Source organism: Emydura macquarii, unplaced genomic scaffold (assembly GCF_026122565.2).
Source record: "Emydura macquarii macquarii isolate MOO-44397 ecotype Brisbane River unplaced genomic scaffold, CSIRO-AGI_Emac_v2 contig_2473, whole genome shotgun sequence".
NCBI classification, from domain to species: Eukaryota; Metazoa; Chordata; order Testudines; family Chelidae; genus Emydura; species Emydura macquarii.
Window position 1 is genome coordinate 41,849,363 of NW_027132610.1, and position 144,179 is coordinate 41,993,541.

Genomic DNA, 144,179 nt, shown 5'->3' on the forward strand with positions numbered 1-144,179 from the left:
TCTGAAGAAGAGCTCTGTGTAAGCTCAAAAGCTTGTCTCTCTCACCAACAGAAGTTGGTCCAATGTAAGATATTACTTCATCTACTTTGTTTCTTTAATATTCTGGGACCAACATGGCTACAAGAAAACTGCACACAAACACTGACAGATCTCACTTCTATGCTGGGATGTGACTTTTAGATCTGCACTCACTGAATATGTACCTATTCCAGGGCTGGCTTCATTAGATGAAATAACTAGTTTATATAACGCCTTCACAAACAGGAGGCAATTGACTAACCTATTATCTTGCTGCAGTTTACATCATGGTCTCTTAAGAAAAATAAAATAAAATCATTTCTAGAAAGGAAAGTGAGTAGGGGGGTAGGCATCCTGTAAGATGGGAATACTCCTCAGTCTTATCCAGATTTAAAGCACATTTTATTATTGGTGTTTAAATACAAGCAGGTGTAACTAGTGCCCATTCACAAAAATTGAATTTCTGTTGCTCTGGTAGTGATATACATAATCTTCTGCAAGAAATACAAATAATATTATGAGCAGGAAAGGATTGAAATGACAGGAAATTACTTCCAATTTTTGGCAGTTTCACTTGTGTACCCATAGTGCCCTCTAGCATTCAAAGGAAAAAATGCTGTACCTCATCTGAACCTTAAAATAAAGTTTCACATCCTCAGATGAAAAAGACTTGAAAATGTTAGGAAAGGACATTTTTCCCATATTTAAAACAGGATGCTGTAATGTAAATGATACTTTCTCAGATTTTATACAGCATTTTCCTGCAGAGCTCCTAAGCTCTGCAAGATGAATTCTTGTGCCCTTAAAACATTTCTGTACTTCTCTAGACCCCACCCATAGCAAATGTGAATTAACAAGATGCATTCTCTTGGCATGAGAATATGGAATTTTACATGCAATCCAAATGGGCTGCATATCATGATACATATTTGTCAAATGTCTTCTATTTCTACATACAGAAAACAGAATTTGGCTCAAGCATTTTTATTAAATAAAATTCTGTATTTACTAAATAATTTGCAGTCTTTACAATCTATGAAATTTGTTTTATCTCACTAGAGAGCAAATTACCATATAGAAGAGAAAGCTTATTTTGCCTCATAGAGAAGAGACCTTCCATCTAGCTGAGTATTACTAGGAAAACATTTTGGAGAAATCTGACCGTACTTCCTTCTTTCTTTACAGTTAGAAGGGCACTATGGAAGTTCATGAAAAGCATAAGTCACCATTTACTGATAAAACAGAGAAACTACTTTGATGCCAAGAAGTTCACTCCATGTTCACTCCAAGAAGTGAAAAGAACTAGCTTCCAAATGACTGAATATCAGATGTGAAATCCATTTCAAAGTGGGCTGTTAAAGATAGCCTCTCTTGATAAGCAATGGTAGGACTATACCTCTAGTTTAATGTCCTCTCTCTTTTTCATAATAGATTTGGTGATAAACAGATCTGCTTTTTGTATGAAAATTACTGTTTCCAACAAAAATTCACATGTAAGTCAGCAACCTACCACAGATGGGTGTTGTGAGGATTAGTCTTTGTAAAATGTTTTGAATAAATGAAGTATTACTAGTGACTTCACAAGAAACATTTTTCCAATCTATGTCCCAAAAGGGCAGAAGAAGAAAAACTGCTGCAATAAACATTTTCTTCTTTAAAGAGAAATCATATTTGAAGAATTACTTCCTCAACTTTGTGTCTCCGTCTGCTGATAGGAAAGGGTATACAGGAATATACTGTTCATACAGTTAACATTACAGAATGTAATTTCGCACGACCTTAGACAGAGAAATGCAAAAAGATAAATTGCTCTATTGGAGTATGGTGGAAGCCAGGAACATATGACCATGTCAGTAACACAAACTACTACAGGATCAGGTTATGTGCAGTTTAAAAGACATCAATAGGCTCCCAGTATTACAAGCCTACTGGAAAAATGAAATCCTCACTCACCTGCACAAAAAAAAAAAAAAAAAAAAAGGCAATATTAACAGTCAAATAACTTCTGGTTATATAACAATGCTAAGAGCTAGCACAGCATGAATTTCAAAGCAATTATATATTGGGGAAAATATACAAAGATAAATGACTTGCAAACTGTTTGCCTGACAATTCATTCAATGATCCAATTAGGTCTAAAATGGTTAAAGCAAAGAAGTGCAACCTAGAAATGCAAAATCCATGATTTTTGATGGATAGATTCAAAATATGGTTAAGAATAAAATGAAAGATGCAGGAAAAGGCATTAAGGAAAAAGCTGAAAATGATCTATAATATATATACAGCACCAATAAACAGTCTCCAGGCAGCAATCCTGCTGAGCATATTAAAACTCCTATGAAGATACATGCATAAGCCCTACCAGGGGTTCACAGTGCTTAAAGAGCTAATTTCCATAAAGAATCAGATAATCAGTATGACTGTTCAAAGAAAAACTAGTTAACTATATTCATCTTGAAATTTCTTCTGAAAAATTTCTAAAAGAAATCTTCTTCCTTTATCTTAATAAAATAACTGCAAGTGAAGGTGGTAATTGGGATGCTACTGCAGCAGCACATTTGCTGTAAAAATCAATACCATTCCAACTTGAGAAACAGAAGGATAAATAGCAACCAAAATTAGGGTAATGATCTCATCTCAAAATTAACTGCAGTATTTGCTGAAGAAACTTCAAATTCCTGTGTTATTTATTCCATTTATTCTAACCATAGTAATTTAACTGGTTAACAAGAATAACAGAGGATCTGCTGTACTGGATTAAATCTAACATGCTACCTTCTACAGTGGCCAGTATCTGATGGTGGAAAGTGAAAAAAAATCAATGCACCTGGACAAATCCTGTAATACAACAAATGAGGTGTACTGATGGAAACTTATGCCAGTTCCTGTGATTACTTTGTGGCCAAAGCAGGAGAAAATCCCAGCCAAAGATATCAAATGAGCTAATTATAAAGTAAACAAAAGCAAATTAACAACAGGTTTTGGAATAATTTTTATTAGCTCCTTAGTGGGATTAGAAGGCTCAAAGAACTGGTAATAAAAATTGTGACATTTCACTTCCAGGTTACAGATTCACTTCAGGGCTGTATCAGTGGAGGATGAAAATTCTTCACACATCTGACGGCTTTTTGATGTGCTATACCTAGTGGACAAAAAGCCACATTACAAAACCACCGCCACAACTGATTAGAGGAGCATTATTGTTTGTGAGCAGAGCAAAGATTGAAAGGCTAAGCTATGAAGACTAAGGTGTCACTTCATTTCAAGGAATGATCCTTCACAAGTGTTAAGATATAACGGCAGATCTGTGCTATGATGCTTCCTTTGCTGTTGCTCATGCTGTACATACAGGATCTTACATGAAAAATATGTTCATTGAATTTTAAAATGTTCAAATACTGACAGGATTTCAAGATGTCATTCTTCAACATAAGCTGTATTTTCTTCATTTATTTAAACCAGGTTTCTGCTCGTTTATTTTACTTCCTCCTCCTTCTCCACTGTGACTCAATGTCTATAACTCTGGTTTTAAGAGTTATTTAAAAGAAAAATTTTCACTGGAGGTCTTTTGTACACAGATTGTGAGACAAAGAAAAGTTTCAGTTTCTTTGACTTTCACTCTCCATTATCCCACAACTCCTCCTTGGTAATTTCCCACCATTTTATTTCTTTTAACTCAACATTTTCAACAACCTAAATCTTTGTATTTTTCTGGCTTACATCCTTCGTCATCTAACAAAACATCATCTTAAATAAAAAAATTTACCTTTTTCCTTAGAAGTTAGGAAAAGTTTTCTGAAAAAAACAAGGCACCCATTCTTGGTGTTTCAGATTAGCAAAATTCCATTTGCAGACTGTTGGAAACAAAATAAAGCAATTTAACTATGCACACATGCATACATGAGTAGAATCACATTCAAGAGAACCAACTCAGCAGCAGAATTAAAGTCATGGATGTATGGGTTGTTGGTTAAAAAACAAAGGCTGCTCCAGAAGAGACAGTGGCCAGACTGTGTGAAGGACAAAGAGGAGTCTGGTGTTAGGCAATAGAAAGAAGCCAGGAAGATGGCAGACATACATAGTATGTAGAGTAGGTTAGAGGAAAGCATGAGGTTTCTAAAAACCAAGGGCTGCTAGAAAAGGATTCAGAAATAAACGGGAAACCATATTAGATTGTGGAAAGGTCTATCTTTTTTTATGCTGAACAGAACCCAATTGTGACTACTATAATGGGGGTTTTTGGGCACTGAACACAAACAGTAGCACTCTCCAGTCGGGAGGATGAAATGGCTATGCTTGCTTCCTTGATGTGTGACAAAGGGAGCTGAAGCATTGTGACCCCAGTGTGCTTCAGTAATTGCAAGGGATATGGCAAGAAAAGCGAAGTACAAAATATACTACAGCAACAGTTTTTCCATTTTCTCGCTAACTTTGGAGGCACATAATTTTAAGTTTTTCATAGGAAGACCACATGGCTAAAGAGATTAATAGGAAATGGAGTCTCAAAGAGTGATGTCACTATTTTGAAACCAGTCCAACTGTTATGACCATCTGATAGGTGGGTGAAATGACTTACAGTAGTTTCGGCTTCTTTGCATGTGCATCCATATAAAAAAGCCACACTGTAGCAATGGTCATTAACTTGCACTTTGGCTGGAAGTCAATAAGGAGGAAGATTACACCATCATATAACAGGCTACTCAATCCAGGGAGCATGCACTATCCTTGTCTGCAGTACCTGGTATGTGGAAACAAAACTTCAGTCTCCAACGTTTCAGTCTGGCACCCATCAGAAATACTGAATGATTAAAAAATAAAAAGTTGAAAAGCTTGTATTTACTCAATGAACCAGAATAGCTCATTCAAAGCACTGGATAAATAGGATCTGAAATTATTTTAGTTTGCCTGAAATTCATTGTAAAAAAAGCCATAATTTTTCAAAAAAAACCAGTTCAAGTACTTATGGCAAATATTGGAAGTTTCTGTACAATCACGGTAGACAATTATGAAATTTCAATATTTCTATACAAAATGATAGAGCACATTTTTGAAATCAGGTGTGCATAGAGACAGAGCGCGCATACTATGAAAAAGAACTGGGAATCAGGCCTACAGAACTACACCAAACAATTCTCCAAACACAGAACTAGAAAGCTACTCTAAGGGACCCTCTTACCTCAGGGATTATAGTACTTCGACGCTTATCTTGTGAATTAAAAAAACCTCCCAGCAAAATAATGATGTTCCAAGGAAAGACATATAGGATGATAATTTGCTCCCAATTAAATGAATAGTGAAAAATATTATGAGATCTAACTACCACCTCTGTACCTGTCTCATAAGAGGTGTATTGGATTTATATTACACTCATTTGTGGGCTGATGGAAGCACAAGGACTCCCATAGCTGACAAGCATTCAAAAGACCTGAGGAAGGGATAGAATGCCACTACGAGGGATATGAAACACTTTCTTTTGGGTGTTAAGAGTTTCCATATTTCTACAGGGCTGTCTTAAGGTTTTTTCCCTTCTAAGAAGGGAAGAAATGCAAACGTATGAAACAAACTGCAGAACATTGTTACCTGTGAAAAAAGTGCATATTTACTATTTCTGCAAGCTCAGTTGTATTAGCATTTCCCAAATTTACACATTTTAAAAAGTAACTAAATGAACAGACCATAGTATGGACTGATCATTTTGCCAAATGTAGTTTTAAAATGGAAAACAATATTTCAAGAATGAAGGAGATACATTAATGTATAGGCTCAAAATTCTTAAGACTATAATACCTACCATTTTTTCATTTTTCTTAACATATTGTTCTATGTTACATTGCTTTAGTGCAGATATCATCTTTATGGGATCAAGTTTTCTTCTATAGGTCCACAGTATTAGCATACAAATGCTCTTCTTTTTCATGAAATGCTATTCTATTTGAAGCAGTTTGATTTAAATTACGTTATCAGTTTTAAAATTTAAAACACGTTTCCAATGCTTTACGCAGTAAAACCATATACTAAAATGTAACTGTATATACCTAAATGTGAGACTTCACATTTCAAGTTATCAGTTTTTTAAATATTCAGTATGATGTTGATATAAAAAAAAATAAAAAAAGACAGTGATTACAGCTCCTTTTGTGAGTATGGGGGTGGGGGTTCACCATTTGGAATGGTCTTTCTTCTTTCTTTTTTTTATTTTTTTTTTCCCATTATCAAGGACCATTGTCTGAGCTTTTTTGGTTATTGCTTTCTTCTTTTTTTTTTTTTTCTTTCTTTTTTTTTTTTTTTTTGAAGACCATTCCATTTCTTTATTTTTTGAACATCTTAAAGTCATAAGGACTTATATGCAAAGCAGTCATACACTGTATCATTAAAACCCATACGTAAAATACGTACACAAATCCAACAAAAGGCTAGTACATAGTAAAGCCTAAGCATACTACTATGCAATATTATGAATACATAACTTTAGAGACTTCAGTTTAGTACTGTTATCTATTCACTTCTGAAAACATTCACAAAGATTTTAAATGTAAATTTTCATTCTATATCTGGAATAGAACAAAAATTATCTATGTTATAACAATTCTTGGTCTTTTTTTTTTTTTTTTTTTTTTTTGACCAATTCATTAAATTACAAAGAATCCAAAGAATTCTCTAATTTTCAGTAGAAGTATGTAATAAAAACATTGCATATGTTCCTAATAAGATGTCTTTAGCAATCATTTACTGAAACATAACTCAAACATGAATCTTGCAAAATACAGGATTGATCAGCTGCTTTTTAGTCTGTTTCTGAAATCCAACTTCATCACATTTACCAAAAAACCTTTTAGTACAAACAACCAAAAGTACATTAGGTAATACTAATGCAATGCAGGTACAGTTCCAGCAGTTTCACTGATCAGTTGAATCATCTTCTCCATGAACGAGATTCATTATCCTCTTCCTCTTCATCATCATCTTGAAGCAATGAGTCATCCACCAAGGATTCTTCCTGAAACTTTAAAAGAAAAAATTGTTCGGCTCCATTTCAGGAAAGTCAGAGAATGTAAAAGTTCAAAACAAAAAGCAGACTTCTGCTACACAGACTTTAATGAGGACAAAGATTATATAAGGGCGTTCCCTTTTTAACCTGAAACAGAGAAAATGAAGGTTACGTCTAACCAGAGTTCTTCAATGTAACTGCATATTCACATTTCCATTAGGCGTCACCAGATGGTGCAGTACTACTGGAACCTTCTCCAAGCAGTGCCTGCTGAGGCACACGTGTGTCCCCTTCTATTCTTCCCCCTTGGTATCTCTCATCATTCAGAGGGCGAGGCTATACAAGGTGCACTGAACCCTTTACTGCCTCAGTTCCTTCCACCACCAATCCAGAAGACCATAACAGGACTCTGAGGATATGTCAACACTGCAGTGTAAGCTCAGGGTTCAAACTCAGGTTCAAACCTAATTCCCCTTCCATCTACATACAAATGGCACTAATCCAGGGCTTGGAGCCAGGGTCTCAGGACCTCATGGGGGTAGAGGGGTCGAGGCTGAGTTAAGCCGGGTCCCACGGTTCAAGTCCTACTGCTCTGCAGTGTAGACACAGCCCACCTGGACTCACATCATCCCACAATCCCATGGGCCAACTTTCTTTGTCCTCTGGACAGTCAAGTTTGGCAGACAGTCAAGTTTTCCTACATTAAACCACGAATAAAGGGATAAAGCAGACACATTTTGGGAGGGTACTCGGAAGCCAAGGATATGGGTGGTTGACCTTGGGCCCACATAATGCAGTGCAGAAGCAGGAGCCCCAGGTTGGAACCCAGGGTTCAACATTCTCTAACTTGGGGTTACCAATGAATGTAGACACTCAAGACTTGGTTAACAAATTCAGGGTCTGCGAACGCAAATTCTACTAACCCTGGGTTTACACTGCAGACATGCCCTGAGAAAGAGGAAAGTGGGAAGGAAGTGTGAGTGTGCAGTCTTATTTTGTAGAAGTTGGGAGCAAGTAAGTAATCATTTCTTCTTTGAATAGCTCTGAACATTCCTCTTTAGTGATAGTTTGACAAGCAGTGCTGAAAAACCCTAGACATAGGAATGGAGTCCTAATCAAATAATGATTGCCACACTGCTCTGCAAAATTTGGCATCTACTCCAGAAGAAAGATCCAGAACAGGTTTAGTGAAAGGTCATTCTCCCGTTGACCTAGCTACCACCTCTCAGGAAGGTAGATTACCTGTGCCACTGCAGCATTTTAAGTGTAGATGAGCCCAATGTCCAGTATGCAACCTATAAAGGGAATTCTCTGAATTGGTCAGAGATTTCACTTCTTGACACTGATAACAGGTCCACATTAGAAGTGCTACATTGGGACCGATGCAGCTGCATCACTGTAGCGCATCTGATGAAGACAGAAGGACTGTATGCCAACAGGAGAGAGCTATCTCCATGAATAGGAGATCGCTTTTGTATTTTGGATGTCTGTCAGTAGCCTGCTAGGGACATCTGATCAACTCCTGCTTCCTGCCAACTTGTATCTAAGAAAGCAGACAAACTTTATCAGGTGCCATACATCCATCCAAATTCACAGGTGACAGCTGCTAGTAAAAGCTTTAGGTCTTGGCAAGGTCATTCTACCCTAGCAGACAGAAAAGGAAGGAAGATTCATGCATTTGGGAGAAAGGTGTTCCATTCTCTTCCTCTTCTCTGGGAATTAGCGTGGCTAATTACCAGGCAATGATGGCCTGGTACCACTTCCACCTGTTGTGGGTGGGGAACAGACTGTTTGTGCAAGAGCTGCCAAAGTCAAATGGAGACTGACTAAAGTTCTTCTCACAGAAGGACAGAATGTGGCAGAGCATGCCCTTAGGGGATCATTCTATGCTTCAGACTCTTCAGCCAGAGCATGAGTACACCACATGGAGAGCCAAAGAGTTTACATTTCAAAGGACTTAGGGGGAGAAAGTTATTTTTATATGCTTAATATTCCTTATAGCTTATTTGGATATTAAGCACATTCTAAAATTGCTAGGTTTTAAAAAGTGATTTGCAAGTCACCTTTAATACTTCATTTTCCTGATTACAGATTGTTTCTCATGATTCTCAATTCTCATAACATGAACAAATGTGTCTTGTTACTCTTGACCAATGAATGCAATAATTTGGAATACTTCCACTTGTTCAACATCTTCAGCATCCTAAGTATTTTACCCTTGAAACCTCAATTGTTCTATATTGCCCACTCTGTAACTCAAACCTACCAAAAGTAGCCAGAACTAATGCAGTATTAAGACAATAACATCAAATTTTACATTATAAATCCAAGATTGTGGTGATAAAGAGTAGATTTAACACACCATGAAGAAAGACTTTACAAAAAATAGGCAAAAAAAGCAAACACATATTTTAACATTTTTCCGCAAGGGATCTCAAAGCACTTTACAAACATTAATTCTCTCAATTCTCTCAAGAGTACTGTAGGGTAAAAGATACATAAGAGCTCACTTCACTGTACCTTTCTCCCTAAAATACAGCTAAATTGGGGTGAAATGTGCCAATTTAATAGCACCCAGTTACACTTTACATCAGTTTAGAAAAGGAAGCAATGACTGAATACCAAAATCAAGTTGAAACCACAAGAAGAATTTTAAGCAGAGAGAATATAATGATTCAAGTGGGGAGTTTGACTAGGAAATGAGTGTTGTCATACCTACTCCTAAAAATAAGTGTCATGAGATTAATAATGTCCACAAGTGGGCATGATCTGTATTTAAATCCCATCCAACAGACTAGGATTATTGGAAGCACAGTGCCAACGCTATTCTGGGATGTTGGTTCAGTACAGTCTCAGAGGAAAGAGTGCCATCTACTGAATTATTTACTCACCTTCTTTGTCTCATAGGGTATTACTTGTGCCCATCCAAATACAGAACCTGCCTGGCCCTGTTTAGCCTTGCCTGACCCTGTTTAGCCTAGCCTTCCTTAAATGAGCTGAAGTCTGTTATCAGGCAAAGAGGGAGGTTCTCCATATCTGCTATGGATAATGGAGCTTGTAAATAAACAGTCAAATAATTTGGTGAATTGATTGTTTATAGACACTACTTAGGCAGTCAAGTATTTTCAGTTTATAAGAGATGTGTGCATGGAAGTCAGAACCATTTATTACAGAAACAACGCAAATTTTCTGATATAAGATGGGATAATACCAAAATTGAAAAGGAAGAAGCAGTGTAGAATTTCTCTTTCATGCAATTTGATGACAACTGCATTTTCTGAAATGTTATTCTAGACCTTGTCTATCTAGGATCTGGTGATCATATTATTATATTTCAAATATTCACAAGTGCATGGACTAGAAGTAATACAGAAGTTGTCTCAAAGGAAAAGCTGACATTTAAGGAACGCAAAATGCTCTAAGGAACTTAATTGGAAATCCATTATGTATGGGAATTTATTGAAGAAAAGAGGGGACTAGTTCAGTAATCACTGGAGAGAATGTAAATTAATGCAACCTGGTTAAGTAAACAAGATAAAAGAGCAAGATAAGCCTGTATTGTTAAGAATGGACAGGGAAAATGGCATAAGAAGAAGTCAGATTGCTTAAACATACCTATACCAAAATCATCCTGGTAAGGTGATAATTGGGAAATCTATAAAAGACCCAGCCAGTTGAAAAGATAATCATGAACAACAAAAGACACTGAATAAAATTTCAGGGAATATTTCAGCAATAGATAGCATAAAGATTTTATCAAGCATACAAAAGCAATGAAACACTAGAGCTTACAAAAGAAGAGAGATGATCCAAGACCTGCCTCTACCCTTCCTCCCACAGGGTTCACATTGGATTGATGGGCACAACGAGACTCAGAATCTGAAGGGGCTATTAGGAAAAAAACACTAATCAAAACAATAATGCAAAAGATCAACAAAAAGTTAACTCCCATGGTATGGATTCAGTTCCAAAGAAACAAACATCCTGCATCACTCCCTCTCCACTTTTAACTATGAGAAGCCTGGTGACACTCACTCATTCACCAGATTTTTAAATAGTTTGTGAACTACATTCACAGGGAAAACACCAATATGTAGCTAGCTAGTCCCTAAACTTTTCCCCCCTTACATTAGGGAAACTTGACCAGTATTCCCATTCATTAAGTGGATAAAAATCTGGAGACTGAGCTTCTCTTCCTCTCAAGGAAGCCCCATCAGATGTCCCTTTCCAGGCAGGCGGGCAGTAATTCTTTGGTCTCTGGGACCCAGCTCTTTCCAGGACTATGAGAAGTTTCCCCCTCTACCAAGGCAGTCACCAGATCCAAAAATATGCTTCTTTGCTCCCACCTTATGTTCTCCCCCAAGCCCACATTAATCCCTAGAGCTGAAGGCCCCAATTTTCAGGCTTGATGTTTTTGGCAGGAGTTGTGGAATGCAACTGACTGCAGCCCATCTACAGGCCAGATAATTACAGTAGAACCTCAAAGATACGAACACCTTGGGAATGGAGGTTGCTCGTAACTCTGAACAAAACATTATGGTACAGTAACCTGCAGTCAGTGTCTTCCAGCTGAGACCTGGGAAAGATCTCTGCAAAGGTGGCACCTGGCAGCACTGCCTGGTTTGCAAGCAGCTCTCTGCCCTATTCCGGTTTCTTGCCTTTGGGCTGAACTGGGGGGGGAGGGGGTGTCTGCCCCGCACCCTTGGTACTACAAGCCCCAGCCCTCAGCTGCCTCTCCCCAGGGTTTGCTCTGCTCTAGGCACTGCTTGCCGGTTGCTGCGCTCCAGAGGCAGCACGTTGCAAGGGGGGTTGGTGCCAGCCCGCTGACAAGTCCCCTTTCCCACCTGCACTCCCAGAGGAGCGTAGCCACAGGCAAAATTTGGGTCGCATTGGTGCACAGGCTGTGGCCCTTTAAAACTCTTCCAGAGCATAGAGTGCAGGCAGCAGCTCGGACTCTGGCTCCCACTCCAGCTCCAGGCCAGGATTTGGCTGCAACAGCAGCTCCCATCCTAGTCAGTAGCTCCCTGCAGCAGTTTCTTTCCGGGGCTGGGACTGAACTTGCACTCTTGCCCCCCCCGCGGGGGGTGGGGGGAATGATGAAAACAGCTTCCCCCTCCCAGTGGGGGCTGGGTTGAGAGGGGGTGAAACAGCGCCCTTGGCTTATAGGAAACAGTGCAGACCCCGAGCTGTTTCAGCTCTGCATGCCGACCTTTAAGATGCAATACAGGCACAGTATAGTATTTGCTTTCTTCTTTTTTTACCCCCTCCACTGCTGCCTGATCGCTTATTTCCGGTTCCACGTGATGTTTCGTTGACTGGTCGGTTCATACAAACATCAGAGTTACTTTTGAGGTTCTATTGTAATCCATTTTCTGCCTTTGTTCCAGTGTTTGTAAACCCTGTTACACCCCCTCACTATGTAAATTGTAAATTACTTAACTTGCCTTTACTCTTTTTCTCAGAAGTCACTAAAAATCACTATTGATCTACAGAGGCAATATATCCAAACTCCAGATTTCACTTTTTCTTCTTCAAGAAGTTTCCTCAGCATATCTCCATTAAGAACGTAGCAGTGATAATTTCAGAAGACAGAGAACCAAGATGGAAACACTACTTTCCCTATTCAAGCATCTGATCTGGCTTTAAGAACCAAGAGAACAATACTTCATTAAAATATAAATTGAAATCTAAGTGGCAACTTGCAAATTTCAATTTTGGAAGCACAAAGAAGGCACACACTATAAGATGTGGTTTCTCTACAATAGAAGGGCCCCAAGACCCTTCAGGTACTGAAACTTCAGCTAAGACAACAGTTCTGTATACACAATTTATACCAGTTACACCATCTGAACTAAAGTGGCCTGGCCGATCCCTTTTTTAAATCTTAGAAGGTTTCAACTGTTTAAAAGTAATGAGTACAGCAATCAGATATGGAAATCTGACTTCTCTTGGAAAAGGAGATAGAAATTAATTAGTATCAGATAAAAACAACAGAACTGTTGGATACAGCCATAACTGTGAAACAGTTTAGAAGAAGGTCTAGCCATGAGAGTTTGGATCTCTTAGACTGTCCTAGTTTAAGTTCAATTTACTTGCTAAGCAGTAAAAAATAGGCCTTGGAGAATCTTTTAGAGGTATTTCTTATTAAGGTCTCAGGCCTATGAAAAAAGAACCTAATCCTAGAAAATGACCATGAGCTGATTCTGTGATTCTACTGGTTGATGGGAAAAGTAACCACCTGATATTAGGAAACTAGATCTTTCTTTTATCCTCTAGGTTCCAAAAGCAACGTACATTTGTGCATACTACTGCCCAACAAGTTTATTGCTATCAATGACTCTGTGGCCCATGAAACAGAACACATGACTCAAGAAGGTGTTTTTTATCCTTTAGATTAGTTGGATTAAGTTTAAAACTGGACAACGAGGAAATTAAGTGGAATTAAGAAGGAAACAGAATCTTTACAACTACCACGAAAATTGCTAAACAGCAACTATGTAGAGCTGGAAAGACATAATGCAGAAGGAAGGGTCACCAAGTATGGATAACTGTCATTTGAACTGAAGAAAGGAGATCAGGAAATAGTTTACTGACAGTTACAAGTCCTTTATGATTAGAGCATGGAGGGCTGGAGAAAGATCATATTAATGTTAAGGAAGGAGTTAGATACAGTCACTATGTAGGTAAAAACACTTAAGGAAAAAACCGTACATTTTTACAATAGGTAAAATCCTAGTTCTGCACAATAAAAGAGTTCAATAGGAAAGAAATTTGTTAAGTTTCAAATAGTAATTTTTAGTTATGATATATCAGAATACTAAAGAACATAAATGAGAAATATCCAAGCCAAAAATAACTGGGTTGGTGGAAATGTTGAGACTGACTCAATTTGAAGGAAAAAAATTAATGTTGCAGCTAAAAAAAAAAAATCAAAACATTGGAAAGCCAACAAATTTACAAGAGATTATTTATTTCATAATTCAATGGATTTACAATTATCAACATTAATTATCCTGGGCATGACCCTGGGGGGTGTTTTTTCCCCACATTTGTATGAGTAAGTCCAGTTTTGGTAAATTCCTAAATGGACCCTCAAAATTTTGTTCTTTGCTGTGAAAGAGATATAATGCTCCTGATACAATAGGATTCGACCAGCAATAGGTTGGCAATGGCAAAATGGAGAAGGCAAGCTTAGTATTAATATAGGCAAGAAAATATGCATTATCTAATCAAACTACAAATTCATTTCCCAATGTCAAGTGACAGAAACTGTTACAGAAACAGAGTAGAAATCAACAGAGGTTACCTATTTTTAGAAAAAATCTGTATTCTTTCATCTTGCTAGAAAATCAAAAGAAAAAGCAAACTTACTTCCTCTTCATCTGGTTCAACTTCTTCTGTTTCAACAGCAGACATATTAGTAAGTGGCTTATTCCATGCCAACTTCAAATCCTGTCCTTTGAAATGAGATCCATGAATAGCAGCCTAAAACAAGTTAAAAATTTCTTAGTTTCACATTTTTTGTGAAAGGGAAATAAAACGATTAACATTTACATAACAGACCAAAAGTAAACAGTAGCTTTTACTGAAAAAAAAAAGTGATTTTTATGCATTTGTAAAACTGATTTATGAGCTATTACGGGTGTCTTAAAATTAAATAGATTTACTAAACACACAGATTTACTAAATACATTACAATGTATAGTTCAGGACTTGATAATCAAATGCATTTACATATCTGTTCAGGTAAGAGTTTACAAAAAGTAATAGATATAGTACTAATAAAAATGCAAGTAAAGAAAATAAACTTAGCAAGATGATGCGGATAACACTGTCATGAACACCTGACTGCATTTTGATCAGTGTTTCACACCCTTGAAAGACTGACACAAACTGAAAAAAACACTTAATACATTTTACAATACAAGAACTCCAGCATCCTACAAATACAAATGATTCAATGTAACAAAAATTAAACTTTGAGATTCTAACTTATTCTATGGAAAATGTTCCACTTCCTGCAAACCCTTTGTAATTGAAATGTAAAAATTTTAGCTTATGGGATATTCATGCCTTTCTAAGTACCAGATGCATTAAGTGGCTGCTTTGGAAATAGTATGTTCAAATTAAAGTAACATGAACTAGCATAAATCAGCGTTAGCAACATTCCAAAATAACTGTCACAGTCACAAAAGATTTATAGTACAATCTGAAAGTACAGCATAATGTGAAATGTAGAAACAATTACATGTTCAATGACATCTGAACATGAATTGTGTGATATTAAAGTCCCCAGGTATAAATTTTAAATCTGTACATATAAATTTATGATAAATTTAAAAGATTTCATGCCTATTAAAATGCAGCTCAGGAGTTTTTTGTTCATGGTCTCATCACAATGTCACAAACCAGAATTTTTAAAAGTACTTATATGTGACATTTAGGTTCAGAAACAACTTGTAATCTTTTGAAGAAATTACTACTACATAAAAATGCAACATTTTATAGCTAGGGAATCCTCCTCCCCCTTGCAGACTAAAATGTCCACCACCATAAAACTTAAGCTTTTTTCAGTCAAAAGATAAAATATTAGTTACATTTTCTTCTGAATAAGCCTTAAAGAAAGCTTTTATGATTCAACTAGTTCTACAACTAATCTTCATTACTAATTACTACACCTAAAACCTGATTTACTAGCAAGCACCAAACAATTTCTAATCCAACATATTTTGAATTAGAAGATGAATTTGATTTCTTTGAAAGTTCTACATTTAGGTTTACAAGTCATACTAGAATGTGGGATGGAAACTATATCAATAATAGCAAATTCCTATTCATAATAAGTTCAAATGTCTTCTCTCCATCATTATGGAAAAATGTTGCCATATGAGCTTGCAGTGAGAAAAAGGCTCTCTCATGCCGTTTACCATATAGGTGAATTTCTCTTCAGTTAACGTTATACACAGTTCTATTGCTTACATATAAAAACTGTGTTAAAAGAACATTAATACTGAGAAGCCAAGTACTCAAAAGTAATGACATGCCAGAAACAATTTGGCTCCCTTGTGAGTATGCATTATGATACAGTCTTTAGTTGCATGATGATATACTTTTTTCCCACTGGACACCTGCCTTGTTCAGCGGACAGCTTGGATGGCACTTAATAAATGGATAGCTATTCAATATTTACTTTTACCCTCATTGTTCACTGTGACCCAATGCCTTATTTATTGCACACTACTGAAACTCTGCACTTATTACAGAATTATTAATTTTCTAATGGTCTTTTTAATGGTGCTCATCACTACACCATCTGAGTGCATCACAAACAATAAATATCTATTGATGGGGAAACTAAGGCACAGAGCTTTAATGTAAAATTACCAAAAATATATACTAATTTTGGGTGCTCCACTAGAAACATTTGTGGCATGGCAGTGTTACAGCACTTAATATGTTAAAGCACAGCTCCCATTAACTTCATTTATCATTGTGAGTGCTCAATACTTATGTAAGTCAAGCACCACATTCTCAAAAATGAGAACACAGTGGCCAACTGTGAAAATTTTGATTTAAAGAACTCATCCAGCATCATGCAAACTCTGTGGCAAATGCAGGGATAGGATCCAATTATCCAACGGAGCATTCAGTTGCCCTAACCATGGGGATCACCCTTTTTTTCCTGCAATCCTCTGGCTCATTCAATACATGCCTTCCAACTTTTACAGCAAACGAGGCAGGGGTCTTAAATGTAGTCTCATTCACTACACAATCTTGATTCTTTTTAAGCAGTATATCCTGTACACTGAATGATGCAAGGGGCCTGTGGGAAAACTAGTATGTGATCATGTAATCAAAGATTATCAATGTTGTGACAATCAGGGTCCAAACATCTCAAGGGGGGAAGGAGTCTGAACCCCAAAGAATAAGCAATTGAATTAAGTGGTTGAACACACTGTTATAGTGTATAAAAATATACTAAGCTTTATGAAAGTTTGTAATGTTCTGAACCAGATGGTCATTATGAGATATATATGCAGACTGTGATTATGAATTTACATAATTGTGTAGATAGAAAGCTGTGCTCAATCTGTGCTGAAACATTCAGCTCCACTTCACAAGAGAATGGTGGTCAGCCAGAGAGGGAGGGGCTGTCTCCCCAACCAGACAAGGCTAGCTCCAAGTACCTAGCACTTTTGCAACCTAGCAGAAGACAAGTGATGGGCAATTAAAATAATGGGAAAACATTGAAACTGAAAAGAAAACCGCAGTCTTGAAACCTAAGAAAGGAAGGAATGTCTCCCACTATGAATCACCATAGTCTGAGAAATTTAAAACCCGCCCGAAAACATTGTTAAAAGGAAAGGGATTGGAAATGAAAGGAATCCAGAAGAGAGGGATAGTCTCAATGGTGGGGGACTGTCTATAAATCCTGGATCCCTCCTCAGGACTACGGAGTAAACTGGGAACATGAGAAAAATGCAATAGGTAACTTGTATTTGATAGGGATTTTGATCTAATGCATAAGTGTAAAACCTGAGATTGCATTTTTTTTGTTTATTTTCTCCATAGTTTGTGTTTTTGCTTTCCTTATTACTTCATATTCGAATCTGATTTTTCCATTAAACAAATTTTTTATTTTTACCCAGAAAAGGTCTCTGTGCAAATGGTGTGTAGTGTGTCGCCCAAAGTGAAGTAATAACTTGGGTGCAAGTTTTATTTCTTTGTGGGTGACAAACTAGACAGGAAAAAGTCAGAGTGTCTGGTAATTAAGAGCTTGGGGATGGATTTGGGGAGACTCAGGACTGGAAGGGCTGTTGAAGTCACCCTGCAAGGAGTATCTATGCTGGTGGAAGCCAGGATGAGACCTTTACATTTGTAGGCTGGGTACTGGTGTCAAGGTTCTGAGCCATGGCAGCATAACATTAAGGCACACAAAGTTAGACCGCAGGTGGTGAGAGAGCGCCTTACTGGTCTGAGTCATCAACGTCACAGACATATATACCAAATTGGCCAAATCCAGAGGCAATCTTCATGCTGGCATTTTCTAATTTTTGAGTGTTTGACTTTGCCACTTTAAAGTTATTTTGTGGTCATTTCCTAAAATTCTCAAAAAAACAAGTTAAATCCCACCACATGGAATCATATTGACACTACATGGGTCATCACCCTAAAGGAGGCCTGGACTACACTACAGAGTTTTGTCAACAAAAGTCAGCTTTGGGTGACAAAACAATGGAGGTGTACACACTACAATCCTCCTCCCGCCAACAAAACTCTCCTGCTCTGCCGACAAGAGGCGTAGAGTTTTTTGAGGCAAAGTTAGAGCAACAAAGCGTCAGCGTAGACGTTGTGTACCATAACTGGCCTCCAGGAGGTATCTGACAACGCCCTCTGTGACTGATCTGCTCAGCATTTTGAACTCCACTGCCCTATATCCAGCTACACAGGCATGCCCCCCTCCGCTTTCAAAGCCCCAGGAAATTTTGAAATTGCTCAGCGTGGAGAGCTCACATAGCTACTGGCCAGCTGAGCATGCCGGTTTCCAGCAGGAAACGCACTCCTGTCTGGACTACAGGGGAGAGGGTGGATCTCCTTGGTTTGTCAGGAGAGGAAGCTGTGGGAGAACTTGGAGGGAATCTCAGAATCAAAACATTAACATGGAATCCTATTCTCCCCTGGAACTAGACCGCAGCAGCAGGCAGGTAGGGCAGGTTGCGGCTGAGGGGCAGGGAGAGACAGACTCCCAATATACTGTGCAGAGCTGGGGAGGGAGGCAGAGGCTGATGTCAGGGTGTCCCGCTCCCCCTGCTGGTGTACCAGTTTCCACTGAGCTGGTGTCTGTGCACCAGCTTCTGTTTCTCAATTGGTTGCTTCCAGCTGCTGTCTGAACTTACAAGAGATAGGATGATGATACACTCTCTCTCCCCCAGTACACACTGTCTCTGACTCTCACACACACACACTCTCACAGTCACCCTCCCCTCCCACTGATACACTTCTGTGTGTTTCTTGTGTTAGCGCTCAGCAACATCAGTTTGGCTGACAGGGTACTTGGAAAGCAGCTGTCCATCTAGTAGAATGCCCAGGGAACAATGAGATTCAGAAACAATCATGTGATGCTGTGCTGCCCCATGAGGCATTGCAAACACTTCCCAAGGCACCCTGCGTGCAGCTGCACAGTGGGATAGCTACCCACACTGCACTGCTCTCTGTGTCAATGCAAGAGATGCTACAGTGGATGCATTCCACTGACACAAGAAGCATACTGAGGACATGCAAAAGCAGTTTAATTTCAGCGGTGGCTGTATGTCAGTGTAACTTGCGTTGACAAAACTCTACAGTGAAGACACGGCCTAAGTGTGGGTACCCTATGCATTCTAACATATTTATCTGTCCCCATTATAGTATATGAATTCCTCACAATCTTTAATGTATTTATCCTCACAACAGCTATTAGGTAAGGAAGTACCATCGTTCTCATTTTAGAGTTGGAGAACTGAGGCACAGACAGAACTTGTCCAAGGCAAACAGGAAGTTTGTGGCAAAGCAGAGAATTGAATCCAAGTTTCCTGAGTCTCACTGATTAAAGCACTACCCTGGCATGCACCCTCCTATTTAATTAACAAATTAACATTTAATTTCACTAAATGTTTAGAAATATTTAGGGAGAAGTTTCATATTGATATGTCATACGATAAGCAAGCACTCTAATTTCATTTCAAAGTGAACTTGATGTTCTGAATGTATTAAATGTAACTGCATGGAAACACAAAGAATAATAAATAGTTCCCACATTAAATGTCAGTGATTATAACCCGCATAATCTTTTAGAAATGTTGGTGAAATGAGAATTAAAGACATATAGGCAAAACAAATGTCTAGGACAGAAATACCCTACAAATTCCAAGAAGTCCAATTTCTATAAAAATAAGGGACATGGAAGAAGTACATAAAGAAAACCCTTCCAATAACTTGTTTCATGATTCTGCATTTCTGATGTAAACTTCAAGGAAAGTGAAAACAGTAAGGCTGTGGAAACTGAGGTAACTCTTATGGGCAAAAATAAGGAACAGTGAACAGATAGGTTCCTGCCAAATCAAGATGTCCACTCATGAATTACTTCTGAGGGGGATGTTTTGTTTTGACTCATGCAATCTATACTTTATACTTTTAACTAACTCAGATTTTCCTCCCTCTTAAGGATTTCAGCTAATATGCTGGTTTGAAAGATTTTTTTTAAAAGATGCTATTTAGTAATTTAATCTAAAATCAAACCTGTGTGTTTATCTGATGCCTCTTTGATAATCAATTTAAGAGGATTCAGCATGAGATTCAACTGTTCTGAAATATATTTAATTCAGCTTAAGAATTCAGTATAAAGTATGGCTACTATGAAATATCTTTTTTAAAGTATTTTTAATATGAAGAATATACTTACAGCTTCAGCTTCTGCTCTTGTCTTAAAAGTAATCACTGCATGAAGAGAAGAGTCATCTATCTGGCAATCTTCAATTTCACCATATTGCTTTCAATGAGAGAAAAAAGTAAATTAATTGAAAGATTCCTTTTTCTATGCAAATAGTGTACAAAACAATCACATGTACTTGAAAACTATATAGAACTGGAAATGATGCACACGGAAGAGACCTTAATGATTAACTTGCTTTGTGAGGAATATTATGTAATGTTTATATGCAATTCTAAAACATTGAGCACCGTAGCATTTGGACTCCCTTTACATAAATGTAATAGTGCATAGTAAAAGCATGAAGGAGGCATGGCTCTCCTTTTCTTCTTCTTCTTCAGAGCCAATGACTTTAAGGGTCAAGCACCAAGTATATATAACTCCATCAATCTGTTAGGAAAATGTCTGCACAAAGATTAATCTTGCAATGTGCCCAGAAGGTAACAAGAATCAAATTCAGTCCTATCTCCAGTGACAGAAAGTTCCAACGCTGAAGGTCCTCTACCAAGAATGTTCTGCCCTGCTCCCTATGGACTGTACCTTGGACTCCATCAACTGAAGCATTCCTGATGATCACATCTGCGTAGCTGGAGTGCAGACAGATTGTCTCAGATAACTGAGCTCCAGCCCATTCAGAGTTTTACAGAAGAGGACCATAAAATATTTTAAATTGTAGCAGATAATATGCATATGAACACAGACTGCAAGACAAGCTTTTTTTAAAATTGCTGTGCATGAGAAATATGATCTCCTCATATTTTCCCTCAATTGGAAGCATTTTGATATGAAATAAAGTTGCAAACACAGTAGGTGTAAAGCTACCAAAAATATGAACACTGATGTAGAACTCCATAGACTACATGGCTACATGACAAAGTGCCAGAGGACTCGGCACCACTTTTTTGAAAAGCAAAGTGTCATAAATATTAATGTTTATGTTTCAGAATTTTTTTTGAATTTTTATCCATTTAAATATTCAGTTGCTGGATTTTAAGCTTTTTTCCTCAATTTTTCTCAATATAAATTATCACAGTTGTAGGAAACTAATGGGAGGGGGAGAGTCAGACAATTATTTAATGACAGTGGATGTTGAGGTTCAAAAAATAAAAACATTATAACTCTTAAAACACAAACTGTCAACATCACTTTTCAAAATATACAAAGTAAATATCTTAAAATCAAACAAATTCTCAAGCAGAATTTTTCTTACTTTGCCTATCTGTAAATTTTTATAACTATCAAGGGAAGTTTTCCTTTTTTTGGTTTGTGCATATATGGTGAAATCAATGTTTACCAATATTTACGGATAAAAAATGTATCCTTCCAGTCATCGTTATCACGGGCCAACACCACCACCCAGCACCTGCACATTAAACTCAACCAAAAAACTATTGTGCGTGACAGGCAGAAAATAGTAGGGACCAAGGTGCACCAATGCCCGAGGCCTCTGCAAAGGCAGGAAACTGATTAAGTGAGATATATCAAGAGGATCTTGGCAAGTGACTCTCACACCACACTGCAGAAGGAGCAAAAAACCCAAAATCACTGCCTATCTAATGTGGGAAGAAATTCCTTCCCAACCCTGCATAGTCACAAACACTTTTATTAAGAGAAGTTAGTTAAATTTAACACTATCCACAATTAAATCCTTTAAAATAAGGAAAAGCCACATTATGGAAGATGTCCAGCATGTTTCCACTGACAAGATACAGACTCCACCTCTTCACAAGGAGCTTCGTTCTGTCTCCAGATAAGGATACACTAAACATAGTACATTAATCCCCCCTCTTGGTAGAATGAAAAATCTTAAAGGTGACCTTGTAAAGTCTCTTGGATTTTTTTTTAATAGCATTAGTGTCAGCTTATGTTTTTAAATCCTAATAGAGTTTTAGAAAAAAAATCTTTTTTCCATCTCTTATTCTGCCTTGAAGTTGGTGTTTTTGAACACCTTTGGTTCAGCAGTTTGTGTAACTATTTTCTGTGGAACAGTGACATGACAAACCCATGTTTAAAGGCATGTTAATTATTGTCTGCAGTCTGAGTTCTTCCCCCCCTTAGTCTCTGTACAAAAAGGCAGCAATTTAGCAGTGTTAACAATACAATCTAGCAGCATGTAAGTAAAGTGAGATTATTATTTGCATCCGCCTGCCATGCAAATAACCGAGATCAGAGGGGCTCTTTTCACTCTGGTTTCTTTGGAGGAAAGAGGCACAGACATGCTGTAGTTTTTTAAAAATCTGATGAAAACAGAGATTGCCAAAAGCAAAGGCAAAAGTGGCTCTTCATGGATCATATATTAGTTGAAAAAGTGAACTCTAAAAAGCTTTAGAGGTCAACTCTAATTACAACTTCAGTAATATCAACAAATATTCGGCCTTTACATATGTGCACAGGTTAAGCATGAACTCTAACCTTCCAGAAAATTAACTCTTTACGTTACAAGTTGTAAAATTATAACGAATTCTGTTTTACATTTGTTTTAATGCCTAGTAAAGGGGTTTAAAACATTGTTTTAACTGAAAATCTATATTAATGTTGGCTGAAGAGTCTTACCAACATCCCTATAGTAACTAGCTAGTTTCTCAATAACAGTAAAAAGTCATTTCAATACCACTGGTTGTATAGCCATATTCTGCTGCCAGAAATTTGACTGCTTTAGAAGAATAAAAATGGAGATAGGAGAATATGTCTTATCCTCTAAGTCAACCACATCTTTGAGGATTGCTGGGTCACAGTTGGTTCCTGTTCTACAACTACTACTAATAGGGCTGCTAGAAGTACTCCCTGCCTTACTGGTACACAGGCTGTTCCTGAAGTGGTCAATGTTCAAAGGCAAACAGAAGGCAGACCTGACTGACTGCTCCACAATCTCAGTGCAGGATGCTCTCCGCCACCAGTAAGGACCACAGGGCTAAATCTCAAGAGAACTGATTGTGACACAGCCTGAACTTATCTTTGAGAGTTCCGTAACATCCTCAGCATCCACTCTACAAAATGAATAGGTTTCTCCTTCATTGCAGGCTTGAAGAAAAGAGACATACATCAGGCCCTTTTTGCCTCATTTTATTTTCAGTCCAACTAAATTATATGATGATATAATGGACTATTGACATATATAAACCCAGTATCAAATTTTGAACTGCAGCCCTAAGATTAAGAAAAAGCTCTGTTTAAAGGGAATTCCAGCTCTGCCTGTGTGCCATTTTGTGGACACACAGACTTCTGGGAGTGGTACTAAGATCCTGCAGTTGTTATACAATACTGGTCTATACTCTCAAACTCAAAAAAGTGGGTAGAACACAGAGACAGGACAGTCAGGCATAAATAAAGTTGAAGCAAGTGTATCTACAAAACGGCAGTTTGTTCATCCATTACTCATTTTGTTACAAAACAAATGTCTGTTAAAATCCCTTGTGAATATGGTATTCTGTGGTTTAGATTAACTCAAGGACTGGTTCAAAATTTCTTTTCTTTCTTATGCTCCTCCAGTTCTTGCAAAAGCCCATTACCAGTTGTTGTTCTGCATGCTTTTTACTCAAGGACTTACTACTACCACCACTCCAACAGTAGCTTGCTAGCATACTGAATAATTGACAAGTTAATATTTTACCTCCAGATTCTCTTCCTGGGGTACACAGCATCCATGTAAACAACAGGAAACAATTGGCATCACTTCCTTTCTCTACCTTGTATGAAGTCCTTCCAGAGTTTAGAAACAGGAAGCTCTTTTTAAAAGTAGAGAACCTACTTTAGGACTCCTTGGTTAATTAAATATTAGTTGATTAGAATAACTCCTTGGAAGTTTTCCCCTGCACTATCACAAAACTTATTCATCCAAAGAGAAAAAATATTGAAGTTACTACATACCGCAAAATGAGGAAGAAGATCTTCTCTATCACTTTCTGTGAATGCAGAGATCTCCAGTGCCCTAGGACGATGATCCACTACTGCATGAACGGGAACACCTCTTCCGCGACCCCGGCCTCGTGTTCCTCTGCCTCTGCTACGTGATGCACCCCGACCTCTTGCATTAATTCCTCTACCACGACCTGAAGAAAGAATCCCTCGTTTGGCAGCCTAAAAAGTTTAAACATAACTTCAGTCCTGTAACACATATGATCTAAGCATTATTAAAACCAGAATTAAAATAAAATCATATTCCAATCATGATCTTTGTTTAATGACAATTTTGAGACTTATTCTTAGCAAGAGGAATTGACACAGGTTTTGTTTCAAATAAAATTAAGCAATTTAAGATGATCCTCTTCAAAATTAAAGTAAACTAATTTTCTTGAATGTAACACACTCAGGCTTATCTTCAGGAAGTATTGTGAATGTCTTTTATGATTTTGAAAAAAAGTTACCTGTATTGTAACTGTTATGTGAGATGTGTTACAAATGTCTATTTCACTTAAGTGTGTGCATGCACTCAGTGCACTTGAGGCAGAGTGTTCTATGTAGTAGTACCTGTCAAGACAGAACATGTACCCTGCATCGCTTCATGCCGAGGGTATAAAGGGTGGAGGCGCCCTGACAAACTTTCAGTTCTTTCACATTGGCATTGTAATGGATACATTCTGAAGCAGAGATGAAGGAGGGGGCTGATGAAATAGACATGTGCAACATCTTGAAGAACAAAACTTACAATACAGACAATACAAGTAAGTAACCATTTTTTCTTCAAGTGCTTCCACATGTCCATTCCACTTAGGTGAAACCAAAATGATACACTGTGATGGTGGGACAAGAAATCTGGAAAAACAGTCCTGCTGTCTCTCTTCAAACAAAGTTCGAGTCATCTCTGCAGGTAGCAATAATTGCATAATACTTGGCAAAAGTAAAGATATCTTCTATAGGCACATCTCTCAAGAGGCAAAGAAAGTTGCTTGAGCTGTGGTGGAATGAGCTGACACCTTTGAAGGAGCTAAAGGGTTTGTTATCTCATAATTTCTTGTTATATAGTTATCCAGTAACAAAGTCTTTGAGCTGTCATCTGCCCTTTCATTCCATCTGCAGAGAACACAAAAAGATGTGGAGATTGTCTAAATGATTTAATCCTGTCTATACAAAAGGACAGGGCACATTAGATGTCTAACATATGGAACCTTTCCTCATCCTTGTATGTATGAGGCTTAGGGGGAAAAAAAGGTAGGCAAATGGATAGCCTGGTTAAGATGGAAGTTGAACACCACCTTCGGAATAAATTTTGGATATGCTTGTGGAGATTTTAAAGAAAATGATGTACTGAGGTCCCATCATTAAAGCCTGCAGGCTCAGTCTTCTGGCAGGCATAATAACTACTGAGAAAGAATCAGCTACTGGCTGATAGGGAGGCTAAGAGGCAGGTTGTTAAAGCTCAAACACAGATCCCATTAAAAGCTGACAATACAAGGTTCAAGTATCAAGGAAGAACCAGCTGCTTAACCAGGACATAGGGGGTGTAAATTCTGTTTACCCCTTTAGAAAATCTAATCACCATAGAATACCAAAAACTTTTGTACAGGAGGATGGATAGCGAAGACAGCAGCTAAATGTACTCTTAATGAACTAAAGGCCACATTCTTTAAAATGAAGCAGGTAATCCAAAATTTCCTGTATCCGTTTCTGACCAAAGACAGTTATGAGCCTCTGCTCAACATGAGAAAACTCAATTTATAGAAGTACGCTGCCCTAGTAGACAGTTCTCTGGTGTTCTAAAGAATATTTTGGACTGCTAAACAACAACTCTTTTCCCTACTGTCTAGACACTCCACAGCCAATGCTGTCAGGTGAACTCTGTTGAGATTTGGGTGAAATACTTCGCCATAAGGAAGACAGAATATTCCCGTCCCCATCCCTGTCTGGACGACATGTTAATCGTGGTTGAAATGAGAATCTGTATAGGTCTGAGTATGAGTGGTACTGAAGGAAACTCAGAGTTGGACACCAGGAAAGGAGGAAAGCATCTGAAAGAGAGCCTGAGCTCAGACTTCTCTGGAAAAGAGCTGTTATTTTCTGTTCTGTCTTGTTGCGAACTGATGCATATTGATAATCCCCCACTTGCAAAAAATAAATCTGAGTACGCTGGCCTTCAATGGTCAGTTGTGATCCTCCCAAAAAGTCTTGCTGAGGTGGTCTGCTAGGACATTCGGAGCTTCCAGGTGAGAAACTGACAGTGATTTTATTCTGGATGCAAAAGTTACATTGATGGTTGGCTTAGTGACACAACAATGTAGATATGGCACTTCCTTGCCTGTTCACATAAAACATCGGTGTCACGTTGTCCTTGAGAACTTGCACAGTTTGGCCTTTGATTCAAGGCAAAAAGTCTTGACAGGCTTTGTGTGTAGCTCATAGCTCCAACATACTGATGTGGAGTGATGGTTCTTCCTTTGACATACAGTTTGTGTTTGAGGCTTCTCTAAATGAGCCTCCTACCTTAGGAAGGAAGCATCAGTGGCCAAAGTCATGGATGGAAGAGGAGTTGAGTAGGGCAGCACTGGTCTACAATCACTGGTGAGATCCTTCCACCTGTTCAGTGAGACAAGCACCCTGGCAATTATGTCAATTCTCATATCTAGCAGATGTTTGTTTGGGGGGAGTAAACAGGCTTTAGCCATTCCTGTAAACATCTGAGGCAACATCTGGAATGCCAACTCAGGTAAGTGCAGGATGTCATGTCCCCAAACAGTCTCAAACAAGATCTCACTGATGTATAGGGGTAAGATTATAGACCGTTGCACAGGCCCAGGATGACTTGAAATCTGTTTTGAGGAAGATATGAATTGCTGTTATAGAATTTGTATCGCCTCCCTCCAACAATGAACTAGATTCATTGAATGGAAGTGAAAGTTGACTTGTCTTTGCTCATTAACAGGCCCAGCTGAGCAAATAAGGATGCTGATCTCAGTCTGACGCCTAGAACTGCTTCAGAGCAACCAATTGTCCAAATAGGTGAATACCTGGATGTCCAACCTCTGCCATTTATTTGGTGAACACCCATGGGGCAGATGGCAGTCCAAAAGGAAGGACAGTGTATGGGGAACGTTGGTCTGCAACCAAAGGTCTCAGATACTTTCCATGGCTTGGGTAGTTTGCCACAAAAAGTAAACACCTTGGAGATCAGAAGCAGCATTTTAGTCACTGGGATCTAGAGATAGAATAATCACGGCTAGGGAGACCATGTGGAACCTGATCTTTCTGACGAATATGTTTAGCTTTCACAAAACTAGGAGAGATCTCAGCCCCCTTTGTCTTCTTTTGGCAATGAGACCGTAGTGCAAATTAAAGCCCTTTCCCCACACGAACTTCCTCAGCGGCACCCAAATGAAAAGTTTGTGCTTCTTGTAAAAGTACAAGCTTGTGGGAAGGATCCCTGAAGAGGGAAGGTAAGAGGGTGGGAATAGGCTTGAACTGGATTGTGTAACTGGGGCTTGTCTATATACACTGGTATTCGTAAGTCTAAAAGTCATCTGGTGCTGGTGACAAGGACTCTGCAAGAAGGGCCTCATCAAGAGAAAATGAAGTATTAAGAGAGGGCAACCTTTCTTCTTGATGGGATGGATACCCAGGTGGACTTTGGTCTGCAGATTGGACCCGGTCAAGCTCAGGAAGGCCACTGTGAGTATGGCATAGGTGGCCAGAAAGATGAATCCCAAGGACAACTCTTGCAGTGAACACAGATATAACCCCATCTCATATGTGATCACAACCATCTAGCCAAAGATTAAGGAAAATAAGATTTTCTGGATCTGGTAAGGGAGGGATCCCCCCCAGCTATATTCAGAGTCAGAGGATGACGCATAAGAAGCAGATGACATTGGATGGGCTGTGTCATGAGGTGCAGAAAGCCTGCCATGATGATCTGAGTGAAGCTTGTATATAGGCTTAGTAGTTGAAATAATAAATAGTTGAGACTGGTACTGAGTTCAGTACCAAGGTTGAAATCAACACCATGGTGGTACATACCTAAGATTATTCTAAAGTGTACTGCTGGTGCCTTCAAAGGGGTCAACAGCAAAGCAGACACAATCATCAGTGCCTATCGAATATGAGAGGCAGTTGGTACCAAGGCCAATGGTTGCTCTAATTGCTGGTGCCACAGAATGAAAAAGGATTGCTGCTGAACTTGTGAGCTGGTGCTGAAGTCAACATTGGTGCAATCAAAGAAGTTGGTACCAAAGAAACTAGAATTCTCCCACTGAATCAGGAGACGAAGGTAGAGAGATAGAGAGAGAGAAGGTCTCTTGCTGCAATGTAGGTTTTGGGAGTAGCAGGGCCAACAACCTAGGTGATACAGAGACTGTCTCTGGCAGTTCAAATGGTGAGGGACTCAAGAGAGGCATGGTGGCCTGTTCCGGAGTCAATAATATAGAGAACTGAGCCAGAACTGGGGAGCATCAAGCCAAAGCAGCTGCTTCATCTTTGGTACCAGGCAAATCCTGTGTTAAGTTCTGAGAGACCTGCTGGTGCCCAGAGTCTTGTTTAAAACCCCAAAAGCTCTATTTAAGTTTATGAGCTGATTCAGGTCTCAGTTCTCTGAGTTCCCCCAGAGAAAGGGAACGCCTTCTTATCTCAGAAAGGGAGGGCCCCACTTATTAAAGTTGCTGAGAGCTCAATCGTAAGGGGGTGCAGGAGTCACCTTTGTAAGGTCCTCTACCACTCCTGCTTGTCTCATACAGCTCCAGGTCTGACACCAGTTACATAACCCTACTCTATCATGTGCTTTCTCAAAGCGCTCTCAATTTCTGAGTCCTCTTTTTAAAGGAATGACAAATGTCACACCTTTCCCTAATGTGACTTTCACCCAAACACAATGAATAGCAGTGTTAGGGATAGAAAAGAGGGCAGTGTTTAAACCTCAGGGAATCAGACAAAGCTAGTGTCTCACTTCTCAGCCTGAAAGGCAGAATTATTTTTGTGGAGTGAAGAAAATAGAAAAGCAACATCTTTGAAAAGGTCATAAAAAGTAGAAAGGATACTACTACCTAACTAGCTACAATATTTAACTATTTACAAGAAACTGAATGCTTCTAAAGTAGAAAAGAAAAGCATGACAGAGCATGGGAAGTCCTACTTATAGCCAAGAATAGTGAGAAGAAAATTAAGCGGGGTTGGGGTGGCTCCATCCTTTATACCCTTGCCTGAAGGAACAAGGAGATAATGGGCCACATGCTCTGCCTTGACGGGTACTGCTACACCAAACTCACCAGCTCGAGTGCGCTAGGCGCACACACACACCCCTAAGCAGAGCAGACGTGCAAACAATAGTTCACAAACAGGCTAGGGGGACTGCCTTTCATGGAAGGGTATAGCAGTAAAGCTTGATGTCACAGCAGAAAGAGCTCTTACTGCGAACACATATTTACCGATATGGGACCTAGCCTGTAAATTTAAGGAGTCTAATATTCATAACTTCATTAGTGGATTTTGAAACATAAGAGGAAGTGAATAGCTACTGAATTCATGTCAGGACACTGGCATTATCACTCCTAACATTACAGGAATAAGTGATCAGTGCCTCTTGTCAAATCTCATACATAAACAGCACCTCCAACAGAATAATGCTCTCTAAAATTTTGCTGCAGTACTGAATCGGTGCTCATTCAGAAGAGCGTGACAATGACTAACATTGTTTCCTGAAGTATTTGGATTTTCTTCGGAGATCTCTCCCCCATGTTTAGATCAGGCATGACCTCACTTGAGTGCAAACAAGTTAACAGCCTAAGGTGGTATGTCTGGAGGCCATATACTTTCCTATTTGTATTTGGGAGTTATTTTAATTTTTTTTTAAATGACTAATGCTGCAACTGGCAGCTTTGAAAGCCTCCACAAGGAAGATGTTACATGAACATACCATGGAAGCTGCCTTCAACCTAACAGAATGTGCCATTACATTCTTTACATCCTCAGATACAGGGACATTAGAGAACAGCAAATCTGAATATTCAGACTAATCTATTTTGAAAGGCATAGAAATGACCTGCTCTTTCAACAAACTATCCCCACATAATGCCTAGGTAATTTTCTAAAAGATTTTGTCATGCCCCAAGTAACTTAATAACCAATTGACAGAGAAGAAAACCTTCCAGAGCCTCAAGTAATAATGTCTGCTCCAGAAAGAAACCTCGCTAGGTTATGGAAGGTCCAATTCTAACGTAATTGTACAACCACTTGTCTAAAGCTGAATTTCATTTCTACCCCCAAGGGTTTGTGGAGGAGTATATTCCCCATTCCTAATTAAGTATGAAAAGATGGGTGGTAAAGAGTAATCTTTCTGGGATTTAGAAATTGACCTTTGCTGTCTGGGTTTTATCATAACTGCATCAAAAGCAGATGCCACTGATTTTTTTTTTTTTTTTTGGGGGGGGGGGGGGGCAGGGAGAGGAGTGCGGACATGGTCAGTCCCTATAACAGGATCTCCCAGTGCAGGGACAACAGGAGGCTTTCCTTCTTCCTTTTCTAAGAGGCTAAATCTGCCCAGGCAGGAAAGGGTTTTAATTTGTTATATTCATAGTGACAACAGGAACGAACTACTCTGTATATATGAATGAATATCCTTCTGTTGACTGGCCAGTTTATGAGATCCCTGATGCAAGCAGAAGGCCTTCTGTCTCTAAATATATCAGTGGTGTATAAACTGATGAATAGGGCAGAATACTAAATGTTCTAATTATTCCATGAACCTAGAGACAAGTCGTTAGCAGCCCTTTGAATCCAGTTTCCTATAGAAGCTGAGTCTTTCTATCATTGTGACAAAGTTTCCAAGACTTATTCCCCTAGGAGACCTCAGACACTATTGTGACATCTTTAATATAATGGCCTTTAACCATGGCTTCACACTTCACACTCTTTGGCTATGTCTACACTACAGATCTTACAGTGGCACAGCTATACCATTGCAGCTGTGCCGCTGTAAGGTCTCCCGTGTAGCTGCTCTATGCTGAAGGGAGAGAGCTCTTCTGCCAGCATAATTACGCCACCCCCAAGGAGCAGCAGTAGCAATGTTGGCGGGAAAAGCATCTCCTGCCAACATAGTGCTGTCCACACGGGTGCTTTTTTCGGTGAAATTTATGTTGGCTTTTTCATACCCACGATGGACAAAAAGTTTTACTGACAAAACTGCTAGTGTAAACAAAGCCTTGGTTGCTCAAACTCAGGAACTACACACACATCACTGATCACACATTGAAAATGGAAACATGAAACATTCCCTCATCTTGGACTTTCTACTATCATATCAAAATTGAGATCAGAACCCACTCTGACTCAACAAGAAGCATCAACCACAATGATCTATTTCAGTATCCAGTAAACTCCAGTGGATTCTTATAGATTAATCCTCCCCAATAAGAGATGATGGCAAGTCAATCTAGTGAGTTATTATGACCAATCAAGGAAAGCTATTGAGATTCTGGGCCTGAAACATCTACTGCTTCTTTACTAACACCACAGATCCCCATAATTCTCTGATAATCAGCAAGAAAGAAGGGAACTTCAGAGTCAGTGTGGGAAAAAACAAGCAGATGCAGACAGGCTCCAACACAAAAAATTCTTGCAAGCCTGTGTTCTCATCATGGGGGGAAAAAACAAAGTAATAGACACCATAAAAGATGCTAAAAAAGTAATCCTCTGTCAATGAACTAAAACAGGTTGTGAACCACCTTAGTTAACTCAAAATGCCTCCGCTCAACCTCCAAACCTCATGGTACAAAGAGCTATCAGTTTACTTCTCAGAGAAAATCATCTGCATTCATGAGAGCCTCAGGATACCAGATATTATACATAAGACAGGTCCAATACATTGATTTCTTCCCTCTGTAAATGCAGCCCATCTACACAACAGACAGCTAGAAACACCACAGGAAAACCAAGTCATCATTTGTGACTGATCCCTGTTAATTTTAACTAAAGAAAAGGTGGAGAACTCTAAGGTGTCTTCCCCTTTGAAGTGGGAAATTACAATTTTCTCCCATCACAAAACAACACAATCTGGCAAGTTCATCTAGGACTGGAGTCCTGCTGTGTCCCTTAACTCTCCAGCCTGGGCTGCTCCCACCATGCTTTGCTAGTGACAAGCAGCAAACCCCTCATGGTGTTATCACTCAGCCCAACAGCCTGTGAAGCCCCACACCCAGCTAGATTGCATGAATGGTCCCATAGCCACTCACAAATCTCACAGAGAAAGACACCTGCCAGTTCACCCCAGCTCTCTGCCCTGCACCCTGAAGTTGCACCATCCTGCCCTGGTCAGAAGCCTGACCAGTATAAATTTTACCTAACCTGCCCCTCCCTCAATGTGGAGAGGATATATATCAGCTTTTGTTAAGTGAGCTGAGATTTTCCAAAAACTTCAGCTGAAACATAGTTTTAGCTAAAATATGAAACCGATTTATTAACTACAGAAAGATGGATTTTAAGTGACTATAATGGGTAGGCATAAGAGATCAGAGATGGGTATGAAAGATAAACGCACAACCTAAACCTTATAACACTAGGCAGTCTCTAGATTAAACAGTTTTTCTCAGCCCACTGAATGTTACAGCTCTTTCATACACAAGCTCCTTCCTGAAGCCTGGGGACCAGTCTCCTGTCAAAGTCTTTGTTGCTCAGTGCTCTTGTTGCTTCCAGTATAGGTGGGAGAGGAGAAAAAGGAGAGGGGCTGTGTGCCTTGACCTATTTTATATCTTTTGACCATGTGTCTAACAGACATTAGTCCAGGCTTGTCCAGGCAGGCTCTGCTGAGTCAAGGTTGTTCAATCCTTTCCTCTCCCCTGCTGGTGTCACATTGTGCGACTGAGTCATAGAATTGAGCAATCTCCATTGCATAGTCTTGTGCAACTGTAATTGTATTGCAAATCCTTTGTTTACAACTCCTTTGCTGGGTGATGGTTGCTGAGCCCCTCTTGGGCATGGATGCCTCCTCTGTTACTAGTAAGTTTATAACGTATTTCAATACCACCAAAATCTCATAACTTGATACACACTAATGATGCACATATTTTGACAGTACAATGGATTTTAGCAGATTATGATCTTTCATTAGATATCTTATATGGCATGTTTAGTATGAACTATTACAACCATCTAGGAATGACGAATACGGGGCTTACAGGGGGCTGCTTCAGGGTACAGTATGTCACAGCAAGTACTTAAGAAACCATCACTTTATGTGACTCCTAACCTCCCATTCCTAAGCGAGCTAATTAAGAAGCTTGTCAGGGGTCACCCCCTAGCTTCACTAAGGCCTGGTCTACACTACAAAGATAGGTTGATCTTAAGTCCCCATCTACTGACCCATTTATTCATGTGTCTACACTCAAATTTGTCTCTGGCTGACATAAGTGGCCTGTTATGGTGATGCAGTAAAACCACCTCCCTGAATAATGCTGAGCTATGATCAATCTACCGATATCAGTGCAGTATGGGCATATACGCCATGTGATCTGTGTCGACCCTACCAGTCCCCCAGCAGCTGTCACATGAAGCCCAAAGTCCTGAAACAGTCACCAATCTGGTTACAACTGTCAACTCCACTGCCTAGGTGTCATTGAGACCAGAATCCTTTAAAACCTCCCATGTATTTCTGAAATAAATACAACCTGGGGTTGAGCCACAGACTTGCCACATTTACAAATCGCATGCCATATTTGGTGGAGACCCCACTGGCATCCCACAAATAACCGTGGATACCTTGGAGGAGCCAGTGACCAAGAAGCCTGCTGTGAACAGTGAAGGATCGGGGGGGGAGAGGAGGAGGAGATACAACAGGGGGTCCAACCATGCCATGTTTGAGACTCCACTACAGTCTAGCTAGTCTCATCAGTTGAGCAAAATGCAGTGGAAGGAACCTCAGGTAAGTGTGTATGTGCATTTCACCCTGTTTAAATGTGAAGATGCATCCTGCCCATCCCCAAGTCAACTATGACAGGTATAGACTTTTGATTGTTTTAGTGTACAAGACAAAGAAGCAGTATAACAGACAGAGGAAGAGCTGGTATCTGCTTTCATTGGCCTGTAGGATTAAGTGGAGGAGCCATGTGGAGCAGTTTGCTTATGCACATAGCAATGTCTCCTTGATAAAACTTTCATGGAGATACTCTGCAATCCTCTCCCGAAAGTTTCTAGGGATGACTGCCTTATTTCTTCCTCTGTGGTAGAAAACTTTCCCAGACCACAATGAGTTTGGTTGGCACCATTGCCGTGAACAGGCTAGCAATATATGGGCTCAGGTGGCTTCCGGATGAAAACAATAACTGAGCTCTCTCCTCTGTTGCACTCAAGAGTGAGATGTCAGCTAAAATCACCACTGGCTGTGGAAAATCATGCCAATATTCAGTGCCATTGTCCTATACTTGTATCAATGGAATAGATACAGAAATGTTATTGTTTCATACAACCAAAATTCCTTCCCCACCACTCAGCCCTAACAGGCCATAGTCACCATAGCTGGGAGTGAAGAGTGGTGCTGTGCAGAGGTGCTCCAAAGCTGAAGCTTTAGTAAGCATGTCTTATTAAAAGTTTTCATAGGAATTAAGGGAGAGTTTTGAAGTTTGTCTTTCCCCTTCCATTCTGGCAGTAAATCCAGTGATACATCTGTCTGTTTTTATTAGCAGCTGCTGCCATTGCGACCTTGGGATGCCCCCTCCACACCCATCGAACACCTGATCCTCATGAGGAGAGGACATATTCAGCGAGATCCTGCAAACCAGTGCTGCACAGGACTGCAAACATGGCAGATGGAAAGGAGAAGGAAAAAGCAGACAAAGTCCCAGGAGTCCCAGCAGGAAAAGAAGAGAAAGATACACCAGGATATAATTGGTCTTCTCCGGCAGCAAACTCCAATGTTGCAGACACTGGTTGACCTACTGGTGCAAAAAATCTCAGACCTCTCCCCCCACCCTCCTTTGCAGTCCTTTGAGAATTCCATGGTGGTATCTCCCTACGCTCCCCAACAAACCACACGGTATTATGGGCCCTTCCCTCTACCATTTCATGTCAGGGGACAGTACAAAAAACCAGAGCTTTATATACATCATCTGTGGTTCTCACAGGTCAGTATATGTATAGCCACAACAGACTGCACTGCACTGAAATAGGCATAAATGTTCGTTGCTTTTTCCATTTTAAAGTTCTGTTCCGTTAATTTATGTTAAAAGTTTTTTTGCACTGCTTATATTTTTGCATATTGTTTTTCTGCACTTTTTGCCTCAATACATTTCTATTTTTTGAAATTATATTTATTAGTTCACAACACATATTGCAGAACGCATAGCAGTACTCAAAGCACTCAGTACTTGCAAATGTAGAGCACTCCTGGGTTCAAGAAAACAGCCTGTCAGTTACAAATGTACAACCATCACATAATTCATAGCTTCATTAAAACTATTTATAAACGTACAGCAAGCACCACAAAATCAATAGCTTTTTAGTAAAAAAGACAGTCCTAGTTATAAATGCACAGACAGTTCTACACAATTCCTAACAGCAACACCTGAAGCTTCAGGACCTGACAAGAGACCAGCACAGAACACTACTGTGGCTGAGGGTTAAGTGCTCTTTCAAAAACCTCGTTCAACTACAGAGCTCCTCAATCTCTTGTACTGGCCCTTGTATCTGGCTGTTCAAATTCAGGACAGTTGCTCTGCCTCTGCCCTCCACGCTGGCAGCTGCTTTTCCCGTCTTTGCCTCACAGATATTATGCAGGACACAATAGACAGCTAAAACCACTGGGATGTTTTTCTCACTGAGATACAATCTAGTGAGTAAACACTGCCAGCATCGCTTCAATCTACCAAAAACATTTAAGAGTCATTCTGTACCTGCTGAGCCAGTAGCTAAATCTTTCTTTTTTGCGGGGCAGTATATATCATATTACACACACACACACACACACACACACACCTTAGTATGCACTAAGCACAAACAGAATCAAGCACAAATATTATAGAAGATATATAGCCTATATTTCCTTATACCTTTACTACAATCCTGTTCTCTTGTGCTAAATATCCTATAACACCTTGAATTTGCAGAAGTAATCTTTGATTTATGTAGTTATGGAAATGGTAGAAATCAGGACATATGAATGTTTTACCAGAGCAACAGGTAGACAGTTACTCTCACAGGTCAGTACTGGAATGTCCAAAGGAAAAAGACAAGATATATGATTGTTCTATCTGGATATAAACATAGGAGGTGCCTGTACACCCCCTGGTACCTGGAATGCATGTGTTCATAACTAAGAGTTAAGAGGTACACCATGGTACAAGAAAAACAAGGTAGAAAGCTGACTCATTAAATCTTGTTTCAGATGATGTACACAGTAATTTTTATTTGTAAACAGGTGGGGTATAAAAAGATGGTTTTAGAAGTGCAATTTCAGGGGTGCACATTCTGTGTAAAGTGAATGTAACAATGCTTCACGAGATGGCTTCCTGGAGACTGGTATCACATAGAACCTTTTTCCTGTACTATATTATTGGCTGATAGCAATAAACTTCATATTGGTTATTTGGTCTCTTGAATATATTTAACAAAAAACAGAAGCGAGCTAGAGCAATCAACTATACAATTTATTAACACCAGTGTACAGCTTCATAAGCAAAAGAAGCAAGGGGTAGGCTGGATCCCTTAGAATCACTACCAGCATTTTAATATTGCCAATGGTAATCCGCCACTTCAGAACAATGTCCCTGCACGCAGTTTTCTGAACGGTTCTGTGTTCTTAAAGATGTGTTATGCACAATGCCTGACCAGCCTATATTGATACTGGTGACATCATTCCTAGTGATCCACCAACACTTGAACAGCCACAGAAAAGTAGCCCTTTCTCTGTTGTTGTACTCTGTGGCAAGGTGGCCTGGTGCCAAAGTAGGAACGTGCATGCCATCTATCGCCCTAGCATTTTTTTTTTTTTTTTTTTTTAGCATTTTTGAGCAACTTCCTCTTCTGGTTTAGGAACAATTTGCTCCTTCTCAGTGAGGATCATCTCAATATGACAGGGGGAGCTCATGAACGGGTTGATACTCTGTAGCTCTGTAGGTACATATTGAAATGATCCTCACTGAGAAGGAGCAAATTGTTTTTAAACCAGAAGAGGAAGTTGCTCAAAAATGCTGCCGCCAGAGGGTACAACGCTGCAAGATGTCACGACATCGTGCGCTGCCACGAGATCTGTGTACTCTGGCAGCAGCGCATGGAGCGTTGTGTGCACGAGACACAGCGCTCCAAAAGTGCCTAGTATTTCGATTTATGGTATGTATGGCCCACTTGAAGTACATTTAATTCAAATCTGGCCTGCCATAGCAAATAAGTTTGACACCTCTGCCCTACACACTTACATGACAATGGCCACCACTGTAGATTTTCCAACTCCAAAATGATTTCCCACTGATTGGTAGCAATGCAACGTTGTATGCTTTCAGAGTGTGATGGCCACTCCCACACAGTAAATGAATCTCTCATTCTGGTGTCCCAGCACTGGACGACTTGGATGAGCTCGGCACACTGATCCAGGAATTGGGCCTTTCGCATCCCAAAGTTCTGCAGCCACCACTCATCGTCACAAACTTGCATTACAGTGAGATGCCAACAGTCAATGCTCATTTTTCGAGGCCAGAAATAACATACCATCACCTACAACTGCTCCGTAAACATCACAACAACCTTGAATTGATTTTTATTGTCATGTCCCCCTATTGTTGCAGCACTTTCTGAAGGTCTGAATGTGTCCTGTATTTGCAACGTTCATGAGAATAGTACAGACCTCTGCAGGCTCCATGCTTCTTGTCAAAGATGTTGAACACTGAGATGTGCCATCCAGGTTTGTAGAATTTTAAAAATATAAAATAAAATAAAGCACAAAAATTATGGTATATGGATGATATTACGGGATAGAAAAAGTTGCATGCTGGGAACTTGACCACTAGCTCCCAGAGATCACTGCATGACTCATTTCTACCCAAAACACATTGTGAAAATTTCCCAAAATGCACTGCGCCAGACAGCAGCACGTAGCATACGGGGTTACCTACCCATGGTGCATCACACTTTGCATCGACACAAGCACTCGTGGTTTGTATGCTAAGCACTGATGCAAGCAGCCAAGTATGCACGCACACACAAGCGATATTCTAACTTTGGTAGCTATATATGCTGATGAAACTTGTGTCAACCACAGTTTGTAATGTAGACGTGGGTCTTAGATACTGCCAATATACTAGAGCCCTGTTAATCTGGAGTCAGGCCAAGCCATGGAACAGAGCACACTGGTGACTCTACAGAATGATCTCCTGGTCACGGTCATAGGTCAGACAACTACACTTCAGTGGATACCTACAGTATTTGATACAGCTGACTCTGCAAATGTGCTCCTCTTACACCACACACCCAGAGAGTAAGGAGGGGAATCTGATCCACAGCCTACAGAGCCCTCACCTGTGGGTCCCCACAGGGATCCAACATCTACTCCCATCCTGTTCAATATTATAAAGTCACTAAGAGAGATCATGAAATAGCGGGGACTAAAATGTGAACAATATGCAGAAGACATCCAGTTCTACCCCACATATACATCAGAAGTAAGCAACACCCCTCCACACAAGTTTTCTAAGGAAATGGCCTGTCTGAGATCAGCAACTGGCTTAACAACTGCCTAGGAGAGCTTAAGGTGATGATGATTGGATGAATGAAGCACTCCAAAGAACTTGCCACCACTCTAACATCATATTCCATCCTATTCTTCTGCTTTGGTGTTCACCTCAATTCCTCATTTCAATACACCCAAACGGCCACAGCCATACAAAATCCCCATGTCTATTAATAGCTATCAAGACAAATGCCAACTGCAGTCACTTTTATTTAGCCCCAATGACTCTTTCATCCATGGTCTCTAGGCATGACTATTGTAACTCACTGTACCTAAGAATGAAACCTTGGACCTAAAAACCTACAGATAAACACAGGACATTAGAAAAGGTCCTCCACTCTCTGTAGTGGCTTCCCTGTAACAGGGTCCAATTCAAAGTTCCAGTCCCTATCTCCATGGTCTGACCTTTCATGATCATGTTCCCAAAACAGCTGTGTTCCATTGAGACAACAGAACTATCAATGTCAAGGGTGAAACTCATGTCCACTGAAAACTACAAATGGGAAGTACAAATCTATGAGCCAGAAGTCATGACCATATGAACACCAATGTCTTTAGACTAGGATGCAACACACAACTCTTTGGTTTAGCCTTCCTGTACTAAACACTAATCTCTTCTCTTGAGCCCTCAAAACTGAGTCCAATTTCTGGAGACAGGAAGGAACAGATTGACAGATGTAACAATACACTTGTGTGTAATTTATAATTTTGTGAAGTACTCACAGCACAGTGATGGGTGCCAGAGTAAGAATCTACACAGATCAATCTTGTAAGTACCAGACTGAAGTCCCAAGATGGAGTAGATTCTGGAGCTGGTGTATACACATCAGTGCTTTCAAATATCTTGTAATTCTACAAAGAGTGAAAGCTGAAAAGCCTTGTACTAATAGATGGCAAGCAGGAATGGCTGCCAAGTGCACTTAGCAATAGCAAGACTACCGTGGCTGCTTCCTTTTTTTTTTTTTTTTTTTTTTTAAGTCCAAAAACGTAGGAATTGATGCTGATGAAAGGTGACAATTTGCCAGCAAAGATCCACAGTGAAAATCTCATCCAGTTTAGAACACTACATTTTCTTGTAGATAGATGCCTTTTGAGAGTGGTAAAAATATGTTGTACACTTCATCAGAAAACATTAATTTCTAACAAGATACCGTGATGCAAGCAGCCTGATGATCATAGAAAATTTGATCTTACTCTTACAGAGAAGATGCAGAAGTACAGGCAGAATTAGAGACTGATGACAGGCCCAGAAGATCTGAATATCAGAACTGATACATCCAGGGAATCCAGTAAAGTATGAGCTCTCTCTCATTCTTAATATTTGTATTTCAGTAGAGCCCAGAGGAATCTGATCAGGAATGGAGCCCCATTTTATTAGGTACTATACAAATGCAGAAGTAGACACAGGCATTGCTTCAAGCAACGTGAAGAAAGAGGGATAATGGAAGATAAGCTTTACAGGAAGTCTTGACTGCAATCAAACATGAAGATATCCTTCAGTAAATCTGGATCCCTCTTCACTTAAGCCAGGAACAGGATATATGTTGACTGATCTTTAAAAACACCAGTTTATTTAACAATCACTCCACTTTCTGAATAGGGACTATACTATGAAATCTTTTAGGGACTACACCGCCACTTGTAACAGTCTATAAGAATGCAGTTCCCTGACAACTTAATGGCTACAGTATTAGATAACTTAAACTCTAATTCACCAATACTAAAGTATCATTGCTGAGCAAGAGAAACAATGTGATTCCCCTTTTGTTTCCTCATAAATATGGTCACAGTATTGTTAGCAACTTTACCACACACATCCACTTTTTGCCTGAGGAAGGAAAGACTTCAGAACCACTCATACTGATTGACACACCAAAACATATAGTTTGCATTACCAGAAATTCCAATCATTATGCTTGTGAACCCAAACATTTGGAGTAGATCAACAGTTAAGTGGCAATCTAATTAAGCATATATGCACATATTTGACATAATGTGTATCTTACTGGTCTCCGCAATTCAGCAGCATATTATAGGTGCAGCTGATAGCACCACATATAGTTAAGGTGGCTTGACACTTCCTATTATGAAAATCTGTTTTCAGTAGCTTATAACTTTGCCAATCTTTAACTGTTCAAGATGATATTTTCCATTCCAGGTATCTGCCCTCAAGCTAAATTATTTGAGAAAGGTTGTGGGGTTTTTTTTTTCAGATTACAAATACTACAATTTATTTTGTTCCTGAAGACTACCTCCCAGTTGAAATTCATATGAAAAGGCTTTCAAAAGCTTGCAGTGTAAGATCCACACACATCCCTCAGAAGAAATATCAATAAAAGTGACTATTTTTACCACAGCAAGTATTTCAGAAGTATAAGTTTCACTAACTATCAGTGAGGCGTTTCAAGGCCATTTGGAAAAGAAAAATGCTGTAGGGAATTAATAGTATTTTCTCAGTATTAGTTAAAAAGAGGCCTACAAATACTAGTTTTCTTTTTTGGTTATATTATTTTAACAAAAGGGAATTGACAAATAGTTTACACAGCACAAATGAGAGCACAAACAGGAAAGCATAAGTTCGTCAGTAAGGGAGTAATGATCAAGATGCAAGTAAAGTTTCAGTTTCCTGAAAATCTAATATTTCACATGTTGGTAAGCAATTGAGTTATGTGAAGTTTCTTGCACAGTTTCAATACCCCCTAGTACATTTATGGAAGTATATCTATTTTCCTTAACACTTAAAAATACATTGTTTGAAAATATGTCATTTCCATGTGGTCTGCTCAATTTAACTACAGAAAGACATTTTATCAACTGTCAGCAATGCACAGCAACTATAGTTAAAGAGCAAGCTATATTCTATCTCAATACACACACTATAAGCAAAACTTCCAGTTAATTTTTAATTGTAGACAATTAGGTCCCAAAAACTTATGGTAAAGAAATGGTTACAGTATCTTATAAATATATTCAATATATAGATATTACACATTCCAGAGCATTTTAATACTTATGAATTAGTAATCCTGAATGGCACACAAAATTACTTATAAGTGATATGAAAATCAAAGCTATACTATAAGAACTTTTTAAAAAACCTGGTATGACTATTTTTTCAAACAAATATTTCTAAAAGAAATTCGCATATATTTTTGTACATGAAACATTTCTTGAACCAATTCTATTTACAAAAAGTTTTTGTAACAGAATTTTAATCTTAGCACAGGAGTTAGTCTACAACTTCTTAAAACAACTATTAGAGAAGGACACTATCTTTAGTACTTTTAACACTTTTGTTAATATTAGATTATTTTTAACATGCTGACATTCCTTTAAAGGTGGTGTTCTTTAAGAAAAAGAATCAAAGACATACAGTTTTAGCTTTTCTTTATAAATATCCACAGCACCACCTACAGACAAAATTTAAAAATGCATGCAAACAAAAATTAACCACCGCAAATCTTTAAAATATAAGGTGACTATCCTTTAAAAATATTTACAGTGCATCAGCAGCTGAGTGATCAAAACTTAAGACAGCCAGAATGGTATACCTCTAAGAAGAGTCCAGAAACTGAAGATGTGAAGTATCCCTGCTAAAAGCCCTAAGAGGAAACGTTTGCAATGTTGTTGTAGCTGTGTTGGTCCCAAGATATGAGAGACAAGCTTGGTGAGGCAGTATCTTTTATTGTTGGACCAACTGTTGGCGGAAAAGATAAGCTTTCAAGAGACAAAGAGCTTGTCTTCAGGGCTAGAAAAACTAATCAAAGTATCACAGACATATGTAGGGTGGGATAGATTGTTAAACATAAGGGTTAATGCATGTTGCAAGTGACCAGTTAAAATGAAATGGGCAATTAACAATTGTTTGATGATACCTCATCTGGGTTCCACTGTGGGATGGTAAGTCACAACTAGGTGTGTGTGGTTGGTGGGTTGCATTTTTTCCATATTGAAGCAGGCTCTGTCAGAGCATTTGGATGACCTGTTCCATGATGCAATCTATTTCTCTGGTGGAGTATCCTTATTTGGTGAACACAGTTTTAAGTGTGCTAAGATGTGTATCCTGGACTTTCTCCTCAGAGCATATGTTGTGGAACTGAGTCACCTGGCTGTAGATTACAGATTTCTTGGTGTATCTGCAGTGGTTCCTGTATCCAGGGAAGTAAGTGTAGTGATCCTTGTATATAGCTGTCTATAGATGAACTCACAGAAAAATGATAAGACAAAAACACCCTATCACAAAGCGATCACCTCCACATTGGATCTCTCTGTCCTCATCCTCAAACGAAACCTGCACAACACCATCAAAAGATGAGCTTGGGAACTTAAATTCATAACTTTGCTAGATACCGAAATTCAGGGGCTCAGAGACACTGGTTTTATGGCTCATTACAACCACGTGTAACCCACTAATCCTCCTTTGCACCATGACGGCACAGGTATTAATTGCCCACTTTCCTTTAATTTGTCATCTGCAACATGTGTTAACCTTTTATGCTTAACAATGTGTCCTACCTTAGATTTACCTGTGACACTGATTATTTTTTCCAGATTTGAATAAGAGCCCTGTGTAGTTCGAAAGCTTGTCTCTTCCACCAACATGAGCTGGTCCAATGAAAGATACTACCTCATCCACCTGGACTCTAAGAAGAATGGTTGTTTACTACTTACCAAAGTAAGATTTTTCTTGAAACTATTTTAATTGCATAACAGATTACATTGTAAAGTATGATGTAAGTTAAGCCAAATATTATAAAAGCTTTCATTTAGTATACGCAATTAACTGTAGAAATAAAGAAAAACATACTTCAAGCTGCAGTTCTGTGTACTTTCTTCTTAGTTCAGCCACTTCTTCCCCAGCCTGCATCTTCTTGTACAAATCAAGCTCAGTATCCAGTAATTCTTTCTGCATCTGAGAAATTGTCAAAGTGAAGTTATTAGTTTATATATTCGTTACTCCCCGATGGGGAAAATACTCCACTGATAATGACCAAGGTTCTGGTGGCCCAGCACAACACTGCTATTAGTGGGCAGTCATGACTGGCTATTTTAAAAATATGCAGGTCCTCCAAGTGAGTTAGATGACTGAAGGCAACAGAAAGGTTCACTCTCTCTCTTTGTACCTGTAGTTGAAAAACAGAAACTCAAACCTGAGCCAAGCATAAAAGAAAAGAATTGGGAAACTAGATGATGGGCTTTTTGTGGTTTATTAAATTATACTATTCTTGTAATTTAACAAGAGTTCTTGCTATTATATTGGGTATTGTGAGCAGCCTCCAAATAACAATGCATGAGGTTAGGAGGATAAGAAGAGTAGGTCATGACTGCAAGGTGAAACTCAGTGTTTAACAACGGGAAGTCTCCAAAAACTTGATGTCATCATTGCCTCGAGTAATGATTTGACAGACAATCATGAAAATGGAATTTGGTGTTTCTTCTTTTAAAGCAGGAGTTACCCAGCAGTGGATTGAAACTTGTGTGGTGGTGGTGGTGGTGGGAAGATCCCCCAAAAATCTAAAAAGTTCTGCAAAAGATAATACAGTACATTTTAAATGATAAATGAATACACAACACACACTCTAATGGCATGTTCCTTTAACACCACAATACTTTTGTAATGCGAGAACCCCAACCGGTAGTTCACTACAGAGTAAGGCAGGACACAAGCGAGCACTAGACTACTAGTCCCTCTGTTAATAAAACAGTCAGCCTCTTTGGGTATGCACCAATAAAAATGTTATATACAACACCAACTGCAAGTACCTATGCACACAAATGACAACAAAATGTGTCACTGAATTGAAATCCAGACGTGTTCACAACTGAGCTTCATTTGACCAAGTAGTATATGTCAGTCTTTGTTCGAGTTTGGTTTTGATTAAGGGGTGATTTTGAAACATGGATTGGTTTTCCTTCATTCCTCAAGGAAAAAATAAAATGCACAAATGATGAAAATAGTTTCCAAAGTTACGGATCTTGAGTTGATTACCAAACTGAAAAACAGTGTTTTTGTTCAATATTGTTTTGCAGGTGTATCAGTGACATGGCTCTGAATGTCTGAAAACAACTGCTTTCAAAACTCACAAAAAGTGATTATTCAGCAATTCAAACTTCTTAATCAGAGACTCTGGTGCTTCAGAACTTCTGGCATTTCTTAGGTGTATTTTTGATGCTTCTACAGAAGACTCTTTTCTAAAGCTGTGCCAGGTCCCTCTAGAAGAAAATGATTACTCAAGACATATCAGGAGATAGTCAAAGATTTCCATGTTCAGTGGGAGCAGTGTATTGCAATCGGCATAGATTGCACCAAGGCAAAAACAATAAAAAGTAATGACCTGGACACAAAAATCCAACACATTGAATCCTATGCCTTATGTTTTCAGGATTTCATACATTACCAAGTTTTAACTGCTAAGAAAATGCCTGAAAACCCAGGGCCATGAACTTCATGAAGTTGTCAAACTAGTGAACTTCACCTAAGGTTTCACAATAAATGCTGGCTCTCCCCCTTACCCCCGCAATCGCTCGGATGATATAGGTCTCTTTCACCACCTCATTCAGACTCCAGCTCTCTCACAAGGCAGGCAGCTAACTTTTCTCTTTTGAGTTAAGAATGAAAGTGCATGTTTTCCTTCAAGATGCACTGTCTCTCCTTGCTGATGTCTTCAATAATTCACTGTGAGACAAATCTTAACCTACCTTGCAGACATCTTTGGGCACCTAACAAATTGAACTACTCTCTTCAGGAGTAGAATACGAATGTTCTGTCCGTGCAAAACAGAGTAAAAACATTCAGCAAAAAACTTGGAAATAAGTCTTCATGAGTTGCTTCTTGGTTCAGCCTTCAAGGAAAATGAGAAGCCAGTCAAAGACCATCAGAAACTGATAATTCAGTGTCCAGTCTTATTCCAGACCTACTTGAAGAAATATCTTCTTAAGTACTTGTAGAACTCACTGAATCAGTGCAAGACAAACTGATAGTTCTCCTGTAATAGGACATGCATTTGACATTTTCTATCCAGGAATCAGCAGATTTTGGCAGTTTTCTGAAGCTTTAGTCAGGTTGCTTTTTAGCTGTGGTGACAAAAAAATCCCCAAAACCCTACTCTTTCTGCAATTCAACTTCATGGAACATCTTTCATCAGTAATACAATTCAATCTGACAAATATTCTTGTAAGTATTTATCTCCTTTATAATTGAGATCACTTTTCAAAACCTCAGTTATTTCTGGTATAGTGACAGTTAAGAAGTTCACCCTATGGTTGGGGTAGGAGGTCTTGGAAGAGGGAGATCATAAAACATTTTTTAATCTGAAAGGGGTCATCAGCTCCAAAAAGATTAGGAAAACCCTGTTTTACAATTTCTAACCAAGAGCTAGTACCACCAAATTAATCCTTTACCTAATATAGAAGTCTCAGGGTGATAACTAAGACGTGTTTCAGGAATAATCACACTGAAGCGTAAACCCAACTGCCAGTCCAAATTATTTTTTTCAGAGATTAAAATCTGTATCCATCCCTAAAGTAAAAAAAAAATACGATATGCTAGTAAAATTTTATGCCACAGCACAAGAAAGGGATCAAGTGATGAGTGAAATATGTAGGCCAACTCAACACATACCAAGAAGTTTGCATATGATCATCATTTATTTTATAATTACCATTTTTCATGATCATCTGCCTATTCAGTGAGATTGCCTTGTATTTTCTCATAAATATGATTGCAAATTTAAAGCTGATGATCCTTAAGAGACTTCACCTCAGACTGGATCCTAGGACAATCAGGAAGTCTTTGGAGTAGCATCCCAAAACTAAAAAACTTGAGAAGGGAGAAAAACATTCTAAGGGACTAGAGCTCTGAACATAAACTGGAGGAGATAAAGATTGGGTGTGGTCTTCCAGAGAAGTATCTGGTACAAAACTAAGCGCTACCAATGTTATTTTTGTGTGTGTTATTTTTAAAACCTTCCCTGTATGTCTCCATGTCTGATAGTAGAGTACAACAGAAAATGCGTGATTTATTTGTTTAGAATGACTTGTTTAGAAGATCACTGTTTTAATTCCTTTACTGTTCCAGGGTTTCTAAAATTGCTCATTCACTTTAATCTTTGGGGGCTGAAGATGGTCCTAGAGATAACAAAATGTCATAAAAAGGTCATGTAATTGGGTCAGAAAGCAAAGGTTCACAGGTTGAGTCTAACTCTGGGAAGAACCAAAGTGAATAATTAGCCTTCTGTAGCAGCCAAAAGAGAAACCACTGAAGAGAAACCTCTCTCTCAGCTAAAACCTCATTATGATTAGTGAATACAATAAATACACTGACACAGTCTTCAACCTAAAAAGTATAGTAAATGGGAGAAGTTCACAGTGAGAGATCTGTAAAATATCTATGCAGTACCACACTGCCACCTTCCCCCCCCCCCCCCCCCCCCAAATTACAATTTAGTTGATAGCGATGTATAACACAATCAAAACATGAAGGGACACCAACTTAAGTCTAGTCAATTTCACAAAGTAGTTATCCTTTGTTTCTTGTTCTAAATCCCATCTTTACAGTGAGTTTCCTTTTATTTAAAAAAATATTCATCTCCCCGGTAGCTGTTTGAAAGACCCACAACAAAAAGGAGAACATGACTGACTATTCAAGGGAAGCAGTCAAACTGACTAACAAAGTGTTGTCAAAGGTAAGAGTAAAGAAAAGAAGTGAAAAATATTTTTCTTCTGATATATTTCAGATGAATTTAGGTATTACAAGTAACAATACTAGGTAAAAACCAGACAGCTACCTGGATTTTAAATTGACAGCATCCCTTTAAAGTGAGGGGAACAAATAGAATAATCTTACTTAATGGTAGACTCAACAGAAACTAAGAGCATAAACCTAGAGAGGCTTGTTTTTTTCAAAGAGGTGAGATTTTTTTTAGCTGACTGGCATCACCCCATGATGCAATTATATAACCTATAAAACCAAAAATTGAGTACCTGAACCTTAGTTTTCATGCTTTTCAGAGGAGCAGGTCCAGATGAGACTCCTTTTAATTCATCCTTTAACTTGGTAATGCTATTTGTCAAAGTCTCCAGTGTTTTCATTATTTCTGCTTTGTCTTCTGACTTCATGGCTTTATTCTTCTCCAACTTTGAAATCAGCATCTGTCCAATTTTAAACAGTTTTATTATAGTTGGGAGGGTCAATATATCTAGTATTCTAGATGTAATTGTGTGTTTTTCATGCTGATCAAAATGATATAAGAGAAAACAGACATGGCTTTCAAGATTAACATGGTTTATATAGTTTACGTTCAAATAAATGGGTATTTTTTTAATTTTTGTAGTGATTAATGAGGATTTTATTGAGAGAATTCAAATTCTGCAAAAAAGAGTTGAACATTCCAGAAAGTTTTTCAGAAGTTCTATCCTACATAAATTATGACTTTGCCTTTCACCCTCCACCCCTGATTGTTCTATGTATCTTTTTTTGTGCTCATAATTGCTCTGAAGGGCAGGAACTCTGTCTTCGGCCATGCCATGAGTACAAAAAAAAAAAAAAAATAGGCTGTGTTCTTAACTTGAGTTCGCTAATTGAAGTCAAAATCCTAGTGAAGACAAGACAGTTTGTAGTTTTTACATGAGTTAGCAGGTCGAGTTAAACTAGTCTTCCCCATAGTCTTTAACTTGATGTAATATCTCATTTGAAAATTACAAAACTGCTTCAGTTTTTCCTAGGATTTTAACTTCAGCTAGGAAGAACACACTGTCAGCTAGTTCAGCTAGCTGTCAGCTAGTTCAGGTAGGAAGAACACACAGTTAAGAACACACCTTTTTTTTTTCATAGTGAAGACAAGACTTAAGTCTATTTCTATGTAGTGATTGTCTGGTTTAGATTTTATTTAATATTTCCTATTACCTCAGTTTTCTAAATCAATGTTCTAGCTATAATCAACATTCTATCATCTCCAATTTTAACCTCAAGATCTCATGTTTGTATTTACTGATTCTGAGAGTTTGAAAACAACCATTTTAGATTAAACCAAGTTTAATTCTCATCACGTGTCTGGTTTGCAGTAAATATAGCTCACACATTAAAAAAAATGTAGGTATATCCTCCTTTTTTACAAATAGATTCCCTTTCAGCCTTCCCAACAACAATGGAAAATGATCACATGGGGAAGTGTTATGATGCAAAAGGTGCCAACACCAAGTTGCATGGCTCCACAAAAGTGGCTAGACTCAGGCTTTCATTTTAAAGTATTCCAAGCCAGCTGCTGGCTGAATTTGTTTCCTGCGAGTCCCTCTAGGATGGGGAATTTGATGAGTCTCGCACAAAAGTTGGCTGCTCTGGATGAAGTTTCCAGGCATACTTGACATCCTTGCACATCAATCAACTGTGAAATAAAGGAGGCAGCAATCAGGTTAATCTGTATTTGAATTTTTTGCCCCAAACACATATCTTGGAGCCACTGTCCTAAAATTTCCAAAGATGAAGGAAGAAAGCAAAGGAGTCTATCTTCCTGAACAAAGAATACATAGAAAACAATACATAGAAACAATAGAAAAATGTGCCAAAGTGCTGAGGAGCAGTGCCAGAGTACCAACAAAAATGTGCCAAGGCACTAAGAGACACGAAAGTGCCAACAGGAAAAACCTGGCATGCAGGAATCCAAGATACTGAGCAACTAGAACAAAATGCCAAACAATTCTGAAGATAAAAAACAAAGCTGACAGACTTGACACTTCAAGAACAAGTAAATCAAAGTATCAATAAAAGCACTACAGCATTTCTTCCTCTCTCTTTACACAGCTGACTGCAAGGAAGGACACCAGGGAAAAAAGACACATAGAGAACAACGCTGACAAGATGGTCAGAAGCGGCAACAGTTGGAAGTCCACATGTGGCTCCCTTTGCTGATCACAATCAAGGAGGAACTGGTTGGAAGGTTCTAGGGATTGAGGGATCAGCAGTGCATGACAGGAAAAACAGGGGAAGCTCAGACATTGGTCCCGACTGCCACTGAGAGGAACAAAAATCTTGGAGATAAAGAATCCCACACTGTCTAATGATGGAAGCATGAGAACTAGCAGTCAGATTACTGTGTGACACCGACCTCCTTTGTATTGAGGTTTATGGATGAAAAGCACTATGTAAGAGCTAGATATTATTATAATTTTTACATATGAATAATTGCAATTCATGGATATGACAAACAAACTATTCTAATTATATGAACTCCTGAGATTTTACAACTCATACCATCAACTGTTATTTTTATTATTTCTGCAGAAAGCTCCAATCAGGGAGCATTTAAACACTTTACCTTTTGTGTTTCAATGTGCTTTTCTAAGATCTCCTGTTTCTTCTTTCTCACGTCTTGTTGAAGTCTTAGTGCTTCCTATGAGCATAAAATAAAATTACAGAAAGTTTCTAAGATTTTGGAATAAAGAATTCTTCAAAGGAATATTCTGTCACTGAATAAACTAGAATAATCAGTTTGTCTACTGTAGTAATTTATTATAAAAGAAAATTCTGTCAAAAATAAATTCTAATAATAGAGATAAGCTCACATGATGTACTAAGAGAGGGATATCAAAGCTATCCTTAGGATGCAGCATATCAGACATCAGGGTTAATGACAGATCTGATAACCAAACTTAGTTAAATAGATTCAAGGAAAGCGTCAAACGTTATCACTTACCTAAAACCAAGGTAACCATTTTACAGATCACTACCCCAGTGTGAAAAGCAGAATATTGTATTACCACATTACCAGAGGAATTTTGGTATTCTTTATAACGGAAACATGATTCTATTGTAAGAGTTCAGACATGTAAGGGAAGTATCCTAGAGGCAACCATTTGTTGAGTTCTACAATAAATTAGACAGATTTCATCATACAGTGCCAGGCCAGAAAACTCAAAAGTTCATAGGAAGTTTTTATAAAACTTTTGATAACATCACCAAAAGCTTGCTACCTGGAAAGTAACTTATTGTGATTGGCTAGTATAATTTATAAGGAATGTAACTCAAAGTTTTAAAAATGGAATCTTGCCACATATTTATGAGTAGACAAATCTGAAGCATAAATTTGTCCATTGCAGAGTTGTAATATTGTATTTCTAAAATACTGCACTTGGAGGAGGCAGCAAAGGAGATGCCACCATTTGAAAGAAAGCAATCATTTCCTGCTCTCGGACACAGAATGGGAGCAGAAGCTCATGATTCAGCACATTTTCAAGAGCAGCTAAGGAATTTTATAAGAACATATTTGATGAAGGAGAAGAACATAAAAATCTACCTGCATTTCTGAGTCAGCATCTCTGAGTGAGCAGACAGCTAGTCTCAGACTGCAAGGTGAATTACCTTATACAGAATGTAAAAGCGTTGACAGCTACAAAATACTAATATTCATGCTAAACTACATTTGTGCATCTCTCCCCCCAAACAACACTCTAACTTCTGCCTGCTTGGAATATCGGATTTGCTACACTGTGTGTGATCATGTTCTCTAGTGTCTGTAGTCTATAGAGTATAAATTAGTATAAACCCAGAGGAGTAAGGAGAGGGAAAGGGAAGATAAATAAGGGAAAGGGAGATGGAGAAAATGAAAAGGGAGACAGGAAGAGGAAAGGGGAGCTACATCTGATATCAGTCCCAATGACCCATGAATTTCTCACAGGTATTGAATTATTATAAATAGACATCTCTTCAGACAGCAAACAGCAGAAAAAAGTGAATCAGTAACAGAACAAAAATTCTGTTGTTTCCCTTTATCTTTAAGACTTATTCAATAAGTCTGAAGTCAGTGAGAGCTATAGGTGCTCAGGCTTTCTAAAAAGTCAAGTGATAACTATGGCTCTGTCTACACTGCAGCACTAATTCGAATTAGCTTAATTCGAATTACAGAAAGCGATTTATAGAAAGCGCTGCAGACTGTCCACACTACACTGTTTGTGCTGGTTTCTTGAGTCCACACCGGCCAGCCTTAATTCGAATTAGAAAGCAGTGGCAATGTAGGAAGCTATCCCACAGTGCAACTAACTATGTTGTCATCATCCCAGGATGCAGCGCTGCTTCCCCCACCCTCTTCCCCCACCCCCAAACAAACAGGAAAAGGATTTTCATGCTTTTTTTACTCCCCCCGATCACCATTGCTGCAGGCACATGGAGCTAGCTGAACTACGCTCTCATTTTGACCGTGACAAACACATCGCAGCTTATCCTGGATTACTTTAGAACTGTATGCTGTTTGCCTTTTATGCTCTCCCCATCACCCTCTGTATATTGCTTGCCTTTGATTTTGATTCTACAGGTGTCTGTAGAATGTAAGATAAACAACAATGGAGTCAGTGAGTATATTAATACAGTGATACAAATGTTTCCATTTCACGGATGGAAAGCATAATATAATGTAGCCACATGTAGCACTGTGAATAAACTCTTAAGAAAGTATCAATTTCCATGATTGGCCACTGAAACAATGTAGCAAAGAATTTTCTTCACTGCAGGCATTTAAAAGGCACTCACCATGCAGGGAGGAGGGTGGATGGTGAAATCTTTCAAAGGGACAAACTTTAAAGGGCTAAACTTTCAAAGGGACACATCTTAAAGGGACAAACTGCAAAGGGCTTGCTTGGCAGTTAAAATGCATTCACCACGTGGGAAGGGGGGTGGGTGGTGAAATCTTTCAAACCTTTTAAGAGACAAACTGCAAAGGGCTTGTTGTGTGTGTGTGGGGGGAGGGGGTGTGATCGCAGCATGGATTTAAAACCCATTCACCGCAGGAAATGAAGATTCAAATCTTCCCAGGGCTGCTTCGGGGGAGGGTACTGAAATGGGGCATCATGGGATACAGTCTGGAGGTCAATTAATTCGAATTAAGTCCCATTGTGTCCACACTCACACTAATGCAAATTAACTGATGCGCTTCAGGCGCTAATCCACTTGCAGAGGTGGTTTTATTAATTCGATTTTAAAGGCTCCTTAATTTGAATTAACAATGCACAAGTGTAGACGCGGGAGTAATTAATTCAAATTAAGGGACTTTAATTCCAATTAAGCCACCAGTGTCAACTAGGCCTAAATAATGTTGGACTCCAAAATCAGAGGCAACTTGAAAATCTGACCCCACATTACAGGTGAGCCCACTTGCAGTTACAAAGATGTATTTAAAATTAAATTTGAAGAGCTCTATAGTTAGTGTCTATTAGTATCTATACAGCAGTTAGGTCATCCTCAATGCTTTTTTTATGAAGCAAAGTTGGATGGATTCAACTTATTTGTTATGAATGGGAAACATTTATTGTATATTTAGTTCACAAAAATTAAAAAAGTTAACTACAGGAGCACAAAGTATTTTTAAAACCTAATTTTAGCTGAGCTGGTCTGACCCATTCATGTAAGCTTTTTTGCTATATTTTCCCTAATCTCAAAGTAAAATTATGAGGACTTCAAAATTCAGTCTGACATAGAAATAAAAAGGTTTTGGAAGGATGAATTGCAGTTAAGAAACTGTAGGATGAACAGCAGGACAGCTTTCAGTTGAGAAGAATATATTTGGTCACTAAGGATCCAGAATGTAGCAAAAACACAGGTCAGTTTCTAAAAGGTTTGGAAGATAAAGTTAGGGTTGTGCTGAACTCCCTTGTCAGAGCTACCCAAGAGACAATTTATGTCTCAATCTGGAGATTCTATTTCGACGAATGATGCTTCAGAATTTGAGCTCTTATAGGATCTTTAATTTACCATATACTTATATTCATAGAAAATACACTGAAAAAAGTAAACAGTGGGAACAAATGCTGAAAGTTTTTTCTTGTCCTTTCAACATCAGCTACATTGTTATTAGTGAAGGTAATTTGATTAACCTGTTCCATCTATGCTGTTATGAGTAAATATACAGACAATATCTCTACCAATTACAAAATTTCTAAATATAGTGTTCCCATTTGATAAAGAAGCATATTTTCCTTACCTGTTTTTTCTTCTGTGCTTCATTAGAATCTAGCATGGAAGTGGAAACAACAGGCAAAGATTTCTGTGCTGCCTTCAAAGCAGCAGGGTTGTACACAGTTTTTGTCAAACCAGTAGAAGTGGATAACACCTATAGGAGAAAATCATTTTATTTTGCCTGTCAGATTTTTTTTTTTTTTTAAACCAAGAGTGCTTCAAAACGTATTGGCTTTTCCACAATTTAGATACCTTTTGCTTCGTTTGATTATAATTCATTACCATATCAAAATCTGAAGTAACAAACATGTTTGGAGTAGCTTAAATGATTAACAAAAATGCAGCATTACATCAACTATTGCTTTTGCCAGTTAGGTTACTTTAGTATTGTCACACCCCAGTTTAAATAAATGCCACAAAAATGAAGATATGACCTTACTTGCCTCATTAGCAGGCCATTGCATTTATATAATGGGCATTTAAAATAGCTTCAATATAACTTAGGTGAAAGTTAAAATTAAAAGCTGCATGCAGATTGCTGGTGAGTCCACTAATCAGCTATGTACTCCATTAAAAAAAAAATGACATCCCTCACTTTTAGGGTATGTCCACACAATAGGTAAACTTATAGCCACCGCATGTCCACGCTGCTCTTCTTGGGTTAGTGGTGCACATCCTCACAGGAGTGCTTCCACCAATGTAAGTGGGGCAATATGGAAAGCTGAGAGCTTGCTGCCAGAAGTGGGGGAAGCTGCCTGGAGCTTCTTGCCCCCAGAGCGCAGGATCCAGCTGCCCTGGCTTCTTGCTCCCTCCCTGTGCTCCCCACTTGGAAGTCTTGTCAATTTCACAGCAGGGAGGGGGCCACCTGGGCTTCTTGCCCCAGCTCCCAACTAGGAGCAGATTCCTGCCAACCAGCTCTCCAGATGAGCAAGGGACAGCTGGGCTCTAGCTGCCCCACTTTCTTGTCAATTTCACAGCTCCTGCTGACAAGAAACTGACAAGACAGCCAACAGCCCATGTAATGGAGGAAGTGTCTACACAAACTGCAATAGCTGATATAATCTAGAACAGAAAAGGTGTGCAGAGTTTTCCTATCAATCTAAGAGCTCAGAACACCAGTGGTTGCACCACTCAGATTGGTTTACACTTCCTTCACATCTTGCATAGAACTTACTCCCTTGGTTCACTTTCATCTGACTTCCACCAGATAAACCATGCACTTTATCTGGACAGGATGATTCTGATCACAAATGAAGGGATTAAACGTTTATGGCATCAACCCCTGTTGGATACATAGGACACTAAACATTTGGGGGGAGGGGTGGAGTTTACTTAAAAATGTATTTGCAATTTAAATTCAACCAAGTAATATGCTAACAATTTAGGGTCTAGAATAGATATTCTAAAAGCATTTCAGTTCACACAATTGTTTGTGGTAGGAAGCATACAACCCAACATCTCAAATTCAAAATGTGAAATAGTAGTACATGCTCCACTGCGTTTTATTCCTATTGTAATTTAACCATTCATTAAGCAAAGTGTACTCACTGTATACTTTCTATGAGACTACTTTTGGCAGTTAATTGTGCTTCAGTTATGATAAGTGCAAAGGTCAAACAAAATTAAGTTTGTATCCAGGATACAGCTGATACACAAATGTGAACAGAGGGAATAATGAGACATGCTTTTTTTTTTTACCTTCTCAGTTGCTGGAGTAGGTGGTTTTGACACAAAACCCAATCTATCCTTCACAGATAATTTAGTCACATTCTAACAACAAAAAGAAAAAATGAGTTCTTTCCTAAACCTCTGTAATTGTAAAAGATTATAACTAGGTACTAAAAGTTTTGCTAAATGCAGATTATAACAAATGGTTCAGCAAAGTCAGGAAGTTTTTTTTTTAAGATCTAAAAATTATTAGATTTTAAGGGTGAAAATCCAGGTAAAATGATATTAGAGGCTTGAACATAATAACTATCTGGTAAAATAACTTCTGCACGGATTCCAAAATTGGATTGACATGACACAAGGATCTGCCCAAACGCATTCAATTGCAGCATCAGGGGCCTTATTTTGGAAAAAGTATGTTTCACACTAGCAGACCAAGGAGCATCTCTCTAAGTGCTTACAAGTACCACAATTTAAAAGGAAACCATGATGAAATTAGAACATTATAAGGTACAGTTTCCAGACATCAATTTCAAAGAGTCACTTTCAGGACTTACATATTCTGTGTATTCTAAACTAAACTAAGGTTTCTTCCTCTTCTGGAGTACCAAAGGAATAAAGTACTCTTCAGTAATTGTCTGATGCTGACAATGTCTACTTAAAGACTTGAAGAATATTTCAAGATAGAGATTCATCTTGAAATCTCTCAGGATTCATATTGTGTATTATGGTGTTTTCTCTCCTTGTATTAAAGAGTTATGTAAAATTCTTGGAAACATTTCCAAACCACCAGCTGACCATATGCTTGTAATGCTGCTGGTGGGCTGGCAGAAATATTGACTGCCAAAACTAAAAATCTATTAGATCTATTGATTTTTGGCATGTGAAGATTCCAACTGCTCCTGCAGACAAGATAAGCACCATATGAACTAGGATCTGAGCTATCACTGGCACCTGTGAATGACTGGTCCCCTGAAACAATGCTCCAAACAGTCTAACTGCTAAGATAGACAGGACAAAACACATCACAGGATAGCACCTCAGACCATTTTCAATGTAGGTTCGACAGGAGCAATTACTGACAACCATTATTATCATCAAAAATCTAAGTATGACACTTCAGAATGAGGAGACAGTTAAAATCAAAGATAACACTTACTGAAGAAACTTGGCAACACACTGAACCCCATCTTCATTAGGAAGCCCTATCTCCACTAGGAGACAAAGAGCTTACATTAAAATGCCCCTTACTTTTCCACATCACAGGTATGAGTTCTCCCATTTGCGGTACAAAATGCAAATATGCACTATAGACTGTGTTCTCTTATTTAATGAGAAAGTAGATGCCCTATCTGGTCTACATGTAAAAATTAGGTCAGGCTAGCTATGTCACTGAGGGCTGTGAAAAATTCCACATCCTATGCAACATAGTTAGGTTGACCTAACCCCCACTGTAGACGAAGATAGGTCGACTCAAGAATTCCTCTGTTGATCTATCTACTCCATCTCGGAGAGATGGATTAACTACTTTAATGGAAAAACTCCTTCCATCGATGCATGAAGTATCTACACTATAGCTGTAGCACTTGTAGAGTGTAGACATAGCCTTACTAATGTGTTTTAAATGTTGATCATGCAGACAGTTTGGTTCCAACCCAGCAAGTCAACAGGGCTCTATCAAAGCATGATGAATTGCAAAAAATGGAATTTCAATAGTCTCTACAGCTGTTACTGCTGTGGACTGATATTTAGGAGATGGGCTGGACAAGTAAATTTGGCTTTCTATTTATCTTGATTTTTAATACATTTTGCCACCTAAAATAAATGAGTGAATATTGAAACAAGAGCGTTTAAAGTGACAATTACTAGCAAACATTACACTGTGCAAGCATTAAGTGTTTCACAATTTAATGCAAATATTAAGAAAATATTTGTACAATCAGAACAGATTATATGCAACAAAAAAACCCGTTACTAACCTTCTGTAACTGTTGTTCTTCGAGATGTGGTGATCATGCCCATTGTAAGCAGGTGTGTGCACTCTGCGTGCACAGTTCACCAGAAGGTTTTTCCTCTAGTAGTACCTGTAGGGTCAACTTTGGTGCCACCTGTCGCACTTCCACGGCACTTTACATAGGGCCCTGCTGACCTCTACCCTTCAGTTCCATCTTGCCAGCAGGTTCTAACAAAGGGGTACGCAGGTGGGTCCTGGAATGAACATGAGCAACACATCTCGAAGAACAAGTTACAGAAGGTCAGTAACCATTTTTTCTTCTTCATGTGCTTGCTCATGTTGATTTCAAGTAGGCAATTCCTAAGCTAGATCGTAAGAGGTGGGGTCAGAAGATTGAAGCACTGCTCTGTCAAAAGCAGCATCATCTCTGGCTTGCTGGGTAATAGAATAGTGTGTAGTGAAGGTGTGTATACTTGACCATGTCGCCATCCTATAGATATCCTGAACTGGTATCTGGGCAAGGAAAGCTGCGGAAGACGTTTGCGCTCTAGTGGAATGGGCCATTAACTTGGGGGGAAAGCACATTCACCATGTCATAATACGTTTTGATACACGAGGGGATCCACAAAGATATCCTTTGAGATAAAACTGAAAGCACCTTCATCCTATCTGCAACTGCTACGAAGAGATGCGTTGTTTTCCTGAACGGTGTAGTTCTTTCAATATAGAATGGCAAGGCATATCTGACGTCCAGAGAATGCAGCCTATGCTCCCGACTATTAGCATGCAGCTTCGGGTAAAAACAGGAAGGAAGATATCCTGGCTCGCATGGAACTGTGAAATCACCTTCGGGAGGAAGGCTGGGTGGGGACAAAGCTGTATCTTGCCCTTAAAAAAAATAGTATATGGAGGCTCAGATGTGAGCATCCTGAGTTTGGAAACCCTTCTGGATGAAGTTATGGCCACCAGGAAGGCCACCTTCCAGGACAGGTAAAGGAGTGGGCATATCATCAGAGACTCAAATGGTGGCTCTGTCAGTCTTGACAGGATGAGGTTGAGATCCCATTGTGGAACTGGCTGGTTTGTAGGGGGATACAATCTGCCTAGACCCTTCAGAAAACACTCCACCATAGGATTAGCGAAGACGGAGCGGCCTGTTTCCCCTGGGTGGAACATGGAAATGGCTGTCGGGTGGACCCTTGTGGCTTGAGGTGTAACAGATAGTCCAGAATTGTAGGGATTGAGGCCGGTGTGGGCTGGATGTCCTTCTGAGCAGCCCAGATCAAGAATCTCTTCCACTTGGCAAGGTAAATGGCCTTAGTTGAGGGTTTCCTACTACCGAGGAGGACTTCCCTACCCAGCTCCGAGCATGCTAGCTCCAGAGGGTTCAACCATGGAGTTTCCATGCCATGAGATGTAGAGACTAAAGACTGGGCTGCTGAAGATTGCTGTGCTGCTGAATGATCAGGTCTGGAAGCAGAGGAAGGGATATTGGACTGTGCACCAAGAGATCAAGGAGCACCAATGTTGGCAAGGCCAAGCGGGAGCTATCAGAATCACAGCAGACTTGTCCAGCCTGATTTTCAACAGGACCCTGTGGACGAGCAGGATAGGCAGGAAGGGGTAGAACAGCTGGCCTGTCCACGGGATGAGAATGGACCTTGGGCTGTTCTGGAAAGAACAGAACTGGAGGCACTTCTTGTTGAGTCTCATGGTGAATAAGTCCATGCAGGGAACACCCCACTGATGGAAAACACTGCTCAACACATCCAGACGGATTGACCATGCGTGACTGAGGGAAGAACTGCTGAGGCTGTCAGCCAACACATTCTGATCTCCGAGCAGGAAGTATGCTCCAGGAATATTGATTGAGTGATGCAGAAGTCCTATAATCTGAGGGTTTTCTGATACAGGGGAGAGGAGCGGGCTCCAGCCTGTCTGTTTATATAAAACATCACTGTTGTATTGTCTGTTATGACCAACACTAACTTGCCTTCTAGATGACCTTTGAAAGCCTAGCAAGTCAGGCGCACTGCCCTCAGCTCCGACATGTTGATGTAGAGGGAGAGAGCTGCACAAGACCAAAGTCCCTGGGTCTTGAGCTCCCCTAGATGAGTTATCCAAACCATCGCCGAAGTGTCTGTCACCAAGCACAGAGATTGGCAGGGTGCCAAGAAGGGGACCCCTGCGCATATGGTGGTCCAATCCCCAAGTCAATCTAGGGTCTCTAACAGTGCAGCTGGAAGAGAAGCCACCTCGTCTATATCGTCCTGGGTTGGGCAGTAATCCGAAGCCAGCCACACTTGCAGGGGCTGGAGACGCAGTCTCACATGCTGAAAGACTCACGCTGCCATGTGTCCTAGCAACTTCAGGCAATTTCATGCCATGGTCTGGGGATAGCGCTTTAGGTCCATTACAATGTCCCGAAGAGCGATAAAACAGGCCTCTGGGCGGGATGCTCTGGCCTGACCCAAATCCAGCACTGCCCCGATGAATTCTATCCTCTGCCGTGAGTGTCTATTGATGGATCATAAGGCCCAACCTGTCGAAGGCAGACCTTATCAGTCTCATGTACATTCTCACCTGCTCTCTGGTGGGCCCCTTGACTAACCAGTCGTCGAGGAAGAGGTACACCTGTACTCTCCTCCACAGGAATGCAGCGACTACCGCCATTCTTTTGGCCAACACCCGAGGGGCTACAGACAGGTGGAAGGGCAGGACCTTGAACTGATAATGGGTCTGATGGACTGCAAACCAGAGAAACCTCCTGTGGTCCGGGAAGACTGCTAAATGAAAGTATGCATCTGTCAAATCATGGGCGGCATATCAATCGCCCAGATCCAGAAAAGGAATGATAGTGGCCAAGGAGACCATATGGAATCTCAGCTTCTTCATGAATCTGTTGAGGTTTCACAGGTCAAGAATAGGACGAAGCCCGCCCTTGGCTTTCGGGATTAGGAAATAATGAGAGTAGAATCCCTTTCCCCTTAGATCCCAAGGTACCTTTTCCACTGTTCCTACACTTAGGAGCACCTGCACCTCCTGTTGAAGAAGTTGCTCATAAGAGGGGTCCCCGAAGAGGGACAGGAAGGAGGAGAAGGGCGGGGGAGATGAAAATTGGAGCAAGTATCTCAGTCTTACCATGCACAGAACCCATTGGTCTGATGTGATCTGGGACCACGCACAGTAGAAGTGGCATAGGCAGTCCAAAAATAAAAGGGGGTGGGGGGACGTGGATCTGAGATACTGATAGAAGTGGTGTCCTGGGGGGCACCCTCAAAGGTTTTGTTTGGACCCTGAAGACTGCCTCGTTTGCCTAGAGTCCTGGTTAGAGGCTTGTCCGCGCCTATTGCTTCTGCCCCCTTCTGTGGTTGGGGTCCTATCTTGGTTGGTTTTCATAGAAATACTGCATAGGTTGTGGTTTAGAATGTTTTCTTTGGGGTACCAGTGTGTGTAAATCCAGAGTCTTCAGTGTGGCCCATGAGTCCTTCAAGCTATAAAGCTTGGAGCCTGCTTCAGAGAAGAACAAGGCAGGGCCCTCAAATGGTAACTCCTGGATCGTTAACTTGACCTCATGCGGAAGCCCAAAGGCTTGGAGCCAGGAACTCCTTCTCACTGCCACCCGTGAGGCCATCGTCTGAGCCACCATGTCTGCTTCATCTAAGGCTGCTTGGAGCAGTGTCTTTACCACAGCCTTATCCTCCTTTACCATGGCAGCAAATTCAGCTCTAGAGTCTGGTGGGACTGACTCCCTGAATTTCTCCATGGATTGCCAGGAATTGAAGACATACCGACTGAGGAAGGCCTGTTGGTTTGCAATCCAAAGTTGGAGCCCCCGGTGGAGTATACCTTCCTCCCAAAAGCCTCCAATTACTTGACATCCTTAGCTTTCGGCATGAGGCCCTGATGACCTTGCCTCTCATGCTTGTTCTCAGCCACTACCGTGAGGGAACCTCAAAGAGGGTGGGTGTAGAAATGCTCAGGGTCCTTCGAGGGCACCAAGTACTTCTCCTCTACCTTCTTCACAGTAGCAGGTATAGAGTCAGGTGTTTGCCACAGAAACTTTGTGGTCTCTCTAATTTTAATTAGTAGCAGAGCCATCCTGGAAGGGCCCTCCAGGACAAAGATGTCCACCATCAGATCTGCTCCCTCCACAACTTCCTCCCTTGTAGGCCCATATTTGGGGCCACTCTATAGTATCTGCGCGGGGACTGCTCCTGTCACAGCCTCATCAGGAGATGAGGAGATGGATGCTTTGAACGGAGCTGTGGATGTCTCCTGACCCTCAGCACTGGAAGGATTCACATGTTTCAGGCGAGGGTAGCTGAAACTCCTCCTCTTCTCTCTGCGAGGAATCCGTGGGGCCCGGACTTGATGAATCCCCTCCGTGGGGCCGTAGTTGACAGCGCTGCCACTGTGGGTGCAGAGCTTAGGTGGCCCAACGTGGGTTGCACCTTGCTCAAGCCCTTGTGCGCCGATGTACTTGGCACTGGCGAGCAGCTCCTGCCCATCTTTTTCTGTTTCTTGTGGGGCACCAGAGAGTAGGAACAGGGCCGCACCTCTTCGCATGTTGAATCCTTTGGTGCCGAGGAGGTATGCCGGTGCCGGGCATCCCTTGGCACGGGGTCTTGCCTCAGCGCTGCTTCCCTCACCGATGCCAATGCACTCTACACTGAGGCCGAGGTGGAAAGCATCTGATCCGCCAGGCTCTGCTCCATGGGGCAGAGGGCTAACTCCATTAAAAGGAACTTAAGTCTCTGGCTCCTTTCTTTTTGAGTCCTTGGTCAGACGCTCCTCCAAATCTTGCAACAATCCTGTTGATGAGACTCCCTTAAACACTTCAAACAGGATGAGTGAGGGTCATCCATAGGCATAGGCTTCCTACAGGACTCGCAGGACTCAAAGCCAGGCATGCTCCGTCCACAGCAGAGAAGAGAAAGATTTAAACCAATAAGCGGTAACTATCCTAAGACTATACTAACTATTCTAACTAATTAATAACTATATACAACTATTTTACAGCTACTCCCAGGAGAACAATGGCTACACTTGTAAAGCAAGAGCAAAGTTCCAGCATCCGTCAAGGGTGGTAAGAAGGAACTGAAGAGGTAGAGGTTCAGCAGCGCCCTGAATAGAACGCCGTGGAGGCGCAACTCCAGGAGGCACCAGAGCCGACCCTATGGGTACTACTAGGTGAAAAGTCTTTTGGTGAACTGTGCACGCAGCGCACACACACCTACTTGGAATCGACATGAGCAAGCACACGAAGAAGAATAAAAGGATATCAATCATATGATGTATATTTGCTCCAAAACACTAGAAATGTAAAGGTGAAAATGTTATATGGTCAAGCTTTTGGTTAACCTATTTTAATAGAGAATTTTTTATTCTGATAATACACAAATTGTTGTATTATGAAATCTTTACATTGTTGTTTTGTTATTCTGTGAAAGATTGTTTTTGGTGATTTGCCTGGGTACTTTAGCAACAGGAATGTAGAAATAGTTCAATAAATGTAATCCATGTCCCAGAACTGTGACAATATTTACTCTGTCCAACATAGAAACATAACAAAAATTAGGTAATTCAGTACCTAAAAATTGGCCTTCAAACTGAGTTCAGAGGCACCTCCTTACCAACCACGGTATGGCAACTCAGTTTAGTGATGCAAAAGAGATAGCTTTATTTTTATGATTAAAAAACCTAGCTAATTTCAAAATGCTGAAAAAACACTGTAGTTTCTTTATTAAAGATTTATCGACAAAGAAACGTTTTCAGATTTTTCAAAAATTTCACTGAAAAGCTAGGATACTAGGACTTAAATATTCCTCTGAACTGTTGGAAACCCAAAAAACAGAATTAGTCAAATATAATCAGATTTAGAAAGACGCTTCAGAAATGTTACTCATACAAAATTATCTATACATTCATGTGATAAATGCACGTTATTGTATGGCATCCTCTACGACTACAATAACATTTATCTTTGTGCATACATTTTTGAGCTATGAAAACATTACAAATATATCATGAGGAAAGATTTTTTTTTTTTAATTACTTATCTCAATTTCTGTAGGCAGGTTATACATACCTGAGCAACTTCTGTACTGGCACTCTGAGCCTCTGCAGGCTCAATATTACTTGCAGGTACAGGTCCTAATCGCTCTTTGACTGACTGCTTCACTGTTGGTAAACTGGGTTGCTGAACTAAAGGCTGTATTACCTTAAAAAGAGGAAAAAATCTTAAATCAAAGCACATTAACATTTTAGTGCTAACAACAGGGATTGCTTCTTATGTAAATCAATAAAGATACAATGAAGCTATTACTGTCTCCTTTTAAATTTATAGTATTTCCTTTCTACCATTATAAAGTTTTATCTTTGCTACCAAAAGAAGCACCTTCATTAACTAACCGCATAGTATATACAGTAATCGGACTTTTCACTTGTGGGATTTCTGTGCAAAAATACATATTCTCACATATATGCATGACCAAACCTGTGCTTAAATAGATACCCATACACCTCCTAGACTTTAAGGCCCATCCTAATCATCGAGTCTAACCTGAGCACCGTAGGCCACAGAACCTCACCCAGCCTCTCCTGTTATAGATCCGTAACCTCTGGCTGAGTAACTAAATTCCTCAAATCATGGTTTAAAGACTTCAAGTTACAAAGAATCTACCATTTACTTTAGTTTAAACTAACAAGTGACCATGCCTCATGCTGCAAAGGAAGGTGAAAACCCCCAGGATCTCTGCCAATCTGACCCAGGGGAAAATTCCTTCCCGATTCCAAATGTGGTAATCAATTAGACCCTTAGCATATGGGCAAGATCCATCAGACAGATACCTGGAAGAGAATTCACTGTAGTAACTCAGAGCCCTCCCCATCTAGTTCCTCATCCCCAGCTGTTTGGGATATTTGCTACTAGCAGTCACTGGGGCTGGGAGTGGGAGGCGGTGTCTCCTCCAAGAAGTTCCTGTTCACTTTTTGCAAACTGTTCTCCTTGAAGTGCAGCAAGACAAGCTGGTCTTTGAAACATTTGATGATCATATCCTGACTGACAACTAGTATTTCTGCATTGTTTGGCAAAAAAAATTAAAATTCAATTTGTGTAAGACTGAAAAATGCTTCTGAGAGCCCTACGGAAGATCATCTTTATCATTGCTAGACTTTCTCCCTGTGGGCACAGGAAGCTGAGTGGGACAGGAGCTACTCTTAGGCCAATTTAAAAGATCAATAGATCATTGAAAAACAAACCACTTTTTTAATTCCAAACTGCCCTTTTCATATCTGGAAAAAATTGTGGACAACAGCAGTTACAGATACAGATACATTTACCACAGAATCAGGAGGCATCAGAAATCGTGGTAAAAATCTGGATGTTATAAAACTGAGAATGCGATATAAATTGCAGATATGAGATCAGATATTAATTCAGATAACAGAAAAGACGGTTAGTAACCTTCTGAAATTGTTATTCTTCGAGATGTGTTGCTCATGTTCATTCCAATTCAGTGTGTGTGTGCTTTGTGCATGGTTGCCGGAAGGTTTTTTCCCCAGTAGTACCTGGGAGTCGTGCGTCCATTGCACTTCACATAAAGGCCTGCGAACCCTCAGTTCCTTCTTGCGAAGAGACTCCCACCACCAGGAGCTGCTGAACTTCTTGAATTAGAAGTTGCTCATGAGGGACGGGGAATGGGGGGGACATAAAGGTGGGAGGGAGTGGAACTGGATAGAGTATCCCAATTCTACCGTGCATAGGACCCACTAGTTTGAAGTAATCTGGGTCCATGCATGGTACAAATGGGATAAAAGGTTTGAAAATAAAAGTGGTGGAGGGTCTGAGTGCTGTACTGCTATGCCATCCTCAAGCACACCCTCAAAAGTCTTATTTTGGGCCTACAGGCTGCTTCGTGGGGCCCTCATTTCGACCAGATGAGAACTTGTAGGGCTTTCTTCTGTTGTTATTGTTCTTTCTGCACCTCCTACCATTAAAATCCTGCCTCTGATGGGGCCAGTAAAACTGGGGAAGAGGCTGCGGTCTGAACTGTCTCCTCTGGGGGTGCCAGTGTGTGCATTCCCAAGGACTTAAGGGTACCCCTAGAATCCTTTAAACTGCAATTTTGCATCATTCTGGTCAGAGAACAGCGACTGGCCCTCGAATGGTAGGTCTTGCACAATTTGTTGGACTTCGTGGGGGAGGCCTGATGCTTGCAACCAAGAGCTGCTATGCATACATACCCCGAGGTCATAGTCCAGGCACCTGCATCCGCTGCATCTAAAGCCCCTTGTAATAAAGCTTTTGCTATCGTCTTGCCCTCCTCCATGAGGGCCACAAACTCTTTCTTGGAGTCAGCAAGGATAGACTCCACAAACTTTTGGATAGATGCCCAGGTGTTATAGGGGTAACTGCTCAGGACAGCCTGTTGATTCACCAGACGGAGCTGTAGGCCGCCGGTGTAATACACCTTCCTGCCGAATAGGTCCATTTTCTTGGCCTCGTTGGCTCTAGGTGTAGGGCGTTGGATCCCCTGCCTTTTCCTCTTGTTGGCAGCCAGGATGACTAGGGAGCCCAGGCGGTGGTGGGTATACAGATACTCATTACTCTTAGACGAGACGAAGTATTTGCGCTCGACCCTTTTTGCGGTTGGAGGGATTGAGGATGGGGTTTGCCAAATTGGCTTCATATTTTTTTCAATAGTTTTTATTAATCCTAAGGCCCCCCTTGATGGCCCTAATGGGGACAATATATCAATCACTGGGTCCGTCCCCCTCAGCAACCTCCTCGACCTGGATTCCCAGGTTCTGCGCAACATGGAAGAGAAGATCCTGGTGCGCCCTATTGTCCTCAATTGTTGGTGCCGGAGTGGTGCCCGCCACTTCCTCATCCGGCAAAGAGGACGACGACTCCTTAATGGGCCAGTCTCTTGTCCCTTGGCACCTAGAGGGTCGCATGATACCGAGCACTCCGTCTCCTCCACAGCGCCGGCAGCGTCGGACTCGGTACCGAAATAGGTGCCTCCATAATCAGTGCTGTGTCCAGGATTGAGGTCTTGCTTGGTACCGGTGTTGGAATGGGAGATGGTCTCTGATCTAGTGTGGTAGAGCCCGCTCCCTGACACTAAGAACAAGGACCGATTGGATTGGGGTCCCTGCACCTGGTGAAAAGTCCACAGGGTCCAGAAGGGCCATTGGGATGGGTTTTACCACTTAGGGAGCCATGGCACTGCAAAAGGCTGAGACATCTCTTGGCCTTGGTGCCAACTCCTGACCCAGCACCAATTTCTCTGTGAGGTGAGGGATTCCACCTCAGACTCTGATCCGGACCCAATTCCCTGAGACCATGGTGGTGCGGTGCCAGTGACCAGTACTGGGGCAACGGTTGTTGGGACATCAGAGTGGGCTTCCCCTTGGGAGGTACCGACTTGTGCGGCACTGGTGCTAACGCTTCCGGTGGTCTTCCCCGGAACTGTGGTTACTGCAGCACCATGTTCTCAATGAGTCCCTGCCGTTTCAAATGTCTCCAGGGTGGAGGGTGACTGAATGTCCTCCACCTCCTCATCCAGTTCCCTGGAGGGAGGAGTGGCCGGCAACGGACTCGACACATCCTTCTCCAGGACCAGAGTCAATGGTGCTGTGGTTCTAGGAATAATGCTTGAATGGCCTGACACGGTCTCACTATACTATCTCCCTTACATTGTCCCGATGGTTTCAGAGTGGGTGAGCGACCCCTGTCCAACTTTTTGTACCTTTTCCTAGGGATTGGTGAATGAGAGCGGTGCCAAGCACTCTCCATTCTTGGTGCCGGCAACTTCTTACCGTGTCGAGGGTCTTGAGTACTTGAGTCCTTCCTCAGCACTGGGTCGCGGACAGAGGCTGGGGCACTTCTAACCAACGCCGATGAACTGGGTGCCGGCTCCAACGGGCTCGGAGATGGTCGAAGAGCTGCTTCCATCAGGAGGAACTTCTACCTCTGGTTCCTGGCCTTCTGGGTGCGAGCGCGGAATCCCCTGCAGATTCTGCACCAGTCTTTCTGGTGTGCCTCCCCGAGAGATTTAAGGCATATGGAGTGTAGATCACTCCTTGGCATGGGCTTCTAGCACACCTTGCATGGTTTGAATCCAGGGGACCGAGGCATGCCCTGGACGAACAGACTGATCCCTTAGGGGATCTGCCTAAGCTACCTAACTAACTACTAACTGTTCTCTTAACTGCATACTATTAAAGCTAACTGAACTATTTACAGGTACAAAGTGATTGAAGCACTGGGAGAAAAGGACTCTTGTTGTGCAAGAGGTGATGGATTCCAGCCGACCGTCATAGGTGGTAAGAAAGAACTGAGGAAATGGAGGTTCAGCAGGCCCTTATATGGAGTGCTATGGACGTGCAGGGGGTGCAAGAGCCGACCCTATGGGTACTACTGGGGAAAAACCTTCCGGCAACCATGCACGAGTGCACACACACCTAACTGAAATCGACAGGAGCAAGCACTCAAAGAAAAACATACACATATTCATGATCCTGAGATGCAGATTAAGGAGTACAAAAATTTGGGTTTACTTTTTTTGTGGTTGGTAATTCCAATTTTTTTTTTTTTATTTTGCTTTTCATAGTATTCTGTACATTCTGTCCTTATTTCTTATTAAGAGTTAAGTTTTCCCTTTGGAAAAGTTCAACTCATAGCCCCTCCACTCTTAGGAGCGTTGCACCTTCTTGAGCCACATGAGGGCCTTTTTGAAGTTGAAGGGGAGTTTCTGAAACCCTATATCCATTTAGGAGGGGCTAGCTGGAAGACATTCCAGCCCCAACCTGCATAGTAGAATCTTTATTAGGCTCATCTGGGCCTCCATCAAACCAAACTAGGATCACCTGGTGATTAGCAACCTAACAAAGCCTGTGGGTTATCACCAAGCAGCATCCTAAGTCTCACTTTCAGTTCTTCCCACACCTGTGGGAAGAAAAAGGGAACTTACCCCCCACAAAAAGGGAACTTCCCCTCCATCACTTCCCTCCAAATTCCATGTTCTTTAAAGCACACCTTTGATGTACTCCCTTCCTAAAGAGGAACATACGCATTTCTATATTCCTACAGGAGCACCTTTGTAAAGAAGTACATTCTACCAGACCTTCCTACAGGAGTGAGCATGTACGTTAGGAAAGGAAGCAGGGGAAACAGGTACTTTTGGGGGTGTAGAGCAGAGCAGAGAGATACTCTCCCATTAAAAACAAGATGCATAAATCTCTCACATCTCACACTTTGCTACAAGAAAAAGACTATACCAGCTAAAAACAATTATGTCATTTAGCAGAGCAGACACTAGTTTAGATCCTTGCTTTATGTAAGAAGAAAAGGAATTACATGGATTAGAATATTCCACAAGTCACATAATAGTACTTAGGTAAGACATCATGTGAAGGCTTAATTCATATTTTGCTAATCAGCTCTTGAAACTCATGCCTAAGACCCACGACCACTATTATAAAACTTATGAATAAAATCAGTTACAACTAGGATTAGTTATTGTTCTTTTAAAATTTATATTATAAATTGTCATCTATTTTCCAGTAATTGAATAAGAATGACCAATTTCAACAAAATTTAGCTAAAATTCAAGCATACAGACTTAACTCCTTTACCTTCTGCATGGTAGCTGGCATTTGTGGAGCACTGGCTTCTCGATGCCAATAGACTTTAATAAAGCGATTATTTAATACTGCTTCTGTGCTTGATATAGCTTTCTTTGCTTCCTCGTGTGTGGAAAACTGGATAAGGGCACCTTCTGGATCACCATGATAGGCAACCTAAGATTTTATATAGAAAAGTCAAACTTAGAACACAGCAATTCCAACAAAACATATTCAAACTGACGTCAGTCAATATTACCATTAAATCACTATTTTCAGGAGCTCAAAAGCTTCTAGTTTAAATCCATTATGGGTTAAGTATTTAGTATTTGTGACTTTAGACTGAAAGGATTTATTTTTAATATTACAATATTTAAGTTTGGCTGTTTTTAAATAGGGAGAGAAACAAAAGTTAGTCATACAAAATCACTTACATACTTGTAAATTAAAATACACCAGTTTTAAAACAGGCACATTTATATACAAATTAGTGATGTAAAAATTAGTTTAATTAAAATCTGTTTATATGTTCTAAAAATAGAACGTTTAAACGGTTAAACGCCTGGGGCGGGGAGCCGTGTTGGGCTCGGTTCCTCACTGCCAAGTGAGAGCTGCCTAGCTGTGGCTCCCTCCACCAACCGTGCAAAGCTGTAGCTGGGCTGGGCAGCTTTCAATCACGGGGAGCTGAGCTGAGCCCAGCTGTGGCTTCCCCCACTGGGCTCTGCACCTCCCCCCAGCTTGCGGGGAGCAGAGCCCAGCTGTGGCTACCCCCTCCCTGCATTGGGCTCCGTGCCTTCCTGCCGCTCGTGGGGAGCCGAGCCCAGCTGCCGCTTCCCTTCCCCCCATCCCCAGTTTAAACGGTAATCAGCTGTTTAAAACATTTAAATGGTTAAGCTTTTACATCCCTAATACAAATAGTTCTTACTGAAGACTAGTGTCTCTTGCTATTGAAGTTAAATATTTTTTTCAAAAATCATGAATTAAACTTCTGGGCACAATAGTATGGGGTTCATATACAACTGCACTCTGATTTAACAGGGTTTCTGTATATATATATTTATGCAAGGACATCCCAGGATCACAAGCCTGTTCTCTTTTCAGTCATTTACAAATCTATGTGCAACTAATCAAGCCTAAGAGAAATTTTATTACTATCTTCCTGAGGTATTATTAAAATTTCACCACCATCACGCCTCCCAAGACTGCTTTTTTGTATTTTAAACTGAAATATCCAACACACTGAATTAAAATAGCCCACGTTTCTATAGTATATATAGCTTAGTAATACCAAAGGTATATACAGAACATAACAATAAGAAGGTAAACCAATGTCAGTTACAGTATACTTACACATGTAGAACAGTGAGTAGAATGTATACAGATACTTAGCAAAAAAACCTCTATCTTCCAAACAGCTGAATGAAATTATTCAATATTCCCTCTTGTGGCATAAAATAACTTACTCAGTAATAGCTTCATAATTATGGTTATAATCAGAAAACTGTGTGTGGAAAACTACATTGACAAATTTTCAAGAATTAAGTGTGAATGCAACCACAACTACAGTGGAGGTGAGAAGATCTAAGAAAGGAGAATGGCTCCCTGCAACCAAACGCATGGAGGTTGTTGAAGAGATGAAAGAACTAAAGAAGAGAATTTAACAAAAATGAGACAGCAGTAAAAGAGCTATCTTGCAATAAGAGCATGTGGACAAAGACAAGGAAGTTAAAAGATCCATCAGAACACACAAGAGAATGGATGGAAAATAAAGATAAAAGCTAAGGAGATGTACAAGAAAGGAGATTCTAAAAAGCTTTTTTCTAGTAGCTAAACAACTGACATCTCAATCCTCAAACTGTTGTGGCATCATGAAGGCTCGAGTTGGTACAATTTTAACTGGAGAGGAAGGATCTGACTGGATGGACAATTTCCAGGTTGTACTCAACCAGCTAGAACCATTAACACACTCAGAGAGGTGAAGAAATAGCAGACTTACCTAAATCACTAGAAGTAATTGCCTTTGAGGATGTAACTGAGGTCATAAACCAACTGAAGAGTGGTAAACCAACAGGTTATGATAAGACAGATGCTGAAATGTTAAAAGCTGGAGAGGAAATGATGGTGAATTACATGTGCAGGTTGTAAAAAATTGTTTGAGAAAAGGAGGTCTGTTCTGAAGACTGGAGAAGATGTGTCATCTTCTATAAAATCCTTAAAAGGGGGGAAGTAGCCTATTTGTGGTAACTGTAGAAAGGTGACACTCCTATTGTACAGGAAGATTTTGATAGACCAGTAAAGGGCCAGGGACCATGATAGCAACAAGTACGATAATCAATATTACATTAACAGCAGCCAAACTTGGTAGGCCTTTCTTCAGGCCTTTACAACTTGGCATGACTAAGTCAGGAGGGAAGAAGGTTTGGGCGATCACAGGAAGGGAGCCTCTTGCTCAACCTTTGCCTGACCCTGCACCCCTCCTCTGATGCTCTGGTGCATTTGCTGGGATCTGTGTTTCAGGAAAAGACCAATAAGCTTATTTATGCATGCCTTCTGAAAGATGATTGTCCAGGTCTCAAGATATTCAGAGGTGTTCTATAGGAACACCTCTAGTTAACTAGTACTCTGAGGCAACCTCTTGATTAGCTTTTGAAACTGCTTGCCAAATGAGTTTTTTTTTTCTTGATGTGTTATTACCTACAAAAAGGATAAATGGGGGGAGAGGCTTGGACTCTTTGGGATCTTTTCTTGGACATGGCTTCTGGATCCTCCAATGACAGATGGAAGATCAGGCCAGTCGAAAAGCTGTTACCACTCAAAAAACGCCCCAAACTTCGGTAATTATTGAGGGCTGGGGTGTTTTACTAACCTGTTGTGGACATGTGTAAGTGCCTGTGCCTAAGTAAAGTATAGCTTTAAAGTAAGAGCACTCTTGTTGTTATACTGTTTCTACTAGTCCATCTATCCACTGGACAGCAGTGTCTCCATTTGGCTTATTTCCTGACACCACCTCACACAAAGTAAAGTTACCCGAGGTTCTGCCAACCCAAAGGTCGGGGTAACACTATCTGTACCTGAACAAGTGTTTTGCATTATCATCTAGAGTAGGATGAAAAAGTCCTTAGGGACAGGCTGGATTTCAATCTGGTAGGTTGAGTCCAGACCAGATTTTCACCTTGAGAAGAACTATTGAGCAAGGTTAGAATACCAGGAGAAGATGATTTTTAATTTCTTTGATTTTACTAAACCATTTGATAAGGTTCACAGAAAAGCCCCCTAGAAGATCCTGAGACAATTCCAGTACAGATTGTTAATTTGATAAAAGCTGTGTGTGATAAATGGAGACACAGAATGGTTTAAGATTGTTACTGGCATAAGGCAAGGTTGTATATTATCCCTGTTTCTCCCCTGCATTGTCACAGACTGTGATAAGTGCAAGGCTTGTATTTTGCAGACGATATAGTCATATTGGATACAAACTTGGATGGAATGAAAAGACTCATTATGAGCACAAAAACAGAAGCTGCAAGTGGGACTTCACATCAATATGCAGAAGAACAAGACCATGGAGACAGGAGAGAATGCTGCCAACGCTGGCAGATGTGTAATTGATGGAGAAGACTACTGAAGAGCTGATGACTTTTTTCTATCTTGGAAGTACAATATCTGCTAATGACCATCACTAAAGAAGTGAAAGAAAAACTGGTAAAGCAGCAGCTCATTTTCCCATTTGCCAGACATTTGGAAGAAGAAGAAGATACATCTACACATGAAAATGACATTGTAAAATGTTAATGTCCTTTCAACACTACTACATGCCTCTGAAATGTAGCATATGGTAGAAATACACAGCAGAAAGCTGAATACATTCCACCAGCTTTATTTAAGACAAATCATGGGCATTTATTGGTGAGACTGTGAAACCAAAGTTCTGTGCCGTGCGTGTCAGTAGACGGCCTATTCAATAATTAGACAGCTACAGTGGTTTGGCCACGCGATCAGGCTATCCTGTGGCAGAAGTACAACGTAAGTCTTACATTGGATTCCACCCGGGAGGAAAAAAGCCTGGATGACAAAGAATGACTTATCACAAGACTTATCAGAAATGATGCTGCCATCACGGAGAAAACTTACGATGAAGTCAAACATCTTGCACTGGACAGACAGCAGTGGGAAAACTGGGTAGCCTCATGTGCCACTAGGCACAGGAGAGTCTAAATCTAAGTCAGTCAAATGAGAAATCAATTCTTTGCTGAAACACTTTAAGTTACAGATATTTTAAAGTTACATTTTGAAATTTTAGAAGTTTTTGCTGTCTGTCTAAAAACTGGAAACATTTCATACAACTAAATATAGTTACAATCTGCCTTTTCCAGCATAATGATGTGCACTTCCAAGTATGCATTTGTCCTAGTAGATTTTATCAATTCTATACAGGGTAAGAAGAGGTGGAATCTTTGTAATGATGGGGCAACTCAGGCTTCTGAGAAAAGAAACGGTTACTCACCTTTGGTAACTGTTGTTCTTCAAGAGGTGGTGTTCATGTCCATTCCAAGCAGGTGTGTGCACACCGAGTGCACGATCGTCGGAAGGTTTTTTCCCCCAGCGGTACCCGTCAGGTCGGTGCAGGCACCCCCTGGAGTGGTGCCCTCATGGTGCCGAATATACGGCCCTGATGCCCTGCCGCCCCTTCTTGTTGTTCAGCTCCAACAAGAAGGGTAGGCGGGTGGGTCTTGGAATGGACATGAGCAACACATCTCGAAGAACAACAATTACAAAAGGTAAGTAACCGTTTCTTCTCCTTCAAGTGCTTGCTCATGTTGATTTCAAGCATGTGACACTCAAGCTGATCCTAGGAGGAGGGGTTGGAGCTCACCAGACGGCTGACTGCAGCACAGCCCTGTCGAATCCCGTGTCATCCCTAGCCGCTGGGTAACGGCATAATGTGAAGTGAACGTATGGATGGAGGACCATGTTGCATCCTGACAAATGTGGGGATCTTCGCCAAGAACACTGCCAAAGTTGCCTGTGCCCTGGTTGAATGTGCTGTCAAGGATGGGGCTGAAACCTTAGCCAAGTCATAGCAGGTTCTGATACAAGTAACCCAAGACAAATTTGTTGGGATGACACTGGAGTGCCCTTCACCCGATCTGCCACTGCTATGAAAAGCTGGTTCGACTTCCGAAACGACTTGGTACGCTCCAAATAGAATGCTAACACCCACTTAACATCAAATGAATGGAGGGCACGCTCCCTGCTGCTAGCGTGTGGTTTAGGGCAGAACAATGGCAAAAAGATTTCCTGACTTGTATGGAAGTGGGAAACCATCTTGGGGAGGAAAGCTGGGTGAGGGCATAGTTGCACCTTGTCCTTGTAGAACACCATATATGGTGGGTCCGACGTCAATGCCTTAAGTTCTGACATCCTTCTTGCTGCGGTGATTGCCACAAGGAAGGCCAGGACAAGTACAGAAGGGAGCAAGTAGCCAAAGGCTCAAATGGGGGCCCGCATTACCTTATTAAGCACCAAATTCAGGTCCCAAGCTGGTATGGGGTGATGAACCGTAGGGTAAAGCTGTTCTAGTCCTTTAAGAAAGCGCGAAACTATGGGATTGGCAAAGACTGATCTGCCTCCTTCCCCCGGGTGGAACACAGAGACTGCTGCTAAGTGCACCTTAATTGATGAAATAGCTAGCCCTAGCTGTTTCAGGTGCAGCAGACAGTCCAGGATAAGGGGCAGCGGAGCCCGGTCAGAAGGAGTAACATTTTGAGACGACCAGATGGAGAAACTTTTCCATTTTGCCAATTATGCCACCCTAGTGGATGGTTTCCGGCTACAAAGGAGGACCTCCTGCACCTGCTGTGAGCACATGGCCTCTGTAGAGCTTAACTATGCAGCCTCCATTCTGTGAGGTGGAGTGAGCCCAAGCTGGGGTGGTGGAGCTGTCCGTGGTTCTGAGTGATGAGGTCTGGGACCAGGGGCAGAGTGATCCGGGTGTCTATGGACAGTTGCAGCTACGTTGTGAATCAGTGTTGCCTAGGCCAAGCTGGGGTTATGATGACGACCGAGGCCCTGTCTCTTCTGACTTTCAGGAGGACCTTGTGAATAAGAGGGAACAGCAACAAGGCATATGACAGGAACTGGCCCCATGGGAGAAGTAATGCATCCACTAAAGAACCGCGGCTGTAGTTCCAGTAAGAGCAGACTGATGGCACTTCCTGTTGGAGAACATCTCAAAGAGGTCCACCTGAGGAGACCCCCACTTTCGGAAAATGTCTCGTTATATCCAGGCGGAGAGACCACTCGTGAGTGGTGAAGGAGCGGCCGAGGTGATCCACTAGTTCATTCTGGACTCGACAGGTATGATGCATCCAGGTGGATAGAGTGGGCTATGCAGAAGTCCCACAGGCTGATGGCTTCTTGGCACAGGAGTGTGCTTCTCCCTTCCTGTTTATATAGAACATTGCTGTGGTGTTGTCTGTCATCACCAACACGACTGTCCCCTGAAGTTGAGGCAGAAAAGCCTGGCATGCCAGCCAGACTGCCTGAAGCTCCCGGACATTTATATGGAGTGACAACTCGCCCACGGACCACAAACCTTGCACTGTGAACTAACCAAGGTGTGCCCCCCCTTGGCCGAGGCATCCATGGCCAGCACCATGTACAACTACAATATTAACATTAACAACAACTAATTTTAACTTAACTTAGGTTTAAACTATCAGGAACCACTATGCTAGAAGAATGCTTGTGAACGCAAGGTGAGGAAGCTCCGACAACTGTCACTGGCAGTGAGAAGGAACTGAAGGGGCGGGGGGTCAACAGGCCCCTATATTCGGTGCCATGAGGGCACCACTCCAGGGGGCACCTACACTGACCCAATGGGCACGGCTGGAGGAAAAACCTTTCGACAATCATGCAAGTGGCACGCGCACACCTGCTTGGAATCGAAATGAGCAAGCACTCGAAGAAAAATCTGAAGAATTGTACAAGTTTCCAGAGATCTGATGAAGCCAGGAAACCATGTACATAAGAGTTCCTAAGCTCCACATGGCAAAGAGAAATGTGGGGACCCAGCAACTAGTCAGAGCTCCTGCATACTACAGGCCAAGGAGAGATGGAGGTGTTTCAGAAGTCCTGAACTCTATTCTGGCCCAATGTTTTGAAAACCGCAAGGAAATTAACAAATTAACATCCTTAATGTCAAGAAGCAATTTTACCTGAAAGCTGAAGTAAATGTATACACATCAAAGACTGTTAAAAAACTGAGCAAAATTGAGAGAAGGCTACCTAATGGTCAAATACCCTAACATTTCACACTGTTTTAAATAAATGTACAAAACAAAGCGTACCCACTTGGACGGCTGAGGGGAGGTTACCTCAGAGTAAAGAAGATTCCATACCCAGTCACTACAGGAATTATATGGAAACTCAATCCATTTAGCTGTTTTTGGTGTCTGGTTATATAAGACCAGTTTGATGTTAATTCGTAGTTATAAATACATTTTGTACACGTTGAGGAATAAAAGCCAAAGCCTTTGGGAGTAACATGGTCAGCCAGAAAGACTTTGGTTATTTGTCTTGATGAATCACACTAGTTGCTTAAACTACAGTACTCTGATGTATAGGACTTAAAGGAGTGAGAGTTAGGGTAAAGGCAGGTGCATGTTATAGTGGAGTTTCCTGTATGCCCCATAGTAGAAAGGTGCATGCAGATTATTTTTTCTAAATGGTACTAGTATACATAAAGATATAGTACGTTGTGATCTCTTGTTCACAATGTAAAGTTGAGGCAAGGGAGTGTCTGTATATAAAGATTTGGCAACTAAGGTTAACTGGAGGATGGTCTGTGGATCACACATTAGATCCACAGTGAAATATGATGGAGGGCAACAGCATGCAGCTCTCATATTTTTTTAGGCTAGTACAAGAATTATATTTCACATATATATTTCTAAGCAGCAATTAATGTGGAAGTACTTGAATATTCATCATATATCTACACTCAATTGTTCATATTTTCTATTTTTAGGAATGTTTGGTTAAAAAGTCTACCAGTCCTTTGTGTACGTGCCAGTGTATGTACAACCATAACTTCATTATAGAAATTTGTCTGTTTGTTACAGTTGAGAAATCCAGATCCTGTATACTCCCTGTTTATCTTGGAAAACTATAGAAGGCTGGGAAAATAGTTAGGTTATGGCATGTATGAAACTTGAACAGTTGAGGAGGGAAAAGAATTTTTGGTCAGATTGGTTTTAAGAGTTTTAAATCCTTTATCATAAGTGCCAGATGAAACAGCTATGGGGAAGATTTTAGTTAAAATCTAAACCCCATGAACCTTCCATTTAAGGACTGAGGAAGCTCTCAATTCAGATATATGGACTTTCAAGGAGATTTCCATCAAAAACAAAAAGACTTTATATTTCTAATTATTTGAAGGTAAAAGTAATAGGCAGAAAAAAATGAAAAAACCTTCAGACCTTCATTAATTATAAAGCAATAAAAAAAAAGGCCCACAATTTTTCCTCATTTGTGGGTCCCTTTAATATCAAGAAGTTGTCACAGAATACTGAATTTTGTGGCTCTTACCTGTAAATTGACTAAGTTTCCAAATTTGCTGAAGTGCTCATTAAGTTTGCTGATATTGTTAAGTTCTGGAGGAACTTTCCTCAATTCAAGCTTTGTATTCTCATTTCCAAACTGCACCTTCTTCTGGAAACCTGGACTGTTTGTTCTGATAAAGTTTTGCCTGCAATAAAATTAAAAATCATGTCAGCCACCAATTTTAAACATCGTATAGACTTCTAAACAAGTTGTTTAAAAAAATTGAATCATTGGCCAGATGCAAAATATTCTAGTCTAGTTCTTTCACTGTACTCCCAAGTTTGTAAAATCAAAATCCTGACTGATGTAGGAAAAATCTGATGCAATAGCTAGCTACACTACAGAAATTTGTCAACATAAGATATGTCGACTTTCAGCCACTGCTATAAATTATAGTAGCAACTGATGTCCACACTGCTATCCTTGGGTTGGTGGAGTGCGTCCTCACCAGGACCACTTCCACCGACCTAAGGGGCAGTGTGGGGGGAGCCGAGAGAGACATCTCTCACTCAGCTCCCTGCAGGGAGCACACAGGCTCCCGGCTGCCCCCCAACCACTACCGATCCCAGCCATGGCGCAGGAGCTTCCCTGATCCCAGCCTGGAGCTGGCTGCAGCCCCCTGTGGCTTGCCCGGTCCCAGCTCACAGCCAGGAGCTGGAGACAGCTGCTCACGCCCTGGCTACCAGCAAGACTGCGGCCAAACCCATGCCTGGGCTCACAGCCAGGTGGCAGCTGCCCGGGGGGCTTGCTGGTGTCCCGGGCTGCCAGAGGGGTTGCAGCCCCCCACAGCTTTCCCAGTCCCAGCTTGCAGCCAGGAGCTGCAGGCAGCCGCCCATGCCCTGGCTACCAGTCAGACTGCAGCCACACCCGCACCCAGGATCGCAGCCGGGCAGCAGCAGCCGCCTGGGGCTTGCTGGCATCCTGGGCTGCCAGAGGGGCTGAAGCCGCCTGCGGCTTGCCTGCATTCCGGTGCAGCAGCTGCCTGTGCCTGGGTTTGCAGCTGGGCAGCAGCCACCAGGGGCTTGCCGGCATCCCAAGGCAGCAGCCACCTGCAGCTTTTCCCGGGCTCGCAGCCAAGTGGCAGCTGCCCTCAGCCAGAGTCCAGCAGCTTAAGCTGGGCTCCAGCCCACACCTCCTTCACTTGTCAATTTCACTGCTCTAACAGAGCAGGTCAGGCTTTTCAGGACCTCTCAACTTTATCTGGTCTTTAAAAGACATTATTCTTAAAAGGAAATAAAATGAAAAGTCATGCTGGGTTACAGTGGAATACCAGGGGCCAATGCTTGCATTTGCGCCCCCCACCCCTTGGCAGCAGCAGCACACCGGGAGGGGCTGGGGGTGTCTGCAGATTCTTTTCCTGTTCTCCTCCACTCCTCTCCACTGTGGGGGTGGCAGGTGCGCCTGGGAGCAGGAGTGACAAGGGCAGATGCCCCTGGGCCGCCTGGTTGCGAGGAGGTGGGTGGGCGGGAGCTAGACAGGTTCTGCCCCAGAGCCCTGCTGTTGGGTTGGCTGCTTAGTCCCTGCACAGCTGGACTCCCTGCAGCTCCCTGGGTGTCATTAAACTTCCAAAGCTGGGATGTCTGTGAGGATAATCATCCCCTGAATGTGCCTAGGGCAGCAGCCCCTTCCCTCACCTGAGCAACGCTGTGTCTACTGGTGTCACAAGTAGCTTGCTCCTGCCTTTTTAACATGTCAGCCAGTGAAGGTGAAGGGCAGTTCATGATGAAATCGGAAGCATCTTCAGACTAAACACAGAGCCTGCTGCAAGCGCTTGCTTCCTCCCAGCTCAGCATGTTCATTTCAAGATTGAAAAAGTGCTGCAGAGGCTCCCAGCCCTGCTATTGGCTCTGCTGCACCTCTCCATTCTTATTGGCTGAGCAAAGACTAGGCGGGGGGGGGGAGAGGGAGGCAGGCAAAGAAATTTTATTGCTCCCTGGCCTGGCAGGTGAGGGAAGAGGATGGGGGAAGAGGAGCCAAGCAAGCAACATCACTCCCAGCTGTTAGAAAAATCAGAATGAGGCAAAAGCTTCCCCTCCGCCGCCCCGCCCTACCGAAATGGCACCCCTGAGCCCATTGCGGGGCCTGAAGGGCTGGGAGAACACTTTCTCCCCCTGCAGTGGGAGCCCTCGGCAGCCAGGTGGGGATGTCAAAGCCCAGCCCCTGGATGCCTGCGACAGCGGGGAAGGGGGGCAGCTCCTCCAAGGAGGGCCCGGATGGCACCCCCACCAGGCTGGCACCCAGGGGCATGGTCCCCCCCTCAGTACACCACTGTTGGGTTATCACATTTGGTGTCTCAGGCCTCTAATATGAGTCATGTGGGAAAATCACCTCGTTTTTAAGATCTTTGACCCTCTATGCTATCTGTACAAGTTTGAAGGCTCTGACCTACCGAGTATACTGTTACCTCAGAGGCACAAGAACACTCCAACCACCAGTCTGTTTCAGAGCAGGAAACAAGAGTTCCCCTACATTCCAACAGCATTATTTAACTGAGCATAGTTTTAATGACGACCACTCACTTGTCAAACCAAGCCTTCTTTGCAGGAACTCCACCATCCCCTGCGCCAATTGATCTCTTCCTGGACTCAGAATCCACCACTATCCTCATACTACTTTTATTAGGAGGCTTTTCTGTATGCAAATGAGAGATTACATTAATTTTTCATTTACATTTTCTGTGCATTGTGTTGTAGTAAGACGTTTGTTGTTTGTAACTATGAACTTCACCCTAAGATTACAAGATGCCTTTTGATTATTGGATCATAGCTGTTTTATCTGTTCAAACCAGTGATCTCAACTAGTTCAGCATTCTATTTAATTCACATACTGACAACTGGCAACAGGAGGAGGTCCCTGGGGACTGGAAAAAAACAAATATAGTGCCCATCTTCAAAAAAGGGACGAAAGAGGATCCAGGGAACTACAGACTGGTCAGCCTCACTTCAATCTCCAGAAAAATCATGGAGCAGGTCCTTAAGGAATCCATTTTAAGGCACTTGGAAGAGAGGAAGGTGATCAGGAACAGTCAACACGGATTCACCAAGGGAAAGTCATGCCTGACCAACCTGATTGCTTTCTGTGATGAGGTGACTGGCTCTGTGGATGTAGGGAAGGTGGTAGACGTGATATACCTTGACTTTAGCAAAGCTTTTGACACTGTCTCTCACAGTATTCTTATCAGCAAGTTAAAGTAGTATGGGTTGGATGAATGGACTATAAAATGGATAGAGAACTGGCTAGAGCATAGGGCTCAATGAGTAGTGATCAATGGCTCCATGTCTAGCTGGCAACCGGTCACAAACCTGGGGCCGGTTTTGTTCAACATCTTCATTAATGATCTGGAAGATGGGGTAGATTGCACCCTCAGCAAGTTTGCGGATGACGCTAAGCTGGGGGGAGTGGTAGATACCCTGGAAGGTAGGGATAGGATACAGAGTGACCTGAACAAACTGGAGGATTGGGCCAAAAGAAATCTAATGAGGTTCAACAAAGAAAAGTGCAGAGTCCTCCACTTAGGAAGGAAGAATCCCATGCACAGCTATAGACTGGGGATCGACGAGCTAGGCAGTAGTTCTGCAGAAAAGGACAAGGGGGTAACAGTGGATAAAAAGCTGGACATGAGTCAGCAGTGTGCCCTGGTTGCCAAGAAGGCTAATAGCATATTGGGCTGCATTAGAAGGAGCATTGCCAGCAGGTCATGGGAAGTGATTATTCCCCTCTATTCGGCATCAGTAAGGCCGCATTTGGAGTATTGTGTCCAGTTTTGGGCCCCCCACTACAAAACAAATGTAGACAAGTTGGAGAGAGTCCAGCGGAGGGCAACGAAAATGATTAGGGGGCTGGAGCACAGGACTTCTGAGGCGAGGCTAAGGAAACGGGGCTTGTTTAGTCTGAAAAAGAGAAGAATGAGGGGGAATGTGATAGCAGCCTTTAACTATCTGAAAGGGGGGTTCCAGGGAGGATGGGGCTAGACTGTTCTCGGTGGTGGCAGATGACAGAACAAGGAGCAACGGTCTCAAGTTGCAGTTGGGGAGGTCTAGGCTGGACATTAGGAAAAAGTTTTTCACTAGGAGGGTGGTGAAGCACTGGAATGGGTTACCTAGGGAAGTGGTGGAATCTCCATCTTTAGAGGTTTTTAAGCTGAGGCTTGACAAAGCCCTGGTTGGGATGATATAGCTGAGCAGGGGGTTGGACTAGATGACCTCCTGAGGTCCCTGCCAACTCTATGATTCTATGAATTAAAGAATATCCTACGCATACAGGAAGTTTCCTCCTAACCTCAGTTAGTCACTGTATCATAAAGGACCTAATTTCATCTATATTACCTCTATTACAGAAATTTCTGTACGAAGGCTAAGTGAGACAGAAGGCATCTGCCACAGACTGGATTCTGCTGATTCACAGCACTCTGAACTGCTCTGATCCTGCCACTATTTTTGTAAGAGCCTATATTACACCATGAGGTAGCAGATGATTGGAGAAAGAGCTTAATGGCACCTGGGGCACTACTGAGCACCTTAAAACTAGCAACTAGTTATAGAGTGAAACTTCCAATTATAAAAGAGAAGCCAGACTGGGAAGCCCGACCCCACACCCTCACCAAATCTAAATATCTATATTTGGATTGTATCCATCACCTCCCATTCTTTGTATTTGGCTTGACTTACTGGATTTTAGAACCAGGCCTGTGTCTTCTTACTGTGGTCAGTACTCACCACAACATAATAATTTACTTGTTTCATTTGTTATAAAATGGCAGAGAAGTCTCTGAATTTGTCTCATGATGTATTAAGTGGTCACTTATAACAGCCAAAAAAATGTGTAATCTGTACAGTATTTTAATAGATTTTACTGTACAAGCATTCATGAACCTACAAAATAATGTATCGGTAACATTCAAGTCTAGATTATTCCCATTTTACCTATTTATAAACTAGTTTTAGTAGAAAAACAGAAAAAGCTTTAATAATATTGCAATGATTTTTAATGTTATAACCCTATTTAGTAACCATTATTTGTGTTAACACAAGAAAACCAAGAACACTAATAAAAAAATACCTCTGGGTGGCAGATCCATATCACCTGATGTAAGGCCTATCAAATTAGGCCTTTGGGCATGCACTCTGTGCCTGTACATGGGCCTTGAAGTGTTTGTTATACTTGGAGCTTCAGGATTATAGGCATCTGTGTCATACGTTTCTGGTAATAAAGAAATTGTTTAGTTAAAATTACCTGCCATTATAAAAATCCAAGTTCTCAATAGCTTAATGCTTGCTAGGATTAAGACGAAAAAAGGAGCAGTCAATTGTATAATTATAGCACGCTAGTGAATAAGCCAAGTCAAGTTTTTGTAAAATAGTTCAAAAAAATTCTTTCCACCATGACAATCTGAATGCAAAATTTTAGAACAGAGTTAACATTCTAACAGTAGGGATTTAAAATTTTTGTCATAATGTGACCTTCAGAGGTAAGAACCTACTCTCCAAATCAAAGTACAACTTCTAAGTATCACAAGATTATATCATCAACCAACATTATTCTATTTTGCAAACACCGAGTGGAATAGACTTAGAAAGTTTTTTTCTAATCGTGGGCAAAGTGTCAGTACTACACCTGCTGCAAAGAGAGAGGGCGGAGCAGGAGGTGGCTGGTGATGAATACCCGTTGTAACAACAGTAGGAACAGAACTGGTTGCTGAGTTTGGGGGAGCATCCATGCCAGCAGGCTGTAAAGGTGGAAGTGGAGGAGGTGGTCCTGTCAAATCAGAAATAAAGAAAAATACTGCATTAATATTTAAATCTAATTGACACTGGACTCAGATACCGAAGGCCCCTACTACATCTGTAAATAATTATGTTTGAAAGAAGTGGTTAAGAATAGTTCAAACATCCTACTGAATTGCACTTAGTAATCTTAACTGCAATAAGTACCTGGCATCCGTTGAAATAATTTTTGACCAGTCAAACTGTTATAGTCCACAGACCACAGAAGCCTTTATTTTAATGAATTTTAACATCTAACTCGTCTTAAATAAATAATATATTATATGTTATATACATACACACACATTAAGGAATATATATATATTTAATATATAACAAATGTTAAAGAATATATATATAATAAATATACATTATATACACACACACACACACACACAATGTTAGGAAGATTCAGTATGTGAAGAAAAATACTAAGTTGGCAATGTTGTTTGGCCTTGTGGAACGTTTGCAGAGGGACAGAATTTGAAAGTTTACTAAACTATTCACATGCTTTTCTCTGCTAGGTGGATTCTAATAGTTTAAGGTGCCAGTGAGGATAGTTTTAATATGATGTTGGCCCATCCATTCAGTTTTAGTATTAAAAATTAGTCTGGCAAAAGAGACACTCATAGGAAAAGTTATCCTTGGTACAAAGTGGAACAGTAAGATTATTTATCTTTAAAAATTACACCACCAACTTGAAAATGAGACTTTTTAAGCGTTTAAAGTACTTTCAGATACTAATTCTTCTTGAAGAGTTCTACCAAATCACTGTGATTTGTATTTCGATCTATTTTTCCTCTTACTCATCAACTCAGAGGGAAAGTCACAAAAACAACAATATGCCAAATGTGAATTTTTCAAAGCTGCCTAAATGGTTTGGACACCCAATTTCCTCTAAAATTAATAAGAAATAAGCATCTAAATTCTCAGGCAGCTTTGAAAATCTTAGCTAAAGCATTTCCAAATGCACAAGTTCTTTTTTCCTCTCCCATTCTATAATATTAGTCAACATGAGTAAAAATAGGTGGAATATTTTTCATGCAAAAGTTTAATTTTTGAAGCTGCCTGTGTTCCTTAACTTTGGCAGTTCTAATGAAGAGATCCAAAAGTACTCTGTGAATTCTAAAATTTTCTCAGAAGCTGTCTGCTTGAGGTTTGGAGACCAACTGTTTCAGGAATAGTATCATTAGAGCCATTGAAATTAAAACAGTTTGCCATGAACAGAATCCATTTTACCAATATTAACACACACATACTGCGGGGTTCACAGATTAAGATATGCAAACGAGAGTCCTAAAAGCATTTTAGAAAACAACTACTAAAGGCCATTTTAATCAATTCAATACTGAACACAATCCAAACAACATGAAGATATTTTGCATCTAAAGATTTTTTTTTTAATTTTTATTTTATTTTTATATTTTTACCTGTAACAGGTGGAAGACTAGGTGGTAAAGGGCCTGGAGGTGGTACCGGAGGTCTAAGATTAACAGGTGGAGGACTTAAAATTGGTGGGGGGGGAGGAAGTCCAGGAGGAGGTGGTCCTTCAACAACAGGGGGCTGTGCTGGAAAAGGCAGGATACCAGGAAGATTCACATCTTCTACGACAACTGGGTCACTTCCATGATCAAAGGGACACATGTCTCCTCTCATACAGAAACCCTTTTCTGAGAAATGAAAAGCACATTGAAATGTTACTAGCATTTAACATCTGATGTTTTATCTTTAAGCACATACTAAATATTCTGCACAGAATGCAGCAGTTAGAAAGTTAAGATCTTTGCACAACAATATTAATTACTTTAAAATTAGGAAGTGAACATTTGGTCATTTAGCATGAATTCTACCTGCTTAGTTTACAAATAGGCTACCCCTGAGAGAGAGCCAGAGTTTCCAATGGAAGACAAACACCACCATAAAAGTTTAGAAGTTCATTCTTCATTTCTGCACCAATTTCTAAACAAGAAAGCAAGAGACAAGAACCTGGATGTTATGAAAGTGTGTCAGAAAGGAACAAGCTCCAAATCTTTGAAGTATAATGGATTTTCTTCACCATGACCAGCAAGTTCAATGCAAACTTTATATTGTTGGTGGTATTTTTTTTTTTTTTAAACTAAGTGCTGAAGAAACTGGTATTGACAAAACATCTCTTTTTGAAAATATTTACTACCTAATTATTTTGAGTATTCAACTCTACTCAACAATCCAATTATAAAAATATTCCCATACTGGAATATTTATCTAGAAGGATCACAATTTTCTGCTGCAGTTTACAGTACAAAGTAAAAGAGAAAAATAAAACAGGTTTGGGTTTTTTTAAAATAATACAAGTACAGCAGACACAGTTAAAACATTTTCTTCTCTTTTACTGACAGGTACAATTTTACTGGGTCTAGCAATATTCCCCATAAGTATTAAAGGAACACCTGCTCAAAACAGGTAATATCTACAGGTAAAATAAAAGACACAAGCTTTGATTCTTCTCCATCCTTACCATTAGCAGGTAAGGATGAAAAAGGCTATAGTCACCCAGCCTAGTTTCAGGGAGAATGACAGAACAGAAACTGGAAAACTCAGGAAGTATAATTTCATTGCTTTACTAAAGAATTAGACTAGGGAGAAGAAATGTGTCTGCAAAAGATAATAAGAATGTCAATTAGGTTCAAAGAGGCAGAAAAGCTGCTTCAGGTGGTAAAGGCAGTGTAACAGAACAATCTAACCACTGAAGGAGGAGAGAGGAATGTAGTTAACAAGCATTAGAACACAGAGGGAGAAAACTCTAAGAAAGATTCTAAAGACTAGTATCAGGTTTTGAAATGGACAAAACATAGGAAGATGTAAAGGAAAGCTATGCTATAGCTTTCAGACAATGATTAGGCTATGATCTGCTAAATTTTCAAAAGACAGAAATCTGTAAGGTTCTAGGGGATCACAGAAGATGAGAAAAGAAAAAAATAGGTTTCAGCAAAGTCTTAACTGATGAAGATGATACTTCAGAAGTGAAAGTACATTCATGCACCTGAGAAATATGGAAGTTGAGCAGGGATTAAGTCAAATTTCTAGAGCCTAGTCCAGACTAGAAAGGTATATAGGTATAGTTACACTGGCAAACCCTCCTAGTTTAGAATACGCTTATACTAACAAAAGCACTTTTTTGCCAGAATAACTGCATCTACACTAGGGCTTTTGCCGATATAAAAATGTTGCAAAAAAGAATCACACCCATAATAGATATTACTATATCGGCAAAAGTTTTAAGTGTAAACCTGGTCTAGATCCTCAACTGCCAATGTGAGATTTAACATGAGAAAATAACTGGGACTGGTAGAACTCTGGCTAAAAGTGAAATTCTTACTGGTTAAGAAGGTATCTGTTTTGGATGGATCTGACTCACTGAGACAAATGTCAATTGTGGCAGAATCATGAGTCGATAGAGGCAGAAAGTATGCAAAATGATTAAATAGCATAGAAGATATAAATTTCAAGTATTACCTGTATAAACAGAGCCACAATAAATCTAATAAAAAGATAATGAAGTGGTGCCCCGAGAAGAAGAGCCTAAGAAAAGGTGAGATACAAGAAGGCCACTGTGAGTGGAAAAAGTAAGCAGACAGGTGGGAGTAAAACCAGGAGCACAAAATGTCCAAGAATTCCGTGAACAGGATCAGGCTGCTTAGGTGGTAATTTATGCTAAAAACTATCAAATTCAGAACTAGGTTCGAGGATGATAGAGAGTAACAGAACCAAGGAAAAACAAAAGATCACCAGCAATAAGTAAAAGAAGGGACAGAAAGTATGCTGAAAACAATCAATTAGATTGTTTAAGGATAAGTGATTAAAAAGATAAGTTTAGCTTTGAAGAATTTTGCTAGGAAAAAAGATTGAAAATGGTATGTAGATGGAGACAGTTTTTGGGGTGGGAGTGCTAAAAGAAGGTGCCGTGTCAGTTTTGAAAGGCAAAATTACATCAGTGAGTGGCCACTACTGTTGCAATAAATGTATTTAAGTATCTGGACTTACCATCATAGTCTCTGCAACGTTTCTTTGGCAGTGGAGGTCTTCCATATGAGTTGTGGTCCAACTGTTCTTCATGGAATTCTGACCAACTTTCAGTAGTGTTATTACCATGATGAACAGGAGCAATAACTGTAATAGTGCTGCTCAGCGTAGGGACAGGATAATGGCCAGATGAAATGTTTGTTACAGATGGAACTGGAGTATAGTTGTTTTCTAATGGATCTGTTCTATCCAAATCATATTTTGGCTTTCCCAAATCTCTTTCTGTAAGAAAATATTATTACTTTTAAACAAAGTATATTATGTAAAAGATTGTAAGTTCCAAAATTTGGCCAACTATTGGATTTGTGTTTGTCTGTGAAACACATATAATTCTTTATATACTGTTTATTTCTTTCCCACATTTGGGGGCAGGAGGAGGAGAGGAAGAAAGAGGGAGGGAAGAATTTCAATACACTTTTGCAGTTAGGGAATAAATCACCACCAACAGTCCAGCACTCATGAGCAACAGCATAGCAAACCTGTATACAATGCTAGGGAAAATAAATATGGCAAGTAATACATTGTACTTTCAAACTTCCAAGGAATTCTCAATCAGAAAAAATTATAAAGTTATCAAAGCAGCTTGTTAGTGTGTTTTAAATCTAGATCACTATATATAGTGATGGAGATAAACAAATTCTCCACTTACTGGTGTGTAATTATCAGTTGGAGTGGGAGTTTTGTGTGGCAATGCTATAAGGTAGAACTTCACTTAAAGCTTCATCATGCATAAAGGAGAGCAAGTGGTGAGTAAAAGGAAGGCAGAATTGTGTGTGATATGTATGTTACAAAGAAAAGCTACAAGTTATGTCTAAATATTAAAATAATTGTTTTCATCTCTCATTCTACTCCCAAAGATTAAATGTTTTCAAAGTAACCGTGTTATGGCTAGAAAATCCATGGGTTTCCCCAGGAAAGCGGAATTTGGGCCCAGACACTGCTGCAGGACACAGCTATTTATAGCTAGAATGCACAACCTACGTACTCTTATTGTCACTCCTATTAAAAATTATTAATGCAGGTCTTAACAGACTTTTAGGGTTACGTGCTGGATGTAAGAAGAGCACGTCAGCACATCATTTAATTGGTGTTTTTCCTTTCAGGTATTGCAAGAGTTTGGATGAAATGGGTAAAAGTGTAATGAAAAGGGAATCTTTGTTCTACAGGCTACTTTGGATTGTTTTTATTTTGATATTTAAAATATCAATTCTGTTAATTAATTTAAATTCCAAATAACAGTATTACTGTTATAACATATGTAAAATAATTCCAAAGTGAAAAATAGAAGTTCCACGTCAAAATTTTGCAGTCCTCAAATTTAGCAAGATGTGATTTAATCAGCCCATTCACAACCATAATGTTTGTAAAACAATTCTACTCTCCTTTGAGTTTTCAGATTTTCCATTACTGCTTTAATGCTAGATACACTTAGATACACCAGTGTGGCACATACAACTGGAATAGAGCGCGCATGTCATCCTTGAGTTAGACCGGAAGGGATCTGTATAGCTCGAAAACTTCTTTCACCATCAGAAGTTGGTCCAATAAAAAATAGTCTCTCTAATATTCCTGAGTAAAGTAAGTTAGCACAAAAAGATTATGAAATATGACTGTCTCAGTGCTCTGTGCTGACACAGCAACATGGAAAATTAAATTGCTTTCTTCTGATTCAATAGTCATTCTACAAAAATGTACTATTTAAAAAAAATGAGGCTGCATTTTCACAAATTCATTAAAAAAAACCCACAAGACAACTAAGAGTTTCAAAACACATTGGCCAAAATTTCCAAACCTAGTGCCTAAAAATTAGGTTTCTAAATCCATTTAAGCACATAAATAAAAGTAACTTGAATTTCAAAGGTGCTGAGCACCTTTAGCTCTCATTGACTTAAATGTGATTTGCTGAAGCAAACCAGAGCTCTGGAAAAAATCAGGATACCTGATGCCTAAAATAAGGATTTGAAAGCCTCTCTGTAGGCACCCAGGTTTTAAAATTTTGGCCTACAGTCTTGTAGATAATTTATTAAGTAAAGAGCTTTGTACTTCAAGATAAATATTATTTTTCATACTGAAAACCCATTCATCAACCCATATTTTTAAAGACTAACAAATCCCTACCTCTGCTTCGTGTTCTGCTTCTACTTCTGCTCCTGCTCCTGTCCCTATCCCGGTCCCGCAATCGCTCCTTACTCCAACTTCTGCTTCGACTCCTGCTGTAGCTCCGACTCCGCCCTCTTCTTCTGTTGTACCTGTCTCTATACGAATCTCGTCTAGGGGGTTCCGGTCATAATCTCTCTTGCGAGAACGATCATCTTTTTTTCTTTCATCACGGCTTCTAAATATTTGGGGAGATAATCATTATTTAAAAACATGAACATTTTTAAAGAGTAATTTCAAATGGAAACTCAAACCTTGTAATGGCTACTAAAACCTCACCAAAATCATATTAAAAAAACAAAGAATATTAGAAAAATTTCTAAGTGTTCAAAACAGGAAAATGAAACACTGGAATCTTCTGCACTATAATGTAAAACTTATAAGTAGTGCAGATATTAAAAAGCCCAGCTCCTAGAGAATACCGACACATACATCTGAAAGCTGATGCTACAATTGTTACCGACTTTTGTGCCGTTTCAATTAATTTTGAATGTATGCTTCTAAAAGTATGAAATCTTTAACTATGAGTCCTCCTTTCTTCCAAAAAGACTTGTTCAATCATCTGATTGTGTAATATTTTGTTGTCAAAAAACCTATTACCGTATCAAGAAAATTGGGTAAAATATTGCTTTTGTGCCAGGACTTATTTTCCCAGTAGGGCATCTTCACCAAGATAACAGCATCACAACAACTGACAGTTACTGAAGCGAATCCATAGTGCTGTATTAAACAAAGTATTCTTATTAAATTACAATATAAAATGGGGTATCTGTTGTAATTTAGCCAAACATTAACACTCAAATCTGCTTTGTAAACATTGCTGAAATTGAGTTCTGATGATTTTTAATTAATAATAAAAATCTGAACATAATCTACAATGTTAGTTGTAAACTGTGCTTATGTCAGGACTGCATATAAATAAAAGGAATTCAGAAAAAAGCTGGTTTCACAAGTACTCTATTAACACAACATTTAGAAGAATATCACTACAGAAAAATGAAACATCTGATATGTTAACATCCCAAAAAAGAAAACCTTTCAAAATGTAAGTCAATGTAATTGATTCTTGATATAATGCAAGAGTCAAACAAAGTTTATAATCACCTCGTTTCTCGGTATCGAGAGCTTGACTGAGGAGGGCTGTGATTTAGTCTTCTAGAAAACTTTTTTTCTCGCTCGTCTTCTTTAATTATCTGGATTTTAAAGTGTAAACATGAAATCAAAAATAAGTAAAACACAAAAGGCTTTTATAAACAGTCATAAATAGAATCAAATAATCTGAAATTAAGTTTTGGCTGAGTGAAGCGAGGCCTAACACTCAACTTGATGGCATTTCTGTTGTAACATGATAACTTTTGAAGACTGTGCCTGATCTATTCCAAAATTTCAGGGAACGTTCTAAGCATCAGTAGGATGCTATTATTTTGATGACAGCTGGAAACTGGAACACTAGGAAAATCTGACACCCATACTGCCCATTTAGCAGAACATTGTGACACTCCCTCCAGTTTATCTGCACACTTCAATCCCATTGGTTGAAATGAATCAGGAAATAACATTGCAGGTTAGGACTTAGGTGATCGGACAGAGTTCTTGAGAGGCACAGAGGTCTGGGACTACAATAGATCAGATGCTTATATTGAATAGGATTAGAGAATCATCTTATATTGTTTATATTGAATAGGATTAGAGGATCTGCCCTTTGACTGTGTACACACTGTCTGGCTGAGAAGCAGAAGTTACTTTTCCCCAACCAAGCATTACCAATGGGCACTGTCAAGGAGTGAGATGGCCAAAACAGGCAGCAGTGTTAGGGACTTAAGGTTAGGGTTACTGGAGAGAGGAGCAATGACTAGAGCTAGATGAAATTTTTTTGACTGAAACATCTCACAAATACACAACGATTTCACCAAATAGTTTCAGTAAAAATAAAACATAAAAAAATTCTCGAAAAAAAAAATTCCTATTACCATTTTCTAATTGAAACGTTTCATTTTTTTATTTGAAATGACTTTTCATTTTGACATTTCCTTCAATTTTATTTAAAAATTGAAAACATTAACAAATATTCAAAATTGAAAAAAACATTTTGACACAGGGCAAAACATTTTTTTTTTTTTTTTCCTTTCCCTTTGCTGAAAATTTTTTAAAAAGTTCATTTTCAAGTCAACCCAAAATGAATTCTGGGTTTCATTAGGAAATTTGCCAGTGAACCAAAATAAATCAGTATTTTACACAGATCTAGTGATGACGGGCTGAGCTAACTTTGACGTCACTATGCTATTACTGAGCCGCCTATGCCTGCAACAGCAAATGATCACTATATCCAGGGGAAGTTGTTGCGGTCAGTAAAGACTCGCTCAATCAGATCAGGAAGTTGACACACTAAAACCACCCCCATAGCGCTACGTCAACGGGAATGCATTTCCCATCAGCACAGCGCAATGAAGACGCTGCACACAACGGAAGTTAAGAAGTCGACAGGAGTTACGCAAGCTACGCAAAGTAGCTTGCGTAACTCCTGTCAACTACCGCCAAATTCTCAGGTAAGTGTAGATCTGGCCTAATAAACAAAGAGAAGCACCTTAAATGTCTTTATGAAATTTAGGTTTAGTGGAAATATCTTGTAAAACTGCTACAGGATCAGGGGTAGAGACTGCGCTAAAAGTATGTTTGAAATTCTTACCTCTTCCTTTTTTATGTCTTTTTCTTGGTGTTGAAAAAATTCTACTTTTAGGCTTCCTGATGATGGCTGCTCTGGCGGAGGTAGATAGCTCTTTGTATTCACAGCATCAAAAAGTTTTTCAACAAATATCTGGGTCTCTAAATATTAAGTGAACATGCCCAAGTAACAAATGTTTGAGATGAAGTACTCTATATTTAATGCTTTTAATTTTAACCAAAATATTCATTAATTTTTTTAAACTATAACAAATGAACTCTTCAATAAAAAAGGAAATTGTATTTTAAATCAAGGTACTCCCTGAATTCTTGCAAAAGTTAAAGGAAAAACAAAAAGCCATACACAAATTCCTCTAATATCTAGCTATTCCAAACCTCTGCAGTCCAATTAGATATAATGCAACTCTTCCCCTTTGCTTAACATTTACAAACCACCGAACGCTAGTTAACAGAAGTATTATGCTTTGATTGACAATAAAAGAAGGGGTTACTCACCCTGTGCAGTAACTAAGGTTCTTTGAGATATTGCCCCCTGTGGGTGCTCCACTTTAGGTGTCAGTGCATCCCAGCAGTGTTGATCAGAGATTTTTGCATTGTTGGCTCCTCAACCACTGAGCATGCGACCCAACACCTTCAGTTCCTTCTCTACCATAGAGTTCTAGCTACAAACTCTGAAGTAGAGGGGAGGAAGGGGGATAGTGGGGCACCCACAGGGACACACATCTTGAAGAACTTCAGTAACTGCACAGGGTGAGCAAACTTCTCTTCTTCAAGTGCTGTCCCTGTGCATGTTCCACTTTAGGAAACCGTAGAGCAGTGCTGCCCTGTTGTGGAAGATGGGGACTTCGGAGTGTTTTGGATAACTGATGTTAACACTGTAGAGTCTAACAGTGTGTCGTTGTCTGAGCTATGTGTAATTACATAATGGTTTATGAATGTGGGCTCAGAGGCCTATGTCGCAGCTCTGCAAAAGTAAGAAGTACATTGTTCAGGAAAGTGAAAGAGGTCGCCATTGTCCCAGTGGAGTGGGTTCCAATACATGAAAGTGGTTGTACTTTGCTTTGTTTGTAGCAAAGGTGGATGCAGCTAGAGATCCATCTGGAGAGTTCCTGGGTAGATATTGTGGATTCCTTGGATCGTTCAATGGTTGATACAAATACTCTTGGTGATTTGTGGAATGTTTTGGTTCTATCTAGATAGAACGCCAATGCTCTTCTGACATCTAGTGTGTGCCAGCTGGCTTCTTTGTTGATTCCGATGCAGTTTGGGATAGAATGTAGATAGGTGTATAACTTTCTTTTCTAATCGTTAGTTTAGTTACTAAAGGATTGGCTGGCAGCATGGTATTTTGAGTAAGTTCCAAACTTATATTGATCTGACAACATGGCTGACCCTTTGGGATCAGGAGAACTTTCTCGTAAAGGGAATAAAGTTTAAAATAACTTATCCCTTTACTGGACCTAGCTGCTAATTGGGAGCCAGAGACTGAAATGCAATAAAGAGGGCTGTGTAACTTCTTGTTTTTAGCTTCTTGATAACCAGTGTAGGGAATCCAAGGCTGCTTATAGAGCCCAACTATAACACTACCCCATGGCGAATTAAGATAATCTCCACCATCACCCAGACCTGAACCATCTGAAGTACAAGAAGAACCATTAGATGAGTCTGACTAAGGGTCAGGGCTCTTTTCTTCGATTTTGTGAAGGCATGAGCCTTGTCCTTATGCTGTTTTTCACTGGAGTCTGGTTCTGAGGCAGGTTTGAGGATTTCTCCATCAAAATGAGTTTAAGGCGGAGATCTCTATCACACTAGCTCTAGCCTTTAAGTTAGTGCAATGTATGCACTTCAATGAGATGTGTCCTGTCCCGAAGCACCTGATGCATAGAGAGTGGCTGTCTGAGACTGGAATTGCATCTCCTCAGGATCCACATCTCTTAAAACCTGGGGGAGCCAGGCATTTTAGAGTAGAGTCTACTTCTATGAAGAGAACTATCTAGCAACTAAGGAAAGAAAGGGGGAGAAAAAAAATTTTTACTAGGATTTATGACAATCTAAAGTTAGTTTAAATATAGAGTTTAGTCATAATAAGTTATCTATAAAACTAATTAAATTGTGTTTCTTATTCTGTCAGGTGCAGCACTGCAGAGCTCCATCTCAGGCCAGGGATGGCTGAGAAGGAACTGAAGGGGCTGGGTTGTGCACACAGCAATTGAGGCACCAATAGCCATAAGACACCCATTGCCCATGCACAGCCTGGACAGGCACTGTTGCACAAATCTCCAATCAACAGCCCTGGGACGCACCGACACCTAAAGTGGAGCACCCATAGGGACAGTACTCGAAGTAGAAATAATGGATACTGATTAATCTTGCAAATATATAGCTCACCAGGAATTGTTTCATAACAGTATAAACTGCATTGATGAAGTTATTTAACCTAAATGAAGATAATTTATGTAGCAGACTACTTTTTTCTCCCGTGTATTTAATTGCTACAGAACATATTACTCTAAAATACTGAACAATTTAGGCAGTGAAAACTTTGTGTTTAAAGATCAGTTTGGATATTTTCCATTCCTGAACAAACAAGGGGCAAAGATCATAAATATGGTTTGAATAGGACCATATATACACAGATGGTACTTTAAATAAGGCACAGAAAAACATTTAGAGTTAGATATTTGTACCAGGGCATTTATTCTGATAGATATCCACTTTTTGAAGTTGTCAAACACAAATGGTTTAAGATATGGTTAAAACATTACCAAACGTTAGCAAGTATATAAAAACTGAAGTCCACCTTCATATCAGATTGTCAGTGGTACAAACATTTTGGAACGGAGTTTTAAAGATGATTTGTCAGCTAACATTGTTAGCCTTGCCTGTATTCCTGGGATATTTTTCCAAATCAAAAGTATTCTTTGATAGTAAGAGGCGGTAGATGATGTTTGCTTACACTGCCAACACATAATGGAAATATGATCCCCAAAATGATGTAATCTTAGTAATCAAACAGCCTATTTGGAAATAATAATAGAAGGCTTATTGTTAATTGTACGCTGAAGAGGAAGACGTAGTTCCTGCCCCAAAGATCTTACCTTCTAACTCGTACAGTAAACAGAAGTCTGTTTTAAGGCGAGACTTTAACGGAGGCTAAAAGCAGTAACAAAGGATGAAAACTTGGACAAAATAAAAAACTCAAGAGTGAATAAGACTGTCTCACAGTCTCCCTCTACAGTTATGTCCTGAGAAAGAACAGAATTAAGGTTATTTGGGTGCCTTATAACGGCAATGACATACTCAAAAATGTTTCATTTATTTTATATTTAATCCATGGATTTCTGAACTGTTTTAATTACTACAACCTTATCTCAATTTATCCTCAAATTATTGATATACGCTCTCAATCTTATCTCAAGCTTAATTTTTTGGGGGTAAAGGGACATATATTTCACACTACCAAATATGTACACAGTTCCAGTGTATCTATTATGGTAACAAATTTAGTGTCCTTGTTTACATAGTTGGTGGAAAAATTAAGCTGTATCCCACAATATATATTATACTGATATTGTGCAATACTGCGGTGTTTTGTTAGATTTTATAAATTATTTTCTTTATGTAACTGAATTAACTAAACTTAACGAAGGCTCATAAAAAAAGATAAAAGCACAGTTAATTCTAAATTAAGTTGGTCCATGAACATTAATAAGCAAAGCAAATCACTGAAGTTTTATAGTCACAGCAAAGACCTCTTACCTTTTTGAAGAAATACATCCAGCTGATCAACACACAATGCCTTCAGTTCTTTCTCACTTTTATCCTTCTTTACCAAAGCAAGAACATATTTAGCTAGGGCTGATGGATCTGCATCACATCTATAAATAATTGACAAAAATATAGAATTAAGTAATGAAAAACTCAAGACTGCCTGAAGCTGGCACGATACACGTCTAAGCGCTTCAATTCTGCTGCTATTAGAGTCAATGAAATTGCCAATCAATTTCTATAGGAAATGAGACGATTGGGCCAAAAAATCCCACCAAACTTATTGTAAAATATCTACTCTTTTAGGTATTAGCAATTCATCTTCATCTACCTTTGTTACACAAGAAGAAAATGACATTTAACCTCCGTCACAGAAAAATGAAATGAATGTATCTCTCTGCCACGCTTGTACCGATACTGAGAAGACAAAAATATTAATAACCATGTTGCAGTTCATCTCAAAACAGGGGATAATTTAAACCTGATTAGTATAAACTTTTCTGGGGTATGTTGATGTGAACTTTAGCTGCTTTTTCTACCTGCTCTACTAAACATGGATTGCCCCTTTACTTCAACAAACACTGACCACAAACATTATTTTGGAACAGTTGCCATCTAGATGTCAGTGTTTAAGTGTTACTAGAGTGAAAAACATACGCATAATTAGGAAGGCAACATGAACTGTAATGACAATCAAAGGTTAATTTTGGGAGGTGAAATACGCATGCTATTGAAATTAAATGAAATTTTGCCATTGACTTCAATGATGCCAAGATTTCACCCTTGATAGCTAGTCTCCTCCTCTTGATCTTTCATTCTGTATGCCAACAGGGATGAAAAATGCTATGGAGAGCACACCTTCCACTCAAACAAGACCTCCGGTCAGTTAAAAAGTGGTACTGTGAAAAAGTTCTCTTCTCTTCAAGTGGAATGGAGACAGAAATGTTGTCCTGAGTAGGAAGTGTAAAGCAGGAGAGATTCTTGGTATTCTAACATCCTCTGGTTCCATCACACTGCCAAAGTGGAGTAGAAAACAGTGGATCAAAACTCTAAAATGTGAGGTAACTAAACAAAAGTTTAGGTTCTGGCATGTGATCTGGAACAAACTAAGAAAAATCAGTTGGATTCAGTTATTTGGCATAAGCAAAGGGGACAAGAGGCTACTAGTCAGTACAATGTTAAAAAGACTGTAGTCTTTAGATAGCTGGCTGTGTCAGAAAGAAATGGGTGGCTGAGATGATGATCAAAGCTAATATTGCTAGCTGGAAGACCCCCTTCTAATTGAGAGAAAAAAAGCTGATTTAGGCATGTCATAATTGTAAAGCCTACTCTCCAGTAGAAACAGTTGAGAAGACCAACATCAAATTTGACAGAGATGACCAGAGGTCAAACTAAACCAGCTGTATGAATACTTCTATGGTGAGCAATCAAATTCTGCAGTATTTAAGCTCTCTTGAAAAAGAAGTGAAATACAAATAGATTTTTGTTGTTGCTCTTTAGAGTTCTTTTGTTTTTTCCAAGAGCCTTAAATCCCACCCCACTCTGAAGCAGGTGTTACAAGATCTTGATAAAAAGCTCCAACATCAAGAGACGTGAAGACATGCTATTTCTAATGTACCAAGCAATCAGAATAAACAAATAAGGTCATGATATACAATCATGCTAACCAATTTTTTTTGGTGCACTTTTGATTTTGTATTTATTTCTAGAGCTTCAATGGTTACAAGGAAAACCTCCAGAACATGCTCTGACGTTACACCAACTTGCTGAGTCTGCAGAAAAAGCAAAAAGGCTGAAACAATAGTTCTGATTTATCTAACCTACCTCTCCCACATTCATATATGTGAAGTGCTAACACTGAAGCCTAACAGTCAGTTTATATATCAATATCTAATTTTAAAACAGACACTAGTCAGTCTGAGTTGAAAGACCATACTATGACTTGGATAATGGAGTGGAGGGTATGCTTATAAAATCCATGGTGGGTTGCAAAAACTTTAGAAGACAGGATCAGAACTCAAAACAACCTTGACAAATTGGAGAATTAGTCTACTTTGAAATCAATAAGATTAAGTTCAATGAAGACAAGTGTAAAGTCTTCACTTAGGAAGGAAAAATCAAATGTACAACTACAAAACAGGGAATAACTGGCTATGTGGCAATACTGTTGAAAAGATTCTAGGAGTTTCAGGAAATCACGAATTGAATACGAGTCGTAGATGTAATGAAGCTGTGAAAAAAGCTAATATTCTGGGGTGTATTCATAAGAATGTTATATGTAAGACATAGGAGGTAACTGTCTCTCTCTTCTCAGCACTGGTGAGGCCTCAGCTTCAGTACTGTGTCCAATTCTGGGCACCACACATTTTAGGAAAGATGTGGACAAATTGGAGACTGACTAGATGAGAGCCAAAAAATGATAAAGGTTTAGAAAACCTGCCTGTGAGGAAAAGTTTAAAAAAAAAAAAAACTAGGCATGTTCAATCTTGACTTGAGAAAAGGAGACTGAGGTAGGACCTGATAATATACAAATATGTTGACGACTGTTACAAAGTGGACTATGATCAACTGTTCTTCATGTCCACTGAAGGTAGACCAAGTAGTAATGAGCTTAACCTGCAGCAAGAGACATTTATGTTAGATATTAGGAAAAGCTTTCTAACTGTAAGGGTAGTTAAGATCTAGAATAGGTTTGCAAGGGAGGTGAGGAATCCCCATTATTGAAGGTTATTAAGAACAGGCTGGACAAACATCTGTCAGCAATGGTCTTGGTTTACTTGGTCCTGCCTCAGTGCAGAGGGCTAGACTTGATTACTTCTCAAGGTCCCTTTCAGCCCTAAACATTTCTAGGCTTCTATGGGACTGAGGGCAGCACTAATATAAAATGGTACCACTTTTGTCAGTCCCCAACCGATGGAGATAGCCTTAATGGTTCCATTTAATTAGAGGCCTAGGTCTTTTACTCTCTGAAGTATCAAGTAAGAATCATGTTTAAAACCCTCTTCCTTATTGAATGAGTCTTGCATTATCTTTACTTACATTTTGTTCTCTGCACGAAGTAGAAAAGTAAAACGTAGATATATGATTTTACTTTTCTAGAATTTTCAGAGATTAATCCATTAAAAATGTAGTTAAGAGTGAAAGTACAGTCTTAATTCTAGCCTCTGACTCAGGTACTTTGATGCAATTAATTACACACATTTGTTCTGCAATTTTAAATACTTATATAGCACCTTGTAATACATTGTCATAGGTTCTGTTTATTTTCACATTACACGTTATATATGTGGAGCAAGAAGCAATGTCTATTGTTATGGTTGCCTAAACTTGCATTATAAGCAGCTGAAAAGAGGAGATTATAACTTTGACAAACTTTACGCATCTGGTCTGAAATTATGCATGCCAAGTCTCTACATCAGGTATATTTTATATACTCATTTTAACAACCCAGCAAAAAACAACTAAACTGTTTCCAAGAAGGAGGTTAAAGAAAAATAAGTTATCAGTATTAAAAATTTCTTTCAGCTGTTTCTTTGAGAAGCTCTAGTGCCCCCATGTTTTAGAGCAGGGACTTGAAATTTGGCAAGAGATGACTTGTGGAGGAAAGGGTGTCAGTATGGTTCCACATGATGAAATCCGTGTTGTTTTTAAGAAACCTAGGAAGTACATAAAGCATAAGCTAAAATTATGATGCTAGAGTTGCACGATTTAGCACTCAAAACTTGGGAAATGCAAAAATTAAAGGTGCTTCTGCAACTTTAATTCAGCTCCCTCAATGCATATGCATGATAATACAGTCTTTATTTACATGATCCATACCATTTGTTCTACAGAACTCTTCTTCATTCAATGGATGGACAGTGAAGATGCTCTTGTGTTAATCCTCTGGATTGGCAGTTGGGAGAGTTCAATAATTTTCCAGACTCGACCACAGTTTTTCTATGTGATGTTGGGGAAGACTATCATAATGCATATGTACTATGCAGCTGAATTAAGACTCTAAACTATGTAGGTTCTTATACCACACATCACTGTAGGATATGAAGATCTTCCAGTATTAAGTGATGTGACTAACATCTGTTATCTCCACCCTCTCCTCAAGGGGAGACATCTATATAGTAAAGCAATGGTTTTTATTTGTGGACCCCTAAAAAATTTCAAACGGAGGACCCCTTTAGAAATCTTAAACATAGTTTGCGGACCCCAACTGGTCCACAAACCACAGGCTGAAAACCACTGCAGCAGTGCACTGTATTTTGTTGCTCATGGGTGTTGGGTGGGGGGGGGTTGTTTTTTTAATATATAAACATGTTTTTCTGTGTTCCTATCAGGGAAGGCAAGGTCAAAAAAAATGTGCCTTGCACTTGGAGAGGACAATTGTCAGAGTTGTATGGTCCTTAGTCACTGGAGGACTTCGTTTCACAGTTTCAGGCCTGTCCACAAGAAAATTCTGTCTCCCACACAGAACAAACTTACCCTTATTATAAAGAGTTTCATTATGCTAGTGAAGGAAGGTGTCAGCTCCAGTCTTCATCCTGGAACATCAGGCAATCTTTTAGATATCCTGACTCAGGACACAGAGTGCCTTCAAAATAAGAACCCTGACCTTGATTCAATATTATATAGGAAGCCTGTGTACAGAGCAGAGGACAGATTTGATGTGTTCACAGTAATCTATGTGGCTGACAAGACATGCTCCAGTGCTCTATGCTAGCTGGAGCTTCGTAAATGCTGAAGGTTTCATTGCCAGGGATATCACATTGCTATAGTCCAGCCAATAGGCAAGAAAGGCATGAATAACTGAGACCAGGTCATGGTCTCCTAGGATAGAACAGTCTCCTGGCCAGCCAGATATGGTAGAAAGTATTACTCATAGATATTACTACTTCAGAACTTGTATCGGCGGGGAATCAGAGCATTCCCAAACTATGAACTGAATTGACTAATTGTGGCTGTGTACCTGAGATTACATAGTGGCTGCTTCAATTCAGTTTAACCAGTTGTTCTTCATCCATAAGCAGATCTTGTCCAACCACTGGGTCAGCTTGGTTGTAGTGGTGTGATTGTATGTGGTGACAGATACGTAGAGCTGTATCTCATCTGCATATTGCTCGCATTGAGTCCATATCATCTGACCAGTTCAGCTAGTGGCTGCATATAAATGTTGAATAGAGCCAAAGCGAGAACTGATCTTTGTGGGACTCCACAAATGATGGGTCTAGTGGTGGAGGTGCAGTTTCCCTGAGCAATCTTAATTCCAGCATTTCCCAGTTTGGAGTGATTGACTTTGCAAGATTAATATTTTAATGCTCCTTATTATAATTTAATTATATTGTTACTCCACGTATAAGCAAGACTCTCATTCCTTCCTCTTCAAAAGGTATATGCGCGTTATTTCTAAGATGATGATACGGATGGATGATACGGAACACACAAAAACAAAATGTATTTTTATCTTTAATAGGATCTAGCCTCACTAGTCTTAATAAAGTTAGAACATTTTTACAAATAATTAGGGAAGATTAAATAGCTTTGATGTTTATATTTTTAGTTTTACAAGACCGACATTTTCCATAAATGGCATACAAATGTGAGAGCCTTGACAGTTAAAATTTGAAGAGCAACTAACAAAAAGCACAAAAACTAACAGCACATTTTTTTAAGTACATCATAAGCAGAAAGCCTGCCAAACAATCAGTGGGGCCACTGGACAATCGAGCTGCTAAAGGAGCATTCAAGGAAGTTAAGACCACTGATGAGTAGCTAAATCAATTCTTTGCATCAGTCTTCACTGCAGAGGATGTGAGGGAGATTATCACACCTGAGCCATTATTTTTAGGAGATAAATTTGAGGAAGTGTCCCAGACTCAGGCATCAATCGAGGTGATCAAGTAATCAGTAATAAGTCACCCACACCAGATAGTAGTCACCCAAGAGTTCTGAAGGAACTCAAATATTAATTGCATAATTACTGACTGTGGTATATGACCTGTTACTTAAATCAACCTCTGTACCAAATGATTGGTGGATAGCTAATGTAACACTGATTTTTTAAAAAGGCTCCAGAAATGATCCTAGGAACTACAGGCTGGTAAGCCTAACTTGTGTGCCAGGCAAACTGGTTGAAATGACAGCAAAGAGAATTATCAGGCACATTGATTAACACAGTATGTTGTGGAAGAGTCAACACAGCTTCTGTAAAGGGAAATCATGCCTCACCAAGCTATTAGAATTCTCTGAAGGTGTCAACAAGCATGTGGACAAGGGTGATCCAGTCGATGTAGTGTACTTGCACTTTCAGAAAGCCTTAGTCAAGGTCCCTTAGCAAACGCTCAAACAAACTAAGCAGTCCTGGGATAAGAGGGAAGGTCCTCTCCTGTATCAATGACCGGTTAAAAGACAGGAAACAAAGGATAGGAATAAATGGTCAGTTTTCACAGAAGAGACAGATAAATAGTAAGGTCCCCAAAGAATCTGTGCTGGAACTAGTGCTGTTCAACATATTCATAAATTATCTGAAAAGGGGGGTAAAGAGTGAGATGGCAAAGTTTGCAGACCTTACAATATTACTCAAGATAGTTAAGTCCAAAGCTTACTGCAAAGAGTTACAAAAGGATCTCCCAAAACTGGGTGACTGGGCAACAAAATAGCAGATGAAATCCAATGTTGGTAATTGCAAAGTAATGCACATGGAAAACAAAAACCCAACTATACATGCAAAATGATGATCTTGGCAAGACTGGGGATAGCTCTCTGAAAACATCTGCTCCATGTGCAGCAGCAGTCAAAAAAGCTAACAGAATGTTTGGAATCATAACAAAAATAAGACAGAAAATATAATAATGCCACTATATAAATCCATTGTATGCCCATAGCATTAATACCACATGCAGTTCTGATCATCCCATCTCAAAAAAGATATCTTAGAATTCAAAGTAGTTCAGAGAAGGGCAACAAAAAATGATGAGGGGTATGGAACAGCTTCCACACAAGGAAAACTAAAGGACTGGGACTGTTCAGCTTGGAAAAGAGACAACTAATGGGGGATATGATAAAGGTCTATAAAATCATATATAGTGTGAAGAAAGTGAATAGGAAAGTGCTATTGCCCCTTCACAAAACACATGAAACACACACTGAAATTAATAGGCAGCAAGTTTAAAACAAACATCAGGAAGTACTTCTTCACACAGTTCACAGTCAACTGTGGAACTTATTGCCAGGAGCTGTCGTGAAGACCAAACGTAGAATTGGGTTAAAAAAAGACTTAAGTAAGTGCATGGAAGATAGGCCATCAATGGCTATTGCCAAGATGGTCAGGGAGACAATCCCCCAGTTTGGGCAACCCCAAACTGCTGACTGCCAGAAGCTGGGACTTGATAAGAAGGGGTGGATCACTCAATAATTACATTCACTCCCTCAGAACCATCTGGCACTGGCCACTGCTGATAGGTAGATAGGATACTGGGCTAGATGGACCATTGGTCTGACCCACTACGGCCATTCTGATATATCTTTTAAGAAGAACATATTTTAGGTTGCCAAAAAACACATTTGAGAAACTGTATGTGAACACATAATTTCATGTAATATACATACATGAGAAGTGTTACTACACATCCAGTGAACTGTCATATGCCAACTCTTTAGTGTTTCACTGTGCAATTTTCAGGTTCTTTTATCAGTTTTACATATGAAATTTCTTGGTTTTATTTAAATAAAATAAAACACACATGCACCAAACAAAGAAAGTTAATGGGGAAAAAGAGCAAAACTAGAAACTCTGGGTTTCAGTCTAAGGCCAGGTCTATATTAACAAGCTAGCAAGGGCACAGCTATACCGATACAGCTGTGCTGCTGTAAGAGCGAAGTAGCTGCATTATTTTTTAAGTTTTGCCAAGGTAAGTGCTAGTGTAGACATGGCCTAACAGACTTACAAGTTCTGCTGCCAATGTTGCCAATTCTTGCAATTGTATTGCGAGTCTTAAGATATTTGTTTTTCTTAAAGCTCCAGATCCTGGAACAAAGTGATAAATGAGCATCTCAACTTCAGGTTTTTTAAAAAGTAACTTTCCAGCTCTCATGTTGGCAGTGAAAAGCTGGAAAATGTGTCTCAAGTACACCCTAAAGACACAGAAATCAAATGTAATAACAAACCCAACTTTTTTAGGAAAAACTCAACTTTTAATCTAGTCATGATTTTGGGGGCCTGATTCACTCTTTTTGAATACTTGGTTTTGGTAGTACTGTTCAAGACAGGAAATGGCCAGCAGGTAATCAGTTACAGGTGCATTGGACCTCACTCCGTTTCAGCTGTCAGTCACCCTGTGACAACCAGCAAACCTTCCTAGTGGAGAGAAAGCTTATACCAGCAAGAAAGTGTTTTTGCCAGAATAACATATACCAGCTCAGCAAGTGAAATAAACTATATCAGTTTTATCTGTATAGAAATGTCACCATCATCAGCACACCTAACCAACACTGCTATAATAGTAACAGTTTCTATTGTAGATCTGGCCTAAATTATTTTTTTTAATTATATTTGTAGCCCTTAGGGGTTCAAAGCTAGCATTGAAAATTGGAACCAAGCACAAATCATGCAGTAATCTCTCCCCAAGTCTGCAGACAGCATGGAGCAATAACTCTAAAAGGTACAACTTTTCCATTAATTTCACTGGACTGTTAACGCAAACCTAAAAATGACAATTTAATGTCAGCACTTAACTATTTCACCACTGATCATTTCAGAAGCATCCAACTAATGTGCTTAACCACAATACCAAAATGCCTCCTCTGCCTTTCCAGGTGCCAAAAGCCTCATCTGTTCCTTACTAATTTACCAAAATATCCAGCTTTCCCTTTATAGTTCCTACAGTGCAGTTAAATGCAGCATACCAAAAACTAAAAAAATAAAGGAAAACGTTAAATAAATTCAGTTGCCAAAATACAGGACACTGGACTGTATTATCCAATACCATATAACAATATAAGATCGGATGAGAGTGAAATGATGAAAAGAAGGAAAGACTGTTTAGAGACTAATATGCTTTGACAGATTCTTTGCCATGGAATGTTGTAAATAAAATTGTGTGTGTATATTAGTTAGCAATGGTGTTTAAACTATTTGTTTTTTATTCTCTTTATAACCAGTACTTATAATACCAGATCCCATGACAATTAGCACAGTGAAAGGAACACTTCCAATTTTAATGAGGTTATGCCTTTGTGGCATGTAAACTGTACTCTAATTCACATTTTATACAGTAAAATGTATACATTTATTTTCTATAAATATGAATTAGCAAATTGAATAAGCCTGCATAAAGCTCCAAAACCAACTGAAAAAAAAATTAAATGCCTGGGACTCTTAAACCAAGTATGGAGGAAAGTCAATGTGCCAACAGAAGATTTTAATTAACTTCGATTTACAAGAAGGTAATTAAAACAAGACATTTATGCTATAAATAGATGAAAATTAAAGAACCACAGTTTCATCTAAATACTGTCTCTGATGTTACCACAAGGAAGTGTTTTCCAAACTGTGAGGGCTCTGTAGAAACTCCAACCTCCTACAGACTGGTGGCTCAAACTCCAGGAAAATGAAAACAAATTCCTCAGACCTTTGCTAAACCAGAACCTGATTCTAGTGGATGTTAAACACTAATGTCACCTGCACTCTAGCCCCTTTACAAAAAAGGGAAGGCTGGAGTGGCATAAATAGGCTGTAAAAGCCAGAGATATGGCTGGGAGAGGGGATTCTCCTAGTACAGGAACTTGCAGATATCTGATGGAACTTGTCCTCCAAAAGCCCCTTTGCAAGCCCTGTGTAGTGGATATGCTAGGGATGGAGACAGCATTTGCATTATAGAAACCAGGCAGTGGTGTAGTTCATAAGCAGCTGGAGAAAAGCTGCATTAGCCACAGGGTATACCTGTACTACAGAGTTAGTTCAAGTTATCTACACTCAAGTTAATCCACTCATTAGTCCAGTTTGAGTGAGAACAGTCACGTTGGGAAACAACACTGGGCTGCTGTGTCCACACTGGTACTGCACTCATTTATGTGTGGCACTAAGACTTCTAGGGGCATATCCCATGATACACACTTTGCACTGCAATAAGCTGAGATGCCCTGTGAATTCTTTCCCAGTGAATTGTGGGAGAATTTCTGTCCTTTCTGGGCATACAGAGGGAATTGCTGGAAGTCCCATGAGGCACTCAAGTGGAACTAGCCTGTGTCCACAATCCAAATGTGCTCATGTTATCAGCTGCTGGTCTGTGCTTTAGCATACACTCCCTGACAAACCAGCCAACTCAAATTAAAAGCACCACCATACACAGTAGTTAAGAGGTTTTGTGTGGACAGGACTCAAGTTAAAGCAGCTGAGTTATAACTCAAGCTAATTTTGCAATGAAGACAACCTTAGATAGACCTACTGGACTATCTAAGTTATATCAAGGGCTTTGAAGTTGCCCAGAATTCAGATGATGCAAAGGAGTTTTAGAGTCATCCTAGCCAACCCCCTGTTCCCCTGCATCCCTGTGTTGTAGAGACAATATAAAGGTGTAACTCTCAGGCCAGGTCTAGACTACAGACTTATAATGGTATAACTATGTTGCTCAGGAGTGTGAAAAATCCACATCCCATGAATGACATAGTTATACCAATCTAGCCCCAGTATAGACAGAGCTATGTCCACAGGAAAGCTTCCCCCGTGTACATAGCTACCGCCTCATGGAGAGGTGGATTAAGAACGCTGACAGAAGCTCTCTCGTGGGTGTAGAAGTGTCTTCATTTAAGCACTGCACAGGCGTTCTATGGGGTTGGTGACCAGGGAAGTGGGGTTACCCCAGTTACTCACACAGGTTCCATGGGGGTGGAGGGTTACCCCGGTTACTCACACAGGCTCTGTGGAGGGCAGTATTACCCTGTAGCGCCTTAAGCACTAACACATTTCTGTGGGCATAAGCTCTCATGGGCTGCAACCCACTTCGTGAGATGTATTAGTCTTTAAGGTGCTACAGGACTCTCGTTTTTGCTGTATACAGACTAACACGGCTACCCCTTTGGAAGTATTACCCTGGTTACTCTCACAGGCTCTGTGGGGGGACAGTGTTAAGCTGGTTACTCACACTGACTCTATGGGGGGGCAGCATCCAGGGTGAGTTACCCTGATTACTCACATGGGCTCTATAAGGGGCAGTGTCCCAGGGGGGACTGTCCCGGATACACACACAGGCTCTATAGGGGGTCAGCGTTCGGGGTGGGGGCAGTGTTACCCTAATTACTCACACAGGCTCTACAGGGGGTGGTGTCTGGGGGGTGTTACCCTGGTTATTCACATGGGCTCTATGGGAGGGGAGTGTTACCCCACTTATTCAGACAGGCTCTATGAGGGGTGGTGTGGGGGACGGGGCGGGGATTACCCCGGTTACTCACATGGGCTCGGGGGGGGGGGGGGGACGGTGTCCCGGGGGGTGTTATCCCGGTTACTCACATGGGCTCCAAGGTTTTGCTGAGCCAGGATTTCAGCGCCTCGAAGTTTTCTATGATCATTTTCGCCACCATCCAGAGCGGCCCGGACCCCCCCGCTTCTCTGGCAGCGGCAGCAGCAGCGGCGGCGGTTCCGCCCCGCCCCAGATCGGGTCCCGGCTCCTCCGCGCCCGAGCTGTGCCCGGCTCGGTCTAGATCCCCAGGGATACGGGACGGGGGCCCGACTCCGCGGAGGGCTCGGAACCAGGCGGGTGCTCCCGGCGGCGCCCCGCTCTCGCCGCAGCCTCGCCGCGGGGCCCGGCGGCAGCGCCCCGGCTTTCCCTCCCGCGCGGGGAGGCTCGTGGGCAAACGAAGGGTCCGAGAGGCCGGACCGTGGCTGCCAAACGCGCGACCCTCCCCCCACTACCCTGGACTGCCCCTGCCCCTCCCCCCAGCCGCAAGCAACACGAACAGGTAAGATGGCGGCCCTGATATGCCGCGAGAATATAAAAGCCTCGCGAGGAAAGGGAGGGTGCTGGGATTGCAGAGGAGCGGGGCATGAGCGCGAGGGGCGGGGCGAAACGGTGGGGGCGAGGCCTCGGGGGGGGAGGCCAGGGAGGGCGGCTGTTGGGGACCCCGCGTGTGGGGCTCCCTGGGGCAGTGAAAGAGAGAAGGGAAGGGGAAGGGAGGGGAGGCTGAATTTCACTGCACTGAAATTTCACTGCACTGTGGCTGGGGTCTCGCTACCACCCCCGGCTCCGAGCTCCTGGGCCTCTGGCTGGTGGCAGTTTTGACCGCAGGCCATGGCGGGGAATGTGTTTTGTTGGTCCCTTTGGAAGCCCTTTGCTCAGGAGGAGGATGGTACCAATAGTAGCAAACCTAGGACACCTGCTGTCGCTACAGTTTGGAGACAATGTGCAAACGTAGCCTTTTTTTAGTTAAACTTGAGGACACCAGGGTGTGAAGCGGGCAGCCCATGCTAAGGTTAACTGTGGCTGGCAGTTTTCTTTCTTCAGCCCGGCCGTCGTACTCGATGATGACTGTGGAGAAGGGAAATTTAGCACTTGTGAGCTGGGTGATGAAAAGTGAGTCCAGCATTTGAAATAAAGCCTCGGTGACGGTTTGGGTAGGAGAACTTGGAGAGCTGCTTGATATCATGCCCTTGAAGATGGTGCTGTTGATATGCTGCCTCTCTGTGCGTGTCAGCTGCCTGGGTGAAATCATACACGACCGATCTCCATTTACATCTACCTTTGGCAACTTCTTCCCAATTCTCTATGTTAATATTTGCTTCCTCCAAGTTCCTTTTCAAAACGTTCTTATAGCATATAGAGTTCACCAAGGAAGGGAAATGTGATAGAGGAAAGCAAGAGCTGATGCTATATAAGGACATGATAGAGGAGGGCAGTACAGTGTTATCAGTTAATAGATTGCACGCTCTGAGCTTAAATTTTTTTAATGCTACAGATGGAAAAAGGAAGTGGTTCAAGTTATTTGGCCATTACCGGCAAAAAAAAGAAGCGATTCAGTGATATTGATTATAAGCTTTGTTTATGATGCCAAAAGAGTTGTAAAGAGGTACTGGTTAAGATGCCAGTCATACCCAAATACATATTGCCTTTAAAAATACTACTTAGATGTCTTCTTTGAAAAGCTGTTGAATGTGTTAAAATAATTTTCCAAAGGGTACAGAACTTGTGAGACCACTTCCACGCATGCAGTGTTTGTGCTCTCCATGACCTATTGTGCATGATGGATTGCTCCAATACAGACCAGATCAAGCAAGTTGATGAGGCTGAATGGCTGACAGGCCATTTTCAGGATGATGTGGTGTTACATTAAGATATTTGAGTTTTGCTGCTTGCTCTGTTAGGTCTGCTAATTGCAATTTGCATCTCACAGCACTGGAAGACTTTATGAAATACCTTTTTTTCTTTAGATGTCACCAACTAATCTATAAAATTACCTGTTACCTTGCTGAAACTAAAAGATGTAGAAAAGTCTGATCCTGACATGGGAGAAATTTCAAAAAAGAAATTGGGTTATCAAATGGTTTCCAGTTCCTTTCTTTGCACTTCAGACATAGCCCTAGAACTTGAAAACAGAGCAATGAACATCATTGGGAGAGTTGGTGGGTATAAGATAGCATCCAAATGATCTTTCCCTGTTTTTCCTGATAATCTCAGAACTCCATAGTATTTCAAACAAAACATTAAACTTGTCTGAGAGGACTTCCTCAGAAGTAACCAAGTACCATCTAGACTCATTAGGTGCTGTTAAATGCGAAGAAGGGGCAATTCTAAAAATACTGATCAGTTTACTCACACTGGTGACCCATTCGCGAATGACTGACCAGAGCTCATTAGTATGATAAAAACAGTCTTCAGTGATGAGATAGCTAAAGATGTCAGTCGAATGGATAGTTTGAGTCATGACTTATATGAAATCTTCTAAACACAAAGAATTATCCCAGGCTCAGTCAATTTATGGGCTCCCATCAAGAAGAACAGACTAAAGTTACGCTCAAAGGCAAGAAGAAAGTCCGAGTGAAAGTGGCAGAGACTGTTATGGCGCTAACCACAGACAAGTCATTGTTTGTTCTTCTCATGGTCTTGTCCAGATTTCAGGGTGATGTTGATCTATGTGAGACTTTGGGAAACTAGTAGTTCTCAATGGTATCATGATCGATGTTTGAATGTGACAAAACAATGCATATGTGTCAGGCAAAAAGCAAACAAATGCACATCTTGTGTGATCTTCCTAAGAGAGCACCTGCAGAGAAGTTAACCAGTATCTTAAGCTAGCAGAGGCCTTTTGAAATAGTAATCATAGATGGTATGGCTGAGATACAATTTCTTGACAAACTATAACACCTGTTAAGAATTGGCTGAACATTTCTTTATCAGGCTACCAAGAAAATACTGGACCTATGATGAAGTCTGCCTTGTGTTTGACATGTATGCAGAGGAATCAAAAATATTACCAAAAAGAAGAGAGTCCATGATATTTACCCTGTCCAATACAAAATCCTTGACTCACAAGGAAGAATCTACTGTCTCATACTTGCACAAAGGATAAATTACCTGCATATCTTGAAGGAAAAACATTCCAGCCTTTGAAGAATTTCCTCATCACATGGCATAATGAAGCTGTTGCCTCACACTGTTCAGTGGAGCTTCTTCATAGTTCCCATAAGGTTGCTGACACTAAAATTATCTTGCATGCCATCAATGTCACAGGCAGAGGTGCTACTAAACTTTGGATTTTTGCACAAGACACAGATGTTCTAGTGTTTTCAAGTCATAAGACTTCCATAAAATTCTATTTTTGTGCCTGTTGCTGGGGAACAGAATCACTGTATATCCCTCAGAGATGTGTTCCTATCACTTGGACCATTAAAAGTTGCTGCACTGCCAAGTTGCCATGCCTTTTCAGGGTGTAACACTACTGGCAGGTTGGCTGGAAAGACCAAATTATCTTACCGGAAAGCATTTGATTCAGCATCTGTTTTCACTCTGAGCATGTTCGGAATGGCTGAGACAGTCACTTGTGAGGTCATAAATGCATGGGATGTGTTCATATGCTGAGTTTACCATTTGAAAAAGATCAGTGTTCTGACACATGCAGAGCTACATTGGTGGATGTTTTCCAAGAAGCAGACAAACAGAGAAAAAATGCCACTGACAATAGATGCATTTATATCTGCTATCCAAAGGGCAAATTATCAAGCAATGAATGGTTCTGGTATGATCAAGCACATCCAAAACTACTCTCCCCTATCAGGCATGGATGGGTTTTGAAAAATGTGTGTTTGTGTGAAACATCATATGCTCCAGAATCAATCCTTTAGTTAATCAAATGCTGGAGTTCAAAGGTCATTTTTGATGGTATAGTATTATAAAAAGTTCCACCAACTGGAGAACCAGGAGTTGGGTGGTGGGGGGCTGGATAGTGAGTCCTCTCCCCCGCCACCCTCCTCCCCCTCCACCATACTGCAGAGGGTGACACCTTTGAAATTAGGATTCTGTAGATTTTTATGAATCAAATGATACCTCCCTTATCTTTCCATCACTAACTTGCTCACGGTATGAGATTTTACTATATTATGTTCCCAGACTGTTGCTGGTTGAAGTCAACCCTACATGCCCACCTGCAATAAAAACCCCACTAGGGTTTTACATTGAGTGCTATCTCGAATTAGCTATCTGGATGTAAAAACATCCAGCATTTTATTTTTTTTGTAGAGATGGTCTTTTACCTTATAGTGGAAACTAAACTCCCGTAACCAGTTTTAAATTGATAAACGTGTGCCCACACAGGTGTTTGACAAGTTTAATTAAATAGAGTTAATTAGATTAGATGCAATTTCTGTAGACAAGTTCTGAATTAAATCAGCATCATTCCCTTTTACTTTTTTTACTTTTACTATTTTTTGTTGTTGTTGTTGTTATTATTACTGACAAAGCAGGTACATTTAGAGCAATGTTTAGGCTTGCCATTGTATATTTCTTGTGCTGAAACTAAAGTTCAGTGATTCATTAATAATATCATACACATAACGTATGATGCTTTACATTTTCAAGCATGATGCAAACATTAATTAGTCTTCACAGTCCTCCGCAGGCCTTTCACATAAAAAGTACCAAGGCATGAAGAGACGTGAAACCTATACTATAATATATTTAGCAAACGATAGTGCAAACCACAGAAGAACAGAAAGAAGGAAACAACAAATATAGTCCCTAGGAAGTTGCTGAACATATAGAACTGGAGAACAGTTTAGAGAGAGTATTTCCCCTTTCTTCTTAATAAATCATAGGCAGAGTTCAGGACACAATGCCACAATTTCCTTTCCAGATAACTCCACATGCTCAAGTGTTCATATTGCCTTCAAAGTCCTAAGCTACTGAGTGATGTATTTTATAGCATCACAAGCATACTTAATTTCACTGCTGTGGGCAACATGGTGGGGATGAAAATACTAACATTGTATACCACTCATGAGAGTCTGTTCCAAAAGAACATCAGACAGGAAAGTGATATTGCTCACTGTTTTGAACCCAGTATTAGTAATAGAATTCATAACCACAGGCCTCTCTCAGGTGACCTAAAGAAGTAATTACACTTATTTAGACAGTAGGGAGACCTGATATATATAAACACAGGTTTGGCATTCCATCCGGTCAAGAGCAATGATACATATACACACTCAGCAGCCTTTTGAAATATCTTAATCTTAAAAGGATACTGTTAAGGTTAACAGGCCCAAAAATTAATTTACTGCAAAAATATAATACATTTGGTAATCTCAATCCAGTTCCTAGTTCCTAAAAGCAGCCGCACCACCTTGGGCACAATTTGGCATGCATAGTGGCAGTCTTATCAGTAGAGAACAGAAACTGATTAGACATGGATACCAAACTATCTTTTCACATCCATATGTGGGCCCTCTTGTGTTGAGCTAGCTGAAGCATTCATCTGGTGTCTTCAAAAGACATACAGCTTCCACTTGCTTCAGTTCTCCTACAATAGTTCTCCCATCATGGTGGTGTCAGTTAAATCCCTAAAATCATACTATACTAACACCATAGTAACATCAATTCAATACCCAACAGGAAATAAATCAGACAGACTGCATCAGCTGCAATATATCAGTCTACTTTATTGAAGTTTTTACATACTTTTGATCCTTGAATACATAACCGCCATCAAAGGCCAGAAGAAAATACTGCCTCTATAGGCAAACCTCCCCAAAATATGAAGTGTGATTATAGTCATGGTTACAATCTCTTTTTTGTCTCTTCTTCTGAAATGCTTTCCCAGCATTTAAAACCACACGAGCTTAAGTGAGGGATATTTTATGATCAATAATGTCATTTTTAAAATATGCATACCTTGCACAATGTATGGGCTTTTGTACATGGGGAAATTTACTGCCATTACTGTCCCAGTATAATTATACCATTATAGCTGTATCAATGTAACTCTTTGTGTGGACACTCATTTTTGGAATAACCAGAAGAGGCCCCTGTTATTCCAAGTAAGTGTTCATACAGAGAGTTATACAAGTATAGCTATAGAATAGTAATGTTGGTAAATTTCTCCATGTAGACAAGCCCTAAATTACAGCATTTTTCAGACCTTCAGTTCCAGCGTGGCCACCTACTGGTAAATTAGTATATAATGTTCTGTAGCATCTTCATTAAAGCCCGGATCCACTTCCCATTTAAGTCAATGGGATTCTGTTCAAGGACTTCGAAGTTCATTATATGAGAGTCTAAAAAAATAATATGATACCTAACAAGAAAAGTGATATGAAAGACAAACTGGATTCCTCCCTGCGACATAGAACACCCACTTATAGACTCTTATTAACAAATATATACCAAAAATTACAAAATAGGAGATGATGTATACCTGTACCATAAATAAGACTGCTTTTGACATGGCAAAAAATGGGAGGGGGATCACCATTTTAGCAATAAAAAAGCCACTAAGTTATAACCCATTTAATGGGACATCACAAAAGGAACCATAATGTAATCGAGAATCTGTACATGAAAGTGAAGCACTTTACCAAATGTTACCATGTTATATTTGCATGGCAGAGGTAGGGAAAAAGACTTGATCTCTGAGGTGGTAAATCCTTATCTTATTGACTGGACTACAGTCACACAAAATGTTTCAAATATCTGTACTTCGGTCCACTGTAAAATGGGGATAATAATGCTCATCGGTCTTTATAAACTGCTTTGAGATCTATGGATGAAAAAGTACTGTGTAAGTGTAACTCATTAGCCCCTTTTTTCAGTTGGGGTAACTATCACTTAGAGGAAAAACAACGAGAGTCCTGTAGCACTTTAAAGACTAACAAATTTAATTTCTGCAGGAATAAGCTTTCGTGGGCTTATGGTGTGGCTGATGTGGTTAGGGCCAGTGATGGTGTCACTAGATTTGATGTGTGGGCAGAACTGGCAATGGGGTTTGTTGAAGGGGTAGGTACCTGGGTTGGTCACATGCTCAGCTTTATGCTATGGGTAGTTCCACTGAGTTAATTTCTTTTTGTTTGTAGTTTAGTTGATAATAGAGAGAGCTACCAGCTTGCAGAATCCAGGAATGAAATCCTGGCCCCACTGAAGTTAGTGGATGTTTATGTCATATTCACAGATGATTTTAACATTTTTACAAGTGCAGTATTAGTACAAGATTCTCGCTAATGTCCCACTAAACATTAGTGGCCCACTAATGCCTCACTCTTGGTCCACCATTCCCATAGGTGATTCATAGATTTGAAGGCCAGAGGAGACCATTACGTTCATCTAGTCTGACCTCCTGTATAACACAGGCCATAGAACTTCCCCAAAATAATTCCTAGGGAATATCTTTTAGAAAAACATCCAATCTTGATTTTAAAATTGTCGGTGATGGAGAATCTACCATGACTTGGTAAATTGTTGCAATGGTTAATTACTCTCACTGTTAAAAATTTACACCTTATTTCCAGTCTGAATTTGTCTATCTCTGACTTCCAGCCATTGGATCTTGCTATGCATTTCTCTGCTAGATTGAAGAGTCTATTATTAAATATTTGTTTCCCGTGTAGATACTTATAGATTGTAATCAAGTCATCCTATAACCTTCTCTTTGTTCAGCTAAATAGATTGAGCTCTTTGAGTCTATCATTGTGTGGCATATTTTCTCATCCTTTAATCATTCTCATGGCTCTTCTCTGAACCCACTCCAATTTATCACATCCTCCTTGAATAGTGGGCACCAGAACTGGACACAGTATTCCTGCAGCAGTTGTACCAGTGCCGAATACAGATGTAAAATAACTTCTTTACTCCTACTCAAAGATTCCCTGTTTTATTCATCCAAGGATCATATTAGCTCTTTTTGCCACACTAGGAGCTCATGTTCAGCTGATTATCCACCATGAACCCCATTGTTTTTCAGAATCACTGCTTCCCAGCATAGATCCTCATCCTGCAAATATGGCCTACATTCTTTGTTCCTAGATGTATACATTTACATTTACCTGGATTAAAACACATGTTGTTTGCTTGCTCCTAGTTTACCAAGTGGTCCAGATTGCACTGAATCAATTACCTGTCCTGTCCATTATTTACCACTCCCTCAATTTATGTGCCATCTGCAAACTGTATTTGTGATGATTTTACGTTTTCTTCTAGGTCACTGATAAAAATTTTAAATAGCATAGGGCAATTCAATCTCCAGGTTGATTTAATCCTACTCAGACTATAGCCAAGGTTGTCTATTAGTGCTAAGTGTAGTGCTAGTTTTGTGATGTGGACATACATCCACTCAGAACAGACTGAGGCCCCTAACTCATTTTGCATAAATCCATAATGAAAACATTTAAATGATACAGACCTGGGGTGGATCTGGACTGACGATCTAGAGATCAAAGGCTCCATATCCTTTAAAGTATCCGTGTCCCTACCAAGAGAGAGCATCGGCTAGAGTAGCAACTGCTTGTGGAATGTAACTAGAGAGCGTGTGGAACTTGGTGACATCAGGATGGCAGTTTGGAATGAAAGTATTTAGTTTTGTTTTGATTTCATTGTTTTTAAGTGCTTGGTGTTTGTTTTGACTCCAGGCTGCTGGCTAATGATGAAAAGTGTAGGAGTACATCAGAACCAAGGACTGAAGATACTGACCATGATTCCGATTCTGCTTTATCCTTCTGTAGGTATACAGTAGGCAGAGGGAGGGGGAGGGGTAGAGAGCACAAGGAGACTTCTCCCTGCTTGGGTAAAAGACAGGCAGAATTGTGTCTCTGGACTCAGGGGACAAAGTTCAGGTACTGCTCCGTCTCTGCTCCCCTGGAAGCATATAATGCCCCATAGTGCGGGAAGAGGGATCTGGAGGAGGCAGGGTCATGTCCCTGAGCCTTCTCCCACAGCAAGCTGAGGGCGGAATGTGACCAAAGTGAGAGGAGATCTCCCCATAAGTAGCAGAATTCTCACTACTCCTGGATGTTTGAAAGCTCAAGGGGGCATTCTGCCACCCAGGACCTGAATGCCTCCCAGTGTTCCCCTAAAGCAGTGCAGCTACACATTATCCTGTCCTTGATTGCCTCAAAATCAAGATCTAGCTGTTTATGTATGTATATTCCCCAATGCTTCTCTTTCTCTGATTGTACATCATGGCACCATGGCATGTGGTAAGTCACTGGGCCAGATCCATCTTGCTCAAGTTGTTGGGCTAGATGCAGCTATCACTCACTGCGTGAAATCTGTGGTCTTTATTATACAGGAGGTCAGACTAGGTGATCCCTGCTGGTTCTAATGTTTCCTTCTGGCTTTAAAATCTATTCATTTATGAATCCTCAATTGTGGTGCAGTTAAGGGAGGAAAACTCCAGTCAGGGGGATCCCCCAGTAGTGTATAGCTGACACAGGGGATTCTGTGCCATTCACCCTCTCTACTGCTTGGGTAAAAGGAAAAAGTTGGCATGACTGGAAAAATGGGGGTATGGTCAGAGTGTCTCTGTGCCATGCTGATATGCTGCATTTCAGCCCGTGAGGAGTATTGAAAGGGGCCTTTTTCTCCCAACCATCTGTGGGGCCCAAGCACATATATGTTCCCTGAGAATCACAGAATCATAGGGTTAAAAGAGATTGCAAGGGTCACCTACTCTAACCCCCTGCCAAGATGCAGGATTTGTTGTGTCTAAACCATCCAAGACAGATGGCTATCCATCCTCCTTTTGAAAACCTCCATTGAAGAAGCTTCAAAACCTCTCTAGGCAGTCTGTTTCATTGCCCTACTGTTCTTACAGTCAGGAAGCTTTTCCTGAGATTTAATCTAAATCTGGTATGCTGTAGTTTGAACTCATTGCCTCTTGCCCTATCCTCTGTGGCAAAAGAGAACAATTTTTCTCCATCTTTTTTATGGCAGCCTTTCAAGTATTTGAAGATCACTGTCATGTCCTCCCTTAATCTCTTCTTTTTCCAAGCTAAACATACCCAGTTCCTTCAGCCTTTGCTCATATGGCTTGCATTCCATCCCTTTGATCATCTTTGTCGCTCACCTCGGGATCCTTTCCTTTCTATAAATTGGTGACCAAAACTGGACATAGTACTCCAGCTGAGGTCTAACCAGTGTCGAGTAGAGCGATACTATCAGCTCCCATGATTGCATTCTATGTCTCTGTTAATGTAACCTAAAACTGCATTTGCTTTTTTTGCAACAGCATCACTTTGCTAACTTACATTGAGGTTGTGATCCACCACAAGTCCCAGATCCTTTTCAGCAGTGCTGCTGCCAAGCCAGTTATCTCCCATTTTGTATTTGGGCATTTGGTTTTTCTTCCCTAAGTGTAGCACCTTACATTTGTCTTTGTTGAATTTCATTTTGTTGTCTATAGCCCAGTTCTCCAAATTATCAAGGTCCCTCTGAATTTTAGCTCTATTCTTCAAAGTGTTGGCAACCCTTCTAGTTTTGTGTCATCTGCGAATTGTTCAGCATGCTCTCTGTACCTACATCCAGGTCATCATTAAAGATGTTAAACAACACTGAACTCAGAATAGATCCCTATGGAATCCCACTTGAGATCTCCCTCCAATCTGACATCATGCCGTTAATGAATGTTAATAGTTACTCTTTGTTTGCGGTTGTTTAACCAATTATGTATCCACTTAATTTCTCCACTTTAAATATCAGAATGTCATATGAGACTGTGTCAAAAGCTTTGCTGAAATCCAGGTATATTATGACCACTGCCACCAAACGAGTTACCTGTCAAAGAAGGAAATCAAGCTGTTTTAGCATGATTTGTTCTTAGTAAATCCATCCTGGCTGCTAATGATTATCCCTTCATCCTCCAGGTATTCACAATTGAATGTTTTATACATTGCTCTAGTAGTTTCCCAGGTATCAAAGTCAGGCTGACTGGTCTATAATTTTCCAGCTCCTCCTTTTCCCCCTTTTTAAAGATGGCCACTATGTTAACCCTTCTCTGGGACCTCTCCTGTTATCCAGGAGTTGGTAAATATTATTGCAGTGGCTCTGAGATTTCTTCAGCTAATTCCTTCAGTACCCTTGGGTGAGGATTAAATCCAATCGTTACATTGGATTTAATACAAAAATATTTAAATTTAAATTTATCATCCACTTTGTTATATTTTTACTCTCAGATGTTTGAAAAACCTTCAGAAAAACTTGTAACTTTTTTACCCTTTTATAATTTTTCATTTGATATTGATCTTATTTTTTCCCTTTGTTTATAATGGAGTTGAAATGAACATGGTCCTTTAAGTTTATTTTCTTGTTTGTGCACAGGCTCACTCCATTATATCAGTATATCTCTGGAGTGTTTGCTTAGTGAACTGGAGCTCCAGAGCCAGCAGAGGGAGCTCAAACATTGTTTATTGTTGGTCATGCAGTTAATGCTTGCTGGGCTTTTTATTAACTTGTTTCTCAGAGGCAGGGCGTGAATTATAAAAAAAAAAAAAAAAATCTGGAGTTTATCCCCCATCATATAATAATAAGGTATATTTTAGGCAAAACTGGTGGTTGGGAGGGTGACTATTGCAGAACTGAAAGTTTTCGAAGTATTCTCATTAAGTTTAAAATCTGATGTGTTTTTAATGAACAACTAACATGGTGACTTTAGTACAGATATAGAATTCTCACTTGTATCATGATAGTTTTATTTTAGAATGCTTGCAGTTTTGTTATAGGAAACTGATACTGTAAGGACGAGGGAATACTACTCTACATGTGTTTATTATTGACCTTAAATTATCACAATACGGTGCTTTTTACTATGTGTTATTAACCCTTTCAACTCTGGGCTATAGTACCCTTGAGTTTAAACTACGGATTCTTAATTAACTCACTACAGCTCTATTTTTCCAAGATGTACATATTGACAATCATTGTAATTACTGTTTTGCTTTAAAGGCACAAAGGAAAAGATGTCAAAATCCTACAACTGTTGAATGATTGTTATTGTAACTTCTTATAGTATATGCAGAGGTATGCTTGAGACTTTGTAGAGAAAGTCATTTGCAGAGTGTTGTGACCAATTAGAATCTTGCGATTAGCCATCTCTACTAAGTCCATTGAATTCAGGATATTAAACTTTAAAAAGTGCCACAAAGTAGGGGTCTGAAATTAGGGTTATAACATGTTCAGATATCCTTATCTACACTCCATGTGGAGCCAGTAATCTTCTCTGTACCAATACATTATTTTCATATAACAGGTTATAAACATTAACGGTGAAACTTCTTTTTAATGACTTCCCTAAACAAAATTTAAAGGGTAATCTGTGACTCCTTTGCACCATTGAAAATAGATTCACTTTGTGCCTTTGATTATGGTTATTCTTTAATAAGATGTATCAAACAGAGCTTTCAGTCACTGTTAGCAACAATGTTGTTTTATTATGATGGTAAGAATATGATTGGCATTTTCTAACAGTTGTTCAAGACAATTAAAAGAACCCTCCACAGCAAATGCAGATTCTGATTTGAGCAGCTTAGATATGCATGATACAATATACAGGAGCACATGCAAATGATCAAATCAGCTGTTGCACTTCTAGAGTGGAATCTATTCTGTGCATTCTATGTAGCAGACTATTCACTAAAGGCTAGATTCTACCTACCTTACACTGAATAGTATTTTATTCTGTGAGTAGCCCCCTCAACTTTAACGAAACTACGCATGGAGTAAAAACTATTCAATGTAGATAAGGTGGCAGAATCTTCTCCTAAGCTACAGATCTATATAGTGTTTCAGTTCTGTGCATTATACAAAAAAAGGACAGCACAAAGAACAGTACAATAAACAGCAACACAAAGGCTTGTTCTTGCAGCCCATCTGAGTGAAAGTTGCAGGAATGTTTCCCAAAATCATCCATGGACTACTCTTCCCAAAATTGAATATTTGAAAGTTATGTTTGGATCCTTGTCTTGTCTTGTCCTAGAATAATCAGAATTAACTACCTCTATTCCTCCTTAAACTTCTCCGTGTTCTTGCTCCTTACGGTTCCCTATGGGGGAAATCCTAGCTCATTAAAGTCAATGAAAGTTTTGCTATAGACTTCATTGGAGCAAGAATTTCACCCTTTCTTTTCTTCCATCACTTTTGGCTTTGTGCCTTCTTTCATGTCAACTCTACATATTGAAGACTGCTAGGCTTCCTCCCTTAGATGCATTTTAGAAGTCAATTTCTTTTGCAATATTTTCTGCAGGTGATCTAACCACTAATGTCTCCATACTCTTTATTGGCATTTGAAGTTAATATCGTGTATCTTTTTGTGTTTAAAGTGTAAGCTAGTCAGGCAATGGTCCAGGTACACTCTATAAATAATAACATTTTGAAAGAGGATTTTTGAGTGATATCAAAGGGACTTTTAAAAAGGATGTTCCTCAAGGACTTGTTCTTTGCACTGTATTCTGTATATGGTATTTATTGAAGTATGCGTTGACAGTAATACTCCTGTGAAACTGCAGAATGGACATGTTCACAATCTGTTTTATTACCTTTGTTAAATTCACTGGGCCAAATTCATCCCTGGTGAAATTCCACTGCAGCCGGTGGAGTTGCATCAAGGAAGAATTTGTTGTTTGAGTCTATTCATACCTACTGTAGCTCTACTGCAGGCAATGAAATTACACCAGGATTGAATTTGACCCTGTTTCACTCCCCCTCCATGAAAAAATAAAAACAAACAATAAAAGAGGGAATTAGTACTTGCTTATCAAATGTTATTGTCATGATTAGATCTACTGTCTTTAAGCTCACCCAGTGCTTGGCTAAGATCACTGGTCAAACCTGAATCCAGGCATGATGGAGGCTGTGTTGGTGGGCAAACAGATATTTTGACAAGGTGTAGTCTCTTTTGGTTGAGAATACTCACTCAAAACTGTCAGTTGAGTCAGTAGTTTAGGAGTATTATTGGATGCTCTCTTGATGCTGACCTCTCATATAGTCACTATTCTACCATCCATATCTCACTAGGAGACTTAGTCCCATTCTGGTGGATAGTGACCTGGCCTAAGTTATACATGTTTTAATCACCTTCCAACTGGACTGCAGGAATACTAGCTACCTGTTGGTGAAGCCAGCAGCCCTTAGAAAACACCAATTAGTACGTAATTGTGCTCCTTGTAACCCATGCTGTACATCAAACCTGTCCTCCATTCACTACATTCACTTCCCAGAGACTATCAGTTCGAGGCCCGTCTTTATCTTCAAGGCTGTCAGTGACCCAAACCTAGGTTATCTAAAAGATTGTCTAAAATTCAAGGACAATAAACATGATCAACAACTCCACTTCTCAAGCATAGTGGAGCTTACTGAATGGTAAATGAATTATCTATGCAGGAGACAGAGCTTAGGTAGGGCTGGTCTGAAAGTGAATTCCCACAGGAAGAATGTAGAAGGAACTCCCACAGGAGCTAAGAACCACCAAAGCTTTTATTACATTCTGTTTTTACTTCCAAGTTCCCTTCTGTGTCTTTGCCTTCAACAATAAAACATGTAACACAGACAAAATAAAAATTAATTTAAAAAAATTATAATTTTCCTCCTAGGGAGAGGAAAGAAGAAAGAAAGACGCACATGGGACAGATCCTCGTCACATCAGTTAGTGCACTGTTACAAGAAAATTACTAGGGGGACACCAATTCCCCCCCCCCTTCGTAATTTATTTCCCAATGGCATGCTTCAATTAGTTGCCCCCCTCCCGTATCTAATCACCAATTGACCCTATGAGTAATCACGCTGAACCAGTAATAAAGGTAAACTAGAACATCACTTTATTTGGGATAACACAATAAAAATAACTTGGGGATAAACAAGGGATGGAGGTGAACTCTAGGTCTTGTATCCAGAAATTAACTCTTGGCCTGAAGTTCAATACTTTACTGTTTTTCTTCTCTCTTCGCAGAGTGCTGATTTCAACCAAGTGATCAAGGACTGGAACTCCAGATCCCAGGAACACTGCAGGTAAGTAAGTGTTTAGGTGTGGAGGCTTGTCCTCTTCTCCTTCCAGGGGGTGATTGTCTTCTCTGATCTTCACTGAAGCAAGATGCCACTCTGCTGGCCGGTCAGATCAGGGCTGTCTGCCCAAGAGGCAGCAGATATTTATACCCTCCTGTTGCCAGGCAGATTTCACTCAGTGTTTCCCATCAAAACAAGAAAAGGTGGGAAAGACTCCTTGAAGGTACTCCAAGATGGAATCCCAGCTGTTGTTTTTCCTTTCCAATATGGTGCCTTGCTTACCAATTAACATAACTTGAACATTTAACTATTATTATGCATCAAAAGGGAAAAGAATTCCAAAACAAAACACACCCATCAGCGCTTCTGGAATGCACTCAGATACCAGGATGATGGGCATAGTAAAAGAACCTGAACATAATAGAATAGAATCTTTTTTTCCTGGCTTTTGCCTGAGGCATAAAGATTGGGGTTATTAGACTGGTATTACCTTCTTTCTGATAAATGTGGATTTTTCTTTTGTGGTGTTTGTTTAGTATAAAACAAAAAAATATACACACAGAAGTGAGACTGGCAGCATTTTAGAAACCTAAAATTAATCAAATATATGCTGAACTAAATGCTATTTTATTTTCACTCAGAGACATACTTAGAAAGTTGGTGGTAATTTAAAGTCTACTAGGTTATAAAACTGAAACCAAACACTTGTACTAGAGCTCAGTAAATAGTTCAACTAAAAATAGAAATTACCTACCTCAGTGAAGGGTTTCCATGAGGGAAAGATATTTCCTATACATATACTAAGATACATGTGGATTAGTTTAATCTTGTGAAGGTGATATGCAATCCAAAGAACAGAGCTCTGAATGGGTGGCAGTGGAACATGTTGAAATGTCACAAGATGCTAATGTGCCAGTTAAAATACTACATTTGAGAAAGATAATTTGTGAGTTTCCAATAGCAGTTGTATAAAATGTATTCATTAAAGAGCTGGTGACATCCTGTCTCACATTGAAGTCAATGGCAGTTTTGCCATTGACTTTAACAGGCCATGATTTCACCCTTAGTGCCTTACATTTTCAAAAATTGACTAGTGGTTTTGGGTGTTTCAGTTGTTGTTTGCCCATCTGGGTACACCTTAAAGAGGGCTGATTTTTCAGAGGTGGGTGCTTATTATTTTCTGATTGCAACATTTTCTGAATGCCTTTAAGGCACCTCAAATTGGGCGCTCAAAACCTGAGGCACTCAAAATCACTAGTCACTTTTGAAAATTTATGCTATATAGTTAGATTTGAGTGAACAATTTACAATGAATGTTATTTGCCCTTTTCGAGTTTCCAAAGTTTCTGAATTCAGAAAATGATTTTTATAAATGCATTTGCTATGTGCAACATTTTGGCAAATCTTCCGAATAAATTTCAGCCTGTTGATTAATCCTCATGGTGCATAGCTCATGAGCATTCAATATTTGCCAGTCACATACTTGGTCATTTAAGTTACTTTGCATTGTTCTGTTCCCTAACTGCATGACCTTCTAACCCATAAACCAACAAAGACATTTCAAGAAGAAGGCCAAGCAAATATTTTCAGTATGAATATCCACGCCAATATACATTCCCATGAATGTTTGCTCTTGTACTAATGACACTTCCACTTTTGCAAACATTTTTGCATACAAAAATATGCTTGTAAAAATATATATGGTAAATGAGTAAATGGAGTCACAAATACTTTTTTGATTTTTAAAAAATCTTTATTGTTTTGCCGAAAAGCCCTCAATCAAATAGATAAATCAATACGATGACCATAACATTTAAATTAACAAAACTGTTATTAGGCAAAGCTTTAAATGGAAAGAATAGTTGTATATACTTTTTTGCTATATTTGTTCATCTCTCTTCATGACGCTATAAAAATATATTGGGGAGATAAGGTAATCAGAAATGGTTTGATGTGGGTATAGTAGCTAGGTGTGAAACAATCAAAATGTGAAAAATAAGCATTTTCAGAATCTGAATGATCTGAAAAGTTGGTATGTGTGAAAAATGAATATGTCAGAAGTTTTAACCATATTGACAATGAATTCTTTATCCATAATTTACAAGCACAAATTACAGAGAAGCAGATGAAGAAAAAATTCTAGGACTTGTTTAAGAAGCACCGAATGTATAAGAGGGGTCATTATATCAGACACTTTTCTTTCGGTGAGCAAAAAATTTAAAAAGGAAACAGTCAACTGTTTAAGCACCAAAATTTGACTCCTACCATGACTTCTATAATGTCCTTAGGGTCTGAAATACTGTACAGCCTTATTTATTAAAAAATTTTACTGGATGCCCAAAACCTTTGGATAAATGGAGTTTCAGATGATAAGGGATCCAGTGGGAAGACCTAAAATGATTGCATTCAGGGTTCTCAACTTTGGAGTGCAGTGAGAATAGCAGCTGACTTTGAAGGCCGGCCAGCTCTAAATGGGCTGTGCTAGTTAAAGTGTGACCCATTAAAGCCAGTCATTATTCAGAGCCTGCTGGCATTCTCATCCAAAAATACAGTGCAACTTTGGGAGACATAATCTAACTTGACATAATCAGGAGTTACAGCTAACTAACATATGACAAACCAACATTATACAGTGTCTCTTTTCTAAATCCACCACTATGAGAAATATCATAAAAGCAATAGCATCCATTAGACTAATGTATGAGCATTTTCTGCAGCTATTCTCAAAGATGTGGCCTAGTCATGTTGGATTATTTTGAGAGTGATACTTCGCCAAAAGTCAGTGAGCTGAAAAAAGAGATAAAAGGAATAAGCAATTGTATGATAGTAAAAAAAATCACTAAGCCAAACAAATTGGTCTTCTAAATTATCCTCAGTCTGACTTTTGTCACTGTGAATTTGGTGTTGCCTGCACGCTAGTGCTCACACTATTATTCATTGAGCCCTTACGGTGCTTGGTCTGTACAGATATAAGATAACACAGCTCTTTCCCAGAGAGTTTACAGTTTAGCTTAAGCATAGACCAGACTGTTTAGACACAGCTGATACTCTGAGTAATGGTGCATGCATGAGGTGGTAAAGAAAGAGGTCATCCCTGAAAGGTTTAAGAGAAGAAGAGATTTCAGTGGAGAGAGGGAGATCATTGCGTGTGTAGTAAGTGACATGCAGTTCCAAAATAATAGACAGCAGCATTTGCAATGGAAACATACATAACACTGATAATGCAATTGTAGCTGATGCCTCCTTTACAAATATGCAGTTCTCTATTACTCCCTTGTTGGAGAAAATGTGGCCAGAAAAATGTTCTTCCAGTCATTCAAGGTGGCAGAATCAACCTATTCACACTTCTTTGTCACTAGAAATATTTTCATCTAAAATTCTGTCAGATTAGTGTCATCGATGGACTTGGCTATACATTACCATCATTCTTTTTCTTAATTGTTTCTATTTCATTAGAGCTCAGAGTCCCCAACAAAATCAGAGACCTCATCATCCTAGTCACTGTGCAAACACATAGTAAGAGACAATCCTGATCTGAAGATCTCACAATCTGCACAAAGTAAGTACTATATCTTACTGTAAGGAACTGAGAGACTAAATAATGGTGCTCCAGTTCACAGGAAGATGGTGACAAAGGTGGCTATTGAACTGAAATCACCTGAATCCTAGCCTAGTCCCTTACTCACAAGACCATCCTTCTTTCCTTACATGGTTTGAATACTGGGCCAGATGCTCTGGCCAACACTCAGGCAGTGGAAATTAGTCACATATTCCCAGATGGGTATTCCCTTGCTGTAGAAATATCTTCAATGGGTGGAAAGCTGGCATTGCTGGCTCTTGGGCCACCCCCACTACAGCCTTATTGTAGAGAGAATAGACAGTGCACTGTGCATTTTAGTTATGATCTCAACCTCATTACCAGCTGACAGTTGAGTGCAGCCCCAGATAGCTCTAAACTCTGCCATTAACCAGGGAATCAGGGAATCCAAGTGATTCCATTAGCCACCACTTCCCCCATGCTCTCTGCATCCGAAAGAAAGAGGGCAATACAGAGAATCTAGGCCACTATCAGATTGGTTTGTTTCCTTGTATCTCTCTGAAATTTTATAAGGATTTTTGTTGTCACATGATCCTGGGGAAGGCTGAAAACATTATGCAATCATGAAAGTAAAGCAGCTTGCCAAGTGAATCCAAATGGATGAAATGGATATTGGATATTCTGGTAATGGAAGAGTTCACAGCTGTGCTTTGAAAGATCAACAGCAGCCTTACTGTGCAGTTTGCTCTTAGTTTAAGAATGTATGATGGAATCTCAGTTAAATGCAAATCAGCCTGTAGATTTAAGTAGTTTTGTTCTTGATTAAGTCTGTTTAATCAGTCTCTGAGTGGTAAATAGCTGACTTGTACTTCATCTTATTATAATATACTAAAACCTCAGGTATGAGTATGCATGCTGACATGTTTTCAGTCTGATTGGTATGACAGAAAATATCTCCTACCTTATGGTGGTTTGTTTTGTTTTCTAATGTTACAATGTGGAAATTAAAATTAAGATAATTTTGTAATGGTTTATAAACTATACAATTTTAAAATAGACTAACACAGCATTTTAAATGAGCTTTTGAGGTTTGTATGTGTGTTTGCTAAAATTTAAACTAATATTTTGTAAATGTTTGTGGATACCATAAAAATTATAACTCATTTTACGTTATGTAATATCAATGATGGTAGATTGATGATTATATCAGAACAATAATGTACAAAGATTATTTATTATTATTACAATTATTGTTGGTTTTAATTTATATTATGTAGTGCCTAGAGATGCCAACTGAGATCAGGGTTCATTGTGTTAGACACTGTACAAACAAATAGTATGAGACAGGCGTTGCACAAGAGAATTTACAATCCAGAGATACAAAGGGTGGAAGCTGAAATGGAGGCCCGAAAGATGACGTGACATTAGGTCAGTCACAAAGGCAGGAAAGAACCCAGGTTCTTGATTCCCAATCTGGAACGCTTTCCACTAGACCATGCTGCCTCTGCTAATTACTTAAATTAACAAATTTTATTTAATTTTAATCTTAATTAACAAATTACTTAGTTACCCATTACTGAATTGACAGCACAAATAATTCTCCAGCAGTTACTCCCACATAGTTAAACTCCTTTTTATTTACTAATTTATGAGATTGCAATTATTTACAGTAATCTCATTACATCTCTTTAGTGAATTTCCTTCTTTTGCGTTGTATCCAATTGTTTGAATTAACATGAAAAAAATGCAGTAATTAAAATATAAACTTTGATTGTGCAAGCTTAATAGATTAAGTAAAAATAGCTCATAAGAAATTTGGTTGCTAGATATTTTTGAGCATTCTCACAATTGCTGCCCTATTAGTCATCTGCATTCTGTGTAAAACAAGGCTCCTATTCTCTAAACACCTCTGCACATGCTTAACAATATACTGATATGTCATTCCACTGAAATCAAAGGGACTACTCTAACATGTATCTAGCTTTACTTATGTGTTCGTAGGCTAAGGGCCCAAATTATGTGTAACTTACTTACCTGGCAGTCCTATTCTAGTTTGAAATAGATGCATGTCCTCACACTATTAGAACACTCAAAATACTAGGGATTTGCCAGCAAAGGCTAAATTAATCAAAGAGGCAATGCAAATAATTCCTAGGAAAGTGTTAATGACACCAACCATCCAATTTGGACATACATGATGGAAAGGATATAGTTAATTACATCAGACAAGTGGGCATTAGAGATTGTACACTCAGGATATTCCATCCCATTTACCTCTATCCCCCTACCCAATACCCTTCCCATCCCTCTTCAGGGACGCATCTCATGAGCACCTATTACAATAAATAGCCATCTTATACTTCTAGGTGCCGTAAAACATGTACCCCCACAACACAGAGGGGAGGGTTTTTATTCCCACTACTTTTTGAACCAAAAGAAAAATGGGGGATGGAGACCCATTTTGGATCTGAGAGGGCGCAACAAGTTTGTAATAGTACAACAATTCAGAATGGTCACACTATCTACTATAATATCAATATTGTAACAGGGGGACTAGTTTTCAGCCCTCAACCTACAAGATGCCTATTTCCATGTAACAATTCATCCAACACACAAGATTCCTCAAATTCATGCTGGGAGAAAACCACTACCAGTATAAGGTACTACCCTTCTGCCTTTCCACAGCACCAAGGGTTTTCTTGAAGATGCTCGCTATAGTGGCAGCACATCTATGCAGGCAAGGGGTAATAATATTCCCATATCTAGACCACTGCCTGATAAAAGCACACGACCAAGCACAAGCTATTCAAGTTACTCAAACAATGTCACTCTTTCAAGACCTAGGATGAAAAACAAACAAAAAAGTCCCTTCAAATCCAGTACAACAATTGGAATTCATGGGAGCACACCTGGGCTCACTAACTGCCAGGGCTTCACTACTGGAGAATAGATTTCTTACCATAATTAATTTAATATCATTGGTGAAGAACAGCCCAAACATAATTACATGCACATCTCCAACTCTTAGGACACATGGTGGCTACTACATTTGTAGTGAATCATGCGTGCCTACACATGCACTGCCTACAGGGGTGGCTCATAACCATCTACAAGCCAGACAAACACGACCTAAACAAAAAACTCAGAATACCGAACAGAGTCAAAGACTCTACGACTGTGGACACAACTCACCAACATGCAGGTATGGATCCCATTCTCACAGGAACCACCCTCGGTTATGATTACCATGGATGCATCCTTAATGGAATGGGGAGGCACACCTGCGGAATCATATGATCAGGGCCGATGGTTCCAAACCAAAACACACCTCCAGGTAAACCTATTAAAACTCTGCAGCACGTAACGCACGCATTCATTTCTTCCCATTCAAAAAACCAGGATGATAAGAATAATGACAGACTACATCACATGCATGTTTTATATAAATCTACAGGGAGAAGCACAATCCCACTCCCTATGCACCGAGGCAATGAAACTATGGAATTGGTGCATGCAACACAACGTCAATATATCAGCTGCGTACATACCAGGATGCCAGAACATGACAGCGGATACTCTCAGCAAACAGTTTGGTTGAAATCACAAATGGGAACTAAATGACATAATCCTGCAACACATATTTCAACTATGGGGTCCACCAGACTATCGACCTCTTTGCAACACCACAGAATCACAAATGTCCCCACTTCTGCTCAAGAGCAGGTCTGGGAATCAGATCAATGGAGGATGCATTTCTCCTCAATTGAAATATAGACCACCTTTATGCCTTCCCACCCATTCCAGTGATATCCACAGTCATCCACAAAATACGCATCGACAGCACAAGGGTAATATTGATAGCACCCACATGGCCCAGAGAAACCTGGTATTCTTACCTATTCTAGATGTCGGTATGCACACCAATCACTCTTCCACTGTGCAACAACCAAGGCAACAGTTGGATTCTCCTTCCAAAGCTAGAGAAGCTTCATATGAAAGCCTGGCTCCTACATGGTTCCGTCCTGAAGAACTAAACTGTTCAGAACAAGTCAAGCACATATTACTAAAGAGCAGAAAACTTACAACACTAATGACTTATCTTAAAAAATGGCATAGATTCAACCTGTGGTGTCAAGACAAACACATTACCACTGCATCTGCATCAATCCCAGTCGTATTTGAGTAACTCCTACAACTAAATAAATCAGGTCTTTCAATGAGCTCGATCAAATTTCACTAGGCAGCCATCACCATCTTCCACAATAAAATCAACAACACTGTTCACACGCCCAACAGTTAAACACTTCATCACGGATATTCAGAATGAATATCCTGATGTTCACCCACAATACCATGGAATCTGAACTTAATCGTGTGAGGCATTACCAAGCCTTGATTCGAGCCCTTAGCAATGTGCTTGCTTATACACATCTCCATGAAGGTGGCCATTACAGCGGCCATTCTTGAAGGTGGCCATTCTTAGTGGCCATTACAGCGGCCTATTGTGTGGGAAAAATTGGGACACTCATGACATACCCACCATACACTGTTTTTCACAAGGACAAAGTCACTCTGAGACCTCATACAAAATTTATACCAAAAGTCATCTCAGCTTTTCACAGAAATCTGCCAATCCACTTGCCTGCGTTATTCCCAAAACCTCAAGATAGTATAAAAGATGCATTATTAATAAATTAGATGTCAGATGAGCACTAGCTTTTTATCTAGACAGAACAAAACCCTTCAGAAAATCCTCTGAACTCTTTGTATTCATCACGGAATGATCCAAAGGGACAGCCATTTCCACACAGAGATTATCTAAATGGATCTCAGGGTGCATTCATTTATGCTACCAACAAAAGAATGTGCAAGCCAAAGGGGTCAAAACACATTCCACCAGAACACTGTCTACATCTATAGCATTCCACAATAACATACCAATTGTAGACTAATGTAGAGCAGCTACTTGGGCCTTGCCACATACTTTCACAAGACATTATACCATTGATCAGGTTTCCTGATTGGATGCATTGATAGGCCTAATAGTACTGTCATCTATTCACCCAAGTTCTTTCCATCCAATGAGGGACACTACTCTAGAGTCACCTGAAGTGGAGCACCTACAGGGACACCACTAGGAGAAGAGAAGGTTTCTCTGTGCAGTAACTGAGGTTCTTTGAGATGTGTGTCCCTGTGAGGGTGCCACTACCCACCCTCCTCCTCTTTGCTTCAGAGTTCAAAGTAAGGACTCTATGGGAGAAAAGGAATAGAGGGGGTCTGGTCACTCACGGCCAAGCAAGGCACCATCAGCACTGCAAGACGGGTATGATGCATGCACAACTCAGACTAGCATTACTGATAGCAATCTGATTGAGGACATGAGGATGTGCCAACACCTGAAGTGGAGCTCTGACAGGGACACGCATCTCGAAGAACCTCATTTATTGCAAAGGGTGAGTGAATCTTTTGCACAACTTTAAAAATTTAAACTGAGAAAAATCTAAAAAAGGCTTAAAAATTAACACTGATATTATCCATCAAAATTATTTAAAAAAAAGGGAATTCTGCCAAGCCTATGCATATACTATACCTGCTTCCCAGTCAACAGATTATAGGAACATTCCTTTTGAGAAAGCATCTCTGGAAACCCTAGGTAGAGTGACACATTGAGAAGTGGATTGGGAAAAAAAAGATTTAAAATAAAGGCAAGTCTGGCAGATGGGTGCTTAGTCAGTGCAGAACTGTCTTGCAGCTAAACAATCTGTATACACATGTAAGACCATGAAAATGTACTCTAAATGCCTCTAAAACTTGAGTGAAAAGGGGAAACAATTTAAAACAACTGAGTAATATAATCTGAACAGGAGAAATTTGTATAATAGTTTTATGTATTGTCTCATATTCTAGATATCGCAAGGTGCTTCATGAATTACTTGCTGTCAACACAGTAACTATGGGCAAATGGAGTAGCCATACATTCAACACATCCTTAGGCCCGTATTCAGGCAAGCATGAAAGCACATGTTTAAGTGCAGTCCTGAAAAGGAATGTTTGCTGAATTGGGGCCTTAGATGAGGACCTCTTTTTACCGGGTGAGGGAACATTGGTCAAGGCACTGGGGTTTTCTCCATACCCTCGTTGAAACATTCCATAGGATCTTTAATTTTTACCAGCTCTAGTAGAAAAAACTTCAGTGATACCCCTCATGTAAAAGGGCTGCACTCTTAGGCCCTTATCTGCATTAAGAAAAGGATCCATTGCTGCCTGTTTAACTGCTAATGTAGATGGACCAAACCATTTTAAACACAATTAGAGAAAATGTGTTTGAGAGAATGTACCCCTAAGGACTTGTCTACACTGGAAATGCTACAGTGTAGACATTACCTACACTGACGAGAGGGGTTCTCCTGTCACTGTAGGTAATACACCTCCCCAGAAGGCGATAGCTAGGTTGACAGAAGAATTCTTCTGTTGATCTAGCACCATCTTCGCCAGGAGTTGGGTCAGCTTACCTACATTGCTCAGAGATGTGGGTCAATCTAACTTTTTAGGTAGACCAAGTCTAAGTCTCATTCATGCTTTCCATAATGATGCTGAACATAGTTTTGTAGCGAGTTTGTTTTCATCACCAGTTTTCAGGGGCAGAAAGGACCCATTTCTGATAACCATTGTTAGCAGTGGATCATTTTCTTAGTGGGGATGGATACTCAAAACCTGCTTTTCAGAGGTGCTGAGCTTCTATCACTCCAACTGATGCCAGTGAGAAATCACTTGTGCAGATCAGGCCCTAAGAGTGTGGCACCCACATACACATGGTCCTATTTTTCTTATACTATTGGGTAAACATCAAGTCTTGCCAATTTTGAGTAATCAAAACTGTTCAGTCAGGCAAGTTTGTTCTAACATGATTTACTTTGAAGCGATGTTATTGTAAAAAGTATGCTGTACAAATAAATGGTGACCTATATTATTGTCCAAATGATGCCATAGTTGGATGTACTCTTAACTTAAATAACTAAATTTATCCAAGGAATAGTTTATACATTATTGGAGCCCCAATCCAGTGCTGGATAGAATTCAAATACAGTATTAAGATCACCATAAAAATTAGATCAAAATAGATTCTGCTTTTGCCACTGCTAGATGTAACACAGAAAACTTCCCAGAAGTACCAACCTTCCCTGATAGGCAGAAGCACATTGCCACAGCAAGAAGACTCATTACAACAGTCCCAATCTTATTATATAAAAATTACAATCCAGTACTGTCAAAGGGGTCTACTCACATGAATAAGGCAATGTTTGACCTAACATCAGAATTTCAAGGATGTACTTTCCTCCTTCAAAGACACTTTAAAATTCTCTTTAAAAAATAGCTGCATGTGTAGGAGGTCAGGGCCATCCACCTCACTATGGTGCCTCTGCAGGGGCAAAACTCAAAGTGGATTAGCACCGATGGCCCTAGCCCTCAGGCAGGGCAAAGTCAGCAAGCAGTCTAGGGAGCTCTGGCCTTGGTGACAAGGCAGAGCCAGCAAGCAGTCTAGGATGCTTTGACCTTGTGGCAGGGCCAGCAATCAGGCCTCCTGGCCTAAGGTGGGGTTGCTGCCACTCCAGGGGTTTTGTCCATCAGGGGTGGGTGAGGGTTTCTCCCGTCCATCTCCGAGGGAGGCCACACCCCCTTGTTACAGCATGCAATTCTGTATCTTTCAATGATCGACCAAATATATTTATTTCTTATATGCCTGTTACTGCTTTGCCTGAGTACCAACAAAACTAAAAAGCTCAGTTTAGGTGTTCCTGTTAGGTTACTTTCCATTGGTAGCCAAAGTAAATGTGGTGGGTTTGAGTTTTAAATGGCTAAAATTTGCTCTTTATATCATTTGTAAGCAGACTGAGGCTATATTTGTTATTTCCATTGAAGTAGTAATGATGTTTCTTATACCTTTCATATAACAATAACTGACATTTTATATCTATGTATGCAGTGTTGTTGTTTTAGTCATGTTGGTCCCAGGCTATCAGAGACAAGGTGGATGAGGTAATATCTTTTATTGGATCAACTTCAGCTGGTGAGAAAGACATGCTTTCCAGCTCACACAGAGCTCTTCTTCAGGTTAAACCTTACCCACCTTGTCTCTCATTTTATATCTATATCATCATCATGTACTTCTACGCTGTATCTATAGAAATACCTTCATGTTTGTTTATTTATGTTACTAATAAAATGTTGGAAACAAACAATAAAATTATGTAAAGCAATAATTGGTATGGACAGTACCTTTTTGTTCTTCTCTTGAGTACTCCTTTTGGGTATAATAATTTTAGTGTGTGCCTGGAAAAGTCTAGTTTATAATCTGGGCAAGGTTATGCATCTGTTTTGCTATCAGGATAAATGAATGCACAATGCAGAAGACTGTAATTATATCCACAACTGCATCAGTTCCTTATCAGTATTTTATACTTTATAACTGAGCATGCACTCCTTGTTCATGGACACACCCCTACATTATATGAAATTTCAGTCACCTTATCTGATGTTGCTCCTTGTCTGTCTGTCTAAGTTATTTTAAATGTGATTACCCTCCACCTTTATATTCCAAGCAACAACATTATTGTTTGTATTAACAACTAAATGCAGGAATCTGATTGCCTTCAAAAGTGTAGGTTTTTCTGACACACTTCCTGCTACTACATGGTGTATTTTGTCTTCAAACATTATCACCCCCAGGCAGACATATGCCTTAGCTGCAGGAATGTATATTTTCTTTTGAAGTTTGTTTGCATTTCTAATTCACTACAGGGTGCAAAGTGAAGATTTCTGAGCACTGAAACAAGGACTGATTACCATCATTTATTTTTTGCATCTAATCCACAGACATGTACAAACCATTTCCATGTTTATTGTACACTGTAGACTCATTACATGTTGACAGATGAAGTCTGTACTAGACTGTGCTTGACAACTCTAGTTTACAATCTGGTCAGGGTTATGCATCTGATTTGCTAGTCTGTCATATGAAAACCATCTCATAAATAATAAAACCAGAAGAACAATTTATTATCCACTAAAATAACATATGTTTGCATATATTGAGACCCTAAAGAACTTGTGCTTAATTTTGAATATGTAAGTAGTCCCACTAAGTAAGCCCCTGAAATGTAAGTATGTGCATAACCTTAAGCGCATAAGTAGAACCATTAAAGTCAATGAGAATTGAGGACACTCACGACTTCCCTGGAGGTGCTCTGCATCTTAAAGAATCAGGACTGTTTTTTAAATCTAGATAAGTATGTATCCAAAGTTAGGGAGTGTTTGAATCTTGGTTTTTGGTGTAAGCCCATTCCTATTTTAATAAACGGGAGAAGGAGGGAGTAGAAAGAGGGTGCGCAGAAATAAAAGGTTAAAAAAAGCAAATATAAGAAAGTTAATCTTTAAAGACTGATCAGAGAAGAATATTTGTCATGATCCTCACCTGGAGAATCTGTTCTCTTTTCCATGATGAGAAAAATCCTTCTTCAAAAAGTTGTCTGTTCCCCACTTTTGGGCCTCAATCTTGCAAAGACTTTTGGATATGCTTAATTTTATACACTGTGAGTAGCCTCATTGACACCAGTAGGATTACTCTCTGTGTATAAATCTTTCCAGGATTGGGGCCTTGTTGAGTAACTTCTTGAGAGAACATGAGCCCTTTTCTACAAGTAATTTTTTCTTGCAACACTATTATCAGTACACATGCTTTATCATATGCCAAAAATATATTTTATTACTCAATTTACCTGCTTATCAAAGCAAATGCTATTCAAAGTTCTCTGCAAATTTTATTAATGTTTCATACTCTGATAAGTTAAGATTTCTGAGCACTTACACAAAGACTGATTACGATAATTTATTTTCTGCATCTAATCCACAAACATATACAAAGCATTTCCATGTTTATTGTACACTGAAGACTCATTACATGTTGACAGATGAAGTCTGTACTAGACTGTCCCTGACAACACTAGTTTACAATCTGGTCAGGCTTATGTATCAGAGTGACCTAGACAAATTGGAGAATTGTATCAAAAGAAATCTGATGAGGTTCAACAAGGACAAGTGCAGAATCCTGCACTTATGATGAAAGAATCCCGTGCACTGCTACAGACTGGGGACCAACTGGCCAAGCAGCAGTCCTGCAGAAAAGGACATGGGGGTTATAGTGGACAAGAAGCTGTGTACAAGTCAACAGTGTGCCCTTGTTGCCAAGAAAGCTAATGGAATATTGGGCTGCATTAGTAAGAGCATTGCCAGCAGATTGAGGAAGTGATTATTCCCCTCTATTTGGCATTGGTGAGGCCGCATTTGGAGTATTGTGTCCAGTTTTGGGCCCCCCACTACAAAGAATGTGGACAAGTTTGAGAGAGTCCAGCAGAGGGCAACAAAAATTATTAGGGGGCTGGAGCACATGACTTATAAGGAGAGGCTGAGGGAACTGGGCTTGTTAAGTCTGCAGAAGAGAAGAGTGAGAGGGGATTTGATAGCAGCCTTCAACTACCTGAAGGGGGTTCCAGGGAGGATGGAGCTAGGCTGTTCTCAGTGGTGGCAGATGACAGATCATGGTCTAAAGCTGCAGTGGAGGCAGTGGCATACCAAAGTGGGATGCGGGGGGAGGGGGACCGATCATGTCCCCGGGCACCGGCCTTGGTGGGGGCACCGGCCAGGCTCTCCTCAGAGGAGCCACCCCCCCACTGACATTTCTGGTGGCTGTGCTGAACCGCCCCCTCCACCTCCTGGCCTCTCCACCCCCGTGCTGGGCGCAAGGAGGGAGCTGCGGGGATCCTGGCCGAGCAGGGACCAGGCAGCCAAAGGCAGGGTTCTGGGGCAGAGCCTGTCATGCCCACTCCCGCTGCTGGGCAGCCCCCTCATACTTACATTTGTGCCCCCCCCCGCAGTTGGCGGCAGCAGCATCCACGCCCCACGGAGGGGGAGGTCTGCAGGTCTGTTTCCCACTCTTTCCCCACTCCCACTCCCCGGAGCACCTGCCACCTCCACGAGGGGGAAAAGGGGAGAGTGGGAAACGGCCCTCCGGCACCAGAGACCCTTGGTACGCCACTGAGTGGGGGAGGTTTGACTGGATATTAGGAAAAACGTTTTCACTAGGAGGGTGGTGAAGCACTGGAATGGGTTACCTAGGGAGGTGATCGAATCTCCATCCTTAGAGGTTTCGGATGCAGCTTGACAAAGCCCTGGCTGGGATGATTTATTTGGGGTTGGTCCTGCTTTGAGTAGAGGTTTGGAGTAGATGACCTCCTGAGGTCCCTTCCATCCCTAATCTTCTATGATTCTATAGCATTTTCTCTTGGACCTTCATCCCTAGGATTTTGTGTGATTTTTTTCTTGAACACATCTACATTCTTTTTTCTTGAATACATCTAATTTATCTAAATATTCTTTAACCTGTTCTTTCCCTACTTTGGCTTGAGTTACTTCTCCCTTATTGTTAATATGAATTGTGTTAAGTACCTTTTTAGTGAAGACTTGAACAAAATAGGCATTAGAAACCTCATACTTTTTGATGTTATCCTTTATTAGCGCTCCTTCCCCATTTAGTGGACCTACACTTTCCATTGTCTTTCTCTTGCACCTAATGTATATATAGAATCTGTTCTTTTTGTCTTATTTACCATGCTAGATGTAACTCACTTTGTGCCTTTGCCTTTCTGATTTTGTCCCTACATGCTTGCGCTGGTCTTTTTATATTCATCCTTAGCACTTTGTCCATGTTTCCACATTGCAGGATTCCTTTTGATTTTTTAATTATTATAGATTTGAAGGCTCACCCAATCACAACAGCACACAACTGTTTGAGGCTTATTGGTCACATGGCCTCTTGCACGTACATGGTTCAAAACCCCAGACTGCACCTCAAAACTTTGCAGGGTTAGCTGGCATCAGTTACTCTCAGTGATCAGAGTGCCCTCCCATGCGCTTACCTCCCTAGATTGGTGGGCAGTTCCAGCTAAAATATGTGTAGGTGGTCTGTTTGCCCACCCACAGCCAGCTCTCATGTTAGTGACAGATGCTTCAGCTCTGGAATGGGGAGCCCACCTGGGTTCTCTACAAATGCAGAGTCTATGATCCTCAGGGGACTTAGCTTTATACATCAATGTCAGAGAACTAAGAGCTGTTAGACTGGCGTGCCAAGTATTTCTATTGTGTATCAGGGGAAGCAGCTAGCTAGTCCTCACAGAAAACCTGTGGCAGTGTTTTACCTCACCACGCAGGGGGAAGCCTTCTCTTCTTCACTTTGTCAAGAAGCAACTCTATTCTGGGTGTTGTCAGTTGTTGGCTGCATGTGTGTTCTCCCAGTGTGTATGCTGTCCCAGCTCTGCGCAGATAACCGAGACACCAAACCATGATTGGATTATCCAATAAGGCTAGAGATCTGTTTCAGTACCGAAGGCACCAGGCCAGGTTTATTGCCAATGCAGCACAGTAAAAAGCATCTTATACGTGCTACAAGCACACTTAATACATGTATGCCCATGACAATGGTACTGGCTCAGTAAATGGCAGGACTTTCTGTTCCTCACTTGGCCAGACAAAGATACTCCCTTTGAGACCTCAGGCCTCATACCTGGCCTATTAAACTAGGCCTTATGTCCCAGGTTCTCACTTTTGACTACACTGTATCTGTATTGCCAACTCACTAGATCTAGAAGCATGGGCGCCAGGTACATAAGGCCACACCCACGCTCTGCCTCACGACCCACCCCCTCCTGCTGTGTCCCACTAGCATGGGCCCGGCAGAGCAGCTGGCTGTCAGCCAGCTGCCTCTCCCCTGAAGCAGGTGGGGCTTGAGGTGCAGGCGGCACCCAGCCAGAGGGATTTGGGGTGGTTGGGTCCGACACTCTGTGGCATCACAGCACTGGGGCGGGCCGGCCCAGTACGGCTCTCCAGGTGGGGTCTCCTGGCACAGCCTGATGCTCCGGCCACCCGGCGCTCTGGTGCTAGGGCGGGCCGGCACTGGGGCAGTCTGGACCGGCACTCTGGCAGCAGGTGACAGGGGAGCTGTCTGGTGCTCAACACTTGGGCAGGGCTGTGCTGGGGCGTGGGCCGGCCAGCTTGAGGCCAGGGTGGGTTGGGATGGGGCTCGGTGCTGGAGCAGGCTGGTATTCTGGAGGCTGGGGGTGCTTGGGCCAACAGCACGCTGGGGGCACTCGGGCCAGCAGCAGTCTGAGGCCTGAGGTCACTCAGGTCAGCGGTGCTCTGGGAGCTGGGGGTGCTCACCTGGTCCTGCAGCCAGGGCAGGCTGGCACTCCGGGAGGCTGGGGCCGCTTGGGCCAGTGGCGCTCTAGGGAATAGAGGTGCTTGTGCCAGTTCTGGGGCTGAGGTGGGTTGGCGCTCTGTTATTGTGGAGGAGAGCAGGCTGGGGCGCGGGCTGGCCAGCCTTGGGTTTGGGCAGTGCGGGGTGGCGCTGGGACACGGACTCTGGGGGTGGTCCGGCATTGGGCTCGCCCGGCCAGCCTGGCTGGTGCTCAGGCCACCCGGGACGGGGCTCTGATAGGAGAGGGGGTGGAAAGGGCAGGGCTTTTGGCGGAAGAGGCAGGGCCAGGGGCTAGCCTCCCCGAATTGACTGTTCATGAGTCGCCCATGTCCAGAAGTATCTGAGCTGCCAGGCATATGGAATGACCTAAGACCACCTGAGCAGATCATTTACAAATCACCACAAGTGGTCTCTTTGGCCAGATGTGGCCAGATACATGTTCCAAGGTGGGGGGTTTCCCAAGTGGAGCTATTTGCAACAAAGTCCAACAAAATATCAGCAGTTCTGCTCCCTACAGGGTCACAGCTCAGGTTCCATAACCAATACCTTTGTATTGACGTGGTCAGGCAGGCTCCTCTGCTTTTCCACCAATCCCACTCATTTACAAGGTATTGTGAAAGATGACAGTCTGGACCGGGCCAAATTCATACTTATAGCCCTAGCAATGGCCCATCAGCACTGATTTTCCAATCTCTTGGCACTCTCAGTGAAATCTCCAATTTTATTTCCACTAGACTCGTACCTAATTATACTCACCTACTCCACCCAAGCCTACAATCCCTTCCCTTAACTGCATAGATGTTCCATGGCTAGACACTAGAGAGCAGGCTTGATTGAAAGATGTTCAAGAGGTCCTGCTAAACAGTAGAATGCCTTCTATGAGAGCTACTTACCTTGTTAAATGAAGGCATTTCTCCATCTGGTCTTGCCAGTATGGGGCATTACTGACCAGTTCTTCAATTCACCATTTTTTGGACTTCTTATTATACCTGAAACACCAACGTTCAGCGATTAGCTCCATCAAAGTACATCTGGCTGCTATTTCAGTGTTCCATCCTAAAATGGACAATCACTCTGTTTTCTCCAGTGACATGTCCATAAGGTTTTTAAAGGGTTTAGTCAAATTATACACTCAAATGCAAGACTCTATTCCCCTGTGGGATCTAAATTTAGTATTGCCAAGACTTATGGGTCCCCCATTTGAACCATTTGCTGGCTGCTCACTACTGCATCTATCAGTAGAAGTGGCATTTTCAGTGGCCATTACATCAGCCAGAAGAGTAAAGGAGCTGTGGGCATTAATGTTGGGACCTCCATATACAATCTTCTTTAAAGGCAAGGTTTACCTATGTTCTCATCTAAAGTTTGTCCCCAAGGTGTTTTCCTCTTTCCACATCAACTAGCCAATTTATTTGCCTGTATTCTAGCAAAAGTCACACACAACCAGAAAGGACGAGCATTTGCATACCTCAGACATCAGAAAAGCCTTCATGTTTTACATTGACAGACCAGTCACTTTTGTAAATCCTCCGAGCTGTTTGTAGCAGTGGCAGACAGAGAAGAGGTCAATCAGTCTCCACCTAGAGAATTTCTTCCTAGATCTCATCCTGCACATGCATGTGGTATGACTTGGATAATGTTGCTCCATCCAGCCAACTCACAGATCATTCAGCGAGATCACAATCAGCCTTGGTAGCCTTTCTGGCACAAGTTCCAATTACAGACATTTGTAGAGTAGCAACCTGTCCTCCGTCCATACATTTGCCTCTCACTATACCATAGCTCAAGATTCCAGAGACAATGTTAGAGTGGGATGAGTTGTTTTCTAATCTTTATTGAAGCAGACTCCAATCCTGCTTCCAGTCTTATGGCTTCTGAGTCACCAAGAGTGGAATACACATGTGCAATCACTGAAAGAAAAAAATGTTACTAACCTATTCCATACTGGTTGTTCTTCAAGATGTGTTGCATATGTCCTTTCAATGACTCATTCTCCTTCCCCTCTCTGTCAGAGTTACAGCAAGAAGGAACTGAGTTGGAGTCAGGAGCAGATCTGTCCTTTATACACACACATAGTAGTGAGTAGCAGCTGAGGGAGCTTTAGCTGCCCAAAGGATACTATTGATGAAAAAAGTTTCTCAGAGGCTAGCCATGCACTGGGCACACCAATGCCAAGAGTGAAATGGTCATGTACAACACATCTTGAACAACAATTATGAAACAGGTTAGTAATCATTTTTGTGGGGGTTTTGTTTGTATCTGACTGCCTGATTCTTGTATATTTCATTGCAAAAAGGTAGTCTGCTAAACTGAAGTTTCTTTGCAGGGATCTATAGCAATCTAGTTCATATTAATGTTATTCCTATAATGCTGCATGCTGGAGAAATGGAGAGGTTAGTTTTTGACATAGGTAGCTTTTCTCCCCTTCTACATCTGGAAAAACACCACAAAAATGTTACACATATATTTATTCAAATTTAAAAATACGTTTATTTTGTCCATGCTTGTGCTCCTGAGCAATCGCACTTTACTGGCATGAATGTTTGCAGAAAGAAGTTTTAAACTCAGATGTTAGTCTTAAGAATGGCCAATTTAAAACTTGCCCATCCATGTATTTATATATATCTGCAGTGGCAATTGGTTCAGTGCTAACTTCTCTCATCACTGCAATAGTAGGCATACTTCATTTTTGGCACTGGTGAAGCAAGATGCTAGGCACTGTACAACTGCTAAGAGAAAGTTACTCACCTCATGCAGTAACCGAAGTTCTTCGAGATGTGTGTCTCTGTGGGTGCTCCAATCCAGGTGTCAGTGCATCCTGGCACCATTGATTAGAGATTTGTGCCGCAGTGCCTCTACGGGCCAGGCATGCGTGGAGGGTGTCTCGTGGCGCTGTTGGCGCCCTAACCGCCGCTTGTGCGGCCTGACCCCTTCAGTTCCTTCTCACCATCCCTGGCCTGAGATGGAGCTCCGCAGCATTTCTTTCCCCTCAAGATAAAAGATAAGAATTAGTGAGTTAGGCAAAATTTAGTCATAGTTTTTAGTCATAGGACGCACCGACACCTGAAGTGGAGCACCCACAGGGACATCACTCGAAGAAGAAGCACTTTTTCTCATCTACTTCTAGAACATTCTCTGATATTCTGCATCAACAGCATTTTGCTCTTCCTTCTCAAGTATAATAACCCTGAAATATGCCATCCTCAAATGAACCCTCTTCTCCGGAGTATACTGATATTATCTGCCTCAGCCTTTGGTTAGACAAACTGGATCACATACTGTGGACTCAAAAAATGATGCCCAGTCCCTGAAATTGGCAAGGCATCAATTTCCCTGTGGCAGCTTGCTGTGCTGTTTCTTACAGAAATGCCAGGCTGTATTGAGAAAGCTATATTGGTGCTAATGTGAGGACTGGCTCCTTTCATCTTCCTGAAACCTAACCTTATCTGTTGGCAGACACATTTCTCCTTCCTGTTCTTCTATGATGATTTCTTTAAACTGTGTGCTGATGACCAGTGAAGATAGTTAGTAGAATTTATATGGGACACAATTTGACACAGCAGGAGATAGGTGTTCCCAAAATCCCTTGCCAGAGGAACGATCCAGACAATGACCTGATTGCAAGTATACAGCTAAAATCCGCCCCCACACACACATACACACACACATACATGGTGAGAAATTAAATTGAAACCCTGCTAGTAAATCTTACAGTAGCCCAGTTTTCTAGGAACGATGACTCTGGCAAGGCCTGTATGGCCTAGGAGGGAAATAAGTATACCTTCTAAAACAATCTAGTCTTGTTTATCTGTTATCTCTTCCTGAGAAATTCAAAGCCCCAGTTGCCTCTTCGAGTCCTCTTCCTCTTCCCAATTACAGTAGTTATGTTGATCTAGTCAGAGACCAGAACCAATACAAAACGTATATAACCAATGGCAAGTAGTCACCACAGCTCAAATTTCAAGTTAAAATATTTTTACAGATAAATTCAAATAACAAGAACTATCAGGGAAATCATAACCTGCTTTCAAACATTCCATGGGTAAATTAGTTAAATTGATCTAGCAAATAATTTACTTATTTCTCAGTTGTATTACGTATTTGTATAATAGGTCTGAATAGCAACATTACTTAGGATGCAAATGAAGCTATGAAGAATGGAATTTTTTTTCATATTCGTTTTTGTGATCAATGACTGTTTGGGGATGGAGGAAGTGTGTATTGCTTTTGCTCTGTCTAGGTACTTATACTGAGTTGGTGACAAAAGTGTAGTATCCTCTTTATGTTTATTAGAAGAGAGAACTAACTTAATTCTGGTCTCCAGCCATTTCAGAAGAGCTGTGATAAAATAGCATTAAACATCTGAATTAAACCTACACAGACAAGGAAGTGTAGAGATAAGGCTAGCACTTCTTTATTTACTCACCATTGACACTGCAGTAATGATCAAGGACAGCGTTGCTGTTGGGGAAAAATAGTATGTGATCATGGAATTAAAGACTGTATCATACTGCATTTGAACAAGGGGGTTGAATTAAGGTTGCCAGGCAA

The 144,179-nt window shown here is 40.3% G+C and overlaps 1 protein-coding gene across 1 annotated transcript; it reads right to left on the minus strand.

Annotated features, from left to right (window-relative positions):
* Positions 1 to 6,604: 6,604 nt before the first annotated feature.
* On the minus strand, positions 6,605 to 108,176 carry RBM26 (RNA binding motif protein 26). The gene is given in 23 exon segments (XM_067563284.1): positions 6,605 to 7,021; positions 14,378 to 14,491; positions 20,448 to 20,534; positions 24,342 to 24,551; positions 43,910 to 44,014; positions 48,085 to 48,252; positions 50,415 to 50,489; positions 54,069 to 54,197; positions 55,742 to 55,813; positions 63,757 to 63,888; positions 69,309 to 69,473; positions 77,886 to 78,045; positions 80,420 to 80,531; positions 82,959 to 83,099; positions 83,514 to 83,654; positions 85,093 to 85,332; positions 87,686 to 87,946; positions 89,843 to 90,004; positions 90,007 to 90,059; positions 90,986 to 91,074; positions 92,568 to 92,704; positions 96,323 to 96,441; positions 107,829 to 108,176. Coding segments are annotated over 23 exon segments (3,033 nt in total). The 5' UTR covers positions 107,900 to 108,176; the 3' UTR covers positions 6,605 to 6,931.
* Positions 108,177 to 144,179: the final 36,003 nt, after the last annotated feature.